This window comes from Bufo gargarizans, chromosome 3 (genome assembly GCF_014858855.1).
Source record: "Bufo gargarizans isolate SCDJY-AF-19 chromosome 3, ASM1485885v1, whole genome shotgun sequence".
Lineage (NCBI taxonomy): Eukaryota > Metazoa > Chordata > Amphibia > Anura > Bufonidae > Bufo > Bufo gargarizans.
In genome coordinates this window covers 469,931,085-470,075,263 of record NC_058082.1, presented here as the reverse complement: position 1 = coordinate 470,075,263, position 144,179 = coordinate 469,931,085, and the positions used below count along the sequence as shown (strand labels likewise).

Here is a 144,179-nt window from a genome sequence, read left to right as displayed (position 1 = left end):
ATATATATATATATCTACTTTCTTTGTTTGTTTGTTTCAGTTTTACATAATAAAACATTTTTGAAAAAAAATATGTTTTTGTGTCTCCATTTTCTGAACACCTTATTTTTTTATTTTTCTGCCGTTTTTGACGTTTTTACTGGTATCATTTTTGGGTACATATGATTTTTTTTATCATTTATTATTACACTTCATGGGGCAAGGTGACCCAAAAATTATTTATTTATTGTTCTAGCATTCACCTGAGGGGTTAGGTCATGTGATATTTTTATAGAGCAAATCGTTACGGACGTGGCAATACCTAATATAACCACTCTTTTTTTCTTTTCTTTTTTCTTCTTTTTCCTTGTGATTTATTTAGTAACATGTGTTCCAAATTTTAATCAGTAATTTTGCATCATAGTCATGTGACTCCATCACCCCTTGTGAGAGGTGAAGTAATACTATAAGATATGCTACTGAAGTTGGTCATTCATATCATGAGTAAGCAGGGGCGTACATAGATATCACTGGGCCCCATAGCAAGAATCGAAATTGGGCCCCCATTCCCCGTTTATAGCCCCTCCAACTACCCATTCCAGGACTCTCTCTTTGTTCCATGAACTATTCTTGCTGCTGCGTTTTATAATTTATGCCATCAGGGCCGGATTGGGATTACAAAACAGCCCTGGCACACAAAATAGGTATAATAGATGCAGTGTGTACAGATGTATAGAGTATACAGCAGTGTACTGTTATGTGAGGTACGAGGTATAATAGATGCAGTGTGCACAGGTATATAGTATATACAGTAGTGTACTGATATGTGAGGTATGGGGTATAATATATGCAGTGTGTACAGGTATATACAGCAGTGTATTGATATGTGAGGTACGAGGTATAATAGATGCAGTGTGTACAGATATATAGTATATATAGTATATACAGCAGTGGACTGATATATGAGGTACGACCTGTAATTTATACCTCATACCTCACGTCAATACACTGCTGTATTTACTCTATACCTGTACACACTGCATCTATTATACCTCGTACCTCACATATTACACTACCATATATACTATATACCTGTACACACTGTATATATTATACCTCGTACCTCACACATCAGTACACTGCTGTATATACTATATATCTGTACACTGCATCTATTATACCTGGTACCTCACATATCAGTACATACTGCATCTATTATACCTCCTACCTCACATAGTACACTGTTGTAGATACTATATATCTGTACACACTGCATCTATTATACCTCGTACCTCACATATCAGTACACTGCTGGATATACTATATATCTGTACATATTGCATCTATAAAACTGTGTAATATATACAGTGTATGTGTATATATAAATATATATATATATATATATATATATATATATATGTATATATATATATACCCACACACAGAGCAGTGCATTGATGTGAGACATACAAGGTATAATACTGTAGATGCAGTGTTTACAGAAATATGTGGTCAGTTATACATTATGGTCACTGTGTGTGTCAGGTACATGAGGTAGTGGTACTTCTGTCTGAAGTATTATACATGAGTAAGCAATGAGTAAAAACAGGGCATGGAGGGGGGGGGGGGTAAATGATGAGAAGTGGAGGGCCTCTCTTACTATTCCATTCCAGTCTGTATGGATCAATGCAGAGCTGATTGTGAACTTCTAATACTTGCTGTGAGGGGTTGAAGGACCTGCGATGTACTGCACTTAATACTTGCTGTTAGGGGTTGAAGGACCTGTGATGATGTCATCATAGGTCTTGGCAGATGTACCTTTCAAAACTAGGAACTACACCATTTTTGGTGCAGTTTCTTTGCTACATCCTGCAGGACCTGTGATGTTGAAGATTATGTCATCACAGGTCCTGGCAGATGCACTGTTCTAACTTGGGAACTACACTTTACACTGTGCAGTTTCCTTGCAGGACCTGTGATGACATCATCAAAAGTCCATTAGCTTTAGAAAGATAGACAGAAGTAATTAGGGGGCGGGGCATTTCCTCCGCTGCGGGCCCCTCTTCCTCACGGGCCCCATAGTGGTCTGCCTATATGGTAGGTACGCCACTGTGAGTAAGGACCAGCATGTAAAAGGTCCGTAACGAGTAGATTTGACTGCCCTGCGTATGTGGAAGTTTTTATACCGCTGTGAATAAAGGACTCCCTGTTATCAAGAGCTGGATTTTGTCTCTTTTCTTCAGTTTTGCATCAGCCGTGTCCAGGCTTCCTATCCATGGTCTGGCAGGAGAAGCAGGTGAGAGCTGCCTTTTTCCTTCAATTATCTATAATACCTAATATGTATACTTTTTCTTATTTATTTAAGTTTTACACAATAATAGCATTTTTGAAACCAAAAAAAATATGTTTTAGTGTCTCCATAGTGTAAGAGCCATAGCTATCATTTTGTGGGACATACACTTTTTTGATCGCTTGGTGTTGCACTTTTTTGCTTTTTTTTTTTACACAGGTTTTATTTAATTTTTTTATGGTGTTTATTGGACGGGGTGTATCATGTTATATATTTATAGAGCCAGTCGTTACGGATACCTAATATGTGTGTTTTTTCTCTTTTTCTTCTTCAATTTTTTATTATAAAATCAGGGGAAAGGGGGGACTTTTTTTTTACTTTATTTCTGACTTTAACTTTTGGGGGTCTGATCCCCTCTGCAATGCATTACAATACATCTGTATTGTAATGCATTGCCTGTTCGTGTACTACAGTAAGTAATACACTAGCAGGTTGCCTAGGAGACCAGGACTACTATTACGGCGCTGGTCGAAAAGGGGTTAAGCTGGAGCACAGCCGAGTGGTGGGACTTTGATTATAATCAGAGCAATGGGGGTAGGTGACATTGATTTGTGAGAAAGCAGGAGACAAATACAGATGCTTCCTACATACCTACTTTGGATTACAATAGGATACATAAAAGGAAAGTATTATGCTGATAAGTTTAGCTGACCTTTTATTCATATTTAATGTCTCTGTTATTACAATGCTAACCCCCCTCTAGGGCTACTTTTATCCAATGTGTTTACGTTAAACCTACACTTAAAGGGGTATTCCCATCTTAGACAGCTGATGGCATGTCGCTAGTATGTGCCATCAATGTCAGATAGGTGCAGGTACAACCTCTGGGGCCCTCTCCTATCTCCAGAACGGGACCCCCAAAGTGAAGGATAGTACACTGTGCATGTGTGACTTGCTCTCCATTCACTTCTATGGGACTTCTGGAAATAGCCGAGTCAACGTTTGGCTATTTTCGGAAGTCCCATACGGGTGAACAGAGGGTGACTGCTGATGCACGGATGCTCTCCCTTCACTTCTGGACATAAGATCTGATCCGAAAGGTGAGACCCACATCTGACATTGATGGCGTATCTAAGCGACATGCCATTAAGGTCCCAGACGGGAATACCCCTGTAAGAATATATTAGGAATTGCTTGCATAACCATAATATATGAGGTGTCAGAAAATGTCTAATTCGAAGTAGTAAGACCAGTGTCGCATGGCTACGTTCTGGCCACATTCATTGGTGGACTCAGAACTTAAAGTGGCCCCGGAAATAAACCTAAAAGTGGTCCCATGTTGTAGGAGGACACTTATACCATCATGTATAAGTACCTGACGCTCCTAGCATTAATTAATGCTTAGAAGATCAGATGGTTATGTACTGTCCAGTGGCCGTGAGGAGGGCCCGGGCGGCCCCCTGGAGTCTTATATTCCTTCTAAATATACTAGCAAGTGTAAGACAATGCTACTTACCATGTTACAATGCCATAATTCACACCAACAATCAGGAGTGCAAAAGCGTAGTGCCAACAGTAGCACATTGTAATGAACATGATGTTACCATGATCATTCTGGTTCCACTCGGGTCCACCTCCAGGAGGAAACAACACAAATCCAATCTGCAAGGAGTTCAGAATGCACTTGTTATTTCAGTATACAATAATTCTGTTGTTGCACCCTACATGTCACCAAACAACCATAATCCTTTAGGGCTCGTTCACACGAACGTATTTTGCGTTCCGTATACGGGCCGCTTTCTGCGTTCTGCATACGGTCCGTATACAGAACCATTCATTTCAATGGGTCCGTAAAAGATGCTGTCCCATCCGTTGCTCCGTTCCATGGCCACGCAAAAATGATGAGTCCTGTCCTAATAGGCATTTCTATAATGGGCCTCCTGTTCCGTTCCGCAAAATGCCGAAGGTACACGGGCGGCATCCGTTTTTTGCGGATACGCAACGTGCGGACCGCAAAAAAATGCACGGTCGTGTGAACGAATCTTTACTCACATAGTGCTGATATCCTCCGGATAGGTCATCAGTATCTGATCAGTGGGGGCCAGAAACTCGGGACCCCCGCTGATCAGCTGTTTGAGAAGGCTGCGGCACTCCTATAAGTGCCGCGGCCTTCTCTCTGCTTTTCCTAGGCTGAGTGAAAACACATTTCTGTGTCACGTGGTCTAGGAGCAGCTCAGCTACATAGAAGTGAATGGGGCTGAGTGCAATACCAACCACAGCCACTATACAATGTCCGGCGCTGTGCTTGGTGAGCTGAGAGAAGACAGTGGCGCTCACAGGAGCATCGATGCCTCCTCAAACAGCTGATCAGCGGGGGTTCCCAGGTGTCCGCAACCGATCAGATACTGATGACCTATTCAGAGGAAATTCCTAGAAAAACCTTTTAAAGAGTGCAATTTCTAAATAAACAGACTTTACATTGATCCAGTGTAAGAACTTGAACGTATCAGCAGGGAACGTGGGTGAAAACACTAGCGCAGCGTGTGATCATAAAACCTTCCTTATAGATGGAGCTCTGCATTAAGGGAGTTTTAAACTCAGTCATGAAATAAACAAGAACTAGCTCTACTGCAAGGCTCACTGAGTTAAATTTCATATTCTTAAAGTTTTTACAATGGTTATTGCAAATTCAATTTTAACCACATGAGGGCGGCAGAGCTCTACAATTTAAGAGGTACATGGTTAGGCAACACAAATTAGCCTATTACTGTGTACAAATCATTGCCTGAGCCTTCCTCACAGTCACCAGCTCTATATATATAAAAATCTGACACCCCCAGCATTAATTAATGCTGAGAACATCAAGTACTGTACCTGACTGGCAACCGCAGGTGCACTCCCGAAATTAACTGTATTGTCGGCCTAAGGACAGTGATACAATTGAAAGCTGCAGTGAGCCTTTGATGCCACAGGACTAGAACGACGCAAGCGGTTGCAAAGCATTGATGTCATTGCAACTGCCTGCTTCGAGATGCAGGTGCCTCAGGTTTCAGGCCAGAAGAGGCCTGTGATCTGCACCACAGATGAATTGGACTCAGGTAAGTATTCCATTTTATGACTTGACCACTTGGACATCATACCGTGCACTATAGGAGTATTAGGGGCACTAAGGGGGCATTTTTAATACTGGGAACACTATAGAAGGGATTACCGGGGGGAAAAAGGGGAACATTATTGCTGGAAGCATTATAGGGGGGCATTATTTATACTAGGGGTTTTTATAGAGGCATTTTTATTACTAGGGGCATTTTTATTGCTGTAGGCACTATATTGGGCATTATTTATACTGGATGCACTATAAGGAAATTATTACTACTGGGGCATTATGACTACTAGCGTCACTATAGGAGAGCATTATTACTGCTGTTGGGTGTAATAGGTATGTAGTGCAGTTTTCTCTTGCATGGTTGGTTGCTCTGAAAGGGCAGGTGGCATGCTGTTGGTAAGGCTGGCTTGGTGCTGTGGCCCACGTCTCACCTCCATTCTTCATATCTTAATTATAGACAACTGGAGGAGGAGGAAGATAGAAGATGGCAGCTGGTGCTGGCCACCACAGAGATGCAGCTTCTACTTTATTATTGCTTCTTCTGGGGCAGGGTGTTGTGCTGCACTGTGTTATTTGGCTCTGCTGGGGCAGTAGATTGTGCTGCGCAGTGCCATTTGCTTATATACGGGCAGTATATTGTGCTGCACTGCATTAATTGGTATTGCACTGCGGCATTTGGTTCTGTTGGGGCAGTATGTTGTGCTGCACTGTGGTATTTGGTTCTGCTGGAGCAGGGTGTTGTGCTGCACTGTCGTATTTGGCTCTGCTGGGGCAGTAGATTGTGCTGCGCAGTGCCATTTGCTTCTATAGGGCCAGTATATTGTGCTGCACTGCATTAATTGGTATTGCACTGCGGCATTTGGTTCTGTTGGGGCAGTATGTTGTGCTGCACCGTGGTATTTGGTTCTGCTGGAGCAGGGTGTTGTGCTGCACTGTGGTATTTGGTTCTGCTCTGGCAGGATGCTGTGCCGCAGTGTGGTATTCGGTTCTGCTGAGGCAGTAGATTGTGCTGCGCTGTGGCATTTGGTCCTGTTTGGGAAGTGTTAGCCCCGCGCTCCATGCCTGTGCTGCTGGTCCTACACGTGGGCATGGGCATCGGGCTCCCTTTGTCCCTCCTGCTGCCGTGCATTATGCTGGCAAGCGCAGGCAGCAGGTAGTTTAATTGTTCTATCTGTGCCGGAGTTTACTTCCTGCTTGAGTCCTGATCTGTTGTTAGGGCGTGTCTCTCCTCCCTTGTGAGGCAGCACATACACGCCCTCTATCTCCCCAGCCTATGGATGGGTTGCAGGAAGTATTTAAAGGTGCTTCCTGCCCCAGGAAGGCACCTGAGCAATCTTGGTCACTAGCTTGTCTAGTTCCATGTGTGAAGGTGTTTTGGAAGTTTCTGCTTTTCTGTGTACCGGACCCTGCTTCTTGATTTAAAGAGGACCATTCATGCAATTTTATTAAGGGAGATATATAGCTGCACTTGCGGGGTAGCCCCTGCTGATGCTGCCACCCTGCTTGATTTTTTTCAAATATGCCTCCTATGCCCCGCTGTGCCCTGCCATATTTCTCCCGCTCAGCATGCTAATACTAAGCATCGGAGCAATGAGGAGGAGACTGAGTCTTTATCCGTGGGCGTCTCCTTCTCCCTGGCTGTAGCGCTGTCCAATCGCAGCACAGAGCGTGACAGCCAGGGAGAAAAAACAGGGATACGGAGACGCCCACGGAGAAAGTCTTGGTCTCCTCCTCATTGCTACGATGCTCAGTATTAGCATGCTGAGCAGGAGCAATCTGGCGGGGCATAGGAGGCATATTTTAAAAAATCAAGCAGGGTGGCAGCATCAACAGGGGGTACCCCGCAAGTGCAGGTATATAGCTCCCTTATTAAAATCGCATGAAAGGTCCTTTTTAATGGATTTTGCTTGTTTGTTGCCTGCCTCTGACCTTGGACTTCGATTATGGACTTTAATTGATCGCTGCCTGCCGTGACTTCGGACTTCCTGACTAGGTCTTTCCACTCGGTGCTTGCACCAGTATCTCTGACCCCCTGGTCAGCTGCCACTGACCCGGGGACTGCTCTGGAGTGGCACCTGGTAACTAGCCGAAAGGCCCACGCCTATCCTCACCAACAGATACTCTAGTGAAGACCAGGTAGTTACTTAGTCACGCCCCTCCAGGGTATAGCCGGTCAGTGGCGCAGTGGGTCCGCACCTGCTTGCATAACAGGGAGTATATTGAATGGGGCTGTGCCATTAATACGCATTTGCCCCTCATGGTGTCATTGAGACATATATTATGTCTTGTTGGTGGCTATGTCTCTCTACCCCCTCTGCGCCCCCCGCCCCTTCTTTCCCTCCTTTTACCGCCATTTATTTCTCCTCAGGTGAATCTGTGGTTAGCCGGCAGCTGGATTAAAGGTGATTGGCAAGAATGGGTTGCTGACCAGTTGCTGGGCAAAGGGCTATTTTTAGCTGGAGCAATGGATTGGTCAAGGGCAAGTTTCGGCGGGAAGAAAGGTGTATTTATGGAGGACACTCACCATTAAGAGCTCTGTCAGCGGCTGAAGAGTAAAGAAGGAAGATCATGTCCCGCCCGCCCTCCCAAGGATTTAGTCGCGGTCTTTGAAAAGGGGGAAGGTGGGGGGGGGGGGGTAGTCGCTCAGCCTTACTGGGTGGACTCTTGATGAGTAGTGCACTAATGGACTTGAGTTAATATTTGTGGGAATTTTAATGGTTTAATAATTTATGGAATGTTATTATTTATGGTTACCCACCTTCCCCCCCCCCCCCCTCCCCAGTTTAATAAAGACCACGGCCATTTTAATCCACAATAGTAGTCTTGTGTATTTATTATAATGGTAAGGTTAAATTGTCGAGTATGGCACCATGTGCTGCCCTGTGGTATTTGGTTATGCTGGGGCAGGATGTTGTACTGTAGAATGTTATTTGGTTCTGTTGGGGCAGTATTTTGTATTCAGGTTATATGGACATCATAGATGTCATAACCCGTTTGGGTGCTATTACAAGTGTATTAGCAGCCGTGGGACTGTGAATGCGAATTTGCCATTGTTTCAAATGCAAAGTTGCAAATGTAGATGTAGCATGGCAATTAGCGGTAAATTGCGAATGCTCCGCAACTGCTATTATGTACAAGTGCTTAGATTTATACTAATAGATGGAGCGGTACATTGAAGATACAATCCATTATTTCAGAACTTCAGAATCTTTACCCACCTGCCAGAACCAGCTGCCTTGTAGGATACACAGGCTTGACCTGAACAGTTCAAGTATAATATTACCCCGAAAGAAGACCTCCAGGAAAATGCACAGAGCTCCTCCAAAAACAGCAAACAAAAGGAGCAGGTGAATGTGCATGTCTAGCTCCTGTCTGCCGTGAACGTGGTAATAAAACAGGAAACCTGAAATAAGAACATTTCATTAACCTTAGAGTGTAACGTAATCTGGAGCAACTATGAACCAAATATTGTAGAGATATAAAAGCAATAAATACCTTCCACGAAGACGGCAATGGCAAGCATCAGTCTGTCCATAGCTACGGGAACGGCTTTGGTGGTGTGAGTGATGATATCCACCACACCCGAGATGCCGTAGAAGAAGTACATGGTGGAGTGCTGCCAGTTCATCAGATGGCTCCACTGCTTCTCCTCATGGTTATACAATCGGAGATGAGGCCCATCTGGCACAAACTGTTCTGCTAAAATTCCTGAAAGAGACAAGGACTAGGCCTCAGACAGCTGATAGAAAGTAATTTCTTCATATGAGCAAAATAGCAAATTCAAAGGCGAAATCAAACATCCCAGAGGAATGAGATGTATAAGTGCTGATTCAGATGTGCGATTCTCCCATCCGGATACTGTCGGAGTGAGGAACAGACACCATCCGGACTGGAGACTGCAACATTTTACTCAATCGGCCACTTTACATGTGCAATTTTCCACTGGGACCATTGGTCCATGCAAAGAGAACCACAACATGCGCCATAAAGCTTCAATATTCCTGCAATTCATTTTTACAGTGTGCAATATGCGCTAAAACTGACATGTCACCTTTATTCTGCAGGTCAGTACGATTACTGGGATACCATATTTATATAGTATTTTATGCTTGACTACTTTAATAAAAAAACATTTTAAAAATGTGCACGCGTCACCATATTCTGACCCCCCCCATAACTTTTTTTTTTTTTTTTTCCATCTATAGGTGAGGACTTGCTTTAGCTGTAGTTTAGTAGTTATTTTATTTCTAATTTCATTTTATTGGTGCCATTTTAGGGTACAGATAATGTTTTGATCTTTTTTTATTCAATTTTATTTAGGGGCAAGGTGACCAAAAAATCTCAATCTGACCATTTTGATTTTTTTTCCATCATGGTGTTCACCATGCAGGATAAACACTTTCACATTTTAATCAGACGCAGTGCTCGTAAAGCCTTACAGTTACATCTGCACAGTTCTCTGTATCCCCTCCCTGCACTCATCAATATGGTCTGTTCAAGAGGAGACAGCAAGTTACCTCCAGGACACTGGAGCATAGAGAGGCGAGCAACAACTGGACCCCAGGAATGCAGCACAAAGGGGGAAAAAAGGGGTTTCCCACAAAGAACACTTATTCCCTATGCACAGGAGACTGCGGAGACCTCAGTTGATCATGAGAATAGAGGTCCATCAGTCCTTATGTGAATGCAGTAGTAGGGCACATGTGTGACCACCGCATCACTCACCTCTCACCTGGGACTGAAGGAGAAAGCACTCCGCTCAGTGGTCACACATGTGCACTACTGCAACATTCACATGGAGACTTGGGGACCTCCATTTTCGTGATCCGTTATTTGCCTGATGCCATGTGTGTTGATAAATGTTAATGTTAATAAAGTTTTTAAACAAGAGTTTGGCAGGTGGACAGAAGGGTCAACTTCCAGGACCACCTTTCCAGACCATTGGTGCAGTTCACATAGCAGACAGAGAAGCCATATTTTACTACAGGGAGTGCAGAATTATTAGGCAAGTTGTATTTTTGAGGATTAATTTTATTATTGAACAACAACCATGTTCTCAATGAACCCAAAAAACTCATTAATATCAAAGCTGAATATTTTTGGAAGTAGCTTTTAGTTTGTTTTTAGTTTTAGCTATTTTAGGAGGATATCTGTGTGTGCAGGTGACTATTACTGTGCATAATTATTAGGCAACTTAACAAAAAACAAATATATACCCATTTCAATTATTTATTTTTACCAGTGAAACCAATATAACATCTCAACATTCACAAATATACATTTCTGACATTCAAAAACAAAACAAAAACAAATCAGTGACCAATATAGCCACCTTTCTTTGCAAGGACACTCAAAAGCCTGCCATCCATGGATTCTGTCAGTGTTTTGATCTGTTCACCATCAACATTGCGTGCAGCAGCAACCACAGCCTCCCAGACACTGTTCAGAGAGGTGTACTGTTTTCCCTCCTTGTAAATCTCACATTTGATGATGGACCACAGGTTCTCAATGGGGTTCAGATCAGGTGAACAAGGAGGCCATGTCATTAGATTTTCTTCTTTTATACCCTTTCTTGCCAGCCACGCTGTGGAGTACTTGGACGCGTGTGATGGAGCATTGTCCTGCATGAAAATCATGTTTTTCTTGAAGGATGCAGACTTCTTCCTGTACCACTGCTTGAAGAAGGTGTCTTCCAGAAACTGGCAGTAGGACTGGGAGTTGAGCTTGACTCCATCCTCAACCCGAAAAGGCCCCACAAGCTCATCTTTGATGATACCAGCCCAAACCAGTACTCCACCTCCACCTTGCTGGCGTCTGAGTCGGACTGGAGCTCTCTGCCCTTTACCAATCCAGCCACGGGCCCATCCATCTGGCCCATCAAGACTCACTCTCATTTCATCAGTCCATAAAACCTTAGAAAAATCAGTCTTGAGATATTTCTTGGCCCAGTCTTGACGTTTCAGCTTGTGTGTCTTGTTCAGTGGTGGTCGTCTTTCAGCCTTTCTTACCTTGGCCATGTCTCTGAGTATTGCACACCTTGTGCTTTTGGGCACTCCAGTGATGTTGCAGCTCTGAAATATGGCCAAACTGGTGGCAAGTGGCATCTTGGCAGCTGCACGCTTGACTTTTCTCAGTTCATGGGCAGTTATTTTGCGCCTTGGTTTTTCCACACGCTTCTTGCGACCCTGTTGACTCTTTTGAATGAAACGCTTGATTGTTCGATGATCACGCTTCAGAAGCTTTGCAATTTTAAGAGTGCTGCATCCCTCTGCAAGATATCTCACTATTTTTGACTTTTCTGAGCCTGTCAAGTCCTTCTTTTGACCCATTTTGCCAAAGGAAAGGAAGTTGCCTAATAATTATGCACACCTGATATAGGGTGTTGATGTCATTAGACCATACCCCTTCTCATTACAGAGATGCACATCACCTAATATGCTTAATTGGTAGTAGGCTTTCGAGCCTATACAGCTTGGAGTAAGACAACATGCATAAAGAGGATGATGTGGTCAAAATACTCATTTGCCTAATAATTCTGCACTCCCTGTATATGTACAACTGTCCCACTCAAGTTAAAGGGGATGTCCGGGTTCAGAGCTGAATCTGGACATATCCCAGTTTTCACCCAGACAGCCCCTCTGATATGAGCATTGGAGCATTTCATGCTCCGATGCTCTCCCTTGCCCTACACTATATCGCGCAGGGCAAGAGAACTGTCTGTTTATATATTTTACACTGCCCAGCAGTGAGCCTGGTGATGTCATCGGCTTTGATGGGCGGGCTTTAGCACTGCCCTACCCATTTTACAGGCTAGGGCAGGGCTAAAGCCTGCCCATTAGTGCTGGTGACATCACCGGACTCATTGCTAGGTGGAAGCCTCTGCCTAGCATTCCCATGGAGAGCTAATTACATCACCAGAACTCCAGAAAAAGCCTTTGCCCTGCGTAATCCAGACTCATGTCAGAAGGGCAGCCTGGGTTCAACTCTAAAGTATACTTCAGAAAAAAAATTGCTGAACGTGGATCCATTAGCGGGACGGACTGTAGCATTCCTGATGGTAACTATAAGGGACGTTGTTGGTGCTGCTTTTAAATAATTTTTGTGATCGTGGAAAGTATAATAATTCTGTCAAACTCTGTTATAGCACGAACAAGTGTAATGCAGTAATGGAGCGCAGCAGAGAGGACAGTCAGGAGGAAATCCATGTGAGTACTATTAAAAACAGAGATAAAAAGTTGGAATATCAACACTGACACTAATGGAACCCTTATTAAATATAAAGTAGATGGAAACATCTAAGGGTAAAACCAAAATTTAAAAGGCAACCATCTGTCTAGAAGACGTACAATGAGTCTGAAATCCCATGTATGAGAAAATGCACCTTGACTCTTAATCAGGTCTTCTCTGTAACTTTCCTTACATGTCACACGGTGCTTTGCTCGCTGGGACTGACCGGCATGTGAAAAAGTTGTGCAGGTAACACACAATGGAGGAAACTCTGTTCTTGACACGTGACAACACAATCATTCCATTGTGAAAGTGAAAATAAACGTCCTGGAGTCTGGTCAACCTGACATTTATGGTCAAACCTAGAAAAGAGAAATACAATAGAAGTACGTACCTATTAGAGCAAAGATTGCCTTCACTGCTCCTTCTATGATTTCCACACGCTGAAATCCAATTTTTGACCCAAAGAAACAAATCTTCTTATTTTTCCTGCAGGCATACTTCAGCGGGTACTTCACCGACCACCACAGGCCAAATATGAGGAAAAAGCTTCCCGGTAGGGCATGTCCTTTAAAATTGGCCATAGTTCTCTCTGGTGTTAGAATAAAAAAAAAAAGAATAAAGAAGTGATGAAGTAACGACTGACGGAGGAGATGTATACAGGACTAGGAACATTCCCACTATTCCAAACCGGAGACTGACGGAGGAGATGTATACAGGACTAGGAACATTCCCACTATTCCAAACCGGAGACTGACGGAGGAGATGTATACAGGACTAGGAACATTCCCACTATTCCAAACCGGAGACTGACGGAGGAGATGTATACAGGACTAGGAACATTCCCACTATTCCAAACCGGAGAGGGCAGATATAATCTATGCAACTGGGGAAGATTACAAATGTAAGTGGCTTCAGACTAGATGCTTATCTTACATAGCTTTATGGCAAGGGTTGTATGTACATTATATGTCCAGAATTATGTGGACACCCCATCCAAATGATTGAATACAGGTGTTTCAGCAAAACCAAGCGCAAACAGACACATAACATCAGGCACAAAAGCCATGCAAACTTACATAGTTGCATAGATAGTGTTCAATCTTTTATACTTACAAATCCCAGTTCTAGAAGAAGGTAAAGAGGACCTGTCACCACCCCTGACATGTTCCTCATGTAATAACAATTCTGGAGCATCTATTCTTATGACTACCATGTTGTGCCATTCCTATATTATTCCTGCTATTTTACAAATAAATTGCCAGCAGTCTGCAGTAAAGGTACTGCTGGGTGTTACCAGTAGCGGGTGTGTCTGGCTCTGTCCAATTAGTACTGCCTGTGTACAGGGACATGCCCCCAACTGGCACCACCCATCTGTACCTTAATTGGAAGCTGCTAGCAATTCATTCATAAGGAACGGTACAACATAGAGTCATAAGAATAGATGTTCCAGAATTCCTATTACATGGGGAATACAAGTAGTTACTACAACAGACATGTCCGGAGAGGGGACAGGTCCTCTTTAAATGGCATAGACCCAGCTAAAGTGAAAACACATTTCTGCCTCAATCCTACTGGCATAGACAGATCAGTGGATTAATAATCTCACATTATAACCAATAATCCTGTATATTGTGTTTTACAAGGATGATGTCTAGTCCTTTCTTAGAGAGGACCTGTCCCCTCTCCTGACATGTCTGTTTTAGTAACTACTTGCATTCCCCGTGTTCTTGCTCCGTCTATTCCTATGACTCTATGTTGGGACATTCCTTTATTATTCCTGTTCCGCTAGAGCAGGGGTGCAACAACCTTTTTTGGCCTGAGGGCCGTATTGTCACACTGTTCTATTTCAAGGGGCCGCAAATTAAAAAAAATGCCAATCGGCACTCAGTTGCATCAGTCTATTACACAAGCCAATGCAAAGTGATTGAGGAGGAATGATCACTGCCACAGTCAGTCCGCCTTCATTTAGTTATATTGATTATTGGTAGCCCATCCCTGATTACACAGTGAGATGTGCTGCCGATAATTGTAAACCTTTCATCCTGATAAAATATGCGAATCAGCCGACAAACGAGCGATTCCTTGTTTATCGACTGATCAGCAGTACGATTATACTGGCCAGATATAAGATATGGGAGCTCCTATGAACACTTTTTACCAAATATCGTGCTGCAGCATGGCCCCTAAAAACCGAAGAGTTATACTTACCTGCCACCTGCGGCTCCGGTCCTCTGCACTGCCCCCATCTTCCGTGCTGTTTATACCTGGCAGTGCATGGCCATGGTCACATGCACCTCTCCAGCCAATGACTGGCTTCAGTGGTGATGTGGCCACAAGCATCATGTCACTGCTGAAGCCATGGCCATGCACTGACAGGTGTAAACAGTGCGGGGTCTGGAATATGGGGGCAGAGCAGAGGAGCGGAGCAGTGGGGAGCAGGTAAGTATGAACCTTCTGTTTCAGGGGCCATGCTGCAGGACCTTGTTGAAAATAATTTTTGCCTCCTATTCATAAATCTGCGTTTTCCTTCACTGCAGAGGATGGCGCTCATTGGTTATTACCGCCTCCTGCCCCCAGTTATAGGGGCCCTGCAATAACCAGTAAGCGCTTTTCTTCACTGCAGAGGGCAACAATCACTGGTTATTACCCCCTCCTGCCCCCCGGTTATAGGTGCCCTGCAATAACCACTAAGCGCTTTCCCTCACTGCAGAGGCCGGGGCTCACTGATTATTACTGCCTCCTACCATTATAGGGACCCTGAAATAACCAGTAAGCACTTTCCCTCACTGCAGAGGCCGGGGCTCACTGATTATTACTGCCTCCTACCATTATAGGGACCCTGAAATAACCAGTAAGCACTTTAACTTACTAGTGGGGAAGGAGCTCATTGGTTAACCCTTTAATGACCAGGCTTGAAAAGGCCTTAATGACCAGACACTCTTTTGTGATTTAGCACAAGTGGTTCAAACGGCTGGAACTATCTTTTTTTACGTGACACATAGGGCTTTATAATTTATTTTTTTGTAGTTTTATTTGGGGTAAACTGTACAAACATTTTTAAAAAGTCTTTTTTTTTTCAAACTATAGCTCCTTATTCTTTAAATATGCAAACTGATACCAAAATAAATTATTATAGTTAGTTCCCTATTTTGTGTAGGCCATTTTGTTATATAATATGTATAGTTTCACGTGAATGGGGTGGTAATGTTGACGGTTTTGGTTGGTGTGGGTGTTTTTTCTTTTATGAATGTTATTCTTTTTTTTACTTAATTTTTAATATATTCCTGCTACATGATATGTCCCCCAATAGGTCATAAAAATACCTTTGGGGGACACTGACCCTTTTTTTTTATTTGCACCTTTTCTCTTAATTTTTTTACTTTTATTTATATTTTATTAATATTTTATTGTATTATTTTTTTTATAATTGATTACTTATTTTTTTTTAATATATTTTTGTCACATAATATGTCCCCCAATATGTCATAAAAGTCTGTTGGGGGACAATAAACACTCTATTATTTTGCACTTTTTCCTTTTTATTTTTTTATTTTATTTGTATTTTTATTTTTATTTTTTAATTCATTTTTATTTAAAATTTTATTAGTTTTTTATTCTAGTTTTTAGAACTTTCTATTGTTTTTTTTTACATATTTTTGCCACATAATATGTTCCCCAAATGGTCATAAAAAGACTGTTGGGGGACAGTGAACACTCTTTTATTTTGTGCTTTTTCTTTTTTTTCTTTTTATGGGTCTTGTTGCCACATAATATTTTATTTCTTTTTTTATTTTATTTGTATTTTATTATATTTTTAATTTAGTTTTCAATTTTTTTAACCTATTTTTTTAAATATATTTTCTCCACATAATTTGTCCCCAAGAGGTCACTGAAAGACCTTGGGGAGACAATGAGAGACTTTTTATGTTTTTTTTTACTATTTCCACTGTAACTGGGGCATCCAAAGGAACCCCAATTACAGGGAAAACCAGCCTCCTGTAGAAGGCAGAGCTGATCTGGGTTTCCTGACCCTGCAGCTCTGCGCTCCTCTGCCCCAAGCCGCTCATTGTGAGCCGCTCATCTATCTGAGGAGAAGGCAGAAGCGCTGATAAAGTGCTTCTGTCCTCTCCTCGGCTCTCCACTGTCACTTACAAGCCGGGAGCCCTACCTGCTCCTGCTACAGTGCAGGAGCTGTCATCCATCATTGTGCAGCGCTTCAGGCAGAAACACAGATGATCAGCTATGTTTCTGCTCAGCAAGACAGGGGCCGCAAAACTTGGTTCTGGGGGCCGCATGAGGCCCGCGGGCTGCAGGTTGTGCGAGTAACAGTCTGCCGGAGTTCATCGTATCTGGCATTGCTGCATACTACCTTTCCCGACCCTAAACTCAATGTTGTGAAGTAATCATTCCTGCTGTGTGATTACGACAGGTTTTGTATGCACTAATAGGACAGCAGCCATTTTATTTCTCCTAATGATTGCTCCCTAGAGAAAATGAGCGGTTATAACTAGTGAAAGTTATTTGGGAATATATCTATAATAAAATAATATTTAAAGAGGACCTTTCACCTGGAAAAACATTGTGAACTAAGTATCCTGACATATACAGCGGCACTCAGGGATCTCACTGCACTTACTATTATCCCTGGGCGCCGCTCCGTTCTCCCGTTATGTCCTCCGGTATCTTCGCTCAGTAGGTTATAGTAGGCGGAGACTTAGGATTCTTGGTTATAGTAGGAGGAGTCTGCCCTTGTTCTGCTGGGCGTCTCCTCCTCCTAGGCTGTAGCGATGGCCAATCGCAGTGCAGAGCTCACAGCCTCCCAGTCTGTGAACTCTGCGCTGCGATTGGCCAGCGCTACAGCCTAAGAGGAGGAGATGCCCAGCAGAACAAGGGCAGACTCCTCCTACTATAACCAAGTCCCCGAACATACCGGAGGACATAACGGGAGAACGGAGCGGCGCCCAGGGATAATAGTAAGTGCAGTGAGATCCCTGGGCGCCGCTGTATATCTCATGATACTTAGTTCACAATGTTTTTTCCAGCTGAAAGGTCCTCTTTAAGTATTTTCAGTAATTTAATTTTAATAATCCCAGAGAACCTCTTTAACCATAAGCAATGACCATATGTTCTCTGCTGGGTTCATGAAACAAATAAGTTATTGCACAGGATATCATAGGGACCATTTACATATCTAAAGAGACACATACCTACTGTATATCACCCTCGGCCTTGTCTTTTCTAGAGCAAATTAATAACTTTTTCATAACTTTTGATCAGGGCTGTGGAATCAGAGTCAAAGCTAGTTTTGTTCTCAGTAGAAATGTACAGACTCTAACTCCAGATTGAAAAGAATATTATCTGTTATTAAGATTGCATAATAAATTTTTAACTTTCATATGAATTTAGAATTTTTTTGAAATGTTAGTCATACATATATTGTATGTTCTATCAATCTAAGGTGCTGATTTATCCAGCACAGTGATAAGCAGGGTGTTCTAGTGATGATAATCAGTTCCCACCTATTCTGTGTTCTCTCCTGTACCTTATACTATGATCAGTGATCAGCAGGGTGTTCTAAGTGAGATAGATAATCAGTTCTCACCTCTACTGTGTTCTCTCCTGTCCTTATACTATAAACAGTGATAAGCAGAATGCTATAGTGGTGATAGAAAATCAGTTCTCACCTTTCCTATACCTTATACTATAAACTGTGATATGCAGGGTATTCTAGTGGTGATAGATAATCAGTTATCATCTCCCCTGTGTTCTCTCTTATCCATATACTATAAAAAGTGATACGCAGGGTGTTCTAGTGGTGATAGAAAATCAGTCCTCACCTCTCCTGTACCTTATACTATAAACAGTGATAAGCAGGGTGTTCTAGTGATGATAATCAGTTACCACCTCTCCTGTGTTCTTTCCTGTCCTTATACTATAAACAACGATAAGCAGGGTTTTCTAGTGGTGATAAATAATCAGTTTTCACCTCTCCTATATTCTCTCCTGTTCTTATACTATAAACAGTGATAGGGAGAATGTTCTATTGGGAATAGAAAATCAGTTCTTACCTCTCCTGTCTGTCCCTCTACCTATACAATGTATCTTCATGCTGTTCCAAGGCCCTTAGTAACAATGCCTGAACCTGTGCTGCACAGGCTTACTAATGAAGACCAGAGGAGGAAGTTCATTACTGGGCATTCCTGCAGTCATTTCTCAACTGCTAGACAGAATAGGAAGACAGCCTTAAAGGGGTTGTCCGGGAATAAGTAACTTTTCACGGCCTGCCTCTGCAATGGAAATAATCATACTTACCTACTCCCTGCTGCTCTGGTCCTGTGTGCTGACTCCCATATGTCCATCTTCTGGTCTATTGTTTGATTTGTCCCCGCGCAGGCATGATCATCTGCTCCACTACAGCCAATAACTGTATTCTGTGTTGATGTATCTCTTGTGGACACCAGTCATTGGCTGTGGAGCAGATGATCACGACCGTGCCAGGAAGGAAGTAAACAAGCCATGGACCAGAAGATAGACACATGGGAGCCAGCGCACAGGACAAAAGCTGCGGATAGCAGGTATTATTCTTTCCATACCAGAGGCAGGATGTGGGCTCCTGTGAAAAGTTATTTATTTTCTGGCAAATCCTTTGATGACAATAACAAATGCAGTTTTTACATGTTCTTTTATTCCCATTTAGACTTATAAATAATTGTATGTATTTAAAGGACATATAGAGCTTTTCTAACAAATTCTGACATTTCTTACAATTATTATATGCCTAAGGCCCCCTGCACACGGCCGTGTTTCACAGCCGTGTGCGGGCCGTGGAACCGCGGCCTGGATCCCTCCTGAGAGCAGGAGCGCACGGCGTCACTGGTTGCTATGACGCCGTGCGCTCCCTGCTGCCGGCACAGTACAGTAATACACTGGTATAGATCATACCAGTGTATTACTGTATTGCGGCGGCAGCAGGGAGCGCACGGCGTCATAGCAACCAGTGACGCCGTGCGCTCCTGCTCTCAGGAGGGATCCAGGCCGCGGTTCCACGGCCCGCACACGGCTGTGAAACACGGCCGTGTGCATGGGGCCTAACAGAGTATTATAGTTAGACTGTTGGCACCATCAGGAATGGGGAAGGGGTACTCCAACCCCACCTCTGGCCCCCGCATACCAACCCCATCTAAACCCCTTTAATAACGACACTGACACCGTTCATCTTTTCAACCCTTTATTTTGTTGGGTGGTAATCGGCCACAGTTTTATTCAAACGGCAAACCGTAACTTTGAACCGTGCTCTCCGCCAGCCGCTGGTCCCCCAGCGGACGGATTCGCCCATTTTTCTCCAACACCTTTAAGCTGTAATAACTTGCCGCCAGCTGTGACTTAAGAAAATTCCAACGAGGCGCAATGCCCATAAAACCACTTCCATTAACCACGTAGAAAACCCCTCAAAAGAGGCCCCACACTACCAACTCACGAGGGAGGGAGGAGGGAGGGCAAATCGCTTCCGCACAAAGAGGAAGAGGAGAGGCGGGACAGCGGCATATAAGCCCTCCTAGCCGCCCGCCTCCTCTCCCAACCGGATCAGCCTATTAACCCCCAACTGCCCACACAAAACGGGTGCCAGTGGGGGAAACCAAACTAAGGGGGATAAGAACAAAGGGGGGGGGGGGGGGGGACCACCAGTCCCTGCCCACCCTCCCTAAGCTGTCGGGTGGCCACCAATAAATTCATAGAGCACTGCATATTAACTTACAGGAATCTAGAAAATGTTTGGAATTTCAGAAATTGTATTCCAATAAATATGGTTTAAGTTCTATCTAAGTTCTATCTTACATGATAGTTAGGCCTAGTTCACACGAACGTTTTTTTTTGCGGGTGCACGGGCCGTTTTTTTGTGTTCCGTATACGGTCCGTATACGGAACCATTCATTTCAATGGTTCCGCAAAAAAAACGGAATGTGTTCCGTATGCATTCCGTTTCCGTATTTCCGTTTTTCTGTTCCGTTGAAAGATAGAGCTTGTCCTATATTTGGCCGTAAATCACGGGTCGTGGCTCCATTCAAGTCAATGGGTCCGCAAAAAAACGGAACACATACGGAAATGCATCCGTATGTCTTCCGTTTCCGTTCCGTTTTTTCTGAACCATCTATTGAAAATGTTATGCCCAGCCCAATTTTTTCTATGTAATTACTGTATACTGTATATGCCATACGGAAAAACGGAACGGAAAAACGGAAAGGAAACAGAAACACAACGGAACTTAAAAACGGAACAACGGATCCGTGAAAAACGGACCGCAAAAAACAATAAAAGCCATACGGTCGTGTGAACTAGGCCTAAGAGAGAGCCCAATGTTACCATTTTGCTACAATAAATCTGTTATCACTAAATTACTGGCCATTTAGGCCTCATGCACACAACCGGTTTTTTTGCGGTCCGTAAAAACGGGTCCCGTAGTTCCGTGATCCGTTTTTTCTTCCGTGGGTCTTCCTTGATTTTTGGAGGATCCACGGACATGAAGGAAATTTAAAAAAAAAGTTGTTTTGGTGTCCGCCTGGCCGTGCGGAGCCAAACGGATCCGTCCTGACTTACAATGCAAGTCAATGGGGACGGATCCGTTTGACATTGACACAATATGGTGCAATTGCAAACGGATCCGTCCCCTATTGACTTTCAATGTAAAGTCAGGAGTCCCTATTATACCATCGGATCGGAGTTTTCTCCAATCCGATGGTATATTTTAACTTGAAGCGTCCCCATCACCATGGGAACGCCTCTATGTTAAAATATACCATCGTATTTGAGTTATATAGTGAAATCTCAGATCCGACAGTATATTCTAACACAGAGGCGTTCCCATAGTGATGGGGACGCTTCAAGTTAGAATATACTATGAACTGTGTATATGACTGCCCCCTGCTGCCTTGCAGCACCTGATCTCTTACAGGGGGCTGTGATCCGCACAATTAACCCCTTTGCTTACCGACTCCACAACCCTACTTTTGAAAACTGAGATTCCATACCTCACATCAATTTGGTGGCATCTCTCTAACTCCCTCGTATCTCTTTAATGGCCTGGTGCTCAGTGCTTTATATAGGGGTTAACTAGTACATTCTTCTCTAGAGGCCATTCCTTTTTTAATACAGGACACCTTGTTGGCTTCTGTTGCAGCAGCCTGGCGCTGCATGCTATAATTTGCAGAATAAGGCCTCTTTCACACTACAGTATGTTGAATTCAGTGTTTTGCGTTCCGTTTTTCACGGATCCGTTGTTCAGTTTTTTGCTTCCGTTGTGGCTCCGTTTCCGTTCCGTTGTTCCGTTCCGTTTTTCCGTATGGCATATACAGTATACAGTAATTACATAGAAAAAATTGGGCTGGGCATAACATTTTCAATAGATGGTTCCGCAAAAAACGGAACGGATACGGAAGACATACGGATGCATTTCCGTATGTGTTCCGTTTTTTTTTGCGGACCCATTGACTTGAATGGAGCCACGGACCGTGATTTGCGGCCAAATATAGGACATGTTCTATCTTTTCAACGGAACGGAAAAACGGAAATACGGAAACGGAATGCATACGGAACACATTCAGTTTTTTTGCGGAACCATTGAAATTAATGGTTCCGTATACGGACCGTATACGGAACGCAAAAAACGGACCGCAAAACGGAAAAAAAAAACGGTAGTGTGAAAGAGGCCTTACAGGCTGACCTGGATTGACGGATGTCTTTTTTCAGCCATACAAACTATGTTACCCTTACCCTTGTCGTAGTGAGTGGGCCTTTGCTTTTTGATCAAATTGTACTAATGTCTCATGTACAGCATGCAACATAGGGGTAGGTATACGATAAATTGCGCTGAGAAGCAATGGTAATTATGCTAAGAAGCAGTTATTAGATAAATGCATAGTATTGAGGATGTGCGATCCAGTTTCACTCTTATATTTTACAAACTATGTTACTATTTAGCTTATGATCAATAATTACACACATTACAAATCCTTCTCCTCTGTAGACTATATACAGCATATACAGTATACTTTTGCACCTGTATTTATAACTTTACACTTATCAACATTAAAAGGGTTGTCCCATCTCGGCCTCTCATGGCTGAGCATAGGTTCATACCCAGAAAACTTCTTTAAGGTTCCATTCACACGTCCGTAGTGTATTGCGGATACGCAAATAGCGGATCCCCAATACACCCAGCTGGTACCCCCATAGAACTGCCCATTCTTGTCCGCAATTGCGGACAACAATAGGACATGTTCTATTTTTTTCCGGAGATGCGGATGTGGAGAGCACATAGTTTTCCAGAAGTTCAATAGTGATGACCTACCCTTAGGATAGGTCATCAATATGTGATCGCTGGGGGTTCAAATCCCGGAATGCCCACCAATCAGCTGTTGGAAGGGGCCTCTTGCTGTGATGTAACGTCCATCGGTCATATAGCCTTAGTGCAGCTCAGTCTCATTCATGTGCAAGTACAAGCCATAAAACAGAAGGCACTGTATTTGGTAAAGTATGAAGAAGCCTCAGTGCTTGTCCGAATGCTGTGGCCCCTTCAAACAGCTGGTCAGTGGGGGTGCCGGGAGTCGGATCTCGATCAATCAGATATTGATGACCTATACTGAGATTAGGTTTAGGGATGAAACATCCGAAGTCGTTTGGCATAAAATTTTGTTTCAATACTGTATGGAGCGAGCGCTCTGTACAATATTAGAATGTACTGGCTCCTATGAGTCAAAGTTATTACTTTGCGAAGTCTTGCGAGACTTTGCATAATAACTTCATAAATTAATTTCTACTGTAAAAAAACATATCCCGAACTCGGGTACCTTGGAGCCGAACCCGAATTGAGGAAATTGTTTTTTTTTACAGTAGAAATTAATGTATGAAGTTATTATGCGAAGTCTCGCGAGACTTCGCGAAGTAATAACTTCGGCTCATCAGAGCCAATACATCCTAATACTGTACGGAGCGAGTATTATGTTTCATCCGGAGTCGATTCGCTCATCCCTAATTAGGTTAATTCCCAGCAAACCTATTTGAACTTGGCACTGTCATAGGATGCCACTCTGGCCACAAGTCAGTTTGTGAAATTTGTGATCTGCTAGATTTACCCCGGGCATATGGGTAATACTGTGAAGTGCAAACCCCTAGAAGTCACAACAGCTCAGCCAGAAAGTGGTAAATCACAAACCCAGAAGGTGCGGCCACCAAATGCACATGGTGCGTAAAAATCACTGATTCTCTGTTCCTCTGGAAATGAGGACCTGCTGTACTGTGACGATCACCTACCCCCAATGCTTTACAATTACGTCTTATAAAGCTGAGACTTTGAACATGAATTATCATCTACAAACAGCAGTGCCATCCTGCAGTAAACCATACACGAAGTCTATACTGAGCCTGGCCCTGTCAATCATAGTGCAGGGGGCGCAGCAGGGAGCCTGTAGGAGTAATAGCAACGCCCCCGTTGCTCCTAGTTCAGTTTTCTCAGAAATAAAGCCACATATGGGGATGGGGCCAAGACTGCTGGCTTCTCCGGACCTGCACATATTTCGCAGGTCAGCCTGTTTCACTACAATGATTCTGTTGACAGAAGCCCTTTAAAGGGATGTGTAACATCCTGAAGTATGTCACTAAACTTCTGTCACCCTGCTTCATAATGTTAGGTGTATATGTGTATTTCCATCTTGTGTTATCCAACTGTGCATTACCAATATATGTATTTTTAGGCCCTTATTATGTATTAGCTGTCATTTATTTCAATGTACACCAGCAGGTGGCAGCAGTATGTAGCAGGTTATAGTTAGTATCTCTAGCCTGGAATAGTCCATTCCAGGTTAGCTCCCCCCTTTCTGAGGAGGAGTGGAATGTTCCCACATCCTACCTCAGAGTGAGGAAGGAAAGTTCTAGTGAGTGTGTACCAGCCACCCCGGCTAGGGAAAGGCTGTGTTAGTAGTAGCTCCCAGAAACAGGGATCCCAAGACAGGATCGAGCCTTGGCTGAGGCAAAGATCACCCTTCCCAGCCCGAGTCTTCTACCTCAGCTGTGGACAAAGAAAGCAGCAATTACAGAACTATAGATCTCCAGGAAGACACCACCATACCCTGCGAGCAGTCCTGTGAGTACAGATCCAAAGACCCGGAGAAGCCAAATTCCTCCTCAGCTAGTCAGGCCCATTATAGGCAGACTACAGACAGAGTAGAAGACAGATACCTGCCAGATCTACTAGGCATATGACAAGAAGCAGAATAGATATAGATTCCTGCCACATATTGCCAATACCTGCTGGGACTCAAGACTATTGCTGTACCTTGTATGGATTTAAAGCTGCCATTCAGTAAAGACAAGTTGGATCCTATTACCTGCTTGGATCTCAATTATTCCTCAATTACTCCTGCTAACCACACTACATTTTATTGCAAGTGAGCCAGGATTCAGGAGTCCAGCCATACAAAGGTAGGAGACACCGTTGACACTACCATATCTGCTATACAGAGACATTATCCCCCTCTGGCATTCCTCACCTGGTACGTGAGTTATAACATCTTAAAGGGCCCTGCTACAGTACCTGCGCAAGCTGCAATTGGCGTCACGAACTATTACACATATATACTGACCGACTGCATAGCTGACCCAGTGTACCGGTGTCCTGCTCATTGCATAAGATAATAGCACAATATATCAGAAACCCCACATGATAGCTAAAAGCCACCATATTTGTATTCCCCACAATGTTCTTGCACCTGATTGGGCCTCCCTCAACCTCTGGGCCCCATAGCAAGTGCTATAGGCATGGTAGATGCTAGAGTGGAGTTGTTAGAACGAGGTCTGTGACGTCACTGGTCACATGCTCCTTCATGGTCACATGGTCAAGTGTGGGAAGTGCTTATAAACCCAGACTGCAGGAGCTTGTGAAGGAGGAGGAGCTGTGTGTGCCTGGATGAGCTGCAGGTCTAGAGGCCATAGGAGCTCATACACGAGGAGGCAGGGAGCATGTGGTGTATTCTGGGGACATGGGGGGTGGTTAATCTGTGAGAGGGGCATGTGGTGTATTCTGGGGACATGGGGGGTGGTTAATCTGTGAGAGGGGCATGTGGTGTATTCTGGGGACATGGGGCTGGTTAATCTGTGAGAGGGGCATGTGGTGTATTCTGGGGACATGGGGCTGGTTAATCTGTGAGAGGGGCATGTGGTGTATTCTGGGGACATGGGGGGGGGGTTAATCTGTGAGAGGGGCATGTGGTGTATTCTGGGGACATGGGGCTGGTTAATCTGTGAGAGGGGCATGTGGTGTATTCTGGGGACATGGGGGGGGGGGTTAATCTGTGAGAGGGACATGTGGTGTATTCTGGGGACATGGGGGGGTTAATCTGTGAGAGGGGCATGTGGTGTATTCTGGGGACATGGGGGGGGGGGTTAATCTGTGAGAGGGGCATGTGGTGTATTCTGGGGACATTGGGGGGGGTTAATCTGTGAGAGGGGCATGTGGTGTATTCTGGGGACATGGGGGGGGGTTAATCTGTGAGGGGGGCATGTGGTGTATTCTGGGGACATGGGGGGGGTTAATCTGTGAGGGGGGCATGTGGTGTATTCTGGGGACATGGGGAGGGGGGTTAATCTGTGAGGGGGGCATGTGGTGTATTCTGGGGACATGGGGAGGGGGGTTAATCTGTGAGGGGGGCATGTGGTGTATTCTGGGGACATGGGGGGGGGGTTAATCTGTGAGGGGGGCATGTGGTGTATTCTGGGGACATGGGGGGGGTTAATCTGAGGGGGGCATGTGGTGTATTCTGGGGACATGGGGGGGTAATCTGTGAGGGGGGCATGTGGTGTATTCTGGGGACATGGGGGGGTAATCTGTGAGGGGGCATGTGGTGTATTCTGGGGACATGGGGGGGTAATCTGTGAGGGGGCATGTGGTGTATTCTGGGGACATGGGGGGGTTAATCTGTGAGGGGGCATGTGGTGTATTCTGGGGACATGGGGGGGGGTTAATCTGTGAGGGGGCATGTGGTGTATTCTGGGGACATGGGGTGGGGGGTTAATCTGTGAGGGGGCATGTGGTGTATTCTGGGGACATGGGGTGGGGGGGTTAATCTGTGAGGGGGCATGTGGTGTATTCTGGGGACATGGGGGGGGGTTAATCTGTGAGGGGGGCATGTGGTGTATTCTGGGGACATGGGGGGGGGGTTAATCTGTGAGGGGGGCATGTGGTGTATTCTGGGGACATGGGGGGTGGTTAATCTGTGAGGGGGCATGTGGTGTATTCTGGGGACATGGGGGGGGTTAATCTGTGAGGGGGGCATGTGGTGTATTCTGGGGACATGGGGGGGGGTTAATCTGTGAGGGGGGCATGTGGTGTATTCTGGGGACATGGGGGGGGGGTTAATCTGTGAGGGGGGCATGTGGTGTATTCTGGGGACATGGGGGGGGTAATCTGTGAGGGGAGCATGTGGTGTATTCTGGGGACATGGGGGGGGGTTAATCTGTGAGGGGGGCATGTGGTGTATTCTGGGGACATGGGGGGGGTTAATCTGTGAGGGGGGCATGTGGTGTATTCTGGGGACATGGGGGGAGGGTTAATCTGTGAGGGGGGCATGTGGTGTATTCTGGGGACATGGGGGGAGGGTTAATCTGTGAGGGGGGCATGTGGTGTATTCTGGGGACATGGGGGGAGGGTTAATCTGTGAGGGGGGCATGTGGTGTATTCTGGGGACATGGGGGGGAGGGTTAATCTGTGAGTGGGGCATGTGGTGTATTCTGGGGACATGGGGGGGGGGGGTTAATCTGTGAGGGGGGCGTGTGGTGTATTCTGGGGACATGGGGGGGGGTTAATCTGCGAGGGGGGCGTGTGGTGTATTATGGGGGGGTTAATCTGTGAGGGGGCATGTGGTGTATTCTGGGGGCATGTGGTGTATTATGGGGGGGTTAATCTGTGAGGGGGGCATGTGGTGTATTCTGGGGACATGGGGAGGGGGGCTAATCTGTGAGGGGGCATGTGGTGTATTCTGGGGACATGGGGGGGGGTTAATCTGTGAGGGGGCATGTGGTGTATTCTGGCGCCATGTGATTGTAGGTCTGTGAGGGGGGGCATGTGGGTGTATTCTGGGGACATGATGGTGCAGATCTGTGGGAGGGGTGGGGGCTTTATGGGGTGTATTGGAGAGGGGGCAGATCAATAAGGGGGGGTGTAAGCCTCTGTGTATGGGGCTGGGTGTATCTTGTAGCTGGGGTGTGGTAACACTGATGTGTATTCACCCAATAGATTTTGTTCTTGAGAGCAGACTGGCCGAGCAAAGGGGTTGCCATGGAGACGAGCACACAGTGCCCACCGCTGTACAGTCTGATGGCAGGAAGGATGCTGTATGCACCACTACACACTATATTTAAGGGGTTGTTGTCACTGCTTGTCATGTCTCGGTGGCAGTCAGTAAACAGAATCTGTCCTAAAGACACAGCATGACTGTGTCAGAAGAGCTGAAGTCCCGTGTAGGGCTGCAACGATTAATCGATAACTGGATTCGTTGCCAACGAATCCAGTTATCGAATAATCGTCCGGTTCGTTGCTATGCGGGCAGTTTACTTTAAGTCACTGCATCTTTATTTTACCTTACAATGACGCTCCAGTAACGGGCAGAGCGGACGGCGGCGTAACATCACTTACTCATGTGACACGCCTGCTCCGCCTCCTTCATTCATAAAGTGGGCGGAGCAGGTGCGTCACGTGAGTGACATTACGCCGCCGTCAGCTCTGCCTGTTACTGGAGCGTCATTGTACGGTAAAATAAAGATGCAGTGATTAGTCTGCTGTGAGCAGCGGGGCTGTTATGGGGAGGGGGATCTGGGCACAGGGCCCCCTCGCCATAGCGGCGCGCCCCACAGGGCCCCAGACTGAGGACAGGGAGCCTAAAACTGGACCTCTGGCCGCCCTACTTTACCTGCTGAAGTAGCAAACAGCCTGAAAGAACGTCTGTCTGTCCTTTTGGAGAGCACACAGACAGGTGAACTGATAAGCAGGACAGACAGGCCAATGTGTGGGGGTGGGGGCTGTATTTTTCTAAAGCCAAGTTCAGATGACGTAGTAGAAAGGTATCCTGGCTTGTCTGTGCCGTCTCCCCAATGGGCGAGTGCGTTAGCGCACTGTGAATACAGCGACTGAACTTGGCCTACATGCACTTGCTTTAATAACGACATCCCTCATATTTCAGTCACTTCAGCTGTCTTGTGTATAGAGGCCGGGTTACCAGGAACAAGAGGCAAATAGCCAATTTTATATACTTAGAGTATCATTAACTTTATTTTTTATTTCTTGTAGGTAAACAAACTGATCAAATTGGTAAAAGTGGCGTTACTCTTTTCATATGCAAGTCTGTATTTAATGTATAAAACTGTAAATGGTTCTGAAATGTTGGTAACAAACACTTTATTAATAAACGGTTTGTCACTTTTTTTCTTTGGTGTTGGGGGGCTGAAAATAGACAACCAAATGTTATTATTGGTCTCTCAGAACATGTCAACAATTTACATTAAGGTGCAGTGTTCTCAGATATACAGACACCCTGCAATTATATCTATGCACACACAGGACAAAGGGTATTTATTGAAAAGTTTTTAAATAAAGCATATATTTAATAAATCAAGTATGTGACTTTAATGTGTGTGTGTGTGTGTGTGTGTGTGTATATATATATGTGTGTTTCACACTGAAGGCATCAAAACTATGAATTAACACATGTGGAATTATCTACATAACAAAAAAGTGTGAAACAACTGAAAATATGTCATATTCTAGGTTCTTCAAAGTAGCCACCTTTTGCTTTGATTACTGCTTTGCACACTCTCGGCATTCTCTTGATGAGCTTCAAGAGGTAGTCACCTGAAATGGTTTTCACTTCACAGGTGTGCCCTGTCAGGTTTAATAAGTGGGATTTCTTGCCTTATAAATGGGGTTGGGACCATCAGTTGCCTTGTGGAGAAGTCAGGTGGATACACAGCTGATGGTCCTACTGAATAGACTGTTAGAATTTGTATTATGGCAAGAAAAAAGCAGCTAAGTAAAGAAAAACGAGTGGCCATCATTACTTTAAGAAATGAAGGTCAGTCAGTCCGAAAAATTGGGAAAACTTTTTGAAAGTGTCCCCAAGTGCAGTTATAAAAACCATCAAGCGCTACAAAGAAACTGGCTCACATGCGGACCGCCCCAGGAAAGGAAGACCAAGAGTCACCTCTGCTGCGGAGGATAAGTTCATCCGAGTCACCAGCCTCAGAAATCGCAGGTTAACACAGGGCTTGACAAATTTCTTTGGAATCTAGGAGCCAGCTAAAAAAGTTAGGAGCAGTTTTTTTTTTACCTTTAAAGCCTTATTTTCAGTGACAAAAATAACACCTCTTAAATTAACATATAAAGAAGTCTAGAACCAAACAACATGGGCATTGTTTATTATCAGTATACTGTGACGTCACTGCGTGTATAATCCCTGCGCTGTGACGTCACTGCGTGTATAATCCCTGCGCTGCAGCTGACAGAACGGAGATCCCTTCCCCAGGATGTTTGGTCCGGGCTCATTAATCTCCTAGAACTGCAGCTATGAAATCCACAGCGTATTGCAGCAAATACCAGCAAAATGGATAAGATTTTACCAAAAATCCTCACACTTCATAAAATCCACACGGAAATGAACGTACTGTGCACATTTCCAAGCTGCACCGCGGTAATATAGGATTTCACTATGTGTAACTGATCGTGGCTTAATTCCACACGCTACATGTAGAGTTTGATAAAAAATCCACAACAGGTAATCCTCTGTGGAAAATATTTCCATCGGAATTACCCCAGGAATACTGAGGGGTCTTCCAGCTCTCTCATGGATTGTCACCAAGCTTCCTGGTCTCCTAGTCCTGAGGAGAACATCTCTAGTAAACTACAAAGCTATGCGCTCTGGGACATATGTCCTGCTCAAGGACTGTATATCTCAGATGGCATATGTTTATGTGCATGGACCCTTATTAGAATAGTGGGTGAAATAAGGTCCTCCTTCTGGAGCCAGTAATATGGTAGAATAGGAATGTTAGGAGGAGGGCCTCCTCCTGGAGCCAGTAGGATATGCTTTAGAGGTGTTAGAAGGAGGTCCTCATCCTGGAGTCAGTAATCTAGCCTGTTCACTATAGAATCAGCTAGAATGGAGTTGTTAGAAGGAGGTGCTCCTCTATTATCATTGCTAGAAGCTGCAGAGGTATTAGAAGGAGGTCCTCATCCTGGAGTCAGTAATCTAGCCTGTTCACTATAGAATCAGCTAGAATGGAGTTGTTAGAGGAAGGTGTTCCTCTATTATCATTGCTAGAAGCTGCAGAGGTATTAGAAAGAGGTCCTCCTCTATTATCAGTAATATAATCTGGAGAGGTGTTAGAAGGAGGTTCTCATCCTGGAGTCAGTAATCTAGCCTGTTCACTATAGAATCAGCTAGAATGGAGTTGTTAGAAGGAGGTCCTCCTCTATTATCATTGCTAGAAGCTGCAGAGGTGTTAGAAGGAGGTGCTTCTCTATTAGTATTGCTAGAAGCTGCAGAGGTGTTAGAAGGAGGTCCTTCTCTATTATCAGTAATATAAGCTGGAGAGGTGTTAGAAGGAGGTCCTCATCCTGGAGTCAGTAATCTAGCCTGTTCACTATAGAATCAGCTAGAATGGAGTTGTTAGAAGGAGGTCCTCCTCTATTATTATTGCTAGAAGCTGCAGAGGTGTTAGAAGGAGGTGCTCCTCTATTATCATTGCTAGAAGCTGCAGAGGTGTTAGAAGGAGGTCCTTCTCTATTATCAGTAATATAAGCTGCAGAGGTGTTAGAAGGAGGTCCTCCTCTACTATCAGTAATATAAACTGTAGAGATGTTAGAAGGAGGTCCTCATCCTGGAGTCAGTAATCTAGCCTGTTCACTATAGAATCAGCTAGAATGGAGTTGTTAGAAGGAGGTCCTCCTCTATTATCATTGCTAGAAGCTGCAGAGGTGTTAGAAGGAGGTGCTCCTCTATTATCATTGCTAGAAGCTGCAGAGGTGTTAGAAGGAGGTCCTCCTCTATTATCAGTAATATAAGCTGTAGAGATATTAGAAGGTGGTCCTCATCCTGGAGACAGTAATCTAGCCTGTTCACTATAGAATCAGCTAGAATGGAGTTGTTAGAAGGAGGTGCTCCTATATTATCATTGCTAGAAGCTGCATAGGTGTTAGAAGGAGGTCCTCCTCTATTATCAGTAATATAAGCTGTAGAGGTGTTAGAAGGAGGTCCTCCTCTATTATCAGTAATATAAGCTGTAGAGATATTAGAAGGAGGTCCTCATCCTGGAGTCAGTAACCTAGTCTCTTCTATACAGAGCAGGCTAGAATGGAGTGGGCAGAAGGAGGTCCTCCTGTATTTGCTGTGGCTTATTGAGTTAATATTGGTCCTCTCTGAGAAGTCCTTAATCTAGTCGGCTGTGGCAGATAAAACTGTGAAATTAAAATACATGAAGGGTGTGCTCAAGCGGTCGGCGTGGTTTTAGAAGTGGTATTTTGATTGACACTTGTGTTTTATTGGCAAAACCACACAGCCATTAATGAGAGTTTTAACAAAAAATGGCCGCGCTGTGTGAACACAACTGTAAAACTCTGAATTTGATTATGTCGGCTTAGAATTACATCATTGGTGTAGGAAATGATAAATGAGCCGGGCCACCCTTCCCTGCCATTCCTCCTTATTTAGAACTGGTGTAAGTGACTTGGAAGGGGAAGAAGTCTTAGATTTTGCCGCAAATCACCTTTGAGAAAAAATCTGCACCAAATATACACTAAAAGGTCGTATATATTTGAAAATAAATGACCCCTTAGTTCTATTTTTATGTATTGGTGAAAACAAGCAGAATGGAATTTTTTCTATTGCATCAATAAAAATATATATGAAAAAATGATGTAGGAAATTCATAAATCTAGTAAAACAGTTTCCAGAATTAAGAATGCAAAGAATATAATAAGTAACATGAAGAACAGGAGGACCTCCTCCTAACAACTCCATTCTAGCCTGCTTTATAGTGAACAGACTAGATTTCTGACTCCAGGAGGAGGACCTCCTCCTAACAACTCCATTCTAGCCTGCTTTATAGTGAACAGACTAGATTTCTGACTCCAGGAGGAGGACCTCCTCCTAACAACTCCATTCTAGCCTGCTCTACACTGAACAGGCTAGATTACTGACTCCAGGGGGAGGACCTCATTGTAACAACTCCATTCTAGTCTCAACCCTATAGGCATGGCCATGTGCATCCGCAATCCGGCCCTCTGCTTCTGGCTGTGACTTTAGAGAGCTCCCAGTACGTGGAGGTGCGTGGATACTGGAAACGTATAAGAGGCTGCATTGTGAAAACGTTTCAACGTGTCTCAAAGTCTGATCTGTTTGGCCTGGTTTATTTGTAAAAGGGGTTGATGTACAAGGCACAAATATGACTTAATGCTTTTCCTTCAGCTTTCCTCTTGTGTTACTATGCACCAGAAATCAGGCAGACGGCTTAGTGCAATATGCTGCTTGTATTACTTGCACCGCCTACCAGTTTTCTCTACTTTAATACCTGGAAGGAGAGACATAAGGGCCCTGAAAGGGTTAAACCATTCTCCCATATTGACTGCACCTAAGAAACTCACTGTTGCATGTGTGAAGGCATCTGTGTTGGTCCCATGTGCACTCATTGCTGAGAAAAATGTTTTAACGCCTCCAGTAGTAATGAGAGTAGCGAGCTTCGGATGCTAAGTAAGGCTACTTTCACACTGGAGTTTTGGCTTTCCGTTTTTGAGATCCGTTCAGGACTCTCTCAATCGGTCCAAAACGGATCAGTTTTGCCCTAATGCATTATGAATGGAAAAGGATCCGTTCAGAAGGCATCAGTTTGCCTCCGATCAGTCTCCATTCTGCTTCGGAGACGGACACATAAACGCTGCTTGTAGCATTTTGGTGTCTGTCTGATGAAACTGAGCCAAACGGATCCGTCCTGGCACACAATGTAAGTCAATAGGAACGGGTCCATTTTCACTGACACAGTCTGGCACAATAGAAAACGGATCCGTCCTCCATTGACTTTCAATGGTGTTCATGACGGATCCGTCTTGGCTATGTTAAAGATAATACAAACGGATCCGTTCTGAACGGATGCAGACGGTTGTATTATTGTAACGGATCTGCACAAAACGCGAGTGTGAAAGTAGCTTAAGTTATTCGTTGAATGACTCGGTAATTGTTTTTGAAAGTGGAAAACCTAAAATCGCACTCGGTTCTAACTGGTACCTCGGAACCGAAGCCGAGTTAGTTTTCAAGTGGTTTTCCACTTTAAAAATTAATTACGTGCGACTTCATGAATAACTTCGACTCATCGAAGCCCATACATTCTAATACTGCACGGAGATCCATACAGTATTAGGCCTCTTGCATACAAATGTATTTTAGTTCCGTTTCCCTTCTTGCGGATTCCATTTGCGGTCCGTATGCCAAAAAACGGAATGTACTCCGTGTGCATTCCATTTCCGTATATCCGTTGCGCTAAAAGATAGAACTTGTCCTATTATTGCCAGCAAGTAACGTTCTGTTGCTCCATTCAAGTCAAAGGGTCAGCAAAAAATACGGAATGCATACGGAACACATCCATTCAGAGATGTTTTTGCGGAAATACGGAACGGAAAGAGAACGGAAATGGAAACACAACGGAAACAAAAAAGGAACAACGGATCCGTGAAAAACGGACCGCAAAATACAGAAAAATAAATACGGTTGTGTGCAAGAGGCCTTAATGCGAAGTTTTGAACAAAGCAACTTTGGATGTAGCTCGCTTCGTTCAACACTACCTTCCAACCCTGGACGGTTTTTCACTTTTTGCGTTTTTGGTTTTCACTTCCTGCCTTTCTGGGGAGATAACTTTTTTATTTTTCAGTTCACATATCCATATGAGGGCTTGTTTTTTGCGGAAAAGTTGCACTTTCTAATTCCACCATTTTATAATGCATATGATGCAGTGGGGAGCTGGAAAAAAATTCCAAATGGGGTGAAATTGGAAAAAGATTTCACAACAGTTTTATGGGTTTTGTTTTTACAGTGTTCCCTATATGATAAAACTGATCTATTAATTTCATTCTCCAGGTCAGTACGATTACGACGATACCACTAGGGCTGCAGTAAACAAATATTTTTGTAATCGAGTATTCTATCGATTATATTTCTCGATTCATCGAGTAATCTAATAAGAAAAAGCTACTTAAAATAACGTACGTAATTAGGTATGTATAAAGTTATTGGTTTGAAGGGGTTAATAACTTTATACATGCCTAATGCCAAGGTGCTTCCATTAACCCCTCCAAACCAATAACTTTATACATGCCCATTGGGTTTGGAGGGGTTAATGGAAGCACCTTGGCATTAGGCATGTATAAAGGTATTGGTTTGAAGAGGTTAATGAAAGCACCTTGGAGGTGCCTTCATTAACCCCTCTCTAAACCAATAACTTTATACATGCCAAGGTGGTGCCTGCAGCCTCCATTAACCACTCTCTCTCCATCTGCCTGCCCCCAGCCTCTGATCTGCCTGCCCCCAGCCTCTGATCTGCCTCCCCCCCAGCCTCTGATCTGCCTCCCCCCCAGCCTCTGATCTGCCTCCCCCCCAGCCTCTGATCTGCCTCCCCCCAGCCTCTGATCTGCCTCCCCCCCAGCCTCTGATCTGCCTCCCCCCCAGCCTCTGATCTGCCTCCCCCCCAGCCTCTGATCTGCCTCCCCCCAGCCTCTGATCTGCCTCCCCCCCAGCCTCTGATCTTCCTCCCCCCTCCCCCAGCCTCTGATCTGCCTGCCCCCCTCCCCCAGCCTCTGATCTGCCTCGCCCCAGCCTCTGATCTGCCCCCCCCTCCCCCCAGCCTCTGATCTGCCTGCCCCTTCTGGTAACGCAACCCCCCCCACCCCCTCCCCAGTATTAATCATTGGTGGCAGTGGCCACAGGGTCCCCCTCCTCCCCCCCATCATTGGTGGCAGTTTGCAGTTCCGATCGGAGCCCCAGCAGTGTAATGCTGGGGCTCCGATCGGTTACCATGGCAGCCAGGAGTCACGCTACTGAAGTCCTGGCTGCCATGGTATGTTAGTGAGCAGAGAGCAGCATTATACTCACGTGCACTGTGGCTGCCGGTCGCTCCTTCTCATAGGTCTGTGCGGCGCATTGCTAATGCTTACAGCATTAGCAATCCGCCGCACAGACAGAAGAAGGAGCGACCGGCGGCCACAGCGCACGTGAGTAAAAAAAATGGGTCAAAGGGTCAGCAAAAAATACGGAGTGCATACGGAACACATCCATTCAGAGATGTTTTTGCGGAAATACGGAACGGAAAGAGAACGGAAATGGAAACACAACGGAAACAAAAAAGGAACAACGGATCCGTGAAAAACGGACCGCAAAATGCAGAAAAATAAATACGGTTGTGTGCAAGAGGCCTTAATGCAAAGTTTTGAACAAAGCAACTTTGGATGTAGCTCGCTTCGTTCAACACTACCTTCCAACCCTGGACGGTTTTTCACTTTTTGCGTTTTTGGTTTTCACTTCCTGCCTTTCTGGGGAGATAACTTTTTTATTTTTCAGTTCACATATCCATATGAGGGCTTGTTTTTTGCGGAAAAGTTGCACTTTCTAATTCCACCATTTTATAATGCATATGATGCAGTGGGGAGCTGGAAAAAAATTCCAAATGGGGTGAAATTGGAAAAAGATTCCACAACAGTTTTATGGGTTTTGTTTTTACAGTGTTCCCTATATGATAAAACTGATCTATTAATTTCATTCTCCAGGTCAGTACGATTACGACGATACCACTAGGGCTGCAGTAAACAAATATTTTTGTAATCGAGTATTCTATCGATTATATTTCTCGATTCATCGAGTAATCTAATAAGAAAAAGCTACTTAAAATAACGTACGTAATTAGGTATGTATAAAGTTATTGGTTTGAAGGGGTTAATAACTTTATACATGCCTAATGCCAAGGTGCTTCCATTAACCCCTCCAAACCAATAACTTTATACATGCCCATTGGGTTTGGAGGGGTTAATGGAAGCACCTTGGCATTAGGCATGTATAAAGTTATTGGTTTGAAGAGGTTAATGAAAGCACCTTGGAGGTGCCTTCATTAACCCCTCTCTAAACCAATAACTTTATACATGCCAAGGTGGTGCCTGCAGCCTCCATTAACCACTCTCTCTCCATCTGCCTGCCCCCAGCCTCTGATCTGCCTGCCCCAGCCTCTGATCTGCCTCCCCCCCAGCCTCTGATCTGCCTCCCCCCCAGCCTCTGATCTGCCTGCCCCCAGCCTCTGATCTGCCTCCCCCCCAGCCTCTGATCTGCCTCCCCCCCAGCCTCTGATCTGCCTCCCCCCCAGCCTCTGATCTGCCTCCCCCCAGCCTCTGATCTGCCTCCCCCCCAGCCTCTGATCTGCCTCCCCCCAGCCTCTGATCTGCCTCCCCCCCAGCCTCTGATCTGCCTCCCCCCCTCCCCCCAGCCTCTGATCTGCCTGCCCCCAGCCTCTGATCTGCCTCCCCCCCAGCCTCTGATCTGCCTCCCCCCCTCCCCCCAGCCTCTGATCTGCCTGCCCCCAGCCTCTGATCTGCCTCCCCCCAGCCTCTGATCTGCCTGCCCCTTCTGGTAACGCAACCCCCCCACCCCCTCCCCAGTATTAATCATTGGTGGCAGTGGCCACAGGGTCCCCCTCCTCCCCCCCATCATTGGTGGCAGTTTGCAGTTCCGATCGGAGCCCCAGCAGTGTAATGCTGGGGCTCCGATCGGTTACCATGGCAGCCAGGAGTCACGCTACTGAAGTCCTGGCTGCCATGGTATGTTAGTGAGCAGAGAGCAGCATTATACTCACGTGCGCTGTGGCCGCCGGTCGCTCCTTCTCATAGGTCTGTGCGGCGCATTGCTAATGCTTACAGCATTAGCAATCCGCCGCACAGACAGAAGAAGGAGCGACCGGCGGCCACAGCGCACGTGAGTATAATGCTGCTCTCTGCTCACTAACATACCATGGCAGCCAGGACTTCAGTAGCGTCCTGGCTGCCATGGTAACCGATCAGAGCCCCAGCATTACACTGCTGGGGCTCCGATCGGAACTGCAAACTGCCATCAATGATGGGGGGGAGGAGGGGGACCCTGTAGGATATGGCCGGCACATTCATTGGTGGCGCAGTGGCCACAGTCCCTCCCCTCCTCCTCCTACTCTGTCCTCATTGGTGTTCAGCAGCAGCCGCGCACAGTGGGGAGGGAGGGACTCCCTCCTCCTCCCTCCTCTGTGCCGGCCGGCTCAGTCCTGCCTCTCTGGCCTCTGGAGGACACGGAAGCGGTGAGTGAGACGCTTAATTTCAGCCCTAGATACCACATATGTATAGTTTTTCTTGCATTTTAATACTAAAAGAAAATAAAAACGTTGAGAAAAAAGTATTTTTTTCTTTTCATTGCCATATTCTGACCCCTTTAATTTTTTTGTACATATGTACAGAGCTGTGTGAGGGCTCATTTTTGCAGGATGATCTGTGCTTTTCATTGATACCATTCTGGGGTACTTTTTGTCAAATTATTTTGTGGGAGGAGAAGCAACCAAAAACGTCAAATTGGCCATTTTTACTTTTTTTTTTTCCATTTCGCCATTTGCCGCATGGGAAAATATTTTTATAATTAAATAGTACAGGCGTTTTCGTATGCGGCAGTACCCATGATGTGTAATTTTTTTTTATGTTTACATTTATTTATTTACATTTCGCAGAAAGGGGGTGATTTGAATTTTTTGATTTTTTTTTAACTGTTTTATTTTTTAAAACATTTTTTTTTTTTATATATTTTATACAAGCAATCATCAGATTGCTTCTCTCATACACTCCAATCCATTAGCATTGGAGTTTATGGGAGTTTCAATGTATTCCTGTAGAGCCCTGCCACAGGCAGGGGCTCCAGAGGAACTAATGTGCGGCAGCTTCAGTTCATTCCGAAGAACTGAAGCTGTCACACAATGCATCTTGCTCCCTAAGGCTAGGTCTACACGACGACATTTGTCGCGCAACATTTTGTTGCACTAATCTCGCGCGACAATTTTTATAATGGCAGTCTATGGTGTCACACTGCAACATACAACATGCTGTGACTGCAACGCAACAGTCGCAAAAAATCCATTCGAGATGGATTTTTCTGCGACTGTTGCGTCGCAGTCGCAGCATGTCCCATGTTGCAGCGCGACACCATAGACTGCCATTATAAAAATTGTCGCGCGACATTAGTGCAACAAAATGTCGCACGACAAATGTTGCGCCCTATCTGTCGCACGACAAATGTCGTCGTGTAGACCTAGCCTTAATCTCCGCAGGGGGGAGCACACCCGAAAGTGCTCGCTTCAGGCTTTAAGAGCATTCAGATGCCATGTTCACGTTTGACCACGGCATCTAAAGGGTTAAAAGAAACCGCCGGTCGTCGAATTTATTTGTATGAAACAGCAGGCACCTGGCGGCTATGGTGCCCACTCGCGAATTCATGTTTAAAGTCCCTGTTTGGGAAGGGGTTAATATATGCAAATGAGCCAGGTGTGATCATGATTTCACTGCCTGGCCCTGTCAATCAAAGTGCAGAGGGTGCAGGAGTTGCAGAGAAATAAGAGCCTCTAGGTGTAACGGCAACGCCTAGCGGCTCATTTGCATATATTAAAACTAGTGATGAGCGAAGTGAGCTTCAGATGCTACATCCGAAGTCGCTTCGTTCAAAACTTCGAATTAATGGTGTACGGAGATCCGTCTCTGTATAGCATTAAAATGTATGGCCAACTGGTACTTCGGAACCGAAGCTGAGTCCAAGTTTTAAAGTGGTTTTTCACTTTAAAAATCAACTACCGAAGATATTCAACAAAGTCTCGCGCGACTGCAAATAACTGACTTTGGCTCCTAAGAGCCCATACATTTTAATACGGTACAGTGACAGATCTCTGTACAATATTAATATGAATTGAACTAAGCGACTTCGGATGACGCATATGTTCGTGTGCATGAGCCCTTATTGTGAGCCACAACCCGTAGTGAAGCTACTCAAAGATAAGGTATAAGGGAAAGATCTGCATCTGTTCTGTGCTTTTGACCCACATCTGGTTTTGGCCGACAATAACTGATGGAAATAACTGACCAAATAACTGAAGTGTGAACTCAGCCTAAGGCCTCATCCACACGACCGTTGTGTGCATCCGTGGCCGTTGTGCCGTTTTCCGTTTTTCTTTCGCGGACCCACTGACTTTCAATGGGTCCTTGGAAAAATCGGAAAATGCACCGTTTTGCAGCCGCATCCGTGATCCGTGTTTCCTGTCCGTCAAAAAAATAGGACCTGTCCTATTTTTTGGATGGACAACGGTTCACGGACCCATTCAAGTCAATGGGTTCCGTGAAAAAACACGGATGCACACAAGATTGGCATCCGCGTCCGTGGCCGTAGGCTACTTTTACACAGACAGATCCGCAGATCCGTCTGCATAAAAGCTTTTTCAGAGCAGAGTTTTCACTTCGTGAAAACTCAGATCCGACAGTATATTCTAACACAGAGGCGTTCCCATAGTGACGGGGACGCTTCAGGTTAGAATATACTAAAAGAACTGTGTACATGACTGCCCCCTGTATTTAACACATTGGTGGCCAGTGCGGCCGGCCCCCCCTCTCTCCCCTGTAGTTAACTCATTGGTGGCCAGTGTGGCCGGCCCCCCCTCCCTCCCCTGTAGTTAACTCATTGGTGGCCAGTGCGGCCGCCCCCCCCCTCCCTCCCCTGTAGTACCGTAGATTCATTAAAATCTCCCCCCCTATCATTGGTGGCAGCAGAGAGTACCGATCGGAGTCCCAATTTAATCGCTGGGGCTCTGATCGGTAACCAGCCAGACACAGACATCGCAGCTCGCAGGTAAGTATAATGCTTCTACAAATTGCTAAGTAACCATGGTAACCGGGACTGCAGTAGCGTCCTGGTTGCCATGGTTACCGATCGGAGCCCCAGCGATTAAATTGGGACTCCGATCGGTACTCTCTGCTGCCACCAATGATAGGGGGGGGAGATTTTAATTAGGAGGGGGAGAGAGGGGGGGTTACCGATCGGAGCCCCAGCGATTAAACTGGGACTTCGATCGGTACTCTCCGCTGCCACCAATGATAAGGGGGGAGATTTTAATTAGGAGGGGGAGGGAGGGGGGGCCCACTGGCCACCAATGACTCTACAGTACTACAGGGGAGGGAGGGGGGGCCGGCCGCACTGGCCGCCAATGAGTTAACTACAGGGGAGGGAGGGGGGGGGGGCGGCCGCACTGGCCACCAATGAGTTAACTACAGGGGAGGGAGGGGGGCCCGGCCGCACTGGCCACCAATGTGTTAAATACAGGGGGGGGATCTGACAGCAGGGGGCAGTCATGTACACAGTTCTTCTAGTATATTCTAACCTGAAGCGTCCCTATCACCATGGGAACGCCTCTGTGTTAGAATATACTGTCGGATCTGAGTTTTCACGAAGTGAAAACTCTGCTCTGAAAAAGCTTTTATGCAGACGGATCTGCGGATCCGTCTGTGTAAAAGTAGCCTATGACCACGGACGCGGATGCCAATCTTGTGTGCAAAAGTGTGCATGCTGAGAGTTGTAGTTTCATAACAGCTGCAGTGCCGCATGTTACTGACCTCAGGTTTAGGGATTTACATTTACATGTACCTCTTGTCTCTTTTACAAAAATGGCTGCCACAACAAAACTAAATATGATCATAAACCTTTGCTACTGAACTAAGCAACGATTTACTAGTATTGTGCAATTTTAACTTTTTCGTTGGAAACTTTCATTTAAGTAAATGTTTCTCAACCCATCGCATATGACAGGTAGTCATCCATGTGGTGCCACTCCCCAATGTGATCTATGAGAGTCATATGTTCCATGTGTAAACTTTGAACTATTGTTTATGAGAAGCTTCGCACGGATAGATTATCCTTCAGAGAAACAAGGTGATAAGGCCTCCAAAGATGAAAAAACGAGTACGACTTTCTATCTTCTGGGTGTCGATGTACAGGCGGAGAACAGAGTTTTCATTGGAAACTTGGGCTTCTTCGTAGATGATTTTGTATGTCTTTTTTCCTCTTTTATTGATCTAGTATACATACAGTGCTGGCACTGGTTTAGTACATCCAGATATTGTTTGGAAGGCTACTTTCACACCAACGTTTTTGCTGGATCCGGCAGGGATCAGCAAAACCGCTTCCGGCACGATAATACAACCGTCTGCATCCGTCATGAACGGATCCGGTTGTATTATCTCTAAAATAGCCAAGACAGATCCGTCATGAACACTATTGAAAGTCAACGTGGGACGGATCCGTTTTCTATTGTGTCCAAGAAAACGGATCCATCCCCCTTGACTTACATTGTGAGTCATGACGGATCCATCTTGCTTCCCACCACATCGCGGACAGAAAAACTCTGCTTGCAATGGTGATGCATCCAAACGGAATGGAATTCATTCTGGTGCATTCCATTTCGTTCATGGGGACAAAACGGAAGCGTTTTCCCCCCGCTATTGAGATCCTATGATGGATTTCAATAGCGGAAAGGGAAAACGCAGATGTGAAAGTAGCCTAAGGTGGACCCCACGTCTATCAGATATTATGGCATACCTGTGGACACACCATAAATGTTGAGGTGGGAATGTCCCATCTCACGATAGACATTGGTCATATCACAAGGTTATGCCACCAATGTCCAACTTATTGAGATCCGAAAGCGTCATGTCACTCCTGTCAGCTCTACTCCGCTTCATTTAGAGGCCGTATAGTTCAATTATAGTCAATGGCTGACCATGTGACTGTCAAGAAAAAGTTGAGCAGAGCTAACAGGAAACTAAGTGGACCAGTACATGTCACATTGCTCCTGTGATCATTGAGGTCATAGTGGTAAGATCCCCACTGATGGGATTTTGCCAGCATATCACAATACATGCCACGAATGTCTATCCTTAGACAACCCCTTTAACCCCTTGGTGACCAGTGCTGTACATGTACCTTAAATATGGCACTCACTTAAACAGAGGCCTAGGGCTAGAGTCTGTGATCAGTGATAATGTCAATCACAGACATTAAACCCCTGAGACCACAGCATCTGAGTGGTGCAAATGCAGGAGATGCATGCTCCGGACACAGCTTCCCTCAGCTGAGATCGGGGAAGCTGTTACCTTATAGTGATAGGCATCGGAGCCTCAAGCAGGCTCTGGTCTATCACTGGTATATTCCAACACAGGCCTGCAGGTGGCAGCACTGCATCGGAATATAATGAATTCTGTAATGGATAAAAATCCATTAAAGAATAGACATGGGAATTTTATGATTGCTTTCTATAGTCACTTAGGGTGAAAAAAATAAGAAAAAAGTAAAAAAAAAAAAAAAATGAATAAAGGTTTATTGGTCGGCTCTGAAATATGCTGTGGGTTTTTCACTCCCAAATCCAGCCCAAAAAGCACTGTTTATTCACTATGTGTAAACATATCCTAAAGCTGGCCATACACATTCAACAGCACGGCTAGACGATCATTCAGTTTGGCCAAGCACGTACAGTATGCATTGTCAATGGGTAGAGAGGAAGAAGGCCGACTTATCTCCTGAGAGAGCAATATGATAGGGCAAAAATATTCAGTTCACCCCAATCCTTCTCATCTGTTGGGGGAGAGTTGGGCGCTGACCATATACATCATACTACAGGCTGATCCCACCATTTCTGCTAGATGGCTGCTCTATGGTAAAGTAACAGTGCACTTAGGGCTGCAGCTATCGACTATTTCTGTAATTGAGTATTCTATCGATTAATCTAACGATTAATCAAGTACTCCAATACCAAAAAACAAATTAAAAGAATGTTTTTCTTTATAAAAATGTATCAGCCCCCCCCCCCCCCGTGCCATCAGCTTCCCCCCCATGCAATCAGGTTCCCCCATGCCATCAGCTGCCCCCTCAGTGCCATCAGCTGCCCCCCAGTGCCACCAGCTGCCCCCTCAGTGCCACCAGCTGCCCCCCAGATTCAATTGAGTAATCGTTTCAGCCCTAGGTGCACTGTAAGCTAAATACACTCTGAATGGTTTCCTGTATGATATAATGAGGCACCATTCTCAGAAGCAGATGGTTATGGACACCGTCGTACAATATTTGGGTAGGGGGCAGCTGCCTAAACTGTCCTTATAGGGGTTCTCCAGGAATGATTTACAATGGCCGCCAGCTTCTGTCCTAGAATTGGAGCAATTCTGTCTGTCCACTTGCAGAGCTGAGGTGGGGAGCCTCACTAACGCCCCCAGGAAGCTCTGAAAGGGACAGCAATCAATTGTAAATCAATCCTGGAGAACCTCTTTATTTATTTATTTATTTATTTATTTTCTAATTTAATCTTTCCATTATACAACACAAGTCACACAATCCATACAAAATTCCACAAAATTTAAACCCAGTAAGACCCCAACCCATCCCAGACCTCCAAGACGGACGATCTAGAGTAGGGAGGGCCAACCTGCGGCTCTCTAGCTGTTGTAAAACTACAACTCCCAGCATGCCCAGACTGACTACAGCTATCAGCCTACAGCAGGGCATGGTGGGAATTGTAGTTTTACAACAGCTGGAGAGCCGCAGGTTGTCCATCCCTTTTCTAGAGAGACAAGAAATATAAAAAGGAGAACCCCTTTATGGTGCAGGAAACAATGGAAAAGTTGTTTTCAAGCATTGAGCAGCTGAAGGGTTGCTAACACTGGATTCCCACTGGAGTGCTGCCTTCCTTGTGGTGTTCATGGACTGGTGAGGGTCCGGATTCTATCTCCCTGAAAGCGTGCACCCACTTACCTTTCTTTTTGTAAATTTTTAAAACATTTTTAGTTTTTCTCTTCATCACTGTGCTGCTTCAAATAAATATAGACAGGTAGTATATAATAGTATAGTATAATAATGCAACCACCAACCTCTAACGCTCCCCCAACAACCTATGTACTTACCTCGGTCCTCAGGTATAAATATTAGGGACAAAAACCTGTCACTCCTACCTGCAGCCCTGTATAGCCCATGTTTATTATAATCAGTATAATAAATTATAAATAAATACATTAGAAATAAACAACTACATTATAAACAAATAAATAAATCCACACCTTTTCCCTCCTGTGGCCCCTGCCCCAGTCCTGGATACAGCAGTAATCTGTGCACACATCACAGGGAGGAGACTGCCGGCATCAAGTACGTGCGGGAGTCAGCGCCTGCACCGCACATACATGTCCAGCTGACACCGCACATACATGTCCAGCTGACACCGCACATACATGTCCATAGCATGTCATATAACACACAGTGCCATACACAGCTCTGCCTCTATACAACAACATCTATTGCCGAGCCCAGCAAACTTGGAAAGCAACAGGAGGATAAAGCACAGCGGTGTACATGTGGCTCCACACAGTGTGTATGTACAGCGCCTAGATACACCCTTGGATACACCCTTACAAAGTTGGGAAAGTTAACTCACCCCTTTTTTGTGCCGGAGGCAGCGCAGCCCTCTATATAGGATTCATACAACAGAATTCATTGCCTGTAACTGTACAGTACGGTGAGTCAACATGATGGGCTGCAGTGATTGGTGGGGACGGACTGGGGTGGGGAGACTACCGACCTCTGTGGTAGGTTCTCCCTGCCGTCCGTCATATTGGCTGTACATTCCACGTGTACGGTGCGCCCCCCCTGGTGGCAGGCATGAGGTACTGCAGTCCTACAGTATGATAGTCAACTGGAAAATGTGCTTGTGCAGTATGGGCAGGGGATGTTTTATACTCATTCACATAACACATCTCGATGGACAGCTCTAGGTGCACATTAACACACAGTATCTTTTTTTTGCCTTCCACATTGATGCACCACCATTTGTCCAGTTTACAGCATCTTTCAAACTGAAGGTACACTCCGGGAACATTGCGACTTAACAAAGATAATCAACCGTCAATATCCCCTAGGATGAATTAATGTGCAGCGCTCTGCTACCTGCGATAGTCCCATAGAGAAAGAATGGAGTGGCCGCGCACATGCACCACCCTCTCCATTCATATGGGTTCCAGATATTTATGGATAAGGTAAGTTTTTATCTTGGTACAGACCGTTAGGGTACGACCACACGGTCAGGTTTCCTGATGTAGTTTTGGCAGCTAAAATCTGTAATAGATCATAAACTATAACTATTATTATTGTTGTTGTTAAAGCACCATTAATTCCATGGCGCTGTACATATGAAAAGGGGTGCACGTATATAATATTAAATAAGTAAAATAAGCATGAACAAGACAAGTTACAAAGTGGTACAGAGAAATAGAGGGTCTTGCCCACGAGGCTTACAATTTACAAGGGATGGGGAAAGGACACAGTAGGTAAGGGTAGAAGCTTGTCAATAGGGTGGTATAGTGGCAACAGGGTTACTGTAGGTTGTAGGTTCACCTGAAGAGGTAGGTTTTCAGGTTTCTTTTGAAGGTTTCCCCTGTAGGTGAGTCTAATATGATGGGGTAGAGAGTTTCAGAGTATGGGGGATGCACAGAGGTGATACAAGGAGAGTAGAGAAGGAGATCTTGTGAGGATCAGAGATTACATGTGGGGATGTATCAGGTAAGGCTTCGTTCACATCACCGTTCAGCCTTTCCGTTCTCCTGCTCCGTTTAGGGGCAGGAGAACGGAAAGGACGGATAAGCACATAACTGACACCAAACTGAGTCAAACGGAGCCTGAGGACCCCATAGACTATAATGGGGCCCGTTATGTTTCCGCTCAGAAGATGATTTTTAAGCGGAGACAAAAGTCCTGCATGCACAACTTTTGTCTCCGCTTAAAAATCATGTTCTGAGCGGAAACATAACGTACCCCATTATAGTCTATGGGGTCCTCAGGCTCCGTTTGACTCAGTTTGGTGTCAGTTATGTGCTTATCCGTCCTTTCCGTTCTCCTGCCCCTAAACGGAGCAGGAGAACGGAAAGGTTGAACGGTGATGTGAACGAAGCCTAAGCAAGTCAGAGATATAAGGAGGGGACAGGTTGTGGGCAGGTTATGTATGATTTAGTATTTAAAACTGAATTTGCAGGGCAATGGGGAGCCAGTGAAGGGATTGGCAGAGGGGAGAGGCAGAGGGGTATCTGGGGAGATGTGGATTATTCAGGCAGCAGAGCCGAGGATAGATTGAAGGAGTGTGAGAGGCCACAGAGGAAGATGTTACAGTAGTCTAGACGGGAGATGATGAGGGCATGTACAAGCATTTTTGCAGACTCCTGGTTGAGGAATGTGACTTCTCTTTTTTTAATTCACTCCTGGAAACATGAACATGTGTCTGTACCCTACAAGTGCCCTCAATTAGAACAGCATAAGAGTAGTGACAGACCTGCCTATATCACCAGTCTGCCAATTACAGTATGTGGTAATATTATTTGCCATTTGCTATTATTGCCAAGCGCTTACTTAGGGTGACCATACATCCTCTTTTTCCCAGACATGTCCTCTTTCTGGGGTGAAAAAAGATCTCCGGGATTCTCAAGGAAGGTTGGGGGGAGGGTGCCGCTGACGAGGACTTTGTTAGTCAGGAGGTAGCCACCTAGAACCAGCTAATGCAGGGATCGGCAACCTCCGGAACTCCAGATGTTCTGAAACTACAACTCCCAGAATGCTCTATTAACTTCTATGTGAGTTGTCAGAGCAGCCGACCATGTTTGCATGCCGGGAGTTGTAGTTTCACAGCAGCTGGAGTGCCGAAGGTTGCTGATCCCTGAGCTAATGGGTGCCAGCAGTCACCTCCATTTTGCTGTTGGAAGTGCAAAATCTAGTGAAGAAAAATAAGAGCGGCATCTTTCCTCAGAATTTTCTCCAGCGGCAATGGAGCAGGACACTTGCTCTTTAGCAGCATCCGTGATGATAGGGACACCCCCGCAAACACAGAAGGGGACCCCAAGGCATGTTAGGGAACACTCCTCCTCCGCTTCATCCCCTGGTTAGGAATTCATACTTAAAGGGGTATTCCCATCTTAGACAATAGGGTCATATCGCTAGGATATACCCCCAGCCACACCGCTGGGACCCGCACCTATATCGAGAACGGAGCGGGGAGCGCTGTGGCTGGAGGACCCCAGATTTCCCGGGGGCCGTCCACCACCAAGCGCTAATCCCCGCCTCTCCCATAGAAGTGAATGGGAGCGTGCGCTCTCCTTCACTTTCGGGGCTCCGTTCTCGATATAGGTGCGGGTCCCAGCGGTGGGACCCGCACCTATAAGACAATGGGGGCATATCCTAACGATATGCCCCCATTGTCTTAGATGAGAAAACCCCTTTAAAAAGAGAAAGAGGTCTTCTAGTGATCCTAAAGCTCCTTAATATGACTACTTGCACTCGTCGACCCACATCTCTTTTGAGGTATATGAATAGGTCACATGAGGGTTTGTTTGGGAAAATTAACACAACTCTGTCAACTACAAATAAAGCTCACTTGCCTGACAAAACTTTTCTCAGCAGGATTGCTGACTGGGATTCTGAAGGTGTAACCCTCTCTACTGTCTCCTCAGAAAGAGGAAAATGAAGCTAATTACAGATGCAGGGAGTAGGTCTTGCAGGGAAAACTCCCACTCCAAAATAATTCGTGAGCAGATGGGCCATCTCTGACTTTTCTGAGGTAAAAGAGTTCACCCAGCTTGCCTTGTTCCTCCGTAGTAAAACAGGACGACTTAGTTCTCAGAATAATATCTATCACGGTAACTGCTTTCCTCGCGACACCACTGACCAAACCTTCAAAGTGTGCAGTTTAAGGTAGCAGACGCAGTGGGGCCATTGATGTTTGTTAATTAAAGCAGAGCTGGAAGGTGAGGCTTTTGCTCACAGAATACACTACGTGCAGAATTATTAGGCAAATGAGTATTTTGACCACATCATCCTCTTTATGCATGTTGTCTTACTCCAAGCTGTATAGGCTCGAAAGCCTACTACCAATTAAGCATATTAGGTGATGTGCATCTCTGTAATGAGAAGGGGTGTGGTCTAATGACATCAACACCCTATATCAGGTGTGCATAATTATTAGGCAACTTTCTTTCCTTTGGCAAAATGGGTCAAAAGAAGGACTTGACAGGCTCAGAAAAGTCAAAAATAGTGAGATATCTTGCAGAGGGATTGAAGCAAAGCTTCTGAAGCGTGATCATCGAACAATCAAGCGTTTCATTCAAAATAGTCAACAGGGTCGCAAGAAGAGTGTGGAAAAACCAAGGCGCAAAATAACTGCCCATGAACTGAGAAAAGTCAAGCGTGCAGCTGCCAAGATGCCACTTGCCACCAGTTTGGCCATATTTCAGAGCTGCAACATCACTGGAGTGCCCAAAAGCACAAGGTGTGCAATACTCAGAGACATGGCCAAGGTAAGAAAGGCTGAAAGACGACCACCACTGAACAAGACACACAAGCTAAAAAGTCAAGACTGGGCCAAGAAATATCTCAAGACTGATTTTTCTAAGGTTTTATGGACTGATGAAATGAGAGTGAGTCTTGATGGGCCAGATGGCTGGATTGGTAAAGGGCAGAGAGCTCCAGTCCGACTCAGACGCCAGCAAGGTGGAGGTGGAGTACTGGTTTGGGCTGGTATCATCAAAGATGTGCTTGTGGGGCCTTTTTGGGTTGAGTATGGAGTCAAGCTCAACTCCCAGTCCTACTGCCAGTTTCTGGAAGACACCTTCTTCAAGCAGTGGTACAGGAAGAAGTCTGCAAGGTAAGAAAAACATGATTTTCATGCAGGACAATGCTCCATCACACGCGTCCAAGTACTCCAAAACGTGGCTGGCAAGAAAGGGTATAAAAGAAGAAAATCTAATGACATGGCCTCCTTGTTCACCTGATCTGAACCCCATTGAGAACCTGTGATCCATCATCAAATGTGAGATTTACAAGGAGGGAAAACAGTACACCTCTCTGAACAGTGTCTGGGAGGCTGTGGTTGCTGCTGCACGCAATGTTGATGGTGAACAGATCAAAACACTGACAGAATCCATGGATGGCAGGCTTTTGAGTGTCCTTGCAAAGAAAGGTGGCTATATTGGTCACTGATTTGTTTTTGTTTTGTTTTTGAATGTCAGAAATGTATATTTGTGAATGTTGAGATGTTATATTGGTTTCACTGGTAAAAATAAATAATTGAAATGGGTATATATTTGTTTTTTGTTAAGTTGCCTAATAATTATGCACAGTAATAGTCACCTGCACACACAGATATCCCCCTAAAATAGCTAAAACTAAAAACAAACTAAAAACTACTTCCAAAAATATTCAGCTTTGATATTAATGAGTTTTTTGGGTTCATTGAGAACATGGTTGTTGTTCAATAATAAAATTAATCCTCAAAAATACAACTTGCCTAATAATTCTGCACTCCCTGTATGCAGACCCTATTCTCATCTAAACTGGCTTTTCTTAAAGCAATTAGTAGAGTTCTCCTCACTATAGGACAATTCTTTAATGACATTACTAATGTCAGATGAGTAGAGATGGCCTTGCGGTTCGCCCGGCGGTCGTTTTGCGGCAAATTTAGCTCGTTTGCGATTCGACGAACATGCGAACATATGGCGATGTTCGAATGCCCCATATTTTTTTACATTGCGCCGAACTTTGACCCATGACACATCCATCAGGTGGGACAGGACAGCCAATTTAGACATTTCAGCACATGGACAAACCCCCACCCTATAACAGAACCCGATCTGGCAGCCATTTTACATTCTGTGTTTTGCCAGTGTAGGGAGAGTTTGCTTGTGGAGCAGGGACAGACTGTTAGGGACACCAAATGCTAGCTAATAGGGCCACAAAAGTCCTTTTAAGGACTGGTATAGGTGTGCTATCGATAGGTGTGATATACTGAGGAGTGTTATATACTTATAATATACTTTCTAACATTGAAAGAAAATTATAGTGCATTTGTATTGTGCAGCAGTTGTGTACGGTTCTGCTGCGATACCGCAGCTATACAGAGGGACAAACGCTATTGGAACTACTAATTGCAACGGGTGTGATATACCTGTTGCCCCAAAAAAACTGATTGAGGCAGGGGTGTGATATACCTATAATATACTTTCTAACATAGAAAGTATATTATAGTGCATTTGTATTGTGCAGCAGTTGTGTTCGGTTCTTCTGCGATACCGCAGGTATATGGAGGGACAAGCGTTATTGGAACAACTATTTGCAACGGGTGTGATATACCTGTTGCACCCCAAAAAACTGATTGAGGGGTGCGATATACCTGCTTCCACCAAATATTAATTGAGGCCTGCGATACAGTGGCTTCCACAAAATACTGATTACGGCGTTTGATATACCTGCTTCCACAAAATACTGATTGAGGGGTGTGATATACCTGCTTCTACAAAATAATGATTAAGGGGTTCTATATACCTGCTTCCACAAAATACTGATTGAGGAGTGCTATATACCTGCTTCCACATAATACTGATTAAGGGGTTTGATATACCTGCTTCCACAAAATACTGATTGAGGAGTGCAATATACCTTCTTCCAATAAATATTGATTCAGGTGTTCTGTGTAACTGTTTCCACAAAAAACTGATTGAGGGGTGCAATATACCTGCTTCTACAAAATACTGATTAAGGGGTTCTGTATACATGCTTCCACAAAATACTGAATAAGGTTCTGGGGAGCTTGGTTTCTTTTCACCGCGCCAGTGGCTGCTCATGCTCAACGCATGCAGACTTCTGCGGCCATTTGATGAGATCACCAAACTGGTCAGTCGCAGCCAGGGCACCATCAGTGACATCGTACCTTACGCCTTCTTTCTGGAGTGTGCATTGTGTCATGTCATTGATCAAGCCGCCGAGGAGCAGGAGCTGGAAGATGAGGAAGTCGCAAAGCTGAATGAATTCCCAGGGGGGCTACTCCATCTGAGACAAGTCAGCAGTAGTCTGAAGAGGAGTCAGAGGAGGATGGTGGCTGTGGAGAGGAGGAGGAGCAAGAAAAGCAGGCTTTGAGGGGAACCTTGAATTTTTCGGGGATCCCTGGTGTTGTCTGTGGCTGGGGGGAGGAGACCGAGGACGACATTCTCCTGGGCAATGAACAGGAGCCAGGGCGCTCCACCGCTTCCAATTTAGTGCAAATGTGGGCCTTCATGCTCCAGTGTTTGAAGAAGGACCCCCGTATAAAAAGCATAAAGGGCAAGGACCAGTACTGGGTGGCAACGTACTTAGACGCGTTACAAACACAAAATCGCAGACATGTTACCAGCATCACAGAGGGCTGTCAGAATGCAGAATTTCCAGGCCTTTCTGCGGGAGATGCTGCATTCTGCTGTTGCGGGTGCATTTCTGAAGTTAATTCTGGTGAAAGCGTTTACTGGCCTATTTCAGTACAAAAAGAAAATTATATTCTCAGTTCACGTCGGCAGTTATTTGTGTTGAAAGCGTTTAGTGGCCTATTTCAGTACAAAAAGAAAAATACATTCTCAGTTCATGTCGGCGGTCTAATGTCTTGAAAGCGTTTAGTGGCCTATTTCAGTCCAAAAAGAAAAATATATACGCATTTAAAGGGCTTCTGTCACCCCCCAAAAGTCATTTTTTGTTTTTTGGCTACCTAAAATCCTTATACAGCGATTTTTCAATATATAGTGCTCTTAGCCTTTTTCGTTCACTAGTTTCTTTAAAAAACGGACTTTTATAATATGTAAATTACCTCTCTACCAGAAGTAGGCCGGTTACCTGCTGGTAGCAGCCGCATCCAGCTTTCAAAAAAATGCCCCCTCCTCCTGTTGATTGACAGGGCCAGCGATCGCTCTCGTCTTCTGGCTGGCCCTGTTTGCGTTCAAAGTCTCGCTCCTGCGCCGTACCGGTCTTCAGTCGGCGCAGGCACACTGAGAGGAGGCCGCTCGCTCAGCCGCTCCTTTCTCAGTGCACCTGCGTCGGGAGTAGATGTGACGTCATCGGCGCAGGCGCATTGAGGAAGGAGCGGCCGAGCGAGCGTCCTCCTCTCAGTGCGCCTGCGCCGACTGAAGACCTGTACGGCACAGGCGTGAGATTTTGAACGCAAACAGGGCCAGAAGACGAGAGCGATCGCTGGCCCTGTCAATCAATAGGAGGAGGGGGCGTTTTTTTTAAAGCAGAATGCGGCTGCTACCAGCAAGTAACCGCCCTACTTGCTGGTAGAGAGGTAATTTACATATTATAAAAGTCAGTTTTATAAAGAAACTAGTGAACGAAAAAGGCTAAGAGCACTATATATTGAAAAATCGCTGTATAAGGATTTTAAGTAGCCAAAAAACAGAAGCCCTTTAACGTCTGCAGTTATATGTGGTGAAAGCGTTCAGTGTCCTATTTCAGTGCAAAAAGGAAAAAAATATACTCACTTCACTGGTGCATTTATTTCTGCTAAATGCGTTTACTGGCCTTTTTTAGTACAAAAATAAAAATATATACGCATTTCACTTATACTGCAGTTATTATTTCAGTACAAAAACAAAATATATTCAGCGTTCACTTTTGCAGTTATGTGTGGTAAAACCTTTAGTGATGTATTTCGGTCGAAAAACTTAATATATTCAGCGTTCAGCACTGCAGTAATATTTGTGGTAAAATCTTTATTGACGTATTTTGGTTGAAAAACAAATTTTATTCAGCGTTAAGCGATGCTGTTATATGCGGTGAAATCTTTATTGAAGTATTTTGGTCGAAAAACAAAATGTATTCAGCAGTCAGCACTGCAGTTAAATGCAGTAAAATCTTCATGATAAATATGCAGCGTGGGGGCCCCGTGTGGCTTCTACACACTTTAATCTATAATCTGTCACGACCCTTGGTCACGGTCGTGACTCCTTGGGAGCTGCATGCAGTTGCCCGCGGTTTGGTGTTGTGTCAACCGCAGCTGGGGGCACTTAGTTGTTTGCCTCAAGTGCAGTTGTTTGTGTGCACTTCCCTTGTCTGGTGTGCATGGGGGTTATTGTGTGCACTTCCCCTTTAAGTTGATGTTTTCCCTTCCCTGGTGTTGGAAGGGTTAACTTCCTTCCTAGTGTGTGTGTGCACTGGGTGTGTCTGACTGTTGGGTGTGGCTTCTTGGCCCTATAAAGCCTCAGTGGAAGGCAGTAGTAAGAGAGGGTGCTTCAGCCATGCTTGCTGGAGACATCCTCCTGGTTATTTACCAACTGCCAGTGGGGGCCACCCTTCTGGTCATAAATTGTTATCTTGTCTGATGTGATGTTTATGTGTATGTGGTTGCTTGTTTATTGCACCTTATGGTTTCCTGGTTTCCCGTGTGATGTATGGTGTGTGCTGTTGTCATTTGTGTTGGTTGTGGATAGCAGCACTTGCACATGGGTTCCAGGCTGTGTGTCTGTGGCAGGTAGGTGAAGTTGTAGTTTCCACGTACCTGCCACTGCCATAAGTTGTATTGGTTTCCCCTTATTTACAGCTTGGCCATTCTAGGCTCCTGTTCCTCTATGTCCAGGAGGAACAGGTAGTCTACCCAGCTCCTAGCTTAGGGACCTGCGGAGGGTTAGTAGGGACCCGAGGTTCCAGAGCATGAGTCCTCCTACCTTTAAGGTCAGCTCATGCCGCTAGGAGTTAGGGTCAGATTAGGGAGGCTTTAGGAGGTGACCTGCTCCCTGATCCTGTGGTCCTGGCCAAGCAGCGACCAAACATCTACGGGTACCGCAATGATTGGCGGGAAATGAATGCTTCTGCTTTAAACTTGGAGCTTGCAGGATAAGTCGTCTGCTTGGTAGCTCTGTAATTGTGACAGGAATTAATCTTCTGCACTTTTCTATACTTCTGTGTGAGGGACAGACTAGCTGATGAGGAATGGCTTCTCCTAGGTCTCTGGACTTAACTCTCAGATGGTTTCTCAGGGGATGCTTTCTTCCTGGAACTCTGGAGATTGTAGTTTTTTTCTTCATCAAGCTGAGGCTGAAAGTGCTCAGACTGGGTATACGAATCAATTCTCAGCCGAGACAAGATCATTGCTGTCTTCCCTATGCAGGGGTTCTCCTAAACGCTATCACACAGCCTTCCCCAAGCAGGGGGGACGCTACACTGACTCTAACTTCCTTCTCCACCCATGCTGCAGGATGTGGGAACAGCCCACCTCTCTCACAGAGGGGGGAGCTAAGCTGGAATAATCCATTCCAGCCTAGATTCACTAAACTGGGACTAGTTCCTTGCCAACGTATTGCTGCCACAATTGTGTTTAACATGGTTTTAGATGCACATTTGTGAAGACATAATATAAATTATATCTGCTGACAGTATAAAGGCTCTTAGAAGGTAGTAGCGGGGTAGAGGCGTGTAGTAACACATCTCTGGGGTGATACACATTCTGTGGCTTCCACATGCTGCTGCCACCTCCAGACTTTGTCATTGTGCAACTCTGTGGTCTACTCATGCTGCTTCCACCTCCAGACCCTGTCATTGGGCCACTCTGTGGCCTCCTCATGCTGCTTCCCCCTCACCACTATGTCATAGGTCCACTCTGTGGACTTCTCATGCTGTTCCCACCATTCCCCACTTCATGAATAGTCCATTATTGTGGCTTTTGGCCTGGCTGACATCATCATTTATTTGACACTTCTTCTGATCTGTCAGAAGGAAGGAAAAATGAGATGCACAACGGATCCTGTCTGTGTAGCAGCTATAAGGCCTGTATGGTCCCATCAGAATTGGCTTATGATTTGGTAGCCAAAAACAGGAGTGGGTAGAAAACACAGAAGACAAGCAAATATTCCATTCATGTGTCATCTCTGTTTTAGATCCACTCCTGTTTTTTTGGGGCATTAGCAATACTGTTGGATTACTGACCAAATGCTGACTGAGTGAAGGCAAATGCTCAACAGACAGGATCTGTTTTTTGAGGGGTTATTGTTCTGACGGATCAGAGGAAGGGCAAAATAATCAGTCACGTCAACACAAACTTACTGCTGACACCCTCTCCACTCTGTCCAGGGGGCTCTACTTGTATAAGCGTTTAATAGAACAGGTTCTGTAGACATCTATGTGGAATGAGCTGACGATGGTGTAAAAGGAGCGCGCTTCTTCTTGACGCTAACATGGACCTGTAAGGCTGAGTTGATACTTGAGTTATTTGGTCAGTTTTGGCCCCGTGACTGTCCAAATAAGTGAAGTATGCAGTGATTCTAAGAGCAACACCTGTCATGTGCTTGTCGACTGTAGCACTCAGACTTCATCTATTCACATGAATAAACTAAAAGTTCAGTACAAGGAAGATAGACCTGTTCACGACAGCAAGGAATTTGTAGCAAGGACATGGTCTCAGGGGGCATGGAAGGTGGATGCATTCTCTTTTCCTTGGACATATCGGAGGAAACCGTACACATTCCCTCCTCAGTCTCTTTTCTCCTGAGCTCTTGTGAAAATCTGGAGAACAAGGCCCTACAGATGGTATTGCTATACCAAGTCTGGACATCCAAACCTTGGTACCCGATGATCCGCAAGTTTATCAGGGGCCCCAAGATTCCACTGGGAATGACAGTGGATTGCTTTCAGGGGTCGGAGGACCTCTTGATACAACTCCCACAGTTAATGTGGATAGCAACTCTGGTTGGTTATTCTCCTTTCCACACCTCTCTAGACAGACAAAGGACGTCTTAAGAGTAATTGGGAAGGATGAGCACTCACCACCTGGGCCACACAGAGATACGTACAAATATGGATAACGGTAACAATTAAATATTTATTATACCTAATGCAGATATGACAACTAAAATGTACAATAATATAAAACCATTAATAATAAAATCTGACTAATATATAATACACTCAAATGTGTCTAAAATAAGTCTATAATAATTGCTGAGGTGAGAAAATATCATTCAGATATATAACATAGCATATAAAATATATAACATAGTGTGGGAATGGTGTATTTATCTTCTATGGCATATAATACCCTTTCGATTAAATTATGACGATATTTTAAAATTCGATAAATATTCGCTGATTGAAAATGCCTAGTATATATTCGAGTAACTGTCTAAACGAAAGTCACATTCGATAATCTCTGTTCGATATTATGGAAATATTCGGCATATATTCGCTGACTCAAATGTGTCAGTAATATGGTATAGTTCAATTGCCGTACGACTTGCGCACACAGTGGCGTCCCACGTGGCTAGCAGTGTCGGATATGGCGGTACCTGATTACAGATTGTCAGCTGGAACGGCTCGAATGATTCTGCGGTCACTGGTGTTCACGATCTCCTGTTATCTTCCGAACTATCTCCAAATGTGGAGGGTATTCAGGTGGGATCTCACAGTTGTCAGAACCGAATGTTTAAATCGAGACGTTCAGTCTATGCCAGAAAATCGAACTTGTGTAGTCAAGGGCTCCACAGAAGTAAGGATCCAATTCCAAGATATGTGGATAAATGTATGTTCATCAGCTGATGTGCGGGTCTTAAAACAACCAGAAGCGTTTCGGGGTCTTTTCCTAGCCCCTTCCTCAGTGGTGACCCGCAAAAGAAATCTGTCCCTTTTTATACCCAGCATCCTTTAAAATCCAATGAGACATAAAATGTGGAGTGGATTCAGGTGGAATGTAAAATCAGGCATGGAATATTCGGGATATAGGGCATATAGAAAAAAGAGACATTCAAAATCTATAATTGTATAGTAGTCTACAGCAATATTCTTATCATTATTATTTCGACATTTGCTATTAAATTCTATCAGTAATCTACACAAATTTTCATATGCGATATTGATGCGATTTTTCTACCATAGGTGCATTTTTTCCCCCAAAGATGCGTTTTACTAGATGGAAAATATATGGATTATATATTGCAGATTTCAAAACACTGAACTGCATCTTACTTCACATTTCAAAAATCAAATATAACTTTAATATTCACCTTATATATTCGTATAATCTAGTCATAAATAACTCAAATATATAATATAACTTATAAATAACTATTACAATTCATATTTATTATAAAACATTAAAACCATGTTTGATAAAACACTTTAAGATCTGGTGTAGAGTGAATGATAAAAATTCATGTCCAATTCTGACTTCATTGATGAGGAGGAAAGTGGGGGCCCCCACCTAAGGGGACCAGAGTGGGTAAAAACAACCACCTCTGGGCCATCATCGGGTGGAGGGCTCCCACCCCCACATCCAACTCAAAGGAGGCCAAAGAGCTCGAATTCGGCATTCAAGCCCATAGGTATTATTGAATTAAAATAAAAAATAAATCTAGATTCAACACAGGACATTTGTTTAATAAAATCACCGCCTCTCCAATGTGATTTTACCCTTTCAATGGCAGCAAAGGAAAGTATTCCCTTCCTCAGTGGATAGTGACATATCCCGAAACGCGTCTGGAAACATTGCACACCTGCTGAAGTATCACCAGTTGCATGGCCATACAGACATTTCATAAAGGAATCGAAAAACTGGATTTCGAGTTAACATACTCTAGACCCGGATGAAACCGAAGTATCGCAAGTGTATTCCCGCGAGTTTTCAACAAAACAGATCTCGCTAATACATACTCGAGGAGTGCGACGCGAGACGCCGGAAGTTTCCCGCACCGCTCGCCCCTCGTCAAGTCAGCGGAGACACCACGGATAATCTCCGTAGGAAGGAGGTAAGCGGCTGAATAGCCGACAACATCATATAAAAGTCATAATTAAGTCATATGACTATTTACAATACCATCATTCTTCGGACTATATTAGAACTTATCTGAAAGTAATATTAATACCTCCAATATCTGCGACTATTCTGCGACACAATACCAACCCCTCAGGTGTCGCATATGAAATAAAGAGTATTACATGCGCATGTATGGCAAAGAGATCCATATCACAACACAGACTTTTATGGTGGCGCATTTGAATTGTCCACTTGTGAATATATTGCGATTTTTTTGTTTTGCATTGATTTTATATTGATTTTATATTGGGTATATTGCTATATTGTTTTATGTATTATATGCAATAAATGTGTGATTTGTGTTAGCTTAAGGCCTCATGCACACGACCGTTGTGTGCATCCGTGGCCGTTGTGCCGTTTTCCGGTTTTTTTCAGTGATGAACTTTGGTGATGAAGAACCTTCAGAGCTCACAATCTGGGTGACATCACAGAGTTGGCCAGTGTTGGCCACCGTAGCAACAAAATAAAGAAAAATCTCATAAAATTTTAGAATATATGGTAATCTACCTGTACCTACTTAAAAAAAAAAAAATCCACTTGCTGGACCTGTAAAGGGAATCTTTATTTGCCTGTTTTCCTGTGCTGGCAATCCCGTTCTTTCTCCTCCAAGCCTGCGATACCCCACTGGGTTCCCTCACTGTAAATATCCGGCTTGACACCACCTACAGCCAATAACTGGTTATGGCAGTGACCAGATCCTCTTGTGTCATGTGACAATTAGCATTGTCATTAATGTGGATAAACGGGCATCATATGTCCTATTGGAGGTAACACTGGGGGAGTCACTTGTAGAGTAGGATTTGGGTGTCCTTGAAGATCGTAGATTAAATAACAGCAGACAATGTCAATCAGCTGCTTCTAAGGTTAGCAGGATATTGGCATGTATTAAGCGAGGCATGGACTTGCAGGGCAGGGATGTAATACTACCACTTTACAAAGCTTTGGTGCGGCCAAATCTGGAATACGCAGTTTAGTTCTGGGCACCAGTCCATAGAAAGGATGCCCTGTAGCTGGAAAAAGTCAAAGGAGAGCGACTAAACTGATAAGAGGCAAGGAGGGTCTTAGTTAGGAAGAAAGGTTAAAATAATTAAACTTATTTAGTCTTGAGAAGAGACGTCTAAGGGGGGACATATTTAACCTATACAAATATATAAAAGGGCCATACAAAAAAATACGGTGAAAAACTGTTCAATGTAAAATTCCCTCAAAAGACAAGGGGGCACTGCCTCCGACTGGAGAAGAAGAAGTCTCCAGAAGCATCAAAGCTTCTTTACTGTAAGAACTGGAATCTGTGGAATAAACTACCTCTGGACGTGGTCACAGCAGGAACAGTGGACAGACTCTCACTTCCTTCTGGGATTCGTGTCCCCACCTATCCTTTGGTTGAACTTGATGGTCTTTTTTCAACTGTATTAACCATGTAACTATGACATAAGAGGAGCCGGTCACCACCTAGGCAATGTCGAACCTCATGTTTACATCGCAAAAGCCCGGTGGAGCATTGCAGGCCGAGAGAGGAAGGAGCAGGGACCCTGTATTGGGAAGCAGGTAAGTAAGCTTCCCTTTACAGATCCGGCCAAGAAAGGGGGTTTTCCACCCTCCACTCCCTGCCATTTTTGCATAAATCCCTTTAAGTCCTTATATATGTGCGGCGGGCAGCTGCAGGACCGTTTGAGGGTTGCTAGGGGTCCCTTTAAGGTGTTATGAATGTTAAAAGTTTGTTGTGACACCAGTTGCATTTCAGCGACGAGGGACGGAGTCCCCCTAAGTAGATGTTGATGGTGGAACCCAGGTGTAGGAATGCCAGAGTGGTGTAAGGGTAGCCTATAGTGTCCGTTTAGGTGTGGATGTGCACTTGCTCCTACCTGGATACCCTGGAACCCCAGACGCAGTCGCGCTCTGAAGGAAAAGGAGGGGTTGTTGAAGGGGATAAAGAAATTCATTGAGTCCAGACTTTGTTTCCCTGATGAAAGTTTATTTAAATAAAGCTGCTGTTCAACATTATACAATCTTCCAATTTTAGCTTGGTCACCAGCAGGCTTTGTCATTAATTCTGGCAGGCAAACACTTTTGGCTCTGCTACATCTGTCACTCTTTTAGCTCTGTTTTAAATAGAAACTTTTCCTTTCTGCTTAAGGGCTCTTTCACACTTGCGTTCTTGTCTTCCGGCATAGAGTTCCGTCGTCGGGGCTCTATGCCGGAAGAATCCTGATCAGTTTTATCCTAATGCATTCTGAATGGAGAGAAATCCGTTCAGGATGCATCAGGATGTCTTCAGTTCCGGAACGGAATGTTTTTTGGCCGGAGAAAATACCGCAGCATGCTGCGCTTTTTGCTCCGACCAAAAATCCTGAACACTTGCCGCAAGGCCGGATCCGGAATTAATGCCCATTGAAAGGCATTGATCCGGATCCGGCCTTAAGCTAAATGTCGTCTCGGTGCATTGCCGGATCCGACGTTTAGCTTTTTCTCAATAGTTACCATGGCTGCTGGGACGCTAAAGTCCTGGCAGCCATGGTAAAGTGTAGCGGGGAGCGGGGGAGCAGCATACTTACCATCCGTGCGGCTCCCGGGGCGCTCCAGAGTGACGTCAGGGCGCCCCAGGTGCATGGATGACGTGATCGCATGGCACGTCATCCATGCGCATGGGGCACTCTGACGTCACTCTGGAGCGCCCCGGGAGCCGCACGGACTGTAAGTATGCCGCTCCCCGCTCCTACTATGGCAACCAGGACTTTAATAGCGTCCTGGCTGCCATAGTAACACTGAAAGCATTTTGAAGACGGATCCGTCTTCAAATGCTTTCAGTACACTTGCGTTTTTCCGGATCCGGCGTGTACCTCCGGCAAGTGGAGTACACGCCGGATCCGGACAACGCAAGTGTGAAAGAGGCCTTATTTAGCTTTTTACAGTCTGACTCGGTCTTTATCTTGATCTTTATCTTTGTCCAGGGAACTTCTCCTCCTGGCTTCTGAGACTCTTTGCTCTTTTTCTCTTGTTCCAGCAGAGCTGATGGTGCTCTGCTGGCCTTGGCAGGGCTCATCCAACAGGCACGAGAGTCTGCTGCCTACCCCATAGAGGGGAATTCTCAACACCACCTGTCTCCAAAGAGGGGAAGGCTAGACTGACTATCACTAACTAAAACTCCTCCCACTCTTGAGAGGGCTAGAATGGATAGAAGGTTCCATTCTAGGCAAACTAGCTCTGCAAAGATTTCTGCCATCTGCTGGTGAATCAGGTACATTACATTTTAAAATAACAATTGCAAGGAAATAGGGATACACATTTTGCAGACCCTGGCAATAAATTATGACAATATATTAACCGCAGCAGATAATAGAGGGGTGTAAAAAGTGGTAATGCCACTCTGGGGCGTTGCATATGCCCATGTGATAAAAGATGTATTGTTATGGAAGGTAGGGAAGAAGTGCTGCCCACCATGCTTTTTCTGATCTTACTGCTAGCGGCTAGACACTGACGCCACGAATGTTCATTTGACATAGAATCAGAATGATTACAGCGCTCAACTTCTCCGGCGCTCACATAGAGAATGAATGGAGCAACAGTGCATAAATGACCTGCAGCTCCATCAGAATGGGGGAACAGGGCACCCTATCTTGTGATTGTGGGGAGTTCTAAACTAGAGATGAGCGAAGTGAGCTTCGGATGCTACATCCGAAGTTGCGTCATTCAAAACTTCCGATTAATACTATATGGAGATCTGTCTCTGTACAGTATTAGAATGTATGGGCTCCGATGAGCCAAAGTTAGTTATTCGCGAAGTCGCGCATGACTTGGTTCAACAATTTCGGTAATTACTTTTTAAAGTGGAAAACAACTTTTAAACTTGAAAACGAACTTAGCTTTGGTTCTGAGGTACCAGTCAGAACTGAAGTCGAGTTTAGTTTCAAGTTTTAAAATGGTTTTTCCCTTTAAAAATGAATTACGGAAGTTATTTAATGAAGTTACGCTCGACTTTGCGTATACAGTAACTAACTTTGGCTCATTGGAGCCCAAACATTCTAACACTGTACAGAGACTGATCTCCATACAGTATTAATCCGAAGTTTTGAACAAAGCGAGTTTGGATGTAACATCCGAAGCTCGCTATGCTCATCACTAGGTCCAACGGTCTGGCTCAGCTAGTTGCATAGGCACGCAATATGACCTGATGCCGCATGCGATGTCAGGATGTAGTGCAGAGCTGGCAACCATCATGCTCCAAGTTTCCTTGTTTTTGAAAACCAAAATATGGTCACCCTAGTTTACATAGTTATTTACAATCTTAATGTGCCACTTTCTACCAAAAAAAGGAAAGCAAACACAATATACAGTTATTATATAGCTGCTCTGATCTAAAGAGCCTGTTGCAGTTCCTTCTAGTTTTAAATTATTAAATTGTTGAAACTGTTGTATCTACTCATGTTTTTTCTTTTCTTCTTACTTGCTATGATCTCAGGTTGACGGGGAGATATGATAAGCCATTACCCTCCCCATAAAAAAAAGCTCTCGTGAGACTTCCCTCTGCGATCTCACTTGAGCATGCGAACCCTTGTGAGATCTCACTCTACCAACAGCAAAATGGAGACAGCTGCCAGCACCCATTAGCTATTTCTAGATGTCTGTAACTTCCCTACTGCCTGTAGCCTATCAGAGTCTAGCACAGGCTTGAGACGGACAGCGTACAGTTCAGGAAACAGGCCAAAAGAGGCCTGCACTGCATTGATGACCGCCACATGGAGGTATTTAAATTTATAGTTGGCACCATGCTGTTGGTCCACCATGGCTTGGGGGAGGAGCACTATTGGGGCATCTAGTGCCCCCATAAATGGGTACCCCACACACACACATTATTAGGACACTAGCTGTACTGGGGGCTCTAAGATGGAGCATTTTTTTGTATTAGCATACACTATAACAGGGTATTTTTTGTATTGGTCCACACTTTAAAAGGGGTATTTTTTGTACTGGTGCACATTGCAAGTGGGTATTCTTTGCACTACTACACATGATAATGGGGTATTTTTGTACTGGCGCACTTTGTAAGTGGACATTTTTTGTACTGGCGCACTTTGTAATGGGATATTTTTTGTACTGGCACACACTAGGGACAGAGGCTTGGCTAAAAGTTAATGGGCCCTGGTGCAAGAGTTCAGTTTAGGCCCCCATTCCCTCAGTGCTTTGTGGCAAGGGGCAGCACCTAGCCTTTTTGCTGCCTGAGGCAAAAATTGAAACAGCACCCCCCATGCCAAATTCTCAACCTAACCCCTTATTTCCAGTCCTTTGTAAAAGACATACTTGGAAAACATTACATACAGCGCTACAAGACATTCGGGTTAATACAGCACCACCTACCTTTTACATCCAGTGATATCTCCTCTGATGTAGATGTTCTCTTTACTTATCTTCTCCATTAAAACGAAACCGCCATGATGATTTTTTTCAGCCATGTTTCCTACTTTTCCATCATCCTCCTACGCTCTCAACACCACATTCTGCTACTTCCAATACTGTGTCTGCTGTACTCCCCAATACTATACTACAGAAACAATCCCCCCATAATACTAGTACTACACTAGTACCATATTATTGCAGACTATGATCATAATGCTACGATTAATATGTAGTGAGGTTTATTGTTGTATAATCTGTATACGACTACTTTTGGAAAATAATAAAAACAATTAACGACAAAGAAAAAGTTAAATTGTTATCACTGTATCACTGTAATGTAAGATCACAGTAGAAATAACACAGAAAGCCGCACTGGAATTTATCAGAGATTTATTTAAAACAAAAAACTGTACAATCATTGTAAAACACAGGCAGAGTCCAGATGAGGATTCAGGTGAAGAATATTCCACCACATGGTGAGGTCTTGCCAATAAGTTTGACCACTGCAAGGCCAAAAAGGATTTTCTGTTCAGATGGGTATAATTCGTCATTCCAGGTAACTCACCCAGGTGAGTGAAGAAGGTATGCCTGGCACCTCAGTCACATCCATGCTGGGGGCTCCTTGATACTTCAGTTGTTCTTGCAGAAGGAAACAAAGGATCAGCATACATTGTTTAATTTCCTGTTTATCCAACAAGTATTGGAGGAGACTGTGACATTTTGCTTCCTCTCAAATAGATCCATTTCCAATGATTGCTGATAGATAATGTTTGGTTAGGCTGGTGTATGATGATGGTGATGACAACTGTGACGTTATATAAATTTGCCTAACAAAATTATAATATAAGAATAGGTAGAATTTGTCCCAGTCTTACTTATGGCACATGGAGAAGACGTCTTCCTTACACTGCAGGATGCTGGTGGTGATGATGGTGATTTTGCAAGTAGAATACGTGTAATACATGAAGAATTCTGTCCACCGTCCTGTCCATGCAGGCCACATCACTGAGAACATCCAAGAAATCGTTCTTCTTTCTGTGATACTTTTCTCTGTGCCTCTTTACTTTGTCTCTGTACTCTTGGTTATTTATGAGGCCTTTCAGCTTCATCAAAACGTACTCCGAAGAGATATCAATGGCTGTCTTAAGGACGTACCTTTCCAGCCAGAACATTTTTATCCAAAATAAACGCAGTCAGTCGAGAGAATCAACCAACCAAATCACCTGCTGAGCAAGAAGTGATTGAGTAACGTCGGTGATCAAGAACCTTCAGAGCTCACAGCAGTGACATCACAATGTGGGTGACATCACAGTGTTGGCAACCATAACAACCAAATAGATGAAAATCTCATGTTGGTATATATGGTAATCTACCTATACCCAACACTATATTTCCTACTTACAATTTATCGCACATCATTCTGATTTTATGTCAAATGAACATTGGTGGCTTCAGTCTCTAGCCGCTAGTTGTAATATCAGAAAATCATGGCGGGCAGCACTTCTTCCTTACCTTCCATAACAATAAATCTCTTATTACATGAACATACAGTATATTAGGATATAATGCCATCTTTTGCTTCCAGTTATGACTTGGTGCTTCTCTCACCGGTCTGCCAATTATGGTGTGTGTAAATATTATTTAGTTTCAGAGTGCTTTCTGTATAATCCTTGCAGCCCATGCCAGAGAAGAGACACAAACTACCTGAGAAGGTTTACGGTTATTCTCCTAGGAACTAAGCTATCAGTCATCTGCGGGGCGGCAGGAGCTCATGAATAACCATGTCTCTTCTCAGGCAGGCCATAACTCTTCTCCAGCATGCGTTACAAGGGTTATTTCAAGAGGAATCTTCCCACATCATATAGATGGAGCAGCTGGCCAGTCGGGGTTGTACTTTAAGTTATTTATTTATATTTGCATAGCTCACACTAACCACAGTGTTATAAGGAATCATTTAATTTCTCGATGTATGAAAGAAGTGATCTACGCAAATGCTTTCTGCTCAGCAGTGTAACAAGTAACCATAGCGCCGCACTCCACCAGGACCTTATTCAGGAGGAAGTTCAGAACATGAAAAACATTATTTTGATACACAGTGATGTTACAGTACTGGGATAATGCACACAGCAACATTACAGCACAGAGCTAATGTACACAACGATGTTATAGCATATGGATAATGTACACAGTGATATTGCAATGTCCAAGCCACAGGGGAGGTAGTGAGTGCACGGTGAGAATGGCGAGAATGTGCAGAGTGGGTGCAGTTGTTGTACTCACTTTTCTATAGCTCCCTGGGCCGGCGTGCAGTGGAAAGGAAGACAGCCCTAAATCCTCCAGGGCACTCTCTATTACAGGGAACACCAGCCAGATGTTGGTCGAGTTGCCCTTGATGGTAGTGGGGTAATGCTTAGGGTGCTTTGGTGGCTGGGCCCCTGTGTTTGTGACGCCAGCACCGTGAGGTGCAATAAGGAGATTAAGTAGAATGATGAGAGAGGCAGTAGCGGAACCAGACAGGAACTTTACTTGTCAATTGTAGTCTTGCAGTAAATAGCAATTGATAGCAATACTTTGTGTTACATGAAGTTGACAAAGAGGGTAAAGCTGCAAATCCCAATTAGCAGGCTCTGTGAGGTGATGTATGTAGGTTCCAGCTCAACTTATGCAGGAGTGGTAAGGATACTCTACTTGGTTCCTGATCTTTCTCAGGCTTTTTAGTCTTGCAATACTATGGATCCTCTGGTACTAATAGTATACAACGTAAGGGCGGTCTCCCTCATGGCAGGCAAACTCTCTGCCCCATTCTTTGAAAAGGTTGTCTGAACTATAGTCCATAAAGGAATGGTAACACCCAACTTTGTACTTAGTTGTAAGGCTATGTCCAGGTGCTTTTAGGCTTCTCACTTGGTGCTGTGGAGTCCATAAGCTGGGACCGCTCTAATCTCCACAAGTTCAAGTAGATTAACTCCTGGGGCAAGGCCCAGGAGAACAGAGACAAGTCTGTCTCCTAGACTCCTCACTCCTCTCCTCCCTCAACTCCTCTCCTATCGAAACTTCCTGTGGCTGACCTATATGATGTTATAGTGACCTCTAGTGCTTTAGTGTGTCATGTATTTTAACAGCCTGTAATAGGAATTTAGCAGCATTGACAATAGAAAATATAGTGATTAGTGCAATATGACATGAAAGGGAATATAGCAATTTGGAATGGCCCATACACACATAAGTGGGACACTACAATATCACAGTACAGGGATAATGCACACAGCAATATTATAGCACAGAGCTAATGTACACAACAATGTTACAGCATAGGGATAATGTACACAGTGATATCACAGTACAGAAATAATGCACACAGCAATATTACAGAACAGGGCTAATGTACACAATGATGTTACAGCATAAGGATAATGTACACATTGCTGTCACAGTACAGGCATCATACACACATCAATATCAGAGCTTTGTAATACAGAGCTTAGTTATCTCAGGCACTTCCATAGAGAATTAATGGACAGACAGTGCACATACACAATCTACCACTCCTTTAGAACAGGTCAAAGGGACCCTCGTTCTCATGATTGTGGGGGGCTTAGCTGTCACACCCCAGTAATCCGCTAGATATACCCTATCCACTGATAACCTTGTCACAACCACTTTAAACTTGACTCTTCAATAAAGAACCTTTGGGTACCACTACATTGCACCTGTCATGGGTAGTGAGTGTGAATCCACTATACCAACTAACCAGTTTAGCTTTGGGCTATCTTTAAGAATATTATCCTGTCAATCCACTGGTACTCACCTTTTAACTTCTATATGGGAATCTGGACTTCGTTGAAGAGGAGCCACCAGACCACTACCTCTTGAGATAGCCCTGGTGTAGTTGGCAGCTGACCCACATACTCAGAGACACCAGTGCATAGCACTGAGGAGTCAGGCAATAGGTGTAGTCTAAATATAGTCCAGGGTCGAGGCAGACAAGTGTAATCTTAATAACAAATCAAAGGTAAGGACAGACAGCAAGGATCAAGATGATAAGCCAAGGTCAGGACAGGAAGTGTGAGAACAGGGTCAGTAGTCAGTACAAGAGTATGATACACGGATTGTCAGACAGGAAAACGCACCTTCGCTGGTTACTAAACACTAGGAAACCAAAAAGTTCAGGCACCCGCCTACTGAGGAGGATGCCTTATGTTCCCAGGGATAGCCATGCATTGGCTGAGATACATTTGGATGTGGTTGCTGGGCCTTTAAGAGGCCAACAGTGAGATGCACGCTGTCACGGCGGACAAGCACTCAGACACACAGAAAAACCAACAACCAGGCTCTGAGTGAGAAGCAGGGGAAGGGTCACCTCCTAGCAAATCCCTGACTGCTCAGCCCACAGGCAGACCTTGGTGGTAGGAATGCTGTGTCCTCGTGCCTAGGCTAATACACCCTAACTTCCCTGAGATGGTGAAAAGGGGAAATAGGAGCAGCCTGCTCGCACAGAACCTGGATGGGAGAGAAGATATCAACACAACTAAAACAGCAAACAACAAGAACAGAAACCACACTTAACAGAGCTGGGACAGAAAACCTTCCTTGCTTGCTTGCTTCCTAGGCCAGACTTATTTCTAAAACCCGCTCAGAGCACTGGAAATGAGAGCCATTTAAACTAATGACCCCACCCAGTGCACCTGATGGGAGGCGGATCCAGCACGACTCCAAAACAAACACTAAAGACGTGCTGCTATTCTGGCCGACCTCCGCACATAGTCAGAGCCGAGCATGACACACGCGCCCTAGGGAATAGGCCAGGAAGCCCTTTGAAGCACATGCAGTCCTGAGCTTGCAGAAAATATAGTGTGTACTCCATATCCTATTGTAATTGATAAAGCTCTGCCTGCTGCCACCACTATTGGGAGCTCCGTACATATGAATTTATACAGCTACAATAGGACTCAATAGCAGCTGTATAAATCTCTAGGCACTGAGCTCCCCCTAGAAGCAGCTGCAGGAAATTGAATTCACTATGTAGGAAAGCAGTGAAAGCAGCTCAGTGTTGGATCCTCTCTATCATCCGGAACCCCGTAGCAGTTGTGTAGCCTTTCTCCGTGCAAGGTACGTCACTGGCTATGTCATTAGTTCAGTTCTTAACATGATAATAGACAGTGTGAAGCTGCATTTAAAGGGGTTTCCTGGGCCACAGATGTTGATGATCTATCCTTAGGATAGGCCTTCAATATTAGATTGGTAGGTGTTATTCCAGCTACTCGCAGCAACTGCTGGCGCCTGAACACTTGAATGGGAGCTAAACTGCAGTAACCCGACATGGCCACTAAACAGAGAATGGAGCTGTGCTTCCTGCTGATCGATGGTGGTTCTGTGTGTCCACTCCCACCAATCTAATATTGATTGCCTATAGGTCATTAGTATTTATAACCTAAAATTTTCTAAAGGTGTTCTCGAGGAACATTTTGCAATTTTTTAAGGTGCCCTCTGTTATTAGAATACTGTACATTGTTCCTCCAAATATCTTTTATTAGATTTTTTGCTCTTTTCTCTGCATTACAGTTGTCTCTGTCCCAGGTGTTTATATGCTGAACTGCTACTTTCCGGGACACTGATAGGTCCCAACATTTCCATTGTGCAGTCAGACTGCACTGAGATGTATGCGCAGTAGTGAGTTGTAACTGTGCATGTGCCAGTGAACTGCTGCCTTTCTTAGTAAGCTTCTTGTCTGCCATGGACATGATGTCAATAATTATGCCCATACATTGCCTGGAAGGGAAAGCAGACTAGTGAATCCGGAGCGGCATGTCAGTGGAAGCGCTGAGAACAAGACTGTGGCCTTCATGTGACCACAAAGGAGATGGAGCAATTACCAACACTTTGGAAGGGTTAGTAAATTGAAAAGACTCTTCTTTGAAGTGAAAACTTTTTTTGGTAATGGTCCTAGGAAATGCATTTATTATGGCAGTGGGCACCTTCTTACTACTGGGTGTATGTGGAATGGCACATATCTCATGTATCAAACCTAGCTGTGTTTTGCATGGATCTGTGGAAATTGCACTTGTGTAACATCTCCCAGTCCATGCATGCTGAGAACTGTGACTGATGTGCTTAAATTTGAACTTAATTTTCAGTAAAGAACTGTTCTAGTATACAACTGGCTCATCATTGCCTCTTACACTGTTGCACGGGACCCTGACTCGCACCTCACAATTCCCAACCATCAAGGACAACCTGAACCGCCATCAGGCAGGATACTCTGAAAATCTGCTCTACACCAACATAAGAGAGGAATCTTTACTGTAAGAGCAGTGAGACTACCAGTGGAGGTGGCGAACCCACTAAAAGAGGCCTGGATGTATTTTTGGAGTGTGATAATACTACTTATAGTTAATAAATAACTGGAGGAGGATTGTTGATCCAAGGAGTTATCCTGATCACCAGATCTGTAGATTGCCAGATGAGGAGGGAAGGAATTTGATGAAATTTGGAGGAGAATTGACTCCTACGGCATTAGGTCTTTTGCCGTCCTCTGGATCAACATTCTAGGATACTAGGCTGAACAGGATAGCGTTTGTCTTACAGTCTTACAAACTATATTACCGTGTTACTAAGACTATTTGCAAGGCAGCTCTGTTGCATTTTAGAAACATTGGGAAATAAATGCCACGATAGACCTTCCCTTTAAAGGGGTTATCCCATGAATAATGCAAAAAATAAAAAATAATACATAATCTAGTACATGACAATCTCTTTCTAACAAAGCTAGAACCAGCCCTCTACCTCACATGGATCCAGGGATCTCCCCATTCATTGCTCCAATTGTTCTGTTAGATTTATTTCATGCTGTCAGCTTAGGCCTGTGATGACGAACCTCCAGCACTCCAGCTGTGGCAAAACTACAACTCCCAAGATGCACACTTGCTTGGCTGTTCTCAGAACTCCATTGAAATGAATGGAGCATCCTGGGAGTCATAGTTTCACCACAGCTGGAGTGCCGGAGGTTAGCCATCACTGGCTTAAGGGGTGTGTTCTTTCTGCTGTAGCTGGTGGCAGTTGAAGGATGGAACTGAGCATGTGTGCCCACCTCAGTGAGAAGGACGGATAAATTAGAAAAACAGCAAACACCACAGATAAATACATACAGATAGATTTGATTGAATAACTCAGTAACTATATAACATTCAATTATAAAAATATTCAGATGCAGGTGCTGATTTGAAAACTGTAGAATATTTTTAGTGGGACAACCTCTTTAAGATCTTAGCTGTTGGTAATTCTTAATAGGTCATTCCCATCTTAGACTTTCATGGCTGAGATCAGAATAACTCTGGTAAGAGACCACCATGGGTGGCTGGAGCTACGGAAACAGTAAATCAGGCTATGCTGCACTGCTTCTGTAAGACCAAGTTCACACTTCAGTTAATTGGTGAGTTATTATTGTGAACCAAAACCAGATACGGATCTAAAACACAGAATAGGTGCAAATCTTGCCATTATACTTTATCTCTGAGTAGGCTTCACTACAAGTTTTGGCAATAACTGATGAAAATAACTGACAAAATAACTGGTGTGAACTTGGACTAACTCCCATAAGGGTGCATTCACACGTCCTCAAAATGGGTCCGCATCCGTTCTGCAATTTTGCGGAACAGGTGCGGACCCATTCATTTTCAATGGGGCCTGAATGTGCTGTCCACATCCGCATTTGCGGATCCGCACTTCCGTTCCGCCAAAAAATAGAACATGTCCTATTCTTGTCCAAGTTGCGGACAAGAAAAGGCATTTTCTATGAGAGTGCCGTCGATGTGCGGTCCGCAAAATGCGAAACACACATTGCCGGTGTCCGTGTTTTGCGGATCCGCAAAACACATATACGGACGTGTGAATAGGACTCTTACACTGATTGGAAAGATGAGATGGAACAACCCTTTGATATTCCATGAACTGTTGATATTCATTTTGTATTACAAATTAGAAACCATACAAACCGGTATATACCAAAGAGGTAACTTTATTTACTGTACAGCTGTAAAATAAAAATTAGAAATGTAAGGTCTAAAATATTCTGTACCACAAAATGGAATCACCTGTAAAAATAAGATTCTATCATATAAAAAGTCAGTGCGCTGTACAGCTGTCAGGTGTCAGAAGCAGACTCGGGCATTGCCAGTTTATTGCACCTGCAGAGAAGAAATTTACAACTCTGTTCTTCAGGGAACTTTCATCCGGGCAGAAGATAAGAAGAACGACTTGGATGTGATGACCTGCACTCGACACGTGGGGCACGTCTGCTTCTTGCACAACCATTTTTCTATACACTGTGGAGGGAATCAGTACAATGTTAAACTTATGATCCCTTTTGAAATGTAGTTTTGGTCACTGCTGTCTAAAATCTATTACATTTTTAATGATAGACTAGCAAAGGTCAGCAGATGACAACAGAAAAAGTCTCCATTTACATATGTGCACTCTATAACAGGAGGCAAATATTGAAATCACTGCAAAGCACAAGTCCAGAGGCGAGTCCAGAGGGGTCACCTAAAGATTCTGCGCCCCAAAGTAAGACATGTCGGGACCTTTGGGGCTTCCTCAGGCACCAGGGGTTGAGTGCGACTGCTACCTCTGCACACCCTATAAGCTATACTCCTGCACCCCTGCAAATAGCAAGCTGTATAAAGGATAATCTAAAGACTATGCATTGTGCATTTAGGTCAGTACCAGTTCTTCTAACCCATGCCCTACTTTTTGGGGCCACAGTGACACAATTGCCTAGGAGTGCTACCGTGCATACTGTGTAAAAATTGCAATGAGCAAACAACTTCTGCTCAAGTAGCTTCATGAACTAGGTTTCCATGGTCAAGCTGATGCCACCATGTGTAATGTGAAAGGCAGTTGGAGTGGTGTAACAGCCTAAATAATAGAGAAATCTGGCTTTGGTGGATGCCTACCAGAATGCATAGTGCATACTATAAAATTTGGCAGAGGTGAGATAATGATTTAAGACTGTTTTCCAGGGTTTGAGCTAGGCCACTTATTTCCATTGTCCTTTTGTCCATGTTAATGCAAGACTATTTTAGAATATTGTCCCTACCACCTTTGTCACAACAGTTTGGAGAAGACCTTTATCTAACAACGCTGCGGTCCTGGGCGCAAAGCAAAATCCATAAAGTCATGGCTTGATTGGCTCGGTGCTGAGGGAATTTAGCGTCCTACACAGGGCAATGAAACACCTTTGGGATGAACTAGAACGGAGATTGCGAGTCAGGCACTGTCCTCAGTATCAATGTCTGACCTTACAAAAGCTCCTGAATGGGCAAAAAATTCCACAAACACATTCCCAAACCTTGTAGAAATCCTTCCTAGAAGGGTGGAGGATGTTACAGCTGCAGAAGACCCAACTCCATAATAATACCTATTGTTTTCGACCAGGATGTCTAACAAGCTGGTATAGTCATGATTAGGGATGAGCGAACTCGAACTGTATAGTTCGGGTTCGTACCGAATTTTGGGGTGTCCGTGACACGGACCCGAACCCGGACATTTTCGTAAAAGTCCGGGTTCGGGTTCGGTGTTCGTCGCTTTCTTGGCGCTTTTGTGACGCTTTCTTGGCGCTTTTTGAAAGGCTGCAAAGCAGCCAATCAACAAGCGTCATACTACTTGCCCCAAGAGGCCATCACAGCCATGCCTACTATTGGCATGGCTGTGATTGGCCAGAGCACCATGTGACCCAGCCTCTATTTAAGCTGGAGTCACATAGCGCCGCCCGTCACTCTGCTCTGATTAGCGTAGGGAGAGGTTGCGGCTGCGACAGTAGGGCGAGATTAGGCAGATTAACTCCTCCAAAGGACTTGATTAACTGATCGATCTGCAGCTGTGGATCATTGAGCTGCTGATCCTCAATTGCTCACTGTTTTTAGGCTGCACAGACCGTTTGTCAGTCTCATTTTTCTGGGGTGATCGGCGGCCATTTTGTGTCTTGTGGTGCGCCAGCACAAGCTGCGACCAAGTGCATTTAACCCTCAATGGTGTGGTTGTTTTTTGGCTAAAGCCTACATCAGGGTGAAGCTGTCACACCAAGTGCATTTAACCAGCAATAGTCTGTTCATTTTTTGGCCATATACAAAATCAGGGGCAAGCTGCGCCTGTCACCAAGTGCATTTAACCCTCAATGGTGTGGTTGTTTTTTGGCTAAAGCCTACATCAGGGTGAAGCTGTGACACCAAGTGCATTTAACCAGCAATAGTCTGTTCATTTTTTGGCCATATACAAAATCAGGGGCAAGCTGCGCCTGTCACCAAGTGCATTTAACCCTCAATGGTGTGGTTGTTTTTTGGCTAAAGCCTACATCAGGGTGAAGCTGTCACACCAAGTGCATTTAACCAGCAATAGTCTGTTCATTTTTTGGCCATATACAAAATCAGGGGCAAGCTGCGCCTGTCACCAAGTGCATTTAACCCTCAATGGTGTGGTTGTTTTTTGGCTAAAGCCTACATCAGGGTGAAGCTGTCACACCAAGTGCATTTAACCAGCAATAGTCTGTTTATTTTTTGGCCATATCCCAGTCTAATTCTGTCACTAAATCCATACCGGTCACCCAGCGCCTAAATACTAGGCCTCAAATTTATATCCAGCTAAATCTGTCCCTAGTGCTGTAGCTGGGCGAGTTATTTAGTGTCCGTTCAAGCACATTTCTTGTTCTGGGTTGAAATACAATTCCCAATTTAGCAATTTCATAATTTAGTGGTTCCTGCTATATCAGAGCTATTTGAAATCTATCCCAAAAAGGGTATATAATATTGAAGGTGCACATTGGGTCATTCAGAATAACTTCACACACACCCGCTACTGTGTATTTCCAAGTCTAATTCTGTCACTAAACCCATACCTGTCACCCAGCGCCTAAATACTAGGCCTCAAATTTAAATCCCTCTAAATCTCTCGTTACCGCTGTACTGTTGTTGCTGGGCAAGATATTTAGTGTCCGTCAAAGCACATTTTTTGTTCTGGGTTGAAGTACAATTCCCAATTTAGCAATTTCATAATTTAGTGGTTCCTGCTATATCAGAGCTATTTGGAATCTATCCCTAAAAGGGTATATAATATTGAAGGTGCACATTGGGTCATTCAGAATAACTTCACACACACCCGCTACTGTGTATTTCCAAGTCTAATTCTGTCACTAAACCCATACCTGTCACCCAGCGCCTAAATACTAGGCCTCAAATTTAAATCCCTCTAAATCTCTCGTTACCGCTGTACTGTTGTTGCTGGGCAAGATATTTAGTGTCCGTCAAAGCACATTTTTTGTTCTGGGTTGAAGTACAATTCCCAATTTAGCAATTTCATAATTTAGTGGTTCCTGCTATATCAGAGCTATTTGGAATCTATCCCTAAAAGGGTATATAATATTGAAGGTGCACATTGGGTTATTCAGAATAACTTCACACACACCCGCTACTGTGTATTTCCAAGTCTAATTCTGTCACTAAACCCATACCTGTCACCCAGCGCCTAAATACTAGGCCTCAAATTTAAATCCCTCTAAATCTCTCGTTACCCACCGCTGTACTGTTGTTGCTGGGCAAGATATTTAGTGTCCGTCAAAGCACATTTTTTGTTCTGGGTTGAAGTACAATTCCCAATTTAGCAATTTCATAATTTAGTGGTTTCTGCTATATCAGAGCTATTTGAAATCTATCCCTAAAAGGGTATATAATATTGAAGGTGCACATAGGGTCATTCAGAATAACTTCACACACACGCTTCTGTGCATTTCCAAGTCTAATTCTGTCACTAAATCCATACCGGTGACCCAGCGCCTAAATACTAGGCCTCAAATTTATATCCCGCTAAATCTCTCGTTACCGCTGTACTGTTGTTGCTGGGCAAGATATTTAGTGTCCGTCAAAGCACATTTTTTGTTCTGGGTTGAAGTACAATTCCCAATTTAGCAATTTCATAATTTAGTGGTTCCTGCTATATCAGAGCTATTTGAAATCTATCCCAAAAAGGGTATATAATATTGAAGGTGCACATTGGGTCATTCAGAATAACTTCACACACACCCGCTACTGTGTATTTCCAAGTCTAATTCTGTCACTAAACCCATACCTGTCACCCAGCGCCTAAATACTAGGCCTCAAATTTAAATCCCTCTAAATCTCTCGTTACCGCTGTACTGTTGTTGCTGGGCAAGATATTTAGTGTCCGTCAAAGCACATTTTTTGTTCTGGGTTGAAGTACAATTCCCAATTTAGCAATTTCATAATTTAGTGGTTTCTGCTATATCAGAGCTATTTGAAATCTATCCCTAAAAGGGTATATAATATTGAAGGTGCACATTGGGTCATTCAGAATAACTTCACACACACGCTTCTGTGCATTTCCAAGTCTAATTCTGTCACTAAATCCATACCGGTGACCCAGCGCCTAAATACTAGGCCTCAAATTTAAATCCCTCTAAATCTCTCGTTACCCACCGCTGTACTGTTGTTGCTGGGCAAGATATTTAGTGTCCGTCAAAGCACATTTTTTGTTCTGGGTTGAAGTACAATTCCCAATTTAGCAATTTCATAATTTAGTGGTTTCTGCTATATCAGAGCTATTTGAAATCTATCCCTAAAAGGGTATATAATATTGAAGGTGCACATAGGGTCATTCAGAATAACTTCACACACACCCGCTACTGTGTATTTCCAAGTCTAATTCTGTCACTAAACCCATACCTGTCACCCAGCGCCTAAATACTAGGCCTCAAATTTAAATCCCTCTAAATCTCTCGTTACCGCTGTACTGTTGTTGCTGGGCAAGATATTTAGTGTCCGTCAAAGCACATTTTTTGTTCTGGGTTGAAGTACAATTCCCAATTTAGCAATTTCATAATTTAGTGGTTTCTGCTATATCAGAGCTATTTGAAATCTATCCCTAAAAGGGTATATAATATTGAAGGTGCACATTGGGTCATTCAGAATAACTTCACACACACGCTTCTGTGCATTTCCAAGTCTAATTCTGTCACTAAATCCATACCGGTGACCCAGCGCCTAAATACTAGGCCTCAAATTTAAATCCCTCTAAATCTCTCGTTACCCACCGCTGTACTGTTGTTGCTGGGCAAGATATTTAGTGTCCGTCAAAGCACATTTTTGTTCTGGGTTGAAGTACAATTCCCAATTTAGCAATTTCATAATTTAGTGGTTTCTGCTATATCAGAGCTATTTGAAATCTATCCCTAAAAGGGTATATAATATTGAAGGTGCACATAGGGTCATTCAGAATAACTTCACACACACGCTTCTGTGCATTTCCAAGTCTAATTCTGTCACTAAATCCATACCGGTGACCCAGCGCCTAAATACTAGGCCTCAAATTTAAATCCCTCTAAATCTCTCGTTACCCACCGCTGTACTGTTGTTGCTGGGCAAGATATTTAGTGTCCGTCAAAGCACATTTTTTGTTCTGGGTTGAAGTACAATTCCCAATTTAGCAATTTCATAATTTAGTGGTTTCTGCTATATCAGAGCTATTTGAAATCTATCCCTAAAAGGGTATATAATATTGAAGGTGCACATAGGGTCATTCAGAATAACTTCACACACACGCTTCTGTGCATTTCCAAGTCTAATTCTGTCACTAAATCCATACCGGTGACCCAGCGCCTAAATACTAGGCCTCAAATTTAAATCCCTCTAAATCTCTCGTTACCCACCGCTGTACTGTTGTTGCTGGGCAAGATATTTAGTGTCCGTCAAAGCACATTTTTTGTTCTGGGTTGAAGTACAATTCCCAATTTAGCAATTTCATAATTTAGTGGTTTCTGCTATATCAGAGCTATTTGAAATCTATCCCTAAAAGGGTATATAATATTGAAGGTGCACATAGGGTCATTCAGAATAACTTCACACACACGCTTCTGTGCATTTCCAAGTCTAATTCTGTCACTAAATCCATACCGGTGACCCAGCGCCTAAATACTAGGCCTCAAATTTAAATCCCTCTAAATCTCTCGTTACCCACCGCTGTACTGTTGTTGCTGGGCAAGATATTTAGTGTCCGTCAAAGCACATTTTTTGTTCTGGGTTGAAGTACAATTCCCAATTTAGCAATTTCATAATTTAGTGGTTTCTGCTATATCAGAGCTATTTGAAATCTATCCCTAAAAGGGTATATAATATTGAAGGTGCACATAGGGTCATTCAGAATAACTTCACACACACGCTTCTGTGCATTTCCAAGTCTAATTCTGTCACTAAATCCATACCGGTGACCCAGCGCCTAAATACTAGGCCTCAAATTTATATCCCGCTAAATCTCTCGTTACCGCTGTACTGTTGTTGCTGGGCAAGATATTTAGTGTCCGTCAAAGCACATTTTTTGTTCTGGGTTGAAGTACAATTCCCAATTTAGCAATTTCATAATTTAGTGGTTCCTGCTATATCAGAGCTATTTGAAATCTATCCCAAAAAGGGTATATAATATTGAAGGTGCACATTGGGTCATTCAGAATAACTTCACACACACCCGCTACTGTGTATTTCCAAGTCTAATTCTGTCACTAAACCCATACCTGTCACCCAGCGCCTAAATACTAGGCCTCAAATTTAAATCCCTCTAAATCTCTCGTTACCCGCTGTACTGTTGTTGCTGGGCAAGATATTTAGTGTCCGTCAAAGCACATTTTTTGTTCTGGGTTGAAGTACAATTCCCAATTTAGCAATTTCATAATTTAGTGGTTTCTGCTATATCAGAGCTATTTGAAATCTATCCCTAAAAGGGTATATAATATTGAAGGTGCACATAGGGTCATTCAGAATAACTTCACACACACGCTTCTGTGCATTTCCAAGTCTAATTCTGTCACTAAATCCATACCGGTGACCCAGCGCCTAAATACTAGGCCTCAAATTTAAATCCCTCTAAATCTCTCGTTACCCACCGCTGTACTGTTGTTGCTGGGCAAGATATTTAGTGTCCGTCAAAGCACATTTTTTGTTCTGGGTTGAAGTACAATTCCCAATTTAGCAATTTCATAATTTAGTGGTTTCTGCTATATCAGAGCTATTTGAAATCTATCCCTAAAAGGGTATATAATATTGAAGGTGCACATAGGGTCATTCAGAATAACTTCACACACACGCTTCTGTGCATTTCCAAGTCTAATTCTGTCACTAAATCCATACCGGTGACCCAGCGCCTAAATACTAGGCCTCAAATTTAAATCCCTCTAAATCTCTCGTTACCCACCGCTGTACTGTTGTTGCTGGGCAAGATATTTAGTGTCCGTCAAAGCACATTTTTTGTTCTGGGTTGAAGTACAATTCCCAATTTAGCAATTTCATAATTTAGTGGTTTCTGCTATATCAGAGCTATTTGAAATCTATCCCTAAAAGGGTATATAATATTGAAGGTGCACATAGGGTCATTCAGAATAACTTCACACACACGCTTCTGTGCATTTCCAAGTCTAATTCTGTCACTAAATCCATACCGGTGACCCAGCGCCTAAATACTAGGCCTCAAATTTAAATCCCTCTAAATCTCTCGTTACCCACCGCTGTACTGTTGTTGCTGGGCAAGATATTTAGTGTCCGTCAAAGCACATTTTTTGTTCTGGGTTGAAGTACAATTCCCAATTTAGCAATTTCATAATTTAGTGGTTTCTGCTATATCAGAGCTATTTGAAATCTATCCCTAAAAGGGTATATAATATTGAAGGTGCACATAGGGTCATTCAGAATAACTTCACACACACGCTTCTGTGCATTTCCAAGTCTAATTCTGTCACTAAATCCATACCGGTGACCCAGCGCCTAAATACTAGGCCTCAAATTTATATCCCGCTAAATCTCTCGTTACCCGCTGTACTGTTGTTGCTGGGCAAGATATTTAGTGTCCGTCAAAGCACATTTTTTGTTCTGGGTTGAAGTACAATTCCCAATTTAGCAATTTCATAATTTAGTGGTTCCTGCTATATCAGAGCTATTTGAAATCTATCCCAAAAAGGGTATATAATATTGAAGGTGCACATTGGGTCATTCAGAATAACTTCACACACACCCGCTACTGTGTATTTCCAAGTCTAATTCTGTCACTAAACCCATACCTGTCACCCAGCGCCTAAATACTAGGCCTCAAATTTAAATCCCTCTAAATCTCTCGTTACCGCTGTCCTGTTGTAGCTGGGAAAGTTATTTAGTGCCCGTCAAAGCACATTTTTTGTTCTGGGTTGAAGTACAATTCCCAATTTAGCAATTTCATAATTTAGTGGTTCCTGCTATATCAGAGCTATTTGAAATCTATCCCAAAAAGGGTATATAATATTCAAGGTGCACATTGGGTCATTCAGAATAACTTCACACACACGCTTCTGTGCATTTCCAAGTCTAATTCTGTCACTAAATCCATACCGGTCACCCAGCGCCTAAATACTAGGCCTCAAATTTATATCCCGCTGAATTTGAATACAATACATTGGGCCAAATAATATATTTGTTGTTGTGGTGAACCATAACAATGAGAAAAACATCTAGTAAGGGACGCGGACGTGGACATGGTCGTGGTGGTGTTAGTGGACCCTCTGGTGCTGGGAGAGGACGTGGCCGTTCTGCCACATCCACACGTCCTAGTGTACCAACTACCTCAGGTCCCAGTAGCCGCCAGAATTTACAGCGATATATGGTGGGGCCCAATGCCGTTCTAAGGATGGTAAGGCCTGAGCAGGTACAGGCATTAGTCAATTGGGTGGCCGACAGTGGATCCAGCACGTTCACATTATCTCCCACCCAGTCTTCTGCAGAAAGCGCACAGATGGCGCCTGAAAACCAACCCCATCAGTCTGTCACATCACCCCCATGCATACCAGGGAAACTGTCTCAGCCTCAAGTTATGCAGCAGTCTCTTATGCTGTTTGAAGACTCCGCTGGCAGGGTTTCCCAAGGGCATCCACCTAGCCCTTCCCCAGCGGTGAAAGACATAGAATGCACTGACGCACAACCACTTATGTTTCCTGATGATGAGGACATGGGAATACCACCTCAGCATGTCTCTGATGATGACGAAACACAGGTGCCAACTGCTGCGTCTTTCTGCAGTGTGCAGACTGAACAGGAGGTCAGGGATCAAGACTGGGTGGAAGACGATGCAGGGGACGATGAGGTCCTAGACCCCACATGGAATGAAGGTCGTGCCACTGACTTTCACAGTTCGGAGGAAGAGGCAGTGGTGAGACCGAGCCAACAGCGTAGCAAAAGAGGGAGCAGTGGGCAAAAGCAGAACACCCGCCGCCAAGAGACTCCGCCTGCTACTGACCGCCGCCATCTGGGACCGAGCACCCCAAAGGCAGCTTCAAGGAGTTCCCTGGCATGGCACTTCTTCAAACAATGTGCTGACGACAAGACCCGAGTGGTTTGCACGCTGTGCCATCAGAGCCTGAAGCGAGGCATTAACGTTCTGAACCTGAGCACAACCTGCATGACCAGGCACCTGCATGCAAAGCATGAACTGCAGTGGAGTAAACACCTTAAAACCAAGGAAGTCACTCAGGCTCCCCCTGCTACCTCTTCTGCTGCTGCCGCCTCGGCCTATTCTGCTGCTGCCGCCTCGGCCTCTTCCTCCGCCTCTGGAGGAACGTTGGCACCTGCCGCCCAGCAAACAGGGGATGTACCACCAACACCACCACCACCACCTCCGTCACCAAGCGTCTCAACCATGTCACACGCCAGCGTTCAGCTCTCCATCTCACAAACATTTGATAGAAAGCGTAAATTCCCACCTAGCCACCCTCGATCCCTGGCCCTGAATGCCAGCATTTCTAAACTACTGGCCTATGAAATGCTGTCATTTAGGCTGGTGGACACAGACAGCTTCAAACAGCTCATGTCGCTTGCTGTCCCACAGTATGTTGTTCCCAGCCGGCACTACTTCTCCAAGAGAGCCGTGCCTTCCCTGCACAACCAAGTATCCGATAAAATCAAGTGTGCACTGCGCAACGCCATCTGTAGCAAGGTCCACCTAACCACAGATACGTGGACCAGTAAGCACGGCCAGGGACGCTATATCTCCCTAACTGCACACTGGGTAAATGTAGTGGCAGCTGGGCCCCAGGCGGAGAGCTGTTTGGCGCACGTCCTGCCGCCGCCAAGGATCGCAGGGCAACATTCTTTGCCTCCTGTTGCCACCTCCTCCTTCTCGGCTTCCTCCTCCTCTTCTTCCACCTGCTCATCCAGTCAGCCACACACCTTCACCACCAACTTCAGCACAGCCCGGGGTAAACGTCAGCAGGCCATTCTGAAACTCATATGTTTGGGGGACAGGCCCCACACCGCACAGGAGTTGTGGCGGGGTATTGAACAACAGACCGACGAGTGGTTGCTGCCGGTGAGCCTCAAGCCCGGCCTGGTGGTGTGTGATAATGGGCGAAATCTCGTTGCAGCTCTGGGACTAGCCAATTTGACGCACATCCCTTGCTTGGCGCATGTGCTGAATTTGGTGGTGCAGAAGTTCATTCACAACTACCCCGACATGTCAGAGCTGCTGCATAAAGTGCGGGCCGTCTGTTCGCGCTTCCGGCGTTCACATCCTGCCGCTGCTCGCCTGTCTGCGCTACAGCGTAACTTCGGCCTTCCCGCTCACCGCCTCATATGCGACGTGCCCACCAGGTGGAACTCCACCTTGCACATGCTGGACAGACTGTGCGAGCAGCAGCAGGCCATAGTGGAGTTTCAGCTGCAGCACGCACGGGTCAGTCGCACTACAGAACAGCACCACTTCACCACCAATGACTGGGCCTCCATGCGAGACCTGTGTGCCCTGTTGCGCTGTTTCGAGTACTCCACCAACATGGCCAGTGGCGATGACACCGTTATCAGCGTTACAATACCACTTCTATGTCTCCTTGAGAAAACACTTAGGGCGATGATGGAACAGGAGGTGGCCCAGGAGGAGGAGGAGGAGGATGAGGAAGAGGGGTCATTTTTAGCACTTTCAGGCCAGTCTCTTCGAAGTGACTCAGAGGGAGGTTTTTTGCAACAGCAGAGGCCAGGTACAAATGTGGCCAGCCAGGGCCCACTACTGGAGGACGAGGAGGACGAGGATGAGGAGGAGGTGGAGGAGGATGAGGATGAAGCATGGTCACAGCGGGGTGGCACCCAACGCAGCTCGGGTCCATCACTGGTGCGTGGCTGGGGGGAAAGGCAGGACGATGACGATACGCCTCCCACAGAGGACAGCTTGTCCTTACCCCTGGGCAGCCTGGCACACATGAGCGACTACATGCTGCAGTGCCTGCGCAACGACAGCAGAGTTGCCCACATTTTAACCTGTGCGGACTACTGGGTTGCCACCCTGCTGGATCCACGCTACAAAGACAATGTGCCCACCTTACTTCCTGCACTGGAGCGTGATAGGAAGATGCGCGAGTACAAGCGCACGTTGGTAGACGCGCTACTGAGAGCATTCCCAAATGTCACAGGGGAACAAGTGGAAGCCCAAGGCCAAGGCAGAGGAGGAGCAAGAGGTCGCCAAGGCAGCTGTGTCACGGCCAGCTCCTCTGAGGGCAGGGTTAGCATGGCAGAGATGTGGAAAACTTTTGTCAACACGCCACAGCTAACTGCACCACCACCTGATACGCAACGTGTTAGCAGGAGGCAACATTTCACTAACATGGTGGAACAGTACGTGTGCACACCCCTCCACGTACTGACTGATGGTTCGGCCCCATTCAACTTCTGGGTCTCTAAATTGTCCACGTGGCCAGAGCTAGCCTTTTATGCCTTGGAGGTGCTGGCCTGCCCGGCAGCCAGCGTTTTGTCTGAACGTGTATTCAGCACGGCAGGGGGCGTCATTACAGACAAACGCAGCCGCCTGTCTACAGCCAATGTGGACAAGCTGACGTTCATAAAAATGAACCAGGCATGGATCCCACAGGACCTGTCCGTCCCTTGTCCAGATTAGACATTAACTACCTCCCCATAACCATATATTATTGGACTCCAGGGCACTTCCTCATTCAATCCTATTTTTATTTTCATTTTACCATTATATTGCGATGCTACCCAAAGTTGAATGAACCTCTCCTCTGCCTGTGTGCTAGGCCTAAATATATGCCAATGGACTGTTGCAGTGGTGGCTGACATGAAGCCTGATTCTCTGCTATGACATGCAGACTAATTCTCTGCTGACATGAAGCCAGATTGTCTGTTACGGGACCTCTCTCCTCTGCCTGGGTGCTGGGCCTAAATTTATGACAATGGACTGTTGCAGTGGTGGCTGACGTGAAGCCTGATTCTCTGCTATGACATGCAGACTGATTCTCTGCTGACATGAAGCCAGATCCTCTGTTACGGGACCTCTCTCCTCTGCCTGGGTGCTGGGCCTAAATTTATGACAATGGACTGTTGCAGTGGTGGCTGACGTGAAGCCTGATTCTCTGCTATGACATGCAGACTGATTCTCTGCTGACATGAAGCCAGATCCTCTTTTACGGGACCTCTCTCCTCTGCCTGGGTGCTGGGCCTAAATTTATGACAATGGACTGTTGCAGTGGTGGCTGACGTGAAGCCTGATTCTCTGCTATGACATGCAGACTGATTCTCTGCTGTCATGAAGCCAGATTGTCTGTTACGGGACCTTTCTCCTCTACCTGGGTTCTGGGCCTAAATTTATGAAAATTGACTCTTACAGTGGTGGGTGACGTGAAGCCTGATTCTCTGCTATGATATGAAGACTGATTCTCTGCTGACATGAAGCCAGATTGTCTGTTACGGGACCTTTCTCCTCTGCCTGGGTTCTGGGCCTAAATTTATGAAAATTGACTCTTACAGTGGTGGGTGACGTGAAGCCTGATTCTCTGCTATGATATGAAGACTGATTCTCTGCTGACATGAAGCCAGATTGTCTGTTACGGGACCTTTCTCCTCTGCCTGGGTTCTGGGCCTAAATTTATGAAAATTGACTCTTACAGTGGTGGGTGACGTGAAGCCTGATTCTCTGCTATGATATGAAGACTGATTCTCTGCTGACATGAAGCCAGATTGTCTGTTACGGGACCTTTCTCCTCTGCCTGGGTTCTGGGCCTAAATTTATGAAAATTGACTCTTACAGTGGTGGGTGACGTGAAGCCTGATTCTCTGCTATGATATGAAGACTGATTCTCTGCTGACATGAAGCCAGATTGTCTGTTACGGGACCTTTCTCCTCTGCCTGGGTTCTGGGCCTAAATTTATGAAAATTGACTCTTACAGTGGTGGGTGACGTGAAGCCTGATTCTCTGCTATGATATGAAGACTGATTCTCTGCTGACATGAAGCCAGATTGTCTGTTACGGGACCTTTCTCCTCTGCCTGGGTTCTGGGCCTAAATTTATGAAAATTGACTCTTACAGTGGTGGGTGACGTGAAGCCTGATTCTCTGCTATGATATGAAGACTGATTCTCTGCTGACATGAAGCCAGATTCTCTGTTACGGGACCTCTCTCCTCTGCCTGGGTGCTGGGCCTAAATTTATGACAATGGACTGTTGCAGTGGTGGCTGACCTGAAGCCTGATTCTCTGCTATGACATGCAGACTGATTCTCTGCTGACATGAAGCCAGATTCTCTGTTACGGGACCTCTCTCCTCTGCCTGTGTGTGTGCTGGGCCTAAATATATGCCAATGGACTGTTGCAGTGGTGGCTGACGTGAAGCCTCATTCTCTGCTATGACATGCAGACTAATTCTCTGCTGACATGAAGACAGATTCTCTGTTACGGGACCTCTCTCCTCTGCCTGGGTGCCGGGGCCTAAATATCTGAGAATGGACTGTTCCAGTGGTGGGTGACGGGAAGCCAGATTCTCTGCTATGGAACCTCTCTCCAATTGATTTTGGTTAATTTTTATTTATTTAATTTTTATTTTAATTCATTTCCCTATCCACATTTGTTTGCAGGGGATTTACCTACATGTTGCTGCCTTTTGCAGCCCTCTAGCTCTTTCCTGGGCTGTTTTACAGCCTTTTTAGTGCCGAAAAGTTCGGGTCCCCATTGACTTCAATGGGGTTCGGGTTCGGGACGAAGTTCGGATCGGGTTCGGATCCCGAACCCGAACATTTCCGGGATGTTCGGCCGAACTTCTCGAACCCGAACATCCAGGTGTTCGCTCAACTCTAGTCATGATGGTTCAGGTGTCCACATATTTTTGGCCATATAGTGTACAGTAAGTATCGATATGCACCCGCCTACCTGTGATGCTGCTATTAACTTTGTCACAAGACAAAACAACAAAGCGTAAGGGTAAGGTCACACGTTCAGGTTTGTCGATGCAGTTTTGGAAGCCAAAACCAGGAGTGAATTCTAAAAAAGAGAAGTTGTATCTGTCCTTCATACATCCTCTCCTTTTTTGATCCACTTCTAATTTGGCAACCAAAACTGAATAAAAAAACCTGACCAGGTGGCCGTACCCTAAAGCCTTAACAAAAGTTATGTTTGTCAATGAGCAAGTTTTTTAGGTGTCACATAACCAACTGTAGCCAAGGTCCTAGAGTAGATATTCTTAGGGTTCAAGACTTGTAGAGCACAATCTTATTTCCATTACCTAATCTACTGCCCTTGAAAAATTGGTGCAACGGATACTATAGCTACTGATGTGTATAATAAAGAGTCACTATGTATAGTGGTAATTATAATTATATGGAGACCATCCCAGTACCTCTTTATGGAATCTGTGTGAGCAGTGCAGCTCCCAGATGCTGTCAGTGTGAAGGTCGTCATGGCAGATAACACATGGGTCCTCGTCTTCATCCTTTAAAGGAAAACAAATCATTATCATTATAATTAACATGTACATTCTGCTTCTGCCTAACAAGGTCATGGACAAACGAGACACAGATGACAGTGAACTGCCTGAGGTTACAATGGTTTGGTCCTGGATGGCATCCCAGTTCTAAATTAGGGCTGCTGAGTTTGAAAGCATTAACCATTTCATTGAGGTGTTTTATTTCTTGGTTAGTGGTAGATGAGACCCATTTATACGACATGGAATGAATTTTGAATTATTGTAACTTTTTAATGTGGTTGTACTTGGGTGTTATGCCCCTCTGTACTTTTTGTATGTTGCGGGGATGAAGCCTACCTACAGTAGCCCATCTCCTAAGAAAACAAAAAGATTGAGCAAAAAAATGAAAATATTCTGATCCTTCTTTCCTCCGTCATCATCTGTTGTGGGAGAGTTGGGAACTCCCCTTACACATTAGATTTGCAGTTGGCCCCGCCAAAAATGGCGAGTTTGGCCGACAATACTCTAATGTGTATGGAAGCCTTAACTTGAAGCTCTTGGTCACCAGGAAAAAATATGTAATTATCATGTGCAATACCACTACTACTTTTACACTGCAATACCTGTGCCTCTGAGCCTATGCAGACACACTTTCTAGAGGAACAGTATTGCTATCTAACGAGGAGATGAGGAATTATTTAAAGCACCATTGAGAGGGGCTGGAGGGTGAGACAATCACCACACCTTCTTGTACAGGGTGATCCAATTTTGATCTGTGAAGACTGAAGTGTATAATGCAGCTGACCAAGTTGTAAAGGTCACCTATGTAAAATTTGCCTTTGTTGAACTACTGTGTGTAAGCAATTGGTGACATTTCATCGTTAGACAAAGACAAACAAAAGCATGCAAACGTAAAACTGTTAGTGGTCCACATAGAAAACAGCAAGACCAGATGGAGCATTTAGGCTTCCCAAAAGATTCAAAACGTGTCACACTATAAGGCCTCATGCACATGCCCATATTTTTTTTATACGTGTGCACACTGACTCATTTCTATGGGCCATGCACACATCCATATTATATAAACTATATACTGTAACATGTCCTATTTTGGTCGGTATTGTGGATAACAAAAGTCGTTAATTTTGATGGGAGTAAGAAAAATGCAGATGGAAGGTATCCGTATCTTGCAGATTTATTGTTTGAGGACCGAAAGACGGACACGTTCATGTGCAAGAAGAATCGATCACTCTGTTGAGCTTTGCAAGGCATTATGACAAATGCAAGCAAATCCAAGGGCAAAGTCAGCACAGGTGAAACTCGAAAAATTTGAATATCGTGCAAAAGTTCATTTATTTCAGTAATGAAAAAGGCATTAATGCAACTTAAAATTAGAATATTGTGAAAAGGTTCAATATTCTAGGCTCAAAGTGTCACTCTAGTCATCTAATTAATCCATACCCCCTGAGCAAAGGGGACCTGAGATTGTGACTTTGGGGTTTCATAAGCTGTAAGCCATAATCATCCAAATTATAACAAATAAAGGCTTAAAATATCTCACTTTGCATATAATGAGTCTATCTCATATGTTAGTTTCACCTTTTAAGTTGCATTACTGAAATAAATGAACTTTGCACAATATTCTAATTTTTTGCGTTTCACCTGTATATAATGACATTAAGGATTCCTATTTTATTTTTATATGTATTTTTATTTTATATCGCATAAAATGCATAAAAATAAAAATGCTTCATTTAAACATTATTTGTTTATGGGGGAGGGGCTTTAAAGAAGATTTCTGACAATGGACGTTTATCACCTCTACAGTCAGGCAAGTTGCTGTGATATCTTAAATGTGTTTCCATCAGGTGATGGGTTGTGACATCATAGGCTGGTTTCAGTCAGCTAACTGGCTGTGATGTCACAAGTATGTGTCATACAGGGCAGTCACTGTGACATCATAACCGCTGTCGGGAAATTTCAGGTGTGAAAATGCCATAATTTGATCAGTTATGCCACTTTTCACACAGTCAGTGTTCGGTCAGTGATTTCCATCAGTGATTGTGAGCCAAAACCAGGTGCAGATCTAAACACAGAACAGGAGCAGATCTTTCCCTTATACCGTATCTGTGTGTAGCCTCCACTCTTGGTTTTGGTTCACAATCACGGATGATCACAATCACTGACCAAACACTGACTGCTTGAAAGATGCCTTCATGACCCGATATTCGGGCAGATTATCAGGAATGAAAGTTCCTGCAAACGCTCGTTCCCAACATTCTGCCCATCTAAATGTGCTTCCTTCCCGACAATCGGCTTTAGCTCGCCCTGTATATACCTGCCTTGGTTATAGTAGGCGGAGTCTGCCCTTGTTCTGCTGGGTGTCTCCTCCTCCTAGGCTGTAGCGCTGGCCAATCGCGGCGCAGAGCTACAGCCTAGGAGGAGGAGACGCCCAGCAGAACAAGGGCAGACTCCGCCTACTATAACCAAGTCCCCTAAGTCTCCACCTCCGTTTTTCCAGGTGAAAGGTCTTCTTTAATACAAGTGGGAAACTGCAGGAAACGGAAATATTTAGCCACTTAGGATCTGTTCACAATGGCTTCCCTTTTTTAGGGACCCATGAAGGATGTGCAGTATTTCTACATCACATCTTCTATAAGAACTGTGTAGCTAGGAATCAAGATTATACAATTGGTGCTCCAAAGCTTTAGTAGGATTAAAGTTATACTTTAAGACTTTGAAATATCAATGATCCTCTTAAACCTCACTAAAGAAAGAGTTGCCAAAACGTTAATCTCTCAGGGATTTATATAGATTATACTACTATAAGGTGATCATATAACATAAACATCTTTGATAGTCCCAAATCCTTTGAAGCTATAAGACTTCTACAAGCCATAAAATAGATACGGTAAGCAGCCCCCTAAAAAATATTTACTCCTTTCTAGGGGCTGTTCACGTCGCGTCTTGGCTGACCACTGAGCTCTCCACGTGTGAAATATGGCAGAATAACTGAAAACAGTATTCACGACTGCTCCCCAGCCAGGGGCGGATTGGAAATTTAAAGTGGCACTGGTAAAAAAAATAAGAGTGTCCCCATGTTGTAGGTGGGTCCAAACCTAAAGAAGGTGGGGTAACAGAAGTAGACGGGCCAGCAATACTGTAATGCAGGACAAAATGCTGCCCCGGAAGAACCAAATACCACAGTGAAGCACAATATACTGCCCTAGCAGAACCAAATATTACAGTGCAGCACAAAATACTGCCTCTGCAAAGCCAAAAACCATGGTGCACCACAAAATACTACAGTCCATGTCACAGTATGAAACTATATCTTCATCATGAGGATGGCAATACAGCTACATTCAGGAGGAAACCTGTGGCCACTGGCCACTGGCCAGGAGCACAAAATGCCTGAAGCCCCTACATTAATTAATGCTGAGAGCAGCAGATCTTTATGTACCTGGCTGGAGGCCAAAAGGAGGACGGGTGGTCCCATGTGCATCAACCCACTGGGATATAAAAGGTGTCCAAACAATTAAACTTTGGACTCCATTTGACCGGCGCTCTGTCTAATTTTTAGTGAGAGCATGCAATAGCATAGTCTACCACACTATCGTATCTTGCAACAAGAAAAAAATCTACATAGACAGAAAACAGGTCAAATGGTGTCCAAAATAAAAGTCAATGAATCTGATGAGGGATATGTCTGAAAACTGTTTTTGATTGTTCAGACAAATCCCCCCCAATAGAATGCTTAGTGGACAGCTGAGACAACGGCCCCTTATCTTGGTTAAAAAAAACTTTTAGGCCCTCCATCAATTAAATAATTGTTGATACCACTTTCAGCAGTAATAAATACTACCACATAAAATTGGGAAAACTTTGAAAGTGTCCCCAAGTGCAGTCACAAAAACCATCAAGCGCTACAAAGAAACTGGCTCACATGAGGACCGCCCCAAGAAAGGAAGACCAAGAGTCACCTCTGCTGCGGAGGATACGTTTATCCGAGTCACCAGCCTCAGAAATCACAGGTAAACAGCAGCTCAGATTAGAGACCAGGTCAATGCCACACAGAGTTCTAGCAGCAGACACATCTCTAAAACAACTGTTAAGAGGAGACTGTGTGAATCAGGCCTTCATGGTAGAATATCTGCTAGGAAACCACTGCTAAGGACAGGCAACAAGCAGAAGACACTTGTTTGGGCTAAAGAACACAAGGAATGGACATTAGACCAGTGGAAATCTGTGCTTTGGTCTGATGAGTCCAAATTTGAGATCTTTGGTTCCAACCACCGTGTCTTTGTGCGACGCAGAAAAGGTGAACGGATGGACTCTACATGCCTGGTTCCCACCGTGAAGCATGGAGGAGGAGGTGTAATGGTGTGGGCATGCTTTGCTGGTGACACTGTTGGGGATTTATTCAAAATTGAAGGCATACTGAACCAGCATGGCTACCACAGCATCTTGCAGTGGCATGCTATTCCATCCGGTTTGCGTTTAGTTGGACCATCATTTATTTTTCAACAGGACAATGACCCCAAACACACCTCCAGGCTGTGTAAGGGCTATTTGACCATGAAGGAGAGTGATGGGGTGCTGCGCCAGATGACCTGGCCTCCACAGTCACCGGACCTGAACCCAATCGAGATGGTTTGGGGTGAGCTGGACCGCAGAGTGAAGGCAAAAGGGCCAACAAGTGCTAAGCATCTCTGTGAACTCCTTCAAGACTGTTGGAAGACCATTTCAGGTGACTACCTCTTGAAGCTCATCAAGAGAATGCCAAGAGTGTGCAAAGCAGTAATCAAAGCAAAAGGTGGCTACTTTGAAGAACCTAGAATATGACATATTTTCAGTTGTTTCACACTTTTTTGTTATGTATATAATTCCACATGTGTTAATTCATAGTTTTGATGCCTTCAGTGTGAATCTACAATTTTCATAGTCATGAAAATAAAGAAAACTCTTTGAATGAGAAGGTGTGTCCAAACTTTTGGTCTGTACTGTATACATCACACAACAACATGCAACCAATACAATGACAATATTATATACAAACATAGCAACAAAAGGGGATAATAACACAAGGAAAAGATAATCCTGCCCACAGGGAGTTCACAATCTGGACAAATACATGGAAGGAAAACACATGGTAAAATCTGCTGAGAGTTTAACACAAGTCCAGAAACCTGAAGCTGAAGGTGAATCAGGTGCAAATCCGTGTGCTCAGGATTCTCCAGGGAGAGATGGAGACAACAGGATGTGAGTTCATATTCAGTCATTAAAAAGCTTGTTAGTCAAGAGGACATGCAATATAAGGTTCAAAATCTAACAAGTATAAATCACAGATTTACTTAAATACATAATAAATATTATCAGTATGTAGCCACATAACCTAGAGTGATACTTGTTAGTACATATGTTACACTCACAGCTGCATTTATTTATAATGCATGGTAGGTCTAGATCCACAGTGATGGCTAACCTCCGGCACTCCAGCTGTGGTGAAACTACGACTCCCAGCATGCTCCATTCATTTCTATGTAGTTCTGAGAATGTAATGACCCGGAGTGCCATTACCTATCACGATCAGTGTGGGGTGGGGGGGGGGGGTACTCCACACTGAACACAGGAAGGAAGGGGAACAGTAACTGGGCCTGGAACCTAGGGAAGAAACAGGTCACCTCCTAGACAACCCTAATCTGAGCCCTAACAATCTATCAATATGAATAGACCCTAAAGGTAGGAATATTTATATGCAGGGTACCTAGGCCTTCATATCCCTATAAGGCCCTGGAAAAGGTTAGGACCAGAGACAACACATTCCTCCCCAGATGTACAAATGGAAGTCTCTGTCTCAGGCCCAGATGCAAACAACAGGAAATATAACAAACAGCACTTAACTTCTGTAGAGATGGACGAGCAGGAACACCAGAGACAAACTCACACCAGCTCAGCCAAACCCAAATAAAGCTATCTACCACATAGTCAGAAGGGTGGGGTCAGACTATAAAGGGTAGATGTGATGAACACTGAGCAACAGCTGAGAAAAGGTAAGTGGTCATTAACCCTATCAACACTGAAACAAGAGAAATTAAGGAGGCTGTTAGAGTCCTCCACTGGAGGGATCTACAGAGAATTCAGGAGTCCACAATTCTGCTGATTTGAAATTCTAAATTACCGTCTAACATGACAGGAGTGGGAGGCAAGGAGGACGGCTCAACAGGTTCGACACATTTCTTCAACAACGACTTATGAAATACGTAATTAATTTTCAGAGCCTGAGGAAGTTCAAGACAGAAGGCTACAGGATTAACAATGGCAGTGATCTTATATGGACCAATAAATCTCAGGCCCAACTTCCAATAAGGTACCTTAAGCTTAATGTTTCTTGTGGACAGCCACACAGAATCACCCACTCTCAGGTCCGGACCATTCATACGTTTCCCATCTTTTTCAGGTTATTTTGAATTTTCCGCCAAATCGAAGACAAAGAAGAGGAAAATCATTATTCCTCAGGAATACCAGAAGTTTGAGAACCAGAAAATGTGCCAAACTGCGAATGGAATCCATATGTCCCCAAAAAACAGCGACTTATTAGTGGACTCCTGTCTACGGTTATTAATGGAAAACTCAGCTAACGACAAGAATAAAGGCTACTCCTCCTGGTTCTCCGAAAAAAAACATCTCAAGTAAGTCTCCAGATTCTGATTGGTGCGCTCCGTCTATCCGTTCGACTGAGGATAAAAAGCCGAAGAAAAGGACAATTATAGCCCCAGTCGAGTTCAGAACGCTTTCCAGAATCTGGAACCAAATTGAGTCCCCCGATCAGACACCACATCAGAGGGAATGCCATGTAGTTTCACAATGTTATCGACAAACACCTGTGCAAGAGTTTTGGCATTAGGTAGAACAGGCAATGCTATAAAATGCGCCATTTTGCTAAACCGATCAACTACCACCAGGATCACTTTTTTTCAGAAGAATTCAGTAAATCCAGTTAAGCTCCAGGAATAAGATTGATGGGACAATCATACTCCCGATGCAGGGGTAACTCCTGGTTACCACTCTCAGAAAACACATCAGAAAATTCGGAAATGAACAAGGGTACAGTTTTAGTGGTGACCATATAGAAAGACGCATTAAGTCGATGCAAAAATCAATCCAATCAAGAATCTGTCTCTCTTGCCAGTCGATGGTAGCGTTATGTTTGCTTAACCATGGTAAGCCCAAAACCATCGGAGCAGGCAGACCCTCCAACACGTAACACAAGACAGATTCCTGATGAAAATCACCCACTCTTAAATGGATGTCATTACCACTTGCGACGGGCATTTTTGGGTAATAGGTGCAGAATCAATTGCAAAGACAGAAATGCTTTTCTCTAGTGCACTAGTAGTCAACCCATGAATACGAACAAACTGTCCATCAATCAGGTTAACCCCATCCCCACTGCGCAATGACAAAAGTACGTTTTCTTGCTCCCCACCCACACCACGATTTTTTGTTTTGTTTACACCTTGACGCTGAATGTACGGACAAATATTCACAAAATTTCCCTCTTTCCACAACAAAAACAGACTCCCTTCATATGACCAGAGCTCTTACCAGCAGTCCCAGGAGTAGCTCCCCACAACTGCATAGGCTCCTCACAAGCGTAACCACAGGTGTCTCTACCATAAGTGTCAAAGGAAGCCACCACCTTATTTGACAGTACGTCCTGAGGGTGAGGACCCTAAGATCTCCCCCTCAACCGTCTTTACATACGTACAGCTAATGGTTCTCATGACCTGTGTTGCTACATTATTCCCCATGTGGATTACAAATGACTCTACTACCCATGTAGATTACAAATGACTATGTGCCTTGTGGATTACAACTAATGACATTGTTTCCATGGATTACAATTATTTCCCTTGGATTACAAATAAATCTTATTGCACTTAAAGTGACAGTGTAATGCACTTTATCTTCAAGAACAGAAGAAAGAGACTCTAAAGTGATTTATTTGCACTATTAAAAATGTGATTCATATATTTGCACTAATGTTTTACCTTTTCAGCAACGTTTAAGAAATGTGTCTATTATGCACTTATTGTCCAACTTATGCCTTTATATTATTAGCCATATGGTCAGCACCTTACTTCATTGCTCACAATTAGTGATGAGCGACAGGGGCAATATTCGAATTTGCAATATTTTGTAAATATTTAGGTGAATATTCGTCATATATTCGCGAATTTGAGAATTCGCGATTATTTTCTTGATCAGCAATGTAATATGCGCATATTGCGCGCCCAATCCAGGCGTGGGTGACTGTTGCTACATTTTTCAAGCTGCTAGAAGTTTCCTGAGACTGGAGAAAATGGTTGGCATGGCAGAACATTACAATAGCTTAATATTCAGATAAAGTGCTCCAATATATTCGCGATTGCGCAAATCGGCAATTAATGATGCACATATTTTTCCGCACTATGTGCATCTTCACATTTTAGCAGGTCTGACTACATATTACTGATTGGTGCGCTAAGTATTGTCACACTACCTAACGCCCTGCACTGGAACCTATCAGCTACACTATATCACTATCTAATCTACACTATCTTAACTATCTGTATTATATATATGAGCTATCTAACTATCTATCTAATGTAATTAAACAATAAAGCACAGAGCACAGCAATGACACTGCTGTCTTTCTCAGAACTCCATAAAACTACAGAAAATGGCTGCTGGGGAGGTTCTTATATAGTAAGGGATAGGCATTGGCCCACAAGCAAGAAGGGAGGTTACTGATGAAAAAAAAAAATCTAGAATAAAAATACGAATATATAGTACAATATTCTAAATATTCACAAATTCTCGAAGTGGCGATATTTGCGATAAAAAATCGTGTCGAATATTCGCGCCCAATACTACTCACAATGGACTGCCTCTGAGTGCGTCTGGTACATTCCAAGCACTAGTGTTGAGTGGGAGGTGTCATATTCGATTTTGCGATATTTCACAAATATTCGCATAAATATATTCGTCTTATATTCGTCAAAATCGAATATTCGTCATTTTTGTATTTATCGCGATTAATATGCGATTTAATTATTCGCATATTGCGATTTTTAAGCTTAGAATTAGAAGTTATAAATTGTAACTTCTAATTGACTTATAACTTAATAATAAGGCAACTTTCCTATTCTTTAATCTTTAATCTTTAATCTTGTAGATCTAGATTTAACCCAAATATATAGCGCTATATTCTATGTCTTTATATTAATAAAAGAATCAAGATAACGAAGTATTCTTTATTCTACATGAACGAAGATAGCGAAGTATTCTACATAAACGAAGATAGCGAAGTATTCTACATCAACGAAGATAGCAAAGTATTGTACAATGTAGAATACTTCGCTATCTTCGTTGATGTAGAATACTTCGCTATCTTCGTTCATGTAGAATCTACAGGGTGGGCCATTTATATGGATACTGTAATGACCGGCAACACGCACAGGGAGGAAAACAGGGAAAGCCCTGCCCAAGGGAGAGGGAAAGGTGGTGACCCCTAACTCACCTTGCAGCTGGCACCTGCCTGCCCTGACGTCCCTAGACGGGTTCCTCACCCGTGCGGCGATCACGTGCCTAAACCCTGGCTTTCCCTGAAATGAGCCCTAGATAATGAACGGGCCGGTGGGATCGCTAGTCCTCACCACTGCACTACGAGGGAAACACCAGGGAGAGGACAGACAAACACAAACACCCAGGTGGACGGCAACAATTGTCCACAAAGGTCCAACAGGGATCCGGAGGGTAGCGTTCTAAGGCAACACTCAGAGAACGCAGCAACACAGCTCCAGTGGGTCAGAATAGATGTCCAGGCAGGAAGCTCTATATCTGGCAACCAGAGAAGTGTGAGAGGGGAATATAAGGAGGATTGGGAGTGCTGGACAAGGAACAGCTGAGAGAAGGAGCTACGGATCCCGGAGTGAGCCAAAAGGGTTTGTAAAGCAAACCCAGAAAGCTACAATAAGGAAACTTCCCTATCTGACATAGAGCGTGCAGCCAACCGCTGCGACCTCCTGACCCCGGGTACAACGGAGTCAGGCGTGGCTCTTGACACCCTCGTGACAGTACCCCCCTCTCTACGAGGGGCCTCCGGACACTCAGGACCAGGTCTCTCAGGATGAGAGGCATGAAAAATCCGGACTAGCCTGTTGGCGTTTACCTCAGACGCAGGAACCCACATTCTTTCCTCGGGACCGTAACCTCTCCAGTGCACCAGATATTGGAGAGAGCGGCGGACCCGACGAGAATTAACAATTTTGGATATCTGAAATTCCAAACTACCATCCACGACAACAGGAGGGGGTGGCAGCGGTGACGGTTCTAGAGGTGGAACATATTTTTTGAGTAACGACTTATGAAAGACATTATGGATTTTAAAAGTCTGAGGTAACTCCAGGCGAAAAGCCACGGGGTTGATGATGGCTACAATCTTGTAAGGACCAATAAACCTAGGACCCAGTTTCCAAGAGGAAACCTTCAACTTGATATTCCTAGTAGACAACCACACATAGTCATTCACTCCTAGGTCCGGACCTGGCGACCGTCTCTTATCAGCCATGCATTTGTATTTACCTCCCATATTTTTCAAGTTAGCTTGCACCTTCTGCCATACTGATGAAAGAGATGACGAAAACCGTTCCTCTTCGGGAACCCCAGAAGACCCCCCCTCTTTGAAAGTACAGAATTGGGGATGAAAACCATATGCACCAAGAAAAGGTGACTTGCCAGTGGATTCCTGACGGCGATTATTTATGGCAAACTCAGCTAACGGTAAATATGACGACCACAACTCTTGGTTTTCAGACACAAAACATCTTAGATATGTCTCCAGGTTTTGGTTGGTACGCTCAGTCTGTCCATTCGACTGAGGATGGAAAGCTGAGGAAAAGGACAAGTGAACCCCCAAACGGGAACAAAAAGCTTTCCAAAATTTAGAAATAAACTGGGTTCCCCGATCCGAAACAACATCGGAGGGGACCCCGTGAAGCTTCACGATCTCACTGACGAATACCTGAGCAAGAGTTTTAGCATTAGGTAGTGCGGGTAACGCAATAAAGTGTGCCATTTTGCTAAACCTGTCCACTACTACCAAAATCACTGTTTTACCCGCAGACAAAGGTAAGTCAGTGATAAAATCCATAGACAGATGTGTCCATGGTCTATTGGGAATGACGAGTGGTAATAGAGACCCTGCAGGACGTGTATGTGAAACTTTTGCGCGCGCACAGGTAGAACAAGAAGACACAAAATCCAATACATCCTGACGCAACCTTGGCCACCAAAAACGACGAGACAATAGCTCTAAGGTTGCTTTACTACCCGGGTGCCCAGCAAGTGCCGAATTATGATGTTCCTTTAATAATTCGAGACGTAGGTTCAACGGTACAAACAATTTCTCTGAGGGGCAAGAGACCGGGGCGTCCCCCTGGGCCTCTAACACCTTCCCCTCCAAAGCAGAGTGTACCGCAGAGACAACCACTCCTCTTTGTAGAATGGGTACCGGATCACTCACATTACCCCCTCCAAGGAAACAACGAGATAGTGCATCAGCCTTGGTATTCTTTACCCCAGGACGATAGGTAATCACAAAGTTAAACCTGGTAAAAAATAGCGACCACCTAGCCTGTCTAGGGGTGAGACGCTTAGCTGATTCGAGGTACAGCAGATTTTTGTGGTCCGTAAACACAGTGACGGGGTGGACTGCCCCCTCTAAAAAGTGACGCCACTCCTCAAACGCAAGTTTAATAGCTAACAGTTCCCTATTGCCAATATCGTAGTTCTGTTCTGCTGCAGATAGTTTTTTAGAAAAGAAAGCACAAGGACGCCATTTGCCAGGAGACGGACCCTGAGACAGCACAGCCCCCACTCCCACCTCTGATGCATCGACTTCAACAATAAAAGGCTGAGAGACATCAGGTTGGACTAGTACAGGTGCTGAGGTAAACCTCTCTTTTAGAGAGGAAAAAGCAACTTTAGCGGCGTCAGACCATTTAGAAAAATCAGTCTCCTTCCTAGTCATGTCAGTAAGGGGTTTTACGATCACCGAATAATTTTTAATGAATTTCCTATAGAAATTCGCGAAGCCCAAGAACCGTTGTAGTGCTTTGAGGTTCTCAGGAAGATCCCAATCCAAAATTGCCTGGACCTTCCTAGGATCCATACGGAAACCTGACGCAGATAAAAAATAACCTAGGAATTGTATCTCCTGAACGGCAAAAACACATTTTTCAATTTTAGCATATAATTCATTCGTCCGTAGGACCTGTAGTACTTGTCTGACATGCTCTTCATGTGTTTTCAGATCAGACGAATAAATTAAGATATCATCTAGGTATATTACCACAAACCTGCCGATTAGATGACTAAAAATGTCATTAACGAAATGTTGAAAGACGACAGGAGCATTGGTCAGGCCGAAAGGCATAACTAGATTTTCATAATGCCCCTCAGGGGTGTTAAAAGCTGTTTTCCACTCATCCCCCTCTTTAATACGAATCAGATTGTAGGCCCCCCTAAGATCGAGTTTGGAGAACCACCTAGCACCTGCAATCTGGTTAAACAGGTCAGGAATGAGAGGAAGAGGGTATGGGTCTCGGATGGTTATCCGATTTAATTCACGAAAATCTAGGCAAGGACGCAGGCCCCCATCTTTCTTTTTAACAAAGAAAAACCCTGCAGCCACGGGTGAAGAAGAGGGTCTGATGTGTCCCTTAGCCAAACTCTCGGAGATATAATCCTTCATGGCTTGTCTCTCTGGACCTGAAAGATTATATAACCTGGTCTTGGGTAATTTTGCGCCGGGAATAAGGTTAACCGGGCAATCATAAGGACGATGAGGTGGTAACTTCTGACAACCCTTTTCAGAAAAAACGTCCTCAAAGTCCGAAACAAATGTAGGTAGGGTAGTTATGGAGGCGACTAAGCAATTGCTATTTAAGCAATTTTCTCTGCACGGCTCACTCCACTCCAATATCTCCCTGGCCTGCCAATCCACCACTGGATTGTGCGCTACCAACCAGGGAAGGCCCAGCACCACCGGAGTGGGAAGCCCCTCCCTACCCGAAGGTGTAAGTTATGAACAATGTGGGTGAGATTTCTCTGAGACAGAGGAGCAGAATCAATAGCGAATATGGGAATAGGTCTCTGTAGTGTACAGAGAGACAAACCCATAGTGCGGGCAAAATGGGCATCTATCAAATTTACCCCTGCTCCACTGTCTAGAAAGAAAGAAACAGTCTCTGTCTTATCACCAAAAACAATAACCGCTGGCAACACAAATTGCGATGTACGTATGGAGGAAACGTATACCCCCCGGCTGACATCCTCCACACAGCCTGGGGTTAGTAGTTTTCCGACGGTTTTTTTGTTTCTGAGGAAAGAAGGACAGACGTTAATGAAATGACCCCTCTCCCCACAAAAAAAACAACCCCCACGCCTACGGCGAACCTCAGGAGGACGGACCTGACGAGTAGTTCCTCCTAGCTGCATAGACTCGTCTAAGTCCGTACGGACTAACTGCTGCTTGGGAGGGGTTACCAATGGCTCCGGTTTTTTCAACCTGTCCCTAAGGCGTCTATCTATACGGATAGAAAGGGACATAACTGCATCAAGGGAAAAGGGGGTCTCATACAATGCAAGCGCATCCTTAACCCTTTCGGATAACCCAGAGCAGAACTGACTCCTGAGAGCCGGGTCGTTCCATTGGGTATCCGTAGCCCACCTACGGAAGTCAGAGCAATACTCCTCTACCGGCCGCTCTCCTTGTAGGAGTCTCCGTAATTTTGATTCAGCCAGTGCGACTCGGTCAGGGTCGTCATATATGAGACCCAAGGCCCCGAAAAACTCATCCACTGACCGAAGAGCCTGGGAATCAGTAGGTAAATAGAACGCCCAGGACTGCGGGTCCCCCTGCAGCAGGGAAATAACAACACCCACCCGCTGTTCTTCATTACCAGAGGAGTAAGGACGCAGTTTAAAGTATAGTTTACAGGCCTCACGGAACGTCAAAAACTTGTCCCTTCCCCCAGAAAATCTGTCAGGGAGAGGGACCTTGGGTTCCGCAACAACCTGGTTACCAGTAGCAACCGCTGGGCTTGCGGTCTGTTGTAATTGCTGCTGTTGCTGGAGGACCGACGCCTTCAATCCTGCCACCTCCAAAGACAGGCCATGAAATTGTTCGGACAGAGCAGCAATTGGATCCATACTGGATCCTAAGTAGGTAAAAAAAATATTTTTTCTTTTTTTTACCTACACAAAAATAAGGGCCATATATAATGTAATGACCGGCAACACGCACAGGGAGGAAAACAGGGAAAGCCCTGCCCAAGGGAGAGGGAAAGGTGGTGACCCCTAACTCACCTTGCAGCTGGCACCTGCTTGCCCTGACGTCCCTAGACGGGTTTCTCACCCGTGCGGCGATCACGTGCCTAAACCCTGGCTTTCCCTGAAATGAGCCCTAGATAATGAACGGGCCGGTGGAATCGCTAGTCCTCACCACTGCACTACGGGGGAAACACCAGGGAGAGGACAGACAAACACAGACAAACACAAACACCCAGGTGGACGGCAACAATTGTCCACAAAGGTCCAACAGGGATCCGGAGGGTAGCGTTCTAAGGCAACACTCAGAGAACGCAGCAACACAGCTCCAGTGGGTCAGAATAGATGTCCAGGCAGGAAGCTCTATATCTGGCAACCAGAGAAGTGTGAGAGGGGAATATAAGGAGGATTGGGAGTGCTGGACAAGGAACAGCTGAGAGAAGGAGCTACGGATCCCGGAGTGAGCCAAAAGGGTTTGTAAAGCAAACCCAGAAAGCTACAATAAGGAAACTTCCCTATCTGACATAGAGCGTGCAGCCAACCGCTGCAACCTCCTGACCCCGGGTACAACGGAGTCAGGCGTGGCTCTTGACACCCTCGTGACAGATACACCTTAATAAAATGGGAATGGTTGGTGATATTAACTTCCTGTTTGTGGCACATTAGTATATGTGAGGGGGGAAACTTTTCAAGATGGGTGGTGACCATGGCAGCCATTTTGAAGTCGGCCATTTTGAATCCAACTTTTGTTTTTTCAATAGGAAGAGGGTCATGTGACACATCAAACTTATTGAGAATTGCACAAGAAAAATAATGGTGTGCTTGGTTTTAACGTAACTTTATTCTTTCATGAGTTATTTACAAGTTTTTGACCACTTATAAAATGTGTTCAATGTGCTGCCCATTGTGTTGGATTGTCAATGCAACCCTCTTCTCCCACTCTTCACACACTGATAGCAACACAGCAGGAGAAATGCTAGCACAGGCGTCCAGTATCCGTAGTTTCAGGTGCTGCACAGCATATGCTGTGAAGATACGAGATGTGCAGCACCTGAAACTACGGATACTGGAAGCCTGTGCTAGCATTTCTCCTGCGGTGTTGCTATCAGTGTGTGAAGAGTGGGAGAAGAGGGTTGCATTGACAATCCAACACAATGGGCAGCACATTGAACACATTTTATAAGTGGTCAAAAACTTGTAAATAACTCATGAAAGAATAAAGTTACGTTAGAACCAAGCATACCATTGTTTTTCTTGTGAAATTCCCAATAAGTTTGATGTGTCACATCAAAATGGCCAACTTCAAAATGGCCGCCATGGTCACCATCCATCTTGAAAAGTTTCCCCCCTCACATATACTAATGTGCCACAAACAGGAAGTTAATATCACCAACCATTCCCATTTTATTAAGGTGTAGCCATATAAATGACCCACCCTGTACATCAACGAAGATAGCAAAGTATTCTACATCGTCCTCAATTTAAGTTATTATCGCATTAAGCGATAATGACAACTACGTAATTATCGAGTAAGGCGATTTATCTCCCTATGTTTTAATGCTCCACAAAAGTTAGCATAACACCGTATTAAAGTTACTATCGCATTAAGCGATAATGACAACTGCGTAATTATCGAGTAAGGCGATTTATCTCCCTATGTTTTCGATTATGATGAGAACGAATGAATATAACACTACTCTATCTTCCTTAATTATTTCCAGCAATCCTAAACTTGCCTATACCGAGATGTTAGTTGGGTACGCAATGTGTTCAATATTAGTTCATTTTCTCGCATTGCGATTGCAACTTTTAGTCAACTCACCCTATAGGTTGGATTGATATCTGCGTTAATCCTGGCAATTCTAAATTGTATTCGCAATGCGATTAATAATAATAGTAGCAAATATTATCGCATTGCGATTACAAATTAGCACTGCTAGATTCCATATTCGTTAACTTTGTTAATTCTAGCAAGCTGACCTATTCCATTAGAGACCCAGCAGCAGCTTCAAGTTAAAATCGCAATGCAATTAATATAACTTGAATTAATCGCATTGGGATTTTAACTTAGACCTTGTTTACTAAATTACTTTCAATTAACGAGGATGACGAATATATTTATTAGTCAAAACAAAATATTCTCCATCTTCGCTAATTCAAGAAAGCCAACCATTGTAAAACAGGAACAAGTTAAAATCGTTATGCGATTTATTCAAGTTATATTATTCGTATTGCGATTGCAACTTGAGTCTCAAATCGGACAGTACATTCTAGCATGGAGGCGTTCCCATGGTGATGGGAATGCTCCTTGCGCACGGGAAGTAGATAGAGGAGGCAACGGGCACTGACTTGAGCAGGCAGTGAGCAGGGAATCATCTCTTAAAAGTACCGCCTTTTGAAAAGCTAGGGTAACAATAAAAAAAATAAAAAAAATATTCGAAATAAGGAATATATAGCACTATATTCTAAATATTCGCGAATTAGCGAAGTGCCGATATTCGATAAAAAATTTCGCTATTCAAATATTCACGCTCAACACTACCAAGCACGTCCTATCTATTATTGCTCAATAATGTTTTGCTCAATTATTTGGCTGGAGGTACATTAGGCAGTCACTGAATAACAATTTTACTGTAGGCCAGTGCACTACAGGCCCCAAAAATTAGGACCATTCTTTGTTCTGTGTGGTGGTGGATATGTGTGGGCTGGCATGAGGAAATTCAACTACACGTAGTCATCACGGGTGTTGATTTCCTCCGAGATCCATGCCTCATTCATTTTTAGAAATGTGAGGTAGTCTACACTCTCGGGAGCTAGGTGAGTGCACTTATCGGTCACGATCCCCACTGCTGCACTGAATGTTTTTTCGGACAGGACACTCAACGAGGGGCAAGCCAAGAGTTCCATGGCAAATTGTGCCAGCTCTGACCACAGGCCAAGTCTGCACACCCAGTAGTCCAGGGGTTCCTGGCTTCTCAGAGCGTCCACATTGGCCGTTAACCCAATGTAGTCAGACACCTGTCTATATAGGCGTTCCATGAGGCTGGAACCGGAGGGCGGCTTTCGATGGGTTGGCTGCAAGAATGATCTCATATCCGAAGTGACCAACACATCTTCAAACCGCCCTCTTCTTGCAGGCACGGTAGGATTGGTACCCGCACCTGTTTCACTGTGGGAAGAAAGTCTTGAAAATGCTGCATTCTGAAAGCCGCCTGTGATGCTGGTAACATGTCTGCCATTTGGTGTTTGTACCAGGGGTCTAAGTACGCTGCCACCCAGTACTGGTCCTTGCCCTTTATGCTTTTTATACTGGCGTCCCTCTTCAAACACTGGAGCATGAAGGCCCCCATTTGCACTAACTTGGAAGCAGTGGAGTTCCCTAGCTCCTGCTCCTCACCCATATCATCCTCGGTCTCCTCCCCCCAGCCACAGACAACACCAGGGATCCCTGAAAAGTTTGAAGTCCCCCTCAAAGGCTGCTCTTCTTGCTTCTCCTCCTCCTCCTCCTCCCCCCAGCCACCATCCTCCTCCTCCTCCTCCTCTTCAGACTCCTGATGACTTGTCTCAGATGAAGTAGCCCCCCCGGGAATTCATGCGTCGCGCATGAGCAGCCACTGGCGCAGTGAAAAGAAACCAAGCTCCCCAGAACCTGTCCTGCTGCAGAGTTCGTACAGGTAGTCATTAACGGAGCAGCCTATCAAGCATATACAAGGTAGAGTTCCAGCACATCGGGCTGTCACAAATCAGACGTCTGACAAGCAGGTGGTGTCACCGCTCAACGTCAGCAAGGCGAGCCATGGCCGTGTAAGATCTTCTAAAATGGCCAGAGATTTTCCTGGCCTGCCGCAAGACGTCCTGGACCCGAGGTATTTGGCAACGAATCGCTGCACGACTAAGTTCAGGACGTGTGCCATGCACAGCACGTGTGCTATTTTTCCCTGTTTCAGCGTGCTCAGCAGATTGGCACCGTTGTCGCACACCACTTTACCAACTGCCAAATTGAGCAGGGTTAGCCACTGATCAGCCTGTGACCGCAGAGATGAAAGCAGTGCAGGACCAGTGTGGCTCTTGGCTTCAAGGCACAACAGCCACAGCACAGCATGGACACGTCTCACCTGGCATGTCAAATAGGTTCTGGGGAGCTTGGGGTGCGCAGGGGAAGAGGCAGTAGCAGTGGAAAATGAGGAGTCAGCTTTGGAGGAGACGGAGGATGGAGTAGGAGGAGGAGAAGAGGCAGGCCTGCATGCAATCCGTGGCCGTAACACCAAATCAACACGGGTGCCACGGGTTACATGCTTGACAGCCGTCAGAAGTTTTACCCAGTGGGCAGTAAAAGTTATGTACCTTCCCTGCCCGCGTTTTCTAGACCACGTGTCTGTAGTCAGATGTATCTTGGCACCGTTACTGTGTGCCAGAGATATATTCACTTGCCGCTGAACTTGGCCATATAGCTCTGGGATGCCCTTCTGGGAGAAATATTTCCTTCCGGAAACTTTCCATTGCGGTGTGCCAATGGCCACAAATTTTCTAAAGGCCTCCGAGTCCACCAGTTTATATGGCAGTAGCTGGCGGGCTAGCAGTTCCGACAAGCCAGCGGTCAGCCATTAGGCAAGAGGGTTATCCGGCGTCATCAACTTTTTACGCTCGTACATTTCGGCCATGGAAGCTTGCCTTCTGCCAGATGAATGCAACAACGGCACGTTGGTGGGCAAATGGGAGGAGAGAGGAGAAGAGGCAGGAGTCAGGACATGGAGCGCTGGGAGTGTGGCTTTGTGGGTTCTGACGACGTTGCTCACACTGGGCTTGGTAATGAGATGGCCAGGTGTCTTATTAAGGAGGTCGTCCCTAGGTGAGTGTTGGGCTTACTGCGACTTATGCATTGACAGCACAGGCTGCAGATGGCAACACTATTGTGAGCAGCCGACACGTAAAAAAAAAGCCCACACTGCGGAACCATGTGCTGGCGTCCTGGGAGCGCAAGATATGACCGTGCATGGTGGATGGCTCGCTCCAGATACATTTGCAGTCTGTTTTTTGCCTCCTGTGCACTGCGAGTTCTGCCTGCTTCTCCTCCTTCTTTTCCCTATCTGCTGCTCCGTCTCTCCCTCTAAACTCCCCTCCCCTACCTCTCTTAAGGGCACCCACGTGACATCCATCGACACGTCATCATCCTCACCTTCACCACTACTAACATTAGAGATCTCGGAGTAGGCAGCAACAGCAGGGACCATCGTCCTTGGACTAATCTGAGAACTGTCATCAGACCGTTGGGTGGCGGTCCGTTGCAACCTCCTCTTTCTCATCAGATGCCAAGAATGGCTGCTCATCGGTAACGTCTGCGAATGGATGGGAAAATAATTCCTCTGACTTGAGTGGAGGGGCTATGGTGGTGGTGGTGTCTTTGGGGGTGCACACAGCAGAGAGTGAAGAGGGTGCAGAAACAGAGTTTGAGGAGGGTGCAGAAGCGGAAGAATCACACGCACCTTCTCCAACGCCCCACTTAGGCTCCGGCTGGTGCACCTGCCTGACCCCTACCACCCCTGTGGAACGGCCTGCCTCTTCCTCTGCATATCATTTTCAAAATGTCCCTGTGCCAAAGTCTCTAGAGAAGAGCAGTATTTGTGGAAGCAGGTATATCACAGGCCTCAATCAGTATTTGGTGGAAGCTGGTATAGCAAACCATTATTCAGTATTTTATGGAAGCAGGTGTATTGCAGGCCTCAATCAATATTTGGTGGAAGTAGGTATATCGCACCCCTCCATCAGTATTTTGTGGAAGCAGGTGTATCGCAGGCCTCAATCAGTATTTGGTGGAATCTGATATATCAAACCCCTTAATCAGTATTTTGTGGAAGCAGGTGTATCGCAGGCCTTAATCAATATTTGGTGGAAGCAGGTATATTAATCCCCTTAATCAGTATTTTGTGGAAGCAGGTGTATCGCAGGCCTCAATCAATATTTGGTGGAAGCAGGTTTATCGCACCCTCAATCAGTATTTTGTGGTATTTTGTGGAAGCAGGTGTATCGCAGGCCTTATCAGTATTTGGTGGAAGCTGGTATATCAAACCCCTTAATCAGTATTTTGTGGAAGCAGGTGTATCGCAGGCCTCAATTAATATTCGGTGGAAGCAGGTTTATCGCACCCTCAATCAGTATTTTGTGGAAGCAGGTGTATCACAGGCCTTAATCAGTATTTTGTGGAAGAAGATATATCAAATCCCTTAATCAGTATTTTGTGGAAGCAGGCATATAGAACCCATTAATCAATATTTGGTGGAAGCAGTTATATTGCACCTCTCAATCAGTATTTTGTGGAAGCAGATCTATAGAACCCCATAATAAATATTTGGTGGAAGAAGGTATATCGCTCCCCTCAATCTGTATTTTGTGGAGGCAGGTATATCAAACCCCTTGATCAGTATTTTGTGGAAACAGGTGTATCGCAGGCTTCAATTAATATTTTGTAGAAGCAGGTATATCAATCCCTTTAATCAGTATTTTGTGGAAGCAGGTATATAGAACCCCATAATCAATATTTGGTGGAAGCAGGTATATCGCAACCCTCAATCTGTATTTTGTGGAAGCAGGTATATCAAACCCCTTTTTCAGCATTTTGTGGAAGCAGGTATATCGCACCCCGCCCTCAATCAGTATTTTGTGGATACAGGTATATCAAACCCCTTAATCAGTATTTTGCGGAAGCAGGTATATCACACCTCTCAATCAGTATTTTGTGGAAGCAGGTATATTGCACTCCTCAATTTGTATTTTGTGGAAACAGGTATATCAAACCCCTTAATCACTATTTTGTGGAAGCAGGTGTATCGCAGGCCTCAATCAATATTTGGTGGAAGCAGGTTTATCGCACACCTCAATCAGTATTTTGTGGAAGCAGGTGTATCGCAGGCCTTAATCAGTATTTGGTGGAAGCTGGTATATCAAACCCCTTAATCAGTATTTGGTGGAAGCAGGTGTATTTCAAGCCTCAATCAATATTTGCTGGTAGCAGGTATATCAATCCCCTTAATCAGTATTTTGTGGAAAAAGGTATATCAAACCCCTTAATCAGTATTTTGTGGAAGCAGGTATATAGAACCCATTATTCAATATTTGGTGGAAGCAGTTATATCGCACCCCTCAATCAGTATTTTGTGGAAGCAGGTATATCAAACCCCTTAATCAGTATTTTGCGGAAGCGGGTATATCGCAGGCCTCAATCAATATTTGGTGGAAGCAGGCATATCAATCCCCTTGATCAGTATTTTGTGGAAGCAAGGATATCACAGGCTTCAATCAATATTTGGTGGATGCAGGTATATCAATCCCCTTAATCGGTATTTTGTGGAAGCAGGTATATAGAACCCCTTAATCAATATTTGGTGGAAGCAGGTATATCGCAACCCTCAATCTGTATTTTGTGGAAGCAGGTATATCAAACCCCTTTTTCAGCATTTTGTAGAAGCAGGTATATCGCACCCCGTCCTCAATCAATATTTTGTGGAAACAGGTATATAAAACTCCTTATCAGTATTTTGCGGAAGCAGGTATATCGCACCCCTCAATCAGTATTTTGTGGAAGCAGGTATATCAAACCCCTTAATCAATATTTTGTGGAAGTAGGTATATCGCACCCCTTAATCAATATTTTGTGGTATTCTGCTTAACGTGGCCATATAGCTCTGGGATGCTCTTTTGGGAAAAATATTTCCTTCCGAGGACTTTCCATTGAGGTGTGCCAATGGCAAGAAATTTTCTAAAGGCCTCCAAGTCCACCAGTTTATATGGCAGGGCAGTTGGCGGGCTAGAAGTTCCGACAAGCCAGCGATCAGCCTTTGGGCAAGAGGGTTATCTGGCGTCATCAACTTGAACTGCTACGATGCCCAGGTCAGGGGGTCTACCTCGGTAAAAATGGGGATATGTCCGGGTTCAGCTTTGAACCCGGACAACCCCTTTAAGCAGCCCATGTCCTATCAAATTATTAATATTATTATTATCTGCTTGGATAATAGTAAAACTCTCTTGGTGAAATGCACAGAAGGAAGTCAGAGAGGTGATGTCATGTATTTGCAGCCTGCCTGCAGCAGTAAACTGGACTCTCTATGTACTGTATGTGCAACCTTTGTCCTCTCTAGTGAGGAGTGACACAGTCAATAAATAGTCACGCAGAACACCGGGTTTCCTTTAAAAGATTTATTGCTGGTTTTTAAGAATACAGTGACACAGAAAAATTAGGAACAGCATACAAGTAATATATACGACGATATCTAGTAACACCAAGCATTGATTTCTATACTATAAAGGCTACTGTCAAACAGTGCAGTTCTGTGCTATACACGTATATACTGTATGGCAAGTGTGAATAATACAATTACAGATTTATAAGCTAAGAATTCACAAAAAGACAGACTTTTTATATACAAATATAACATATATATTCTGAAAGAGATATTGAATGAAAGAAAACCTGTCACCATGAAAATGCTATGCAATACGAAGAGAGCATGTTATAGAGCAGGAGGAGTGGAGCGGATTGATATATAGTTTTATGGGAAAAGATTCAGCATAACTTATAATTTAGGGTACTTTCACACTAGCGTTTTTCTTTTCCGGCATAGAGTTCCGTCCTAGAGGCTCAATACCGGAAAACAACTGATCAGTTTTATCCCTATGCATTCTGGATGGAGATCAATCCGTTCAGGATGCATCAGGAAGTCTGCAGTTCAGTCTTTTTGACTGTTTAGGACAGAGATAATACCGCAGATTGCTACGGTTTTATCTCCAGCCAAAAATCCGGAACACTTGCCGGAAAGATGGATCCGGCATTTCAATGCATTTGTAAGACGGATCAGGATCCTGATTAGTCTTACAAATGCCATCAGTTGGCATACTCTTTGACGGATCCGGCAGGCAGTTCCGGCGACGGAACTGCCTGCTGGATTCCTTAACCGCAAGTGTGAAAGTGCCCTTATATAAATCTCTGCTCTTTCTGAGCTCAAGACGGCCCATTCAGCTATTATTAGTGATTAATAGCATTCTCTTCTTGAAGTTTTGCTGAATCTTTTCCTATAAAGCTATATATCAATCTGCTCAGGTCCTCCTGCTCTATAACATGCTGTCTGCAGACTGAACTGTGTTTATGGTGACAGGTCCTCTTAAAATTTTGCACATGCATAAAAAAATAATTTCATAAATATTACCATATATGTGCTTATAGGGGTTTTCAGGGATTATAATATTGATGATCTAGATCATCAATATCAGATCGGCAGGGGTTTGACACCTGGCACCCCTGCCAATCAGCTGTTTGAAGAGAAGGCTGTCGACATCGCAGTGGTAAGCAAATGTAATTACAAGAAGCCTTCTCATTCACTTCTATGGGACAGCTCTGTAATACGCACTTTAATAAGAATGAGCCGTCCCATAGAAGTGAATGGGACAACTTCTTGTAATTACCGCTCACCGCTGCTATGTCAACGGCAAGCAGTTAAACAATGAAGGGAAGGCCGTGCTTGCACGGAACGCAGCCTTCTCTTCAACAAGCTGATCGGTGGGGGTCCCAGTTGATATTGTGGATAGGTCATCAATATTAAAATCTGGGAAAACTGCTGTAATTATCATTTTTTTGGATTACTGGATAGTCATTGAAAGGTGAATAAAAAACAATATAAATGCAGACTCTGCTGCTGTGTCTTTTTTTTTATTTAATTTTTTTAATCACAGGATCCTATAATAGATTATAGTGCAGTGACTGTATTAGTGCCGATTATCAGGATTACCTATTTTCAATAAAAAATGGAATAACATGGAATAATGCAAGATGTGTATTACCTGGCCTACTATAATTACTTCCTCTCCTTTATTCTTTACTCGTTCTCTAAACAATAACTCTATTAGTTATCTCACAATTAGATCTGAAACTTGACAAAAATCACCAAATCAGTGGAGACGGGTCATCCACATGGCAGCACGGGCCACCCACAGACCAGGGATTAGTTTGTTTATGATTTTAAGTAACTGAACTCTTTGCTCACTTCAGTATTTTTGTTTTTATTTACTTGAAATCTTTCAGTTTATTTTTCAAAGAGAGTCTGACAATTAACAGGGGCACATGCAGGATTATTACTTGGGGCTCCCTGCAACTACATTCTTTTAACCCTTAAATAACACAGCCTATTTTGTCCCTTTTTCCATTTTTGATTTGTCGCCTTCCAATACCAAAAACATTTACTTTTCCATTAATGTAGCCATATTATTTATTATTATTATTTACTATGATTATTATTTATTTGAACACACCATTAATTCCATGGCGCTGTACATCAAGAAGGGGTTACATATACGTAATATAACAATAATAAATACGATAAACATGAAACTAATAACAGACTGGTACAGAGGGGGAGAGGTCCCTGCCCACGAAGGCTTACAATTTACAAGAAGTGCTTGTATTTTTGCAGGACAAGTTGTAATTTTTAATGCACTGAAAAATGTTTATTCATTAAGAGATGTTTTTTTATTCACATTATTTATTATGCAGTACAGATTACATGGTTTGTGTTTTTCTTGCAGGCTCAATTGCGTTTTTTATTAATACTCTTTTGGGATACCTACAACTTTTCGATCACTTTTTATTCCTTTTTTTTTTACAGAGGCAGATGAACACAAACAGCTGATTTACAGCTTACTCCTTAGGCTACTTTCACATTAGCGTTTTTTGTGGATCCGTCATGGATTATGTCTTCTATAGCCATGACGGATCCGTCTTGAACTCCATTGAAAGTCAATGGGGGAAGGATCTGTCCCTATTGACTTACATTGTGTGTCCGAACGGATCCGTTTGGCTCCGTTTTGTCAGACGACTGCAGGCAGCGTTTTTGTGTCCGCCTCCAGAGTGGAATGGTGACTGAATGGAGGCAAACTGATGCATTCTAAGGCTACTTTCACACCTGCGTTCAGGTGTCCGCTCGTGAGCTCCGTTTGAAGGGGCTCACAAGCGGCCCTGAAAGCAGCCGTCTGGCCCTAATGCATTCTGAGTGGAGGCGGATCCACTGAGAATGCATCCGTCTGCCAGCGCTCAGCCTCCGCTCCGCTCAGTGAGCGGACACCTGAACGCTGCAAGCTTTCAATGTAAAGTCTGAACGGATCCGCTCAGGCTACTTTCACACTTCGAAAATTTTTCTAAGTTATAATGCAGACGGATCCGTTCTGAACGGAGCCTCCGTCTGCATTATTATGAGCGGATCCATTCAGAACGGATCCGCTCGAACGCTAGTGTGAAAGTAGCCTAAGTGGAATCTTTTTCATTCAGAATGCATTAGGGCAAAACTGATCCGTTTTGGACCGCTTGTGGGAGCCCTGAACAGATCTCACAAACAGAAAGCCAAAACACTAGTGTGAAAGTAGCCTTATTTGGCGGGCTGAGGGAGAAATCTGTCAATCGGTGGCAGGGGAATGGGGGGCACCTGCAGTCCATATAGGTATATGAACACATTTATTATAATTTATTCTGAGGGTTAGCGGGCGCCTGCAGTTCATAAGTATGTTAGGGCAAAACCCCTACTTCTATGATCTGCTGGGGTCCAAATCAGATAAAAGTACGAGTATACTCGGGAGAGATTAATGACACAGGCTCAAGGTTGTATCAGAATGATCTCTCTCATCTTTATTGGGCGGATACAAAATATTTATACCCTTTTTCTAGAACTCAAGCCAAACACAGATATCGTCATTTTACGTAAGCATCACATGATTAATAATGACTTATTTTTAATGCTTGCAAGTCAAGCACATTTAATTACAAAAAAACTTATCTTATCCTTTAGTTATTCATCCTTGAAAAGTATCTAGTACCAGTTGCACTCCCAGAACATCAGGCACACAAAGTTCTGAGAACTAATCAGCAATTAACTTTGTTTGTCTTAAATACACACGGCTCAGCCATCCTAAAATAAACCAGTAAGTAAAATGGAACCCATGAAGGTGCAAGGTATATAAACACATTTATTAGAATTTATTCTGAAGATGGGCTAGGGGAGAAATCTGTCAATCAGCAGCAGGGGAATTGGGGGCACCTGCAGTTCATGATTGCATCGGACATATAATAAAGGTACATGAACAGATTTGTCTGCACAGAACAGTGGACATTACATTGTATTAAAATTGTGTAAGATTTCTAAGAAATCTAAGTGAACCTATTCAAAGAACAAAATTATATAACTTAATAGTTTGGTTTAGGAAACATTAATCAACAAATTGTTGGAATCTACTAACAGGGCTTTTTTTTGTTGAGAATGAAATACACCTAGAACAGTAGAAGTGTATAATGTACTCTAACTCCAGTTGCATTTCATCAGTATACATACGTGGACCTTTTCAGGCTAGGCTGGCGTTATTCAGACAATCAATGTTCAAAATTCCAAAACTTATATGAGCTAGTGTAATAAGGCAATAGAGAAAGCTAAGTGCAAATATCGTGTCTGCTGGAACAGGCATGTTAGGTCGCGTTCACATCTCCTTTTTGGAGATCCGGCAGCCTGATCCAGCACAAATACTGGCTGAAAAAAAAATGTTGTCTGGCCAAAACCCGGCATTTATGATGGAAATCGTCCGGACCGCCACCGGGCCTCATTGCAATCAATGGTGAGCCAGAGGTGAAGTAGAAGTAGATCCGTGAGATCCGACAGGCTCCTCTGTGCCACAGCAGCCTGCTGGATCTCCAAACGGAGATGTGATCGAGGCCTTAGGGTGGATTCGCCACACTAGCGTTACGGCATTCTGCTATAGGCTCAGTTTAAAATGGAACATAACTAAATTTGCCTTTAAGAGGCATTCCGTTTTGATCTGTCATATTAGAAGTCTATGGGCAAGCATAACGGATCTGTCTGTCGACAGGACTTTTTTTTCCGTCCTGTATAACGGAAACCAGACGGATCTAAACGGAATGCCTCTTAAAGGCATCCAGGAATTCCGTTATAAACATAACCTATAACACTAGTGCAAACCCACCCTCACATTTAACCCACAACATTCAGGTGCAGCCTGCCAAGCTACCTCACCATAGATATCCTTAGATATACACTGTTCTAAGCACTTTGCATATGGTACAAGGTAGAATTTTGTGGCTTGAATCAATATCCATATGATTATCTTTTATACACTTATATAGCGCTACTATATTTCACAGACATTAGCATCCAACTGTCCCCAATGGGGCTCACAATCTAAGGTCCCTATCAGTATGTCTTTTTAGTGTGGGAGGAAACCAGAGAACCCAGAGGAAACCCACGCAAACACGGGGAGAACATACAAACTCAAATGCAGATGTTGCCCTTGGTCAGATTCAAACCTAGAACCCCAGCTCTGCAAGCCACCGTGCTGCCCATGCTTTTATTTCAATGTACCTGTATTACTACCAATTTCCAGGTTTCCAGGATACGCCAGTCTCTAAATATTTTTTTATGGAAATTGATTCAACAAATCTTGTAATTTGTTCATTAAAATCTCTGTTCTTTCTGAGCTCACTTGCCCAAGTGGGTGGTTTCCCTTTGTAAGTGTGTATACACAGCTGTCACTGATAAGCCAGCCCACCTAGACTACTGAGCTCAGAAAGAGCAGAGATTGCAATGAATAAATTACAAGTTTTATTGAATTCTTTCCCCAAAAAAACGATATATCCATTTGCTCAGCTCCTCCTGCACTATAACATGCTGCCTGCAGACTGCACTACATTTACATGATGACAGGTACCCTTTAGCTGTTGTTTGCATTACTGCAATCCAGTTAATTGTCCATGAGGTTTGGACCCATGCTTGATATTGTAGTGGGGTCCTTAGGATTCTAGTGACTTCCCTAAGGCCTCTTTCACACAAACATGTGCGTTCCGTGGCCGTATTACGGACCGCCTTTGCGGATCCGCAATACACGGGCACCGTTCCGTGTGCATTCCGCATCACGGATGCGAACCCATTAATGGGTCTGCATATCCGGAGATGCGGAATGGTGCGGAACGAAAGCACAGAACGGAACCCTATGGAAGCACTACGGAGTGCTTCTGTGGGGTTTCGTCCCGTAATTCCGTTCCACAAAAAGATAGAACATGTCCTATCTTTTTGCGGAAAGGCCGGATCTTGGACCAATTAAAGTGAATGGGTCCGCGATCCACTGCAGCTGCCTCACAGTGGGTGTTCATGAATTGCACAGTGGGTGTTCATGAAATCTACTGTATCCATGTGGCTCCAATATTTTACCAGCCATCTGTAGACAGGTGCTTTAGGGGTAATTGCCACTCATCACCACACCAGGGTACTGGTTGGCTGGATGAGATGGCCTGAAACAACTGTGAACAGATGGGTGTCTCTGGTTTGACTGGTATGAGCTCATTTGCATATTTCCCCCAAAGAGCACTGCTTGAGAAAGGTCTCCATGTACCTTGTACATTGTACATCAATTGTAACAATGCCTATCCTTGTCCACAAAACAGACAAGAATAGGACATGTTCTATCTTTTTTGCAGAACATCCATGCGGACATATGGAAATGGAATGCACACAGAGTCATTTCCGTTTTTTTGCAGACCCTTTGAATTGAATGGGTCTGCATGTGGGATGGGAACCGTAAAAAAATACGGTTGTGTGCATAAGCCCTGAGTGTCATGAAATATGTACATAGTTTAGAACAAAATACTATTTCTGTAAATTGATTCAAGCAGAAAATCAGAAGCTGACATCATTTAATTTGCTTCCTATTATCAGGGTAATAGTCATAGGATTTGAAGTCAGTCTTACAGGGTCCATAATGAGGTAGCGGTATGCATTACTATGTGGCCAGAGTAATTTAAAGGGATTCTGTCACCTCGTTTTCGGTTATAGAGCTGCGGACATGCATGGCTAGATCGCCGCTAGCATGTCCGCAATATATCTGTCCTATAGGGGTGTGTGCTTTTATTTTGTTTAAAAAATTATTTTAGAGATGTAAGATGCCCAAGGGGCTGTACTAACCTTCCTTGTGCCCAGCCACACCCCCCTGTAAAGGAGCCCAGCACCGCTTATGTCCTCCGAATCTCCTCCTTTCGACACAGTTTGATTGGCGTAATCTTGCGATGCGCGAGCTCGCGCATGCGCAGTTCCTTCCCTGAGGCTGATGCCAGCACAGGGAAGGAACACTATACCGGCACTGCGCATGCGTGAGCTCGCGAATTGCGAGATTACGGCAATCTAACTGTGTCAAAAGGAGGAGATTCGGAGGACATAGGCGGTGCTGGGCTCCTTCACAGGGGGGCGTGGCTGGGCACCAGGAAGATTAGTACAGCCCCTTGGGCACCTTACATCTCTAAAATAATTTTTTAAACAATATAAAAGAACACAGCCGGGCCAGCCCTATAGGACTGGTATATTGCGGACATGCTAGCGGCGATCTAGCCGTGCATGTCCGCAGCTCTATAACCTAAAACGAGGTGACAGAATCCCTTTAACGATGCAGCCTGACAACTCATATTACACAAAAGTAGTTGTACACTGACATAAAATACAAACGTAGATATTCAAACATCTAAACATAAAGCATATTTTTAGTCGTAAAACACATTTTTACAATTGTTTGCAATACATTAAGCTTATGAAAAAGTTGTAGAATTTGGCACATAGTTCATCATTGAAAGTCCCTTATACAAGGCTGGAAGTGGTGACAGACATGACATAATAGTGGACGGAGGCAGCTATAGTCCATCAGACACATGATTTATGTTACACATTTAGCTGTTGAAAATTGACAGGATGCTATATAGAGACACGGCAGGGTTCCTTAAGCTTCTTTCCCAAGATAGTTCTGAATAGCGCTGAACCCCTTCAGTGCATTAGAAAGATTTCCACCACTCAGAATCTCCATCCCAGCAGTTGTATTAAAGGAGTATTTCCATTTGGGACATTTATGGCATATCTATAGGATATGGCATAAATGTCTGATAGGTGCAGGTCCCATCTATAGGACCGGACCCACTCCTATCTCAAGAACGTGGCCCCGAAGTGAATGATGAGCAAGCCGCATATTCATGGCCACCTTATATTCACAGCAGTAGAACTTCTGAAAATAGCCAAGTATTGCCTCAGCAGTCCCATAGCAGTGAATGGATGGGTAGCCACACATGCATTCCTTGTTCTCCATTCACTGCTATTGGACTACCCAAAATGGCCAATTGCGCTGAATCAGCTATTATCGGAAGTCCCATAGCAGTGAATGGAGAGGACACACGCAAAGCATGCACGGTGTACTCTCTAGTCACGATGGGGCCTTGTTCTTGAGATAGGACCCACAACCCCCTATTGTTATGCCAGATGGGACAACCCCTTTAAAGCTCTATTAAAGGATTGTCATATCACAAACATAGAGGGCCTATCATTAGGATATACCAGCAATGTTAATCTGTTTGAGTGCGATCATTGTAAAACCTCAACTGAAGTGGACGTACCACTCTGTTTCCTGACGGGTACAGTATGCTTTTGCCAGGAGGCCGCATGGATGGCTTTTTTAGTCAATTACCATCACCATCTCTAAGACTGCAAGGAATCCTGTACTGACCAGACTTTGGTGCCATATGCTTTTTCTTTGTGGTGGAGATTCTGAGCAATGGAAATGTTTATGCCGTGTTGAAGAATGTTAGAATTTCTGAACATCATATTTCTTCATCAATGATATATTCAAATATATATCCACAATATGTCAGAATTTAACATCATATTTATCTGTATATCCTCTCTAACGGGGTTGACTTACATCTTCTTACCTCTAATTTTCCTTCATAATTAGTATACAATATTTTAAATTTAATAGAATCATTAGATCATGGAAAACTTTCATGGGTTGTTGTCAGCACAACTTTTGACATGTCGTATTTAGACAATAGAGAAGGCGTCAACAATGTGGGTCATAGCACTGAGATCCAGACCAATCAACTAAGGATCGCAGGTGCTCCACTGAGCGCAGTGCCTCTTTGGTTCTTGTGGTCCTACTAGGGAGAACATACTGTATGGTCTATACAGAAGTCTCCAAGTAAAGAACGCAGAGGCATCACAATGCTCAGTGATGAGCCACAGCTTCTGTAGTCAGTGGAGGCTTCGGTCTCCGCACTGATGACAACTTCGGACTTATCTCTATTACATTTCACAGTTTTACAGAACGAAGGTGAACACTTTTGTGGAACACTTTTTAGGCACTAAAGGATCTTGTACTGAAGAAGTGCTGTCAACACCTGTATGCAAAACTTATCAGGCTGGCAACTACAGTAATGGGGGGAAAAAAATGTTGAGAAGACAAGAGGCTAGAATCAGTTCAAATAATGTATACACACTCAAGATGTTAAAAGGGTTGTTCCCCTCATTGATCCCCTGAAGATACATCCCAGGTCCTCCAATGGTTTCTGCTTCCTGGTCACTCCTGACACAGGGAGTGGGTCCTCTCAGCCAATCACTGGCTGAGGGAGCAGGAAGTAGAGACTGGCGGGATACCTGGAGAGCATTGGAATGGAAGCAAAGGGGACATCGGAGAGCTAAGTATTTTATTTTTTAAGGTGTTGTTTTTTTATTTATTAATTTGCACTCCAGTCAGCTATATCTTTGGAAAAATCCATACTCATCTGCTCCCCTCCCCATCACTCTGTTTTAGCTCTCTAGCTCATTTAACTGGTCTTCTGGTCCCCGTTCTGTAAACTTTCGTATGGAAAAGGTCTGTCTTCAGTGTTGATGTGTCCCCAAGGGGTACATCACTGTTAGGTCACGTGCTGCTTCAGGACATGTCACCACTAAGGCCAGTCATTGCTGCAGAAGCACAGATGGCCTTGTCTACATTGGGACAAGAAGACCAGTTCAGGGAGCCAAAATGGAGAAACGAGCAACAGGTAAGTATAGATCTTTCCACATGTATAGCTGCCTGGCTGGTCAACCACTTTAAGCCATTCTGACCTCTTTAATGTGTGGCTGCGGCATCCAGAATTATTTTTCTTTATGTCTATGTGTGGCAAAACCTGAGCACAGACCAATCTAAATATATACATTAAATAGTACCGGACCTTAGATTAAAAGAATAAAACTTATGGCTAAGGGTGGGCATTCATGTTGATTTTTGCGGCACATTACAGTAATTGTACAATCTGTGTAATAGATTCATTTTAGAGACGCATCATCCCATTGCCTGTATAATATCCCAGAGGGCTAGGCTCTAAGAAGTGCTGTCAGTTTTTTTTTCTTTGAAAAGAAAGAATGTTTTTTCTTTACGGGATTGGTGGGAAACTCGGAAGGGATGGGCGGCATCATCCCCTACCTTCTCTCTGCAGGACGAATTCCTCCTCGGGATTGAATGCTCTCCCTAGAAACAAACACATCATGAAATTTCAGTAGATAGATAAGTAAACCAGAAAGTTCAAAGCCTGCAATCTCCCTATTTGGGTGAGATTTTTCATCTCATCTTAGTTATTTCTGATATTCTACTATTTATGGAAAAGGGAAGCCCTGAGGTGATGCTAAACTTGGGATACATACAGCGTCAGACTGGGGTACTTAGGGCCCACCAGTAAAATTCATTCTCGGGGGCCAACTATAAAGCTACATGCAAATACTACCTGATCACATAGCAGCAGGCAGCAATAAGATGCTTAATATTATTGATTATGGGGTCTGTGCAACAACTTTGAGGAGACAGGGCCCTGGCTGGCCTGGCTCTGTACCGAGAAGTCATCTCAGCCACCTACTGCATCTGTAATTACCCATTACAGGCATTACCACTCCTACGCCCTGCTTCTATCTGTGTGTGCTAATATAATGTCATCTTGTGTATTTATTTTAGGTCCACTATAATGTGCATTCCTATTTCTAATGTAACTGTTATATTCAAGTGTAATATGCCTGGTTCACCAGCAGGTGGCAGCAAACCCGGCAGAGCTGTACTTAGCTAGAATGGAACCTTCCATTCCATTCTGCCCCCCTCTGTGGAGGAGTGGGCGAGCCCCACTTCCTGCAGGAAGGGTTGGGGTAAGAGTTAGTGAGTTCCAGCTTACCCCCTGCCAAGGGAGGGTGTGCTGGGCACAACTCTGCTGGACGTGCCCAAGCTAAACCAAGCCAAGCCAGCGAGAGCACCCTAAGCTCTGTTGGTCATGGAGGCCACAGCTTAAACCCTCAGAAGCCAGGCGCATAGTTCCCTGGCATAACTTAAGAGTCAGACTACAGAGAGAAAGTGCAGCAGACAGAAGAAGCAGAGTTATACAGTCAGCCTGTCAGTACAGCAGAGCCAGAGAGAAACAGATGTGCATACTAAAGACTGCTGGGACCAAGATAAAGCTTGAAGATTGTTTCTGATGAATGTTTATTCAAGTAAAGCTACTGTTCAACTTCATCTCAAGGTCTGGACTCAAGTTATTTCTTCCAATCCCTCAATTATTCCCCCTATTTGTTTGCTTCTGAGCCAAAGCCTGGGGTCCAGCCGTATCCAGGTAGGAGCACCGTGACACTCACTTAACTTAAAGAGACATTTTAGGCCACCCTATGCCACTCGGTGATTCCTACACCTGGGTACCCCATCCCTCTAATAGGGCTCCAGGGGGCGGCCCGTTGCACATCTATACTAATATAGTGGGTAGTCATTTACATCATTTACTCAGTTTTTATATGGATATAGGCTGGTTGAGATGCTGTGCATGGGGGCCCACAGGGGGATTCACCTGTTCCCCTTGGGCCAGTACAAGCCTGGATACATATTGTACATGCATTTATACCTTAAAGGGGTTGTCTCACTTCAGCAAGTGGCATTGATCATGTAGAGAAAGTTAATGCAAGGCACTTACTAATGTATTGTGATTGTCCATATTGCCTCCTTTGCTGGCTGAATTCATTTCTCCATCAAGTTATAAACTGCTCGCTTCCATGGTAATGACTGCCATGCAATACATCAGCGGTGGTCATGCTTGCACACTATAGGAAAAAATGTCAACCTCTAAGGTGACCGGGACCATGGGAGCACACATAGGCTGGTGCTTTTTTATAGTACAGGGAGTGCAGAATTATTAGGCAAATGAGTATTTTGACCACATCATCCTCTTTATGCATGTTGTCTTACTCCAAGCTGTATAGGCTCGAAAGCCTACTACCAATTAAGCATATTAGGTGATGTGCATCTCTGTAATGAGAAGGGGTGTGGTCTAATGACATCAACACCCTATATCAGGTGTGCATAATTATTAGGCAACTTCCTTTCCTTTGGCAAAATGGGTCAAAAGAAGGACTTGACAGGCTCAGAAAAGTCAAAAATAGTGAGATATCTTGCAGAGGGATGCAGCACTCTTAAAATTGCAAAGCTTCTGAAGCGTGATCATCGAACAATCAAGCGTTTCATTCAAAATAGTCAACAGGGTCGCAAGAAGCGTGTGGAAAAACCAAGGCGCAAAATAACTGCCCATGAACTGAGAAAAGTCAAGCGTGCAGCTGCCAAGATGCCACTTGCCACCAGTTTGGCCATATTTCAGAGCTGCAACATCACTGGAGTGCCCAAAAGCACAAGGTGTGCAATACTCAGAGACATGGCCAAGGTAAGAAAGGCTGAAAGACGACCACCACTGAACAAGACACACAAGCTGAAACGTCAAGACTGGGCCAAGAAATATCTCAAGACTGATTTTTCTAAGGTTTTATGGACTGATGAAATGAGAGTGAGTCTTGATAGGCCAGATGGATGGGCCCGTGGCTGGATTGGTAAAGGGCAGAGAGCTCCAGTCCGACTCAGACGCCAGCAAGGTGGAGGTCGAGTACTGGTTTGGGCTGGTATCATCAAAGATGAGCTTGTGGGGCCTTTTCGGGTTGAGAATGGAGTCAAGCTCAACTCCCAGTCCTACTGCCAGTTTCTGGAAGACACCTTCTTCAAGCAGTGGTACAGGAAGAAGTCTGCATCCTTCAAGAAAAACATGATTTTCATGCAGGACAATGCTCCATCACACGCGTCCAAGTACTCCACAGCGTGGCTGGCAAGAAAGGGTATAAAAGAAGAAAAACTAATGACATGGCCTCCTTGTTCACCTGATCTGAACCCCATTGAGAACCTGTGGTCCATCATCAAATGTGAGATTTACAAGGAGGGAAAACAGTACACCTCTCTGAACAGTGTCTGGGAGGCTGTGGTTGCTGCTGCACGCAATGTTGATGGTGAACAGATCAAAACACTGACAGAATCCATGGATGGCAGGCTTTTGAGTGTCCTTGCAAAGAAAGGTGGCTATATTGGTCACTGATTTGTTTTTGTTTTGTTTTTGAATGTCAGAAATGTATATTTGTGAATGTTGAGATGTTATATTGGTTTCACTGGTAAAAATAAATAATTGAAATGGGTATATATTTGTTTTTTGTTAAGTTGCCTAATAATTATGCACAGTAATAGTCACCTGCACACACAGATATCCCCCTAAAATAGCTAAAACTAAAAACAAACTAAAAACGACTTCCAAAAATATTCAGCTTTGATATTAATGAGTTTTTTGGGTTCAGTGAGAACATGGTTGTTGTTCAATAATAAAATTAATCCTCAAAAATACAACTTGCCTAATAATTCTGCACTCCCTGTATGCAAGAATGGCCACCGCTGATGGATTGCAGGGTGGTCGTAACCATGCAAACGAGCAGTGTATAATGTGATGGAAAAATTAATCCAGCCAGCAAAGGAGGCAATATGGACAATCACACTACATTAGTAAGTGCCTTGTATTAACTTTCTCTACATAATAATTGCTATTTGCTGAAGTGACAAAACCCCTTTAAGGGTATGTACACACAGGATTTAATTGGCCACACAAAATATCTGTTGCATTTCTCTCGGAATTTACTGCACATTTTGTTGTGGATTTGTAATACCCCAGAGTGGTATTACCATTCCTACACCCTGCTGCTGTCTCTAATGGGCTAACCATAATGTCATATGTGTATTTATTCTATGTCCTCTTATACTGTGTATTAATTGTTCTGCTATGTAACAGTTATTTGTTGTATTACATGCAATATGCCTGGTTCACCAGCAGGTGGAAGCGTATATGGCAGAGAAATCTTTAGATAGAATGGAACTTGCCATTCTATTCTCTCCCTTTTGGGCAGAAGAGGGCCAGTTCCATTTCCTACCAAGGGAGGGGTTGCAAGAAGTTTTCAAGCAGTCGCAGTCTAGTCTAGAGTTGGAAGGAGAGGAGAATCTCCTTGACTCCTTACAGATTACCCAACAGAGTGTTGTGAAGGAGTCAATAGCCAAAGGCCACACACTCCAAAGGTACCTGAACAGCCCTAAAGTCCAGTGACCAGACTAAAGCCAAGTTTATCACAGCAGAGAGATAAAGCAGAATATTTAAGTTTGCCTGCCAGTTTATGCCAAAACCTGCTGGAACCAAGAGAAACACCACTTGTTGTACGAATGCAAGTTGATTCAAGTAAAGCTATTGAACTATAAAAGTCTGGACTTGACTATTTCTCCACCTCCACCATTACTCTCCCCTTTATGGCTTCGGAGCCTAACCTTGGGGAGCGAAGATATGCAGGTAGGAGCACCGTGATACACACAGAAAACTATTGAGGCCACGCCACACCACTTGGCATTGCGATACACCTGGGACACAATTGGCCCTGGGGGGTGGCACATTGCAGATTTGTCATGGATTTCTCTCTATGATGGTGCAATACTCCAGAAGGACTACTGCAGCTAATTATTATGATAAAAGTTAATGCAATGTTATTAAGTGAAATACTGTGTTATATTTTTCCTTAATACCAATGTATAGGCAACCGAATGGTTAATATATTGGCAGACTGTTTAGGTTACCAGGGTAATGGACTTGGTCTGCCCCCTGGTTAGTGAGGAGACTAGTCTGAGCAGAGCAACGGAGAAGACGTATGTGTGAAAGCTCCTGCTATCCAGGCCCAAGGTTAGAGAACCTTAGTCTCTCAGACTTCATCTGCCAAAGGAGCAACTCTACTACCAAGGTACCCCTGCGGGAGAGAGATAACAAGAACTTACTTGCATGCCAGTGGGAGCCAGGAAGTACTACAACTACCATCATTGTTGCTGCCTATAATCTGCTATTGCGAGAGGATTACACTGTGATATACACAGTCGAGTCACATTATTGTGACCACTTCATACTTTGGACCTTGGCAGGGTGTAGTTCATGAAGGAAGTCATGTGCGGGGTCCTGGCTTGGTGCGTATATAAGGTGTGCGACTGGCTGTCTGCACACATATCTCTTGCTGCTGTCGTGATCACCTGCCGACCATGAATCTGTCATCCTGCCTTGCACCCAGCCAAACTGTTCATCATCAAGGGCACCCCAACTTCCACCAGGCAGGTTACCCAACACAAGGTTGTGCCCCGAAGGAAAAAAGGGTGCGCCCATTTAGTCACTGCACAGCCCAGGGAGCGATGGGGTGGAGCAAGCTATCGTAAACTGTAAATACTACTACCACCATCATCGCTACTACTGCTCCTTGCATCCTAGACTTCTCTTTGGGTCGCTGCAATTGCACAGGATTAAATCTGCAGTGAAAATTTCGCAACATTAAGGCCCCTTTCACACGGGCGAGAATTCCGTGTGGGTGCAATGCGTGAGGTGAATGCATTGCACCCACAATGAATCCGGACCCATTCACTTCAATGGGCTGTGCAGATGAGCGGTGATTTTCACGCATCACTTGTGCGTTGGGTGAAAATCGCAGCATGTTCTATATTCTGCGTTTTTCACACAACGCAGGCCCCATAGAAATGAATGGGTCTGTGTGAAAATCGCATAGCATCCGCAAGCAAGTGCGGATGCAGTGCGATTTTCACGAATGGTTGCTAGGAGATGATAGGGATGAAAGCAACCCCGGACCCCATTAAAATGTATTCACTGTATTATTTTCCCTTTTAACATGGTTATAAGTGAAAATAATAGCATTCTAAAATACAGAATGCTTACTAAAATGTGGATTGAGGGGTTAAAAAATTGAAAAAATTAACTCACCTTATCCAATTGATCGCACAGCTGGCATCATCTTCTTGCTTCTTCTTTCAGGACCTCCAATTGCGCTCACACGTGGTGAGTGCGGTGATGTCAGGGCAGGTCCTGGATATCTTCATTAAGCAGGAACTGCGCTGACGTCACCGTGCTCACCACGTGGTGAGCGCAATTACATCATCAAAGGTCCTTTAGGTCCTGAAAGAAGGAGCAAGAAGATGATTCCAGCTGCACGATCAATTGGATGAGATAGATTAGGCCTCTTTCACACGGGCAAGTTTTCCGCGTGGGTGCAATGCGTGAGGTGAACGCATTGCACCCGCACTTAATCTGGACCTATTTATTTCTATGGGGCTGTGCACATGAGTTGTGATTTTCACGCATCACTTGTGCGTTGCGTGAAAATCGCAGCATGCTCTATATTGTACGTTTTTCACGCAACGCAGGCCCCATAGAAGTGAATGGGGCTGCATGAAAATCACAAGCATCCACAAACAAGTGCGTATGCGGTGCGATTTTCACGCATGGTTGCTAGGTGACGATCCATCACATGATCCATCACCATGGATGATGAGCGCAGTGACGTCACCAAAGGTCCCTTTCCTCCCAGGTCATCAAAGAAGAAGAAAGAAGAGAAGCCAGGCTGCGCGAACAAGTGGATGAGGTAAGTTTAATTTTACATTTTTAACCCCTCCATCCATATTTTACTAAGCATTCTGTATTCAGAATGCTATTATTTTCCCTTATAACCATGTTATAAGGGAAAATAATAAAATCTACACAACACCTCACCCCAACCGAAACTTCTGTGAAGAAGTCCGGGTTCGGGTCTGGGTACCAAACATGCCGATTTTTCTCACACGCGTGCAAAACGCATTAAAACGCTTTGCACTCGCGCAGAAAAATCACGCATTTTCCCACAACGCACCCGCATCCTATCAGCCCCTCACACGCGATGCCCGTGTGAAAGAGGCCTTAATTTTTATTTATTTTTAACCCCTCAATTCACATTTTAGTAAGCATTCTGCATTAAGGGAAAATAATAAAATGAATAGAACACTGAACCCAAACCCGAACTTCAGTGAAGAAGTCCGGATTCGGGTCTGGGTACCACATTCAGTTTTTTCTCACGCGCAAGCAAAACGCATTGCACTTGCTGCTTAAAAAACTGAACATCAGAACGCAATCGCAGTCAAACCTGACTGCAATTGCGTGCCTACTCACTCGGTTTTCCCGCAATACACATGCAACGCACCTGGAGCAAATCCGGAACGCCCGTGTGAAAGAGGCCTAATCGACTTCTGATTTAAATGTGCAGCGCAGGTCAATATCAGCACAGATATTTTTTCGCTAGGATATGGATCAGATTTTGTAACAACTCATTCATACTGCTGTAAATGCTGAGGGTTTTTTATGCAGTTGTGGTGCAAAGGTCAGCACTGTATCAGTCACGTAACAGGCCGACAACCCACTTCTTCTCTCAGTTAATAGCCAAACAATGACTCCCTCTAGGCCAGAGGATATGTGTCCAGGCACAAGCCACCGCAATGGCAGCTCTATGAACAGTACATAAGTCACATGCAGCACATAGACCACAGTAGCGGAGACCAAGGAGTGAGAAGAAGTTTAAAGGAGCACTACATGGGAACTGTAAATGGGGTATTGTATGGCACTATGTATAAGGGTATTGTGTGACAATATGTGAATATTCTATTTACTATATCAATATAGAAACTCAAGCACTCCAGTAAATATAGTGATATCAAGATATATTTTTTATTTTTGGTTGGTTTTCTCTGCAGGCAACTTAAAGTGACAGTGTGACGTTTCGGTCTGTTACGACCTTTTACAAACACAAGTTGCCAATGAAGAATTAATGATGAACAAGGAAAATGTATTGGGCTGGTAGGCATGTGTAGCCACACCATGAAGGACGTATCGCCGATAGAATCCAGCTTCCTCAGGGATTCTACCGGCGATATGCGTGGGGTGTCACTTTCTTGACCCAGGACCACCTTGGTAGTCCTTTCATGCTTACTAAGTTCAGGTATTCGTTTTTTTGATGCCACATCATTATTTATCATAAACCTTTTGTGGATTTGTTAGCATATGTTTGGTGTAAATTGTCCGATGCTGCTATTTTGGACTACATACATTTTGCCCATATTTGTGGTTTTTGGTGGGAGCTGGGTAGGTGTCTGGTCTTATTTTGTACCAGCACTTGTCATATTGTATACAATTTTAATCATGTTTGTGTGTCTTTTGTAGCCTAATAAAATTTGTGTACTGCTTTTATATTTAGTGGATGTGCATTTTCTTGGGGTTTCTCTTGGGCCATGCGGCCAGGTTTTGTTAACATAATTACCAACTCCATCACAACTGCAGCAGCTGGGGATTGGTTAGGTGGGTATAAGTTCCTTTATTTTTTTTACAGCATGTGGAGCCCCTGGGACAATTTATTTTATTTTTTTTTGCACTTCAATATACATTTAAATATTAGCTCATATATAATCTAATCATAGATATTTTAAGGTCCTAATTGCACCAAATAATGAAGTTATGGTCTAATATACAAGTAGAAACCATACAGATAGTTTAGTAAGGAGCAATTTAGTAAATGTATTAATGCACATTTAAGCATTAATTCCCCAGGTCAAAAAGAGGGACATTTAAAGGGAACCTGTCACCAGGATTTTGTGCTTGCGGCCATCTAGCAACCCATGTCCTCAGCTCTATACACAAAATCCTGGTGACAGGTTCCCTTTAAGGATGAAAAAGGGACAGAGGGACTTTGGTCAGAAAGAGGGACTGTCTCTCCAAAAGAGGGACACTTAGGAGGCTTGCATAGCACTCAGGGGCGTAACTACCATAGCGGCAGACCATGGGACTGCTATGGGGCCCAGGGCAAGAGGGGCCCCAGTATTAGTTAGTATTATCTCCTATTCATTTGGGGGTGAAAACTTGGTCAGGACTCTACCCTCTAAAGGTACAACAACTTTTAGCAATTAAGGCAGTGGAAAAATGGCACACAGGTTACTTAATGGGGTTTAGGCAGAAACCCTTCTGTCCTGTGTGGGGGGGGGGGCTGGTTTGATCCTTGCTATGGGACCCTTAATTCTCTATATACGCCACTGATAGCACTAGTAGCTTAGTTCTCTACACTTATAGAGTAAAAGGCACTAGTGTCATCAGAACAAGTTCCAAAAACAAACTCATGAAATCCTACTCATATCAAGGAAAACCTAGATCATTCACAGAGATTTCATTATCTTTGTTGTACTAGTACAGAGAAAAATATACTTTGGTGTATGCCAGACTTACTGGACTTCCTGTATAGATGGTTATTTCTGCTGCCAACCCCCTTGATATGGGAGTCGCAATAAAGTCCTGAAGAAGGCTGATTTTGCCTGGGGAAGTCCCAGCCAGTCTGCCAGCTCCACCTGACAAGTTAGAGTAGAGGCTATTTATCTGGGCACTGCATGACATAGCTGGGCACTGTGTGATGATGGGCACTGTGACATCCAAGCAGTATAGTGCTGTATGGGACTTGGAGAGTCGATTAAACAGGAGGTCATGACTGGAAGCAATCTAATACATCAGATCATAAGGACTTACCAGAGAGGTGGAGCGCTTGGTCCGAAGCGCAAGCTGCTTTTCGAATGATTCAGAGAATTCTTGTATAGAATTTGATCGCTTTTTCTGTCCCTTGCTCTCAGGCACTGAGGAATCAACTGAGAATAATTTGCTTAATTTGGAGTGGTTGTTGCTTTTGATGTCTTTATCCCCATGAGGTTCTTTGCATCCCTTCAAATATACAGGAGACGGTACTTTGGAAGAAGAGTGGAACCTGGCCACATGCATGGCAGAGAGCTGGGCCTGGAGAAAGAGAATGACATTTCAATAACCATAAAATAATGGAAATAAAGAGTATCATCCCTGTAGTAATCAATGTAGACACAAAGCTTCAAAAATGATTATAAAAAAAAACACAGACAAATTTAAAAGTTTAGGAACACCAGGAAAACTTGTCATTGAGCTGAGATTGACTAGTGGTATTTGGTCAAGGATCTCACAACCAAGATGGTGCCCCCTTTTTTGGGGTTCTGCAGAAGGGTTTATGATGAGGCAGGATCACAAATACTGGGAGGCATCTCCCCTTGCTGCAATACAGGCTGGCACTCATGGTTACGGTCATACAGAGGCTGGATGTCCTCCTGTGGTATGTTATTCCAAGCTCTTTCTACTTGGACCCGTAGTTCAGCCAAGGGTGGTTGTTAGTTGCTGTGCATGGGAGATCCGTCGCCCCATCCAGTCATCAGAGTTCGCAGGAGGGCTTGACAGCACCTACTGCCATCATGGATAGTGCAGAGGCACACAGAACCAACACTAGGTGTCATGGTGTGGGGCGCCATTGCTCCCCCCCCCCCCCCCCCCACTCACAGAGCCCCTGGAAGACTGTGACTTTGCACAATGATGCCCCCATCTGTTGCTAACGTCCCCTCCCCCAGAAATTGGACCCTTTGTGTCCCACTACCCTTCTGACACTGTATTGCCACATCATGTCTTCCCTTCACTCAAAGCGTCCCTACCAAGTAGTGCCACTCCTCTGCACTGCTTCTGTAGCCTGTGCGACTTTCTGTTCCTCTGTCCCTCCCCATAGAATCCTGTTAAGTAGTGTCTCCCCCTTGTCCCCATCCTCCCATAGAGCTCTGCCATGTAGTGCTAACCCTTACAGGATGCCCTGTCTGCTAAGAGCCTTTTGTTTCTAGGTAAAATGCATTAAAGATACTATGGACTGACTTACTGCAGAATTTACACTAGACTGTGGACTGACCGCAGCATTTACACTAGACTATGGACTGACTGCAGAATTTACACTAGACTGTGGACTAACTGACCGCAGCATTTACACTAGACTATGGACTGACTGCAGCATTTACACTAGACTATGGACTGACTGCAGCATTTACACTAGACTATGGACTGACTGCAGCATTTACACTAGACTATGGACTGACTGCAGCATTTACACTAGACTATGGACTGACTGCAGCATTTACACTAGATCATGGACTGGCTGACTGCAGCATTTACACTAGACTATGGACTGACTGACTGCAGCATTTGCAATAAACTATAGACTGACTGACTGCAGCATTTACACTAGACTATGGACTGACTGCAGCATTTACACTAAACTATAGACTGACTGACTGCAGCATTTACACTAGACCATGGACTGACTTACCGCAGCATTTACACTAGACTATAGACTGACCGCAGTATTTACACTAGACTATGGACTGACTGCAGCATTCACACTAAACTATAGACTGACTGACTGCAGAATTTACACTAGACCATGGACTGACTGACTGCAGAATTTGCAATAAACTATAGACTGACTGACTGCAGCATTTACCCTAGACTATGGACTGACTGACTGCAGCATTTACACTAAACTATAGACTGACTGACTGCAGCATTTACACTAGACCATGGACTGACTGACCGCAGCATTTACACTAGACTATAGAGACTGACCGCAGTATTTACACTAGACTATGGACTGACCGCAGCATTTACACTAGACTATGGACTGACCGACCACAGCTTTAAGGGTACAAACACACAGCGCGGCTGTAATTCATTCGGGACGCAGTCACCTGCGTTCAAGAAACTTGCAGCCAAATAGGACACAGATGCCTTTTGTTTAACTAAAGAAGAGCGCATTGTATAGCCGGTCATCATTGTTTATGGCCATGCGGCACCTTCAATACCGCGCAGCCATTAACAATGAAGGCCGGCTATAAAATACAGTCTTCATTAGTTAAACAAAAGGCAGCTGCAGCCTAACTGAATTGTATACAAAAGTCATAGAGCCCCATAGCAAAATGTAGACTAGCCACCTCCAAAATTAACGCCAGTTTTTTTGTTTTTTGTTTTTTAAATATATTTTATTACATTTACAAATAAACATATGGTACATTCAAGATATCCAATGAGTTAAATGACAAATGTTTTAATACAACATTCCAGATACAGATAAACCATAACTCCAACCCTCAATAATAATCCCCATTGTGTACCCTTTATACTAATAATCCCCATTGTGTCCCCTTTATAGTAATAATGCCCACTGTACCCCCTTCATAGTAATAATTCCCATTGTGCCCCCTTCACAGTAATAATGCCCATTGTGCCCCCTTAATAGTAGTAATGCTCACTGTGCTAGTAATGCTCTCTGTGCCCCCTCCATAGTAGAAATCCCCATTGTGTCCCCTTCACAGTAATAATGTCCACTGTGCACCTTTCACAGTAATAATGGCCTCTGTGCCCCATTTATTGTAGTAATGCCCTCTGGCTCTGTGCCCTCTCCATAGTAGAAATGCCCATTGTGCCCCCTTCACATTAGTAATGCCCTGTGTGTCCCCTCCATAGTAGTAATGCCCTCTGTGCCCCTTCATAGTAATAAAGTCCTCTGTGCCCCCTCCATAGTAGTAATGCCCTCTGTGCTCCCTCATAGTAATAAAGTCCTCTGTGCCCCCTCCATAGTAATAAACTCCTCTGTGCCACCTCCATAGTAATAAAATCCGCTGTGCCCCCTCAACAGTAATAAAGTCCTCTGTGCCCCCTCCATTGTAATAAAGCCCTCTGTGCCTCCTCTGTATAAAAAAAAAAAAAAACAGTAACTACTTACCTTGTCCCTCTCCTGAAGCTTACATACCTCTCTTCCCTGCAGGCACAGATCGCTCAGCAGCACTGTGTAGGCGGAGTTTATGCAGATTTATGGGCTTCTGGCTCTGCCCACAAAGGCTGGCAGAGCGATCTGTGCCTGCAGGCTGAATGGTGGAGCGGGGAGAAGTCTTCCTGCTTCAACATTCTGTGTGCCGCTGGCCTGAAGGAGGGGAGGAGTGCTGGAAGCTGAGCTGTGAGTGACAGGACCCAGCTCCCAGTGCTCCAGCAATGAGCGCTTCCATCTGTATTGCTTCTGGCAGGCCCCTGAGAGTTGGCAACTGGAGAGGATCGCCCCCCCCCCCCCCTTCCCCTTAGTACGGCACTGGCTATGGAGATTGTGGTGTGCTTGGGTAAAATTATGTCATCAAAATCATTTTGAAAGAATTCCAAAGTATTGTCTATCTACCCTTCAGGAATCCTAGGAGTTGGTGGTAAGATAGGTCATGTTTTTTGTCCAGTTTATACAGAGCGCATAAGTCTGCAAAGGAGTAGTATTGTGATTTTTGCATGTCCTATAAATCTCTTACTGATTTAATGCCATTTATCTGCCACTTCAAGAACTGTTTATTCAAGAATCCTGGCGGGAATTCCGGGTGTCTCCATGGGGAGAGAAAGGGTAAACGATACAGTTTTCTGGCAGCTTTCCAAGATGCCACTGTGTCCTTAAGGCTAGTTTCACACTAGCGGCAGGGGAGTCCGGCAGGGTGTTCCGGCAGGTGAACAGCCTGTTGGATCCGTCCTGCCGCTAGTTCACGTGTACCCCTGACTGCAGCTCCGTCCCTATTGACTATAATGGGGGCGGAGTTCCGGCGGCAGCACGGCAGTGCATGGCGAGAGGCAGCCGGACTAAAAGTATGACATGCAGTACTGCCGGAACAGCCTGCCAGGACTCCCCTGCCGCTAATGTGACAGTACCCTTGGTAATACACTTTTTTTTTTATGTGTGGGAAAGGCTGAATATTTAGTGTGTAGTAGTGCATTAGGACTCCATGGCTGTATCAGTTGTGCCTCTAAGGTGAAGTTGGAGAATTGGGATGGCCCCTTGATCCAGTCTATGCCATGTCTCAGCAAGCTGGCTACATTGTTGTAGCTGGCCAGCTAAGACCTGTCCTAGGTTGCTAATATAGCTTATATGTTTATACAGCTAGACCTGCCAATAACCTTAATACAGTTCCTATGTTTGTGTGTTAAAGACAAGGACAGAGTTATTTACAGTGACTTCATGTTTGGATGTCATGTAATTGTTATATATTGTGTTCACGGAAGCAGAAAAGATAATATGCCTTTAAGATTTATTATATAGATGTGAGGTAAGCTCAATGACACAGCAGAAACAACAGAAAGCATAGAGGTAAACTGTTGATGCTGGGCAGGATTTTACACCAATCACAGTCAGCCTCACACACAGCAGGAGTTTTGACCAATCACAGCCAGCCTCCCACACAGCCTGTGTGGAATATTTCCCTAGCAGGAGCTGCTAGAAATCATTATTCACCAGAGAGAGAAGCTGAAACAGACATTCACTCCACTAAGAGCTGTGTTTTATGGAAGCAGAGAAGCCAAAATAGGTATTTAAAACAGTTATATAATGTTCCTACTGTTAATATAGTGATTAGAACTGTATACTGAACCAGTTATAAGTGTGTTAACTTACAGTTCCACCAATTGCAAACTACAAATACCATAAAAACAATTGCAACCATTCAAATTCCATATTACAATCCAAATTGCATACAACCATACCAGATCATACTCAACCAATCTGCAAATAGTTACTGCTAACTGCATATTGCAAACTGCGACCAAATCCAGCAAGTGAACTATTAGTTATACCTCTCAGAGAGATCATAAAGTGCTTAAATAACTTAAAGTGAGAGTACAGATACTCAAGAGAGAAATATATCCACCATTTTATGTTGAATGACAAGATTGAACAGTTGAACCACCATCTTATGCATACCGCCATTTTATGAATCTTATGCAACACGTGTTTTGTACATGGACTATCTGCTGCAGAGGCAGCAGTGTTATATATGTAGAAAAGTTGAAGTTAATAAAGAAGTTATTTCAAGCATTTGGTGTTTAAACCTACTGTTTCCATAGAACGGCGCGAGAGGAATTACAGAGTAATAGACAGTCTGGTTAGACTAAACGTCAGAGATATCAAAATTCTTCATAGTGCTGCGCCTGCCACAATGGAACTATTTACCCTCAGAGGGTGAAGTGATAGCGCTCCTCAACTTGCACAGTAAAGAGCGCATTAGAGCAGTGGAGCGCCAGCATATACCGCCACGCAGCAACTGTTCCCTGAGTGAGCAAACAAAGACACCTCAGCGGAGCTACCATAGAGGCCATAGAACGTGTGTATTAGTCAAACTGCAGCCAACTCTTAAAGTGGCAGAACAGCAAAGGCAAAATAGTCAGAGAAAGAGCGCCAACCCTCCTGAAATCCCTAGAGAGAGAAAGAGACGCATGGTGGGAGGACAAAGTCCAGAGCTATAGTGCACGCACCTCTATCCACGGAGAGACCACGTACTGCAGCCAACTAGTTTCCTGCCACTAGGCCCTAGGTCTGCAGCAGCGTATCCAAGCCAGTGCATCACAAGTTAGCACAAAGAATCACAAGTCAGCACAGAACATCGCAAGCAGTGTATCCAAGCCAGTGCATTGCAAGTCAGCACAAAGTATTGCAGCGCAAGCATTGCAAGTCTGCACAGAGCATCGCAAGTCTGCACAGAGCATCGCAAGTCAGCTCAGAGCATCGCATCATATTAAGAAAAGGCAAGTCTCCTTTAAGACTGACATTTGTTCCTGCTCTTCAGAATAAGCTTTCCTTTTATTACTTATCATTGCATATAGGCTTTGGGATAAAGAGACATTTTTTTGTGTTCAGAAATAAGAGACTTTAAAGTATAAACAAAGGACAGTTTGTAATATATGGATTTTAAAGTATTTAAAGTGAAAGTCATTTATTTCTGCATTTTGTCAGTATTGTATTTAAAGTGAAAGTCATTTATTTCTGCATTTGTCAGTATTGCATTTAAAGTGAAAGGCATCTTATTATTTGTATTGATTGTACTGGCATTGAAAGTAAAATGTCTGAGCCTAGTATTACCATGCCACTGTTAGAGGATACACAGACAGAGTAGAAGTTGAAGATCAAGGGAACCTGTCTAAAGTAGAATAGTCTGATGCAGCATTAGTCTTGCCTCAAACAAATATAGCCCGAACAGATGAACTAAGACGTTCATCACGTGCCAGAAAACCGACCTCAAAGATGCTGGAAAATTTGGAGCATGAAGCAGCATTAAAAGAGAAAAAGTTCTCCTGGATGTATGATAGGTGGAAATCATACATTAAAGACTTTCGCAGAAAGCTAAAGCAAGAAAGTATAAAAAGGAACTTGAATGATATGGTAGAGATAGTAGAAGAATCAGAATCAGAGCTTATGGCAGCATATGTCAACCTGCGGTCGTTTAAGACACCTTCCCAGTATATTGTAAGAAACATGGACACATGTACTGCAGTCACTTAAGATTTAGTAAAGCTCATGAGAGAACTTTCATCTGCAGCTAATTATGATGAAGTTAAAGCAAGAAGTAGAATGAATGAGCTTTTTATGAGAGACTATGCTAGGTCTTTAGGGGGAACCACAATCTCAAGTGAGACTTCCTTCGCTAGCAGAAGTGCCACCCATATATCAGAGTCCTCAAATACTTTAACCAAAGAAAGGAATTAGCTGAACTACTTGCTGTCAAGGGAGCAGAAATTTAAATGGAAGCTGCCATCGAGGCACAACGCTGTCAAATGGAAGCACAGCGCCAGCAAATAAAGCTGAAATGGATGCACAACGCCATCAGATGGAAGCTGAAATGGAGGCACAGCGCTATCAAATGGAAGCTGAAATGGATGCACAATGCCATCAGATGGAAGCTGAAATGGAGGCACAGCACCATCAAATGGAAGCTGAAATGGAAGCACAACGCCAACAGATGAAAAGTCTGGAAAGGCAGAAAGAAGTTAAGATCCGGGTAGTCATAGGTTCAAATCTGTACTAAGTGAAGAAAAAGACTACTATTTTCCCTCTCCTTCCTCCTTCTTCTCACTCCAGCTACTCCATCTACTCAACACACACTCCCTCCTAGTAGGCCTGACCTGTGGTATATATATCCTAGTGCTATCCCCATCTAGTGGTGGATGTGGTATAGTGCACCCTACCAGCCTGTTAACAGAGATTTAAGAAGAAAAGATATAAAACTCAGCATGTAATGCAAAATACAATACAAAAATTTGGCAGTGCCCACATTCACTAGTGGGACGCTGCACATGCAGCAATTGCCATCCCACATGTTCAAGGTCTAGAAGTACTGGACGACTATCTAGAAAACCACAGGATGCTAGCCAAGCTACCTGAAGAAGTGGCTTCTAGATGGAATCGCTATGTGACTGAACAGTTAGATCTAGGCAAGAACTTCCTAAGTTTTAAAGAGTTCTCTGAGTTCGTCAATAAGGAAGCACGGATAGCATGTAATCCAGTAACATCATCTTACGTCTTAAAATCCTTAGAAGAAAGGCCTGCAAGAGAGATAAGACACGCAAGAGCAACTAGCTTTGCAACCAAAGCAACAGCTAAAAGTCCAGATACCTACAAGAGCAAGTTCAAAGTCACTACTGGGATCAGTAGAGGGACAGAACCGACAAATCTTCAGACTACCTTCAAATGTATGTTCTGTGGAGGGAACCACTCTATACACAAGTGCCAGCATTTGAAGGAGAAGTCCCCAGAAGAAAAGAAAAAATTTGTACTGGATAACCAACTGAAAAGGTCATGTTACTAAGGAGTGTGAGAAAAAAGCCACATGCAGCATTTGAAAAGAACGCCATCCTACACCACTACATGAAGAACGTCCAAAGAAAGATAAATCCTCAATACCTATAGATATTGAGGAAGGAAAGAAAGTATCGGTATTCTCTTGTAGAGTGAGGGAAGGAAAAAGCGACGGCATATCAATGGTTGTACCAGCGTGCATTTCAAATCCTAAAAGGAGGAACAGAAGGTATACGCCTATGCGCTACTGGATGCCCAGAGTTATATCACCTTCATTGATCAAGAAATCTGAAATAAATTACAAGTGGCTACAGAACCAGTGAAGCTCAAACTCGCCACAATGATGGGGAGAGACACATTAGTGAACAGTCAAAGGGTCTAAGGACTGAGAGTTAGAGGACTTCATTCAAACTTCACATTAGATCTACCTCCAGTTTATACAAAAGACGATATACCTCTAAGATCGAGATCACATACCTACCTGTGAAAAAGCCAATGAAGGTAGCACCTATTTGTCATATCTCATGAAATGTCCCCGCTGAAGGAGTTTGGTGTTGGACTGTTGAGAGGTTATGATTGCCCCGAAGCCTTGGTACCATGAAAGGTAATCACAGGAGGAAAGGGTGAACCCTATGCTGTTAAAACTGATCTAGGATGAGGTGTTGTTGGAGGAAAACAGCAGATCGCAAACTCAGGACAGGTGATAGGATTGTGTCATCGAATATCTGTCCAAGAGTTACCAACTGTAAGTCCAGCAAAAGTAATTAAGATCCTTGAATCCGACTTTGCAGACATAAGTTCTAAAGAAAAGAGTGTATCCCAAGAAGACATAAAGTTCGTACACACTCTAGAGGAAAGTATTCGGCAGAATCAACAAGGTCATCTTGAAATGCCCTTACCTTTTAGAGAACGACCTCGTCTGCCAAATAACAGAAATCTTGCCCTAGCAAGATTGGAATGTTTGAAGAAAAAGATGGGAAGAGATCTCAAATTAAAGCAGGACATCCTCGAAGAAGGACATGCAGAGAAAGTTAATAACCAACCTAAAGAAGGAGAAGTTCAGTACATCCCACATCAAGGTGTTTACCACTCAAAGAAACCAGATAAGATTATAGTAGTATTTGATTGCTCAGCAAAGTACAATGGTGTTGCATTGAACGATCATCTACTAAAAGGACCAGATTTTACAAACAGTACTCTGCCTGGAGTACTTTGTAGATTCAGAAAGTATCCCGTAGCAGTCATGTGTGACGTTGAAAAGATGTTCCACCAGTTTCATGTGAAAAATGAAGCTAGAGACTTCCTGGGGTTTCTATGGTGGGAGGACGGAGATACAGATACAGAGCCAGCAGAATGAAAGTACACTTATTTGGAGCAGCATCATCTCCAGGTTGCGCCAATTATGGTATGAAGTACCTGGCTAATCAGAATGAAAAGGATTGCCTATCAGCAGCAAATTTTCTGAAGAAAAACTATTATGTAGATGATGGTCTCATAAGTCTAGAGTCTACAGAATCTGCAATCAAACTAGTGAAAGAAAGCCAAGAGTTATGCGCAAGAGGAAACCTGTGCATTCACAAATTCATCTCAAACAACAGAGAGGTACTGGAATCCATCAGTGACTCTGAACGTGCAGCAACAATGAAGAATGTAGATCTCAATTATGATCATCTTCCAGTTCAGAACGTACTTGGATTATGATGGATTGTAGAGAACGGCAAGTTCTTCTTTGAAGTATCTATTGAAGAGAAAGTTGCAACTAGACGAACCATTCTTTCCGCAGTGGCTTCTATATTTGATCCATTGGGATTCTGGGCCCCAGTACTCCTCAGAGCAAAAGAAATACTTCAAGAATTAAGCAGACAGAAGTTAGGATGGGATGAGCCCATACCTGCAAATTTGAAGCCAAGGTGGGAGAGTTGGATAAGAGACTTGCAAAACTTGAGAGAAGTTCGGATACCCAGATGTTTTGTATCTCGTGATTTTGAAAAGTACAAGAAAATAGAACTTCACCATTTTTCAGATACCAGTAGTTATGGTTATGGTCAGTGCGCCTACATCAGAGTAATAGGAGAAGAAAAGATACACTGTGCCCTGGTTATAGGAAAGGCCAGAGTTGCACCTACCAGAATTCAGACAATACCAAGACTTGAACTGACAGCAGCTGTTGTTTTAGCATCAGTAAGCAAGTTTCTGAGAGAAGAATTGGAATTGAAAATAGATGAAGAATATTTTTGGACAGACTCACAAGTTGTCCTTGTTCATAAACAACAAAGCTTCGAAGATTCCATATCTTTGTTGCCAACAGACTTGAGAAAATTTGGGAAATAACAAATCCGGAACATTGACATCACACTGACACAAAGCATAACCCAGCAGATCATTCTTCAAGAGGCCTGAATGTAACAGAATTAAAAAATTCCAACTGGTTCACCGGTCCAGAGTTCCTTTGGGAAAAGAAAATCACACCCAGTAAAGGTTACACAGAATTGTCTATGGGTGTTCCAGAAGTAAAAGTTGTACAAACATTGAGCACTGCTGCCAAGTGTCAAGATGACATACTTGAAAGACTAGCAAGATGTTCAAAATGTAATACAGTCATAAACGTAGTAGCTCAAATTCAACGTTTGGCAAAGGGAATCAGAAAGAAGGAATTGTTGAATGTAGAAGAAAGAATGAAAGCTGAAGAAACAGTCATAAGACTCATTCAACAGAGATTCTACAGTGAAGAGTTAAAGAGACTTAGGCTGGTTTCACACAGGCGTTGCGGGAAAATATGCGGGTGCGTTGCAGGAACATGCACGATTTTTCCGCACGAGTGCAAAACATTGTAATGCGTTTTGCACATGCGTGAGAATTAGAGTTGAGCGAACACCTGGATGTTCGGGTTCGAGAAGTTCGGCCGAACATCCCGGAAATGTTCGGGTTCGGGATCCGAACCCGATCCGAACTTCGTCCCGAACCCGAACCCCATTGAAGTCAATGGGGACCCGAACTTTTCGGCACTAAAAAGGCTGTAAAACAGCCCAGGAAAGAGCTAGAGGGCTGCAAAAGGCAGCAACATGTAGGTAAATCCCCTGCAAACAAATGTGGATAGGGAAATGAATTAAAATAAAAATTAAATAAATAAAAATTAACCAAAATCAATTGGAGAGAGGTTCCATAGCAGAGAATCTGGCTTCCCGTCACCCACCACTGGAACAGTCCATTCTCAGATATTTAGGCCCCGGCACCCAGGCAGAGGAGAGAGGTCCCGTAACAGAGAATCTGTCTTCATGTCAGCAGAGAATTAGTCTGCATGTCATAGCAGAGAATGAGGCTTCACGTCAGCCACCACTGCAACAGTCCATTGGCATATATTTAGGCCCAGCACCCAGGCAGAGGAGGGAGGTCCCGTAACAGAGAATCTGTCTTCATGACAGCAGAGAATCAGTCTGCATGTCATAGCAGAGAATGAGGCTTCACGTCACCCACCACTGCAACAGTCCATTGGCATATATTTAGGCCTAGCACACAGGCAGAGCAGAGAGGTCCCGTAACAGACGATCTGGCTTCATGTCAGCAGAGAATCAGTCTGCATGTCATAGCAGAGAATGAGGCTTCACGTCAGCCACCACTGCAACAGTCCATTGGCATATATTTAGGCCCAGCACCCAGGCAGAGGAGGGAGGTCCCGTAACAGAGAATCTGTCTTCATGTCAGCAGAGAATTAGTCTGCATGTCATAGCAGAGAATGAGGCTTCACGTCAGCCACCACTGCAACAGTCCATTGGCATATATTTAGGCCCAGCACACACACAGGCAGAGGAGAGAGGTCCCGTAACAGACAATCTGGCTTCATGTCAGCAGAGAATTAGTCTGCATGTCATAGCAGAGAATGAGGCTTCACGTCAGCCACCACTGCAACAGTCCATTGGCATATATTTAGGCCCAGCACACACACAGGCAGAGGAGAGAGGTCCCGTAACAGACAATCTGGCTTCATGTCAGCAGAGAATTAGTCTGCATGTCATAGCAGAGAATGAGGCTTCACGTCAGCCACCACTGCAACAGTCCATTGGCATATATTTAGGCCCAGCACACACACAGGCAGAGGAGAGAGGTCCCGTAACAGAGAATCTGTCTTCATGTCAGCAGAGAATTAGTCTGCATGTCATAGCAGAGAATCAGGCTTCACGTCACCCACCACTGCAACAGTCCATTGGCATATATTCAGGCCCAGCACCCAGGCAGAGGAGGGAGGTCCCGTAACAGAGAATCTGTCTTCATGTCAGCAGAGAATTAGTCTGCATGTCATAGCAGAGAATGAGGCTTCACGTCAGCCACCACTGCAACAGTCCATTGGCATATATTTAGGCCCAGCACACACACAGGCAGAGGAGAGAGGTCCCGTAACAGAGAATCTGTCTTCATGTCAGCAGAGAATTAGTCTGCATGTCATAGCAGAGAATGAGGCTTCACGTCAGCCACCACTGCAACAGTCCATTGGCATATATTTAGGCCCAGCACACACACAGGCAGAGGAGAGAGGTCCCGTAACAGACAATCTGGCTTCATGTCAGCAGAGAATTAGTCTGCATGTCATAGCAGAGAATGAGGCTTCACGTCACCCACCACTGCAACAGTCCATTGGCATATATTTAGGCCCAGCACCCAGGCAGAGGAGGGAGGTCCCGTAACAGAGAATCTGTCTTCATGTCAGCAGAGAATTAGTCTGCATGTCATAGCAGAGAATGAGGCTTCACGTCAGCCACCACTGCAACAGTCCATTGGCATATATTTAGGCCCAGCACACACACAGGCAGAGGAGAGAGGTCCCGTAACAGAGAATCTGGCTTCATGTCAGCAGAGAATCAGTCTGCATGTCATAGCAGAGAATCAGGCTTCACGTCACCCACCACTGCAACAGTCCATTGGCATATATTTAGGCCTAGCACACAGGCAGAGCAGAGAGGTCCCGTAACAGACGATCTGGCTTCATGTCAGCAGAGAATCAGTCTGCATGTCATAGCAGAGAATGAGGCTTCACGTCAGCCACCACTGCAACAGTCCATTGGCATATATTTAGGCCCAGCACCCAGGCAGAGGAGGGAGGTCCCGTAACAGAGAATCTGTCTTCATGTCAGCAGAGAATTAGTCTGCATGTCATAGCAGAGAATCAGGCTTCACGTCACCCACCACTGCAACAGTCCATTGGCATATATTCAGGCCCAGCACCCAGGCAGAGGAGGGAGGTCCCGTAACAGAGAATCTGTCTTCATGTCAGCAGAGAATTAGTCTGCATGTCATAGCAGAGAATGAGGCTTCACGTCAGCCACCACTGCAACAGTCCATTGGCATATATTTAGGCCCAGCACACACACAGGCAGAGGAGAGAGGTCCCGTAACAGAGAATCTGTCTTCATGTCAGCAGAGAATTAGTCTGCATGTCATAGCAGAGAATGAGGCTTCACGTCAGCCACCACTGCAACAGTCCATTGGCATATATTTAGGCCCAGCACACACACAGGCAGAGGAGAGAGGTCCCGTAACAGAGAATCTGTCTTCATGTCAGCAGAGAATTAGTCTGCATGTCATAGCAGAGAATCAGGCTTCACGTCACCCACCACTGCAACAGTCCATTGGCATATATTCAGGCCCAGCACCCAGGCAGAGGAGGGAGGTCCCGTAACAGAGAATCTGTCTTCATGTCAGCAGAGAATTAGTCTGCATGTCATAGCAGAGAATGAGGCTTCACGTCACCCACCACTGCAACAGTCCATTGGCATATATTTAGGCCCAGCACACACACAGGCAGAGGAGAGAGGTCCCGTAACAGAGAATCTGTCTTCATGTCAGCAGAGAATTAGTCTGCATGTCATAGCAGAGAATGAGGCTTCACGTCAGCCACCACTGCAACAGTCCATTGGCATATATTTAGGCCCAGCACACACACAGGCAGAGGAGAGAGGTCCCGTAACAGACAATCTGGCTTCATGTCAGCAGAGAATTAGTCTGCATGTCATAGCAGAGAATGAGGCTTCACGTCAGCCACCACTGCAACAGTCCATTGGCATATATTTAGGCCCAGCACCCAGGCAGAGGAGGGAGGTCCCGTAACAGAGAATCTGTCTTCATGTCAGCAGAGAATTAGTCTGCATGTCATAGCAGAGAATGAGGCTTCACGTCAGCCACCACTGCAACAGTCCATTGGCATATATTTAGGCCCAGCACACACACAGGCAGAGGAGAGAGGTCCCGTAACAGAGAATCTGGCTTCATGTCAGCAGAGAATCAGTCTGCATGTCATAGCAGAGAATCAGGCTTCACGTCAGCCACCACTGCAACAGTCCATTGTCATAAATTTAGGCCCAGCACCCAGGCAGAGGAGAGAGGTCCCGTAACAGAGAATCTGTCTTCATGTCAGCAGAGAATCAGTCTTCATATCATAGCAGAGAATCAGGCTTCACGTCACCCACCACTGTAAGAGTCAATTTTCATAAATTTAGGCCCAGAACCCAGGCAGAGGAGAAAGGTCCCGTAACAGACAATCTGGCTTCATGTCAGCAGAGAATCAGTCTTCATATCATAGCAGAGAATCAGGCTTCACGTCACCCACCACTGCAACAGTCCATTGGCATATATTTAGGCCCAGCACACACACAGGCAGAGGAGAGAGGTCCCGTAACAGAGAATCTGGCTTCATGTCAGCAGAGAATCAGTCTGCATGTCATAGCAGAGAATCAGGCTTCACGTCAGCCACCACTGCAACAGTCCATTGTCATAAATTTAGGCCCAGCACCCAGGCAGAGGAGAGAGGTCCCGTAACAGAGAATCTGTCTTCATGTCAGCAGAGAATCAGTCTTCATATCATAGCAGAGAATCAGGCTTCACGTCACCCACCACTGTAAGAGTCAATTTTCATAAATTTAGGCCCAGAACCCAGGCAGAGGAGAAAGGTCCCGTAACAGACAATCTGGCTTCATGTCAGCAGAGAATCAGTCTTCATATCATAGCAGAGAATCAGGCTTCACGTCACCCACCACTGCAACAGTCCATTGGCATATATTTAGGCCTAGCACACAGGCAGAGCAGAGAGGTCCCGTAACAGACAATCTGGCTTCATGACAGCAGAGAATCAGTCTGCATGTCATAGCAGAGAATCAGGCTTCACGTCAGCCACCACTGCAACAGTCCATTGGCATAAATTTAGGCCCAGCACCCAGGCAGAGGAGAGAGGTCCCGTAACAGACAATCTGGCTTCATGTCAGCAGAGAATTAGTCTGCATGTCATAGCAGAGAATCAGGCTTCATGTCAGCCACCACTGCAACAGTCCATTGGCATATATTTAGGCCTAGCACACAGGCAGAGGAGAGGTTCATTCAACTTTGGGTAGCATCGCAATATAATGGTAAAATGAAAATAAAAATAGGATTGAATGAGGAAGTGCCCTGGAGTCCAATAATATATGGTTATGGGGAGGTAGTTAATGTCTAATCTGGACAAGGGACGGACAGGTCCTGTGGGATCCATGCCTGGTTCATTTTTATGAACGTCAGCTTGTCCACATTGGCTGTAGACAGGCGGCTGCGTTTGTCTGTAATGACGCCCCCTGCCGTGCTGAATACACGTTCAGACAAAACGCTGGCTGCCGGGCAGGCCAGCACCTCCAAGGCATAAAAGGCTAGCTCTGGCCACGTGGACAATTTAGAGACCCAGAAGTTGAATGGGGCC

General features: G+C 44.3%; 2 protein-coding genes across 2 annotated transcripts in view; both read right to left on the bottom strand.

Annotated features, from left to right (window-relative positions):
- Positions 1–45,251, bottom strand: part of LOC122932372 (transmembrane protein 45B-like) — a 50,492-nt gene extending 5,241 nt beyond the window's left edge. Inside the window, exons 1-5 of the mRNA XM_044286742.1 lie at positions 45,186–45,251; positions 12,997–13,194; positions 8,871–9,083; positions 8,594–8,778; positions 3,786–3,931 (exon numbers count right to left, since the gene is read on the bottom strand). Of these exons, the coding sequence (XP_044142677.1) occupies positions 3,786–3,931; positions 8,594–8,778; positions 8,871–9,083; positions 12,997–13,186 (734 nt within the window). The 5' untranslated portion in view covers positions 13,187–13,194; positions 45,186–45,251. The remainder of the gene's footprint in view (positions 1–3,785; positions 3,932–8,593; positions 8,779–8,870; positions 9,084–12,996; positions 13,195–45,185) is intronic.
- Positions 45,252–71,785: 26,534 nt separating this feature from the next.
- LNP1 (leukemia NUP98 fusion partner 1) lies at positions 71,786–129,253 on the bottom strand. The gene is made up of 5 exons (XM_044285751.1): positions 129,248–129,253; positions 128,515–128,775; positions 119,211–119,255; positions 86,460–86,552; positions 71,786–72,097 (listed from the first exon to the last, which is right to left on the bottom strand). The coding sequence occupies exons 1-5, from the start codon at positions 129,251–129,253 to the stop codon at positions 71,990–71,992; spliced, it is 513 nt and encodes a 170-aa protein (XP_044141686.1). The 3' UTR covers positions 71,786–71,989.
- Between the last annotated feature and the right edge of the window lie 14,926 nt (positions 129,254–144,179).

Excerpts from the sequence above, each read along its gene's own strand:
- LNP1 (XM_044285751.1), bottom strand. Across the intron at positions 86,553-119,210 it reads ATTCGTCCTGCAGAGAGAAG|GATGAAGACGAGGACCCATG; the intron begins GTAGGGGATGAT and ends TTTCCTTTAAAG. Across the intron at positions 72,098-86,459 it reads CACACAGATTCCATAAAGAG|TGTATAGAAAAATGGTTGTG; the intron begins GTACTGGGATGG and ends TTCCCTCCACAG.